Genomic DNA, 117,739 nt, shown 5'->3' on the forward strand with positions numbered 1-117,739 from the left:
CAATTTTTTAAAAAAAGATTTATTTATCTACTTATAGAGTGAGGGCAAGGGAGAGAGAAAGGGAGAGAAACATTGATGTGAAAGAGAAACATTGATGGGTTACCTCTCATATGTGCCCCAACCAGGGACCCAGCCCGCAACGTGGCATATACCCTGACTGGGAATCGAACCGGCAACCTTTTGCTTTGCAGAACGACTCCCAGACAACTGAGCCACACTGGTCAGGGCAAGTCTGTGGAATTTTTAAAAACATGTCTCATTGTATATCTAGCATTGAGTTAGTGGTCAAGATCATTGTTTGGTTTAAGTATAGAAAGTCATTCTCAAGATAGTCTCTTCATTAATAAAGGGCCAACATCTAAGATATTAAAGGGTTATATTAAATAGACATGTATTGTTAAGGGACAATGCCTAGTTTATACTACATAATAAATATTTGTTACATGAATGAGTGAAACTACATACTATTTGGAACTCTACTGGGAGGCCTACTCAAATCCCCCCCAAACTAGGAACTAATCCATAGGTAAAATAGTGTATTTGGAAAGTGGAGAAACCATCGCCCTTCCTGCAAAAATGAGATTTAGACTCATGAAAGACCCTGGCTGAGGGCAGCAAGTGGAGGGAGCATAGAAACGCCTTGCTGAAGGTCACTTCCAGCCTTCCTGCCTCTTGGCTGCTTACAGACCGTAGCGCAGAAACAGATTTATTCAGCTGCCTAACGTCTGTGTGTACCAGCAGTAGGCTAGGAAATGGGTTAAATGCCAGACTACTAAATGTTGCACGTAGGAGTATCCGAAATCGAGAACTTACTCATTTTGACTCTGCCATAAACACCCACACAACACACGCGGCTCACAGTGCCCTGGCGGGGCGCGGGGTGCGAGAGCGGCGCAGAGCAACTGGGAGAATCCTGGGAGAGGCTCTGGTGTCTGTGCCACTTACCATTCCCTTCTTTCCAAGTCCCTTTCTCTTTATCTAAAGACTAATCACCCATCACGTTTCATGAGAATTTACATTTCTCTAGGTGAGTGAGGGTAGGAGCTAATGGCAAGTCTCCAAACCTTTTAAAGAAATACAGTGCAGAATTCCTTCCAAATTTCAATTCTAAAAATCCTTCTGCCTGAAATCTGAGTACTTCTAAAACCCAATTGGGTTTTGACAGGAAAAATTAGGTAACAACTTTGAAGCAAGTAAAGAAGAAATAGAGACATCTGTTATTTTTAAGGCACTCGGAGACAGCAGACGATTTTTATTCCTCTCTCCCCACAATGGGAAATTTTAAAGTAAAATCAACTTAATCAACTTTCGGAATTAAAAATCTTTCTGAGGAAATAATAATAACGACTTTTTAATTTATTAATAATTGTGATAAAAACACAGCATGAAATTTACCCTCTTAACCATTTCTAAGTGTACCGTTCAGGGGCGTTAAGTACGTCAAGCGCAACTATCAACACCATCCGTCTGCAGAATTTGTTTCATGTCGCCAAACGGAAGCTCTGTACCCACTAAATAATCCCCCTTCACCCCTCTTCCAGCTCCTGGCAACCACCACTCTACTTTCTGTTTCTATGATTTTGCTACTCCAGGTGCCTGCTATAAATGGAATCACACAACATTTGCCTTTTGGTGACTGGTCTGTTTCCCTTCGTGCAATGTTCTCAAGAGTGATCTGTGTTGTAGCGTGTGACAAAATCTCCTTCGTTTTTAAAGGCTGAATAACATTACCTATTGTATGTATATAACACATTTTGCTTACCTATCATTTATTGGTGGGCAATTTGGTTGCTTCCACCTCTTCGCTCTTGCGGATAGTGCTGCAATGAACGTGGGCGTGCAAGGAAACAGCAATTTCTTGACCTGAGGAAGGTGCTACGTGGCCCAGAGAAGAATGAGTGGATTTAAGGATTCAGTGAGGGTGGAAATGGGGGAGTGGAGATACTGGGGACCTTTTGAAACATCACTAATATTTGAAACTATGCCAAGACCTCAAACTACTTTGCTGTATCTCAAAGTTTCTCTTCAAAACAAAATTTTTAAACCAAGTTTTTTGTTCTTGGGCTTGAGGACCATACTTATTCTTTAATGAAATATTCAGAAATAAAAATTGAAAGAGAAAATAGAAATATTATATTTATTAAAACCCTGCAAACCACAAATACTCAAGTAAACCATCCATTTCTTTGGAAGTTAGAATAGTTGCATGCAAAGAAAGGACTTTTTTGAACAGCATCTTCTCTATAATCAATATTAATCTATATTGGATGTCAACATCTTTTTTTCTAAAAGTCATTTGATACTCTTTAGTGTCTGGAGTCAATTATTATCTTGTTGTCTGCCCAGTTTGATCACAGTGCATTTTTAAACTCCTGGTATTTTTTTTTTCCTCAACAGAATGCAAATGCAAACAGATGGAGGGTAAATAACTGAAGCTCATGTTGTGTTTTTTTCTGCTTGAAGAAACAATAGTAGAAAAATTTAAAAGAATCTTATTTAAGTGAATGTAATTCCTGTTGCAGAGAACAAGACTATTTTCCCCATTCCCATTTCCAAAATAAAAAAATAGATCAGACTAAAGCAGAAATATTTAAAAACCCAGGGACATATTTCAAGAACCTGCAGGAGTGTGAATATCATGCATAGTTTATCTTTGTCTGAAGGACTGTGAGTCAGAAAGGATGTGAAAAACATCTGGGTAGGAAAAAATAGTGTATCTAGAGATACATTTTGCAACATCTGATCCTTATCTTCTTTTAATGGTTATCAAAGAAACTAAAAAGATTTCATAATAAAAATTCCCTAAAAGAAATGCTACTCTGCATGTAAATTGTCTACTACTGATATTTTTGTTGTCTTCTAATTAATTCACAATTATTTCTAGTTTTCCCTTTTCAAAGTTGGGCCAACTCAGAAGATAATAATAAAAGAGGTTTAGAAACTAATCATTATGAAGTTTATTATGCGAGATTAGACCAAATTCCAGCACATGACTGATGGTAACTACACCTATTTAGGGAAAAAATTAAGATGCCTGTGTTGGACTTCATGAAGGGAACAACTCAGAGAAAAATGGAAGTCTGCCAACTGCAGAAACATGTTGTCCAGAAAAATCACTGATTGTAAAGAACATCCTCTCTCCTTATATAAGCTACCAGATGTTGTTGAACTGAATTGAAAATAGAAAAAAAAAGCTGATGAGTCATAGGGTGCAACCATAATTAAGAAAAGTTTAGCAGCTCTCTTAATTAAAGGACGTTGTGGTATGTGTAATAAACAGTGTTAAAAATGAGAAAATGTAGATTCTGTACGGAATGGAAACTTAAATTTATGTATTTAAGATACTATTTAAGTCATGATGATGCTGGAAATGATGCCATTTGAATGGCACTGAAGGCAGATGCCATTTAAGTGAACAGCAGTTAAATACATAGTGTGTGAGTATGAAACTGCATTAGGAAAAACAGTATGGAGGTTCCTAAAAAATCGGAAAATAGGACTGCCATATGACCCAGCAATTTCACTTCTGGGTATTTGAAGAAAATGAAAACACTAATTCAAAAAGGTATCTTCCCCCCTATGTTCATTACCACATTATTTACAAAAGTCAAGGATGAAAACAACCTAAGTGGCCATTGATGGATGAATGGATAAAAAAATGATGTGGTAGATAGATGCATACAATGGAACATTATTCAGCCACAAACAGAGTGAAATCTTGCCATTTGTGACAGAGAGTATTGTGCTAAGTGAAATAAGTCAGAGAGAGAAAGGTGAATGCTATATGATTTCATTTACTTGTGGAATCTGAACAATAAAACAAATGAACAAACAAAACAAGATAAAACTGATTCAGATATTGGTTGTTGCCTGAGGAGAGGGAGGTTCAGGGGGGTGAAATGGGTAAAGGGGGTCCAGAGATACAAACTGCCAGTGATAAAATGAACATGTCCTGGGGACGTGATGTACAGCTTGGTGACCATTGATAACAACACTGCAACGCCTATTTGAAAGCTACTAAAGAGAGTAAATCTTAGTTCTCATTGCAGGAAAAAGTAAATTTGTAACTTTGTATGGTGACCGATGGTAACTACCCCTATTGAGATCTATACAAATGTTTAATCATTATATTGTTCATCTGTAACCAGTAAATGCTATATGTCAACTATACCTAACTCCCCCCCCCCCCCAAACATCCTACGTTAGGGCCAATCAACTTAAACATGTCTTGGGAGACATTTGGCTTTTGATAATCCTCAAGATTGTTTATCAAGTGTGTAGTGACACAGACAAATTCATCAGCATGTATATTTTAAACATGAGAGAAAAATGCCTTGTACTGGCTCATTTAGAAAATCTTAATAGCTTGGTATAGTTGAAAGGACTTTGAGAGGTTTGGACCATCACTTCTATGGCCCTTTGTCTACTTCCCTCTGCACCCCAAAAGCACGTTTTGGAGAAACCTTTTTTTTTCATTTCAAAGTTTACTATTATAGTAGTACCAGATAAGACAAAGAATTGAGAAAATGTCCTCTATATATCAAAATAATTCCAGGTGCCACACTAGGCCATCCCTTCTCTTTCATTCCAGTGCAAATTGGGAACCCTTGGACTTGATTTCCAAGGGTGGGGGTCCAGACCTTCACCTCCTACACATGGGAATTAAGCCCTACAACCGAAACCTCTACCTTAGCACTAGATTTCTCTCTAAGCTCCTTATTCTGTCTTCAGACACCTAATGTCACTTACCTTATTTGCAATTTTCTGCTCTCTCCCTATCCTCTACATTGCTTTTTAAAATTTGTCATTCCCAGAACTAGCACTGGTACTCTAGAAAGAGTATAGTTCCTAGGTCAAGAGGACAAAATAGTTTCGCTAACACCGTGTCACACAATTAACAAACACTGTACGTGTATTTATCAAATGACTATTATGTACCGTCGTGCAGGCACTGGTGACAAAGATGAAATGACACATTTCCTGCTCTATCTTTTATGCAGGTGTCTCCAGAGCTGGATGTTCATATCTCAAGATGGAGACACGTGACTCATGAGGGTGGACAAAAAATATTATAACTTCCATTAATGCTTCCTAAGTCTAAAAATGAGAAACTCAGTCTTACTAGCATTTGACATATGGACGGCCATGGGAGCCCTCACTGAGCCCACAGGTCTGATGTCACAGGTCAGGTACGATATTTAAAAGAGCTGGAGCCTCTAATGTTAAAGGGTTGACAATACAATGCACCAGTCACATATAATATGTTTCAGATTAGATGGATTTGGGATTGTATTACTTAATTATCTAATTTTATTTTCTTTAAGGGCTTTATTGAGATATAATTGATAAGCAATAAACTGCTTATATTTAAAGTATGTAATTTGATGAGTTTTAGCTTATGGGTGTGTCTGTGAAACCATCATTAAAATTAAGATAATTCAACACTAATAAAAGTTCCTCCTGCCCCTTTCTTGCCCCCTTGTCCCACCCCGTCCCCGAGCAACCACTGATCTACGTTCTGTCCCTATACACCGGCTTACAGTTCCTAGAATGTCCTGTAACTAGAATCACACAGTATGTTCCCTTTTTACCTGGCTTTTTAAATTCAGCATAATTATTTTATTACTTGCCTATGTTTTTAACATGTATCAGTAGTTTATTTTTTTATTGCTAAGTGGTATTCTATTAAATGGATATACCACAACTTCTTATCTGTTCACCTATGGATGGACATTTGTGATGTTTCCAGTTTTGGCTCTTACCTATAAAGCTGCTGCGAACATCCATGTGCCTGCCCTTTCCCTAAATACCTGCTTTGCTATGCCCACGATAGGTCTCTTTTGAATACAACTCTAAGCATTTGTGCTCTCACTAGGTAGCTATGTAGCGTAAGTCATTTTCTCAGGCTATCGATGAATATTCTTCACCTGGAAGAACCAAAAGCCTTGGTAAAATAAAGATAAGACAGTATTATACCAATGTCTTTTCCCAACTCTGTCACTCAATATTAGATGAATCAGAATGAGCACTTTTCATTGTAAAGCCCTATTGGTTGGTAATCAGTAATCTCTTGTTTTGAAAATGTTTATTAATTGGTTTGATTACTGCTTTCAAGATTTTATATATATCCAACATAATATATCCAGATTTTGTGTGTGTGTGTGTGTGTGTGTGTGTATGGTTCAGTTCACCTAGTTGTATTTATTGTGTTTTAAGGTGCTTTCACCCTGGTTGAGTTTCTTGACAAAATTATTATACAATTTCTTCTTACAAAAGTAGAAGTACTTTCAGAATTTCCTTATGAAGTTACATTTATGGAACACTTGGCAAGCAAAAACTAAGTCTATTTTTTATATTTCAAACTTAACCAACTTAATAGAAATAAAGTGTGCAAACATGTATCTCTATCTTTATAATCAAGGTGTGCTGTTGTTTGGTGTTCTTCTGTGTATCATCTCACATGTCTCACATTTTCCCTTGTGGCTGGGTAGTATTTTGTAGTTTTTAAGAAGCTATGTAAGCAGGCGTGTTTTCAATGATGCATTGTGGCCACTGAATAATCACATCCTTCACTAATCTGATTAGTAGAAAAATATGCAGGGCACATAACCTTTCTGTGGCAGATCTCATCTTCAGTTTTCTGAAGATGGCCACAGCAGTGTGTACTCATTTCACCTGATCTTCTTATGGTGTGAGGCTGCCCTTCTCCTACTGAGTGGCGATCCCTCCCTTGAACTCGGACAAACCTTTGTGACTGCCTTGGCTAACAAAGGGGTGGGAGTGAGCCTGGCACATAAAAGGCAATATGTTGACCTGCTTCTCTCTGTCTCTGTCTCTCTCTGCACCTGCTTTTGGAACCCAGCCTCAGTGTTGTGAGGAAGCCGAAACAAGGAGAGAACACACATAAAAATCCCAACTGACAGCCTCATCTAAGATTCCAGCTATATCAACCACTAGACCAGCCTCCAGAGCAGATCCCTGTAGGGCTTTCTGTGATCATGGAAATTTCCCGTTTGTGCTGTCTGATGTGATAACTTACCACACAGGAGTCTGAGGGAATAAATTTCAAATTTTATTGAACTTTAGATCATTTAAATTTAAAAGCTACATCTGGCTAATGGCTGCCACATCGGATGGTTTAGCTACCCAGCCTTTGAGTCTTCCAGCTGAAGCAACATCATGGAGCAGAAACTGACCATTCCCACTGTGCCCTCCCTGTATTCCCAGCTCTTGTAAACCATGAGAGATAATAAATAAATATGGTTGGTTTAAGTCACTCAGTTTTAGGGTTAGTGTGACACAAAAATCCATAACAAATACACACTTCCTGCATTTTTTTTCCCATGTTTGTTTTTATGTTCTCTACAGTTAATAAAAATGCACAGATCTCCTCCATCTTTTAGAAGCCCTCTGGCAATGGTTATATGTCTCTTCTTTTACAGCCAGCTTTTAAATGAGTCGTCTACACTTACTGTCTTTACTCACAACTTCTTCATTAGTCAACACCCACTAGGCTCTGGAAACAAATGAGGTCACAGTGGCATTAGTTCAAGCTTGTTTCTCCCACTTGGAAAATGCAGGGCTTCAGTACCCCACCCTGCATGTATGCTGTCCCCTACTTATTTCTGAGCAAAGCCCACTTTGGCACAAAAAATCACCCGTCTCCTGGCTGACAAATTACAAAAAACAAAAACCAAACAAACAAGCAAAACAAACCATCTTTTTTTTTTTTTTTTAGAGGATTAGACAAAGAAACCCCTTTTAGAAAAAGGCACTTCTTCTGGAGGGCTGATGCAGTCCTCAGCCAGGGTTCATGGCTTGACAAGTGGAGCGCGGGCAGGGTGTCAGCACCTTGGTGCTTCCCTCAGTCAGGAGGCCTTGTGCAGGGCGCCAGCAGCACAGGCAGTACAGCCATAGGCAGTAGCTGTGCTTCTGGGATGCTCAGAGACTTCTCACTTAAGTCCGTTAACTTTCCTCTCATGGGCGTTTCTGGTCTCCTTGTGGATGCCTCTGGCCCATGTAACCTTTGGAGGGTATCTTGTGAAATATCCTGGATGTTGACACCCTTTCCAGCCCAGGGTGCCCCCAGAAACTGCAGAATCCTTGGCATCCTGGAACAGAGCTGTTTTCCCACTCCTTCCTGCCCCAGAGCTGTGCCATGATCCTCAATGAAACATAGAGAAATGACCTGTCTGCCCCACCGTGCGGCACAGAGGCTACCATGAAAACAGCTCTTTCAGCTGGCGTCCTTGTCTACTTCTTTTTATAGGGTTCAGCATCAATAAGAGGATGAGGGCTGGAAAACAGTGCATCCCTTTCTATGTACACCCTCTTTCCTTCTGCACAACTCCTAGCATCAATGTGCAAACCTCCCTCTCACTGTCCCTTTTCCCTTCACGAAATTAGCCTGCCTCCAGCCCTCAAACATCATCTGGGGAATCCCGAAGTAACTTTATGATAGCAAAGTAAGGAAAACCCTCAAGCGCTATTTTTGTTCAAATTTACCAGACATCTGGGTGGAGAATGTGCTTTAGGGCTTCAATATCCTAGAACATCCTGCCTCTATTGCAGAAGTGAGGAAATATTTGCATGACACCAGGTCTCCAGAGGTGGAATAGGTTACCATCTCTCTCCCTTGTGCTCCGAAGGGCTGTTTTCACACTCGGAAGGCCTGGAATATGGCAAACGTGCTATACCTGAAGACATCCAAAAGTTAAACGGGTTACATCAGGATTTGACTATAGTAGACCCTTGAACATTGCTGGGGTTAGGAGCAGCAACCCCTTTACAGTTGAAAATTCATATATAACGTTTGATTCCCCTAAAACTTAACTATTAATAGCTTACTGGTGACCAAAAGCTTTACTGATAACATGAACAGCTGATGAACACATATTTTGTGTGTTATACAGTGAGGTCTGTCCAGAAGGTATCTAGCCATGTACTATGAAAAACAGAGGCAATTATTGAAGAAATACAAGATACAAGGAATATTGCACACAGAACAATGACACCTCAGTCCCTTTCAAAGTAGGCACCTTGGGACCTCACACAGTTCTCCCAATTGCCCTCAGCAGCCCCACTGTATTATCCTGAATCTCATCAGACAGTCTGAAATCTTTTCCCTTTCAAAGATGATTTTAATTTTGGTAAAAGCCAGAAGTTTCAGGGTGCCAAATCTGGGTTGTAGGGGGGCCGAGCCACCTGAGTGACTTGATGTTTCACCAAAGAAATCTGCATGAGACATGATACATGAGTGGATGCATTGTTGTGATGAAGCTGCCAATCACTAGTTGCCTATAGCTGAAGCCTTTTGAATCATCTGAATAGTTTTCATGGAAGATTGTTCAAGCTTAATGCAAAATTGGTTGCAGATTTGTTGCTCTACTCACTCAGTCATTTTGAATGCGACAGCAACACAGTACACATACTCACTCAAGGGCATCTACCGCCCCTGCTAACTAGTATAATGAAGTCATCATTGTTCATGCACGCGCATTCCAGTCCACTCTCCTTGGCTGTCAGGTTACAAGGATGTCACACAAACCGTTCTGGTTATATTAACAGTGGTTGGACTTTTTCTGGACAGACCTCTTATATTATTTACTGTATTCTTACAATAAAGTAAGCTAGAGAAAATGTTATTAAGAGAATCATAAGGTCCATCTGAGAATTTTTTCAAATTGTCACAAATCTCCAAAAAAGTTTTCAAATATACTTATTAAAAAAAAATCTTTAGATGAGTGGACCCGAGCAGTTCTAACCTTATTGTTCAAGAATCAACTATATTTGCAGTTCACACTGGGGGTAGGTACATGGTTCAATATGTGATACAGTATTGTCCAGAAAGAAAGGTGCAATTTACAATGAGGGGCTTCAACATATTTGGAAGATTCCAAAGTAGTACTAATTTTGTTATGGTATGACTGTGGTAAAAGCATTATGAATTCTTGTAACTAAATCCAAATTTATCCAATAAAACATACCACATAATCTTTTCCCCCTTACTTATTCGTTTTGGAACACAAACTTAATAAATTCAGTGGTTATTAATTAGGTAATAGGCTTTTATATTTTGGTGTAGGTTGAATAAACTCAGTGGCATTAAATAGACTAGATTTTGCAAGAGAAGAGGAAATGCTCCTTTTCCCAAGATGACATTCTTGGATATCACTTTCAAAATATTATCTGATAGAAAAGTATTGCAAGAATCTAAATTTCTTGTTTATTTAATGAGGTTTTCTTTTTCAGCATTAACTAGTGCAAGTCCTTAAAATCTTGTGTAGTTTCCTTTTTAATTTGAATAAATATAAAGCCCTCAAAAATGATACTGATGATTACTAAAATTCAAAAATTTAAAGAAAATATTTTAATAAATCATACTTTATGGATAATTTTAAATTTAAAATTAAATATGTCTGGATTATTTTAGGATATAAATGTGGCATAATACAAATTATTATGATATTTAGAACATTAATTTTTATGGATTGAAAAATAGGCTAGTTAGAATTATCAGTCCATAATTTTGATCCTGGTTGTTCTATGCAACAAAGCTAGAAGGAATTCCCGTTGCTGGTTTCCCCCTGAGGATATCTGGGTGTGGTTTATTTTCTTCTCTGGCTGGAACAAAAATATGCAGGAAAATCCTCTTCGAGGACTAAAATTCCTTGTTCTTACAAACAAACTGAAGGAGAAAAAAAAGCAGCAGATCAAGACTAGCTTAATCGTTTGCTTATACTGGTGCATATATTGGATTTTTTCCAGGTTAACAAAAATAAAGCCACAGGGAAGATATATGCAGTAGTATATTTAAGCTACCAGCTCACACACATTTTAACGGCTGAAAGTATATAAAAATATGAAGGCGGAAGAAAAACAGTAAGCAGTTATGAAACATAACATGGTTTCTTATTCTTTATTAGTTTAAAGGAAGCTAGAACCTGATAATAATATGCCACATACAGTTCAGAACTAAACAAAGGCTGCTGAGTTATTTATTTTCCATTTACTCCTTTTAGGAAGTGAGAAAAAAACAGCCCTATTGGCACTCAAGTTTATTTTCAATTAAAATCCCCATAAATTATAAAACATCTCATAAACCAGGGGAAAAGGAAAGAATATTAATCAGAAAAAACTTTGTTATTTTTTTTTCTATAGTGCTTTGGACTGTATGATCAGTCTTATAAGGCCACTTAAAATAATAATTCAACCTTTGTGTTCCTGTTTAGGATAACACATAATAATGGTTTTTCCTTCGGTGCAAATAAGAGGAAAAATTTATTCGTACTTAGTTTTCAGCACTGAAAACACCTGCCCCTCCCCCAAATCCTGCCATTTGCTCATATCCCACATGAATAAAAGGATGCCACTTAGAAACCAGGGCTTTGCTGCCATTGTATTTTTCTTAATTAAAATTCAGAGTATTAAGCACAGTTGAGTACATCCATGCATCCATGACATACCGTTATCACATACCGGAAGCTCCAATCAAGAGCACTAAGCAAGGCTCATTTCATAACATCATTAACATTCATTGTATGCTGTGGTTCAGAAAGGCTTTGTCAAAGCAGATAATAATGGCCTGTCAGAAAGGCGCAAACAAAAATTTATATTAAATTGTCCTTTCTCTCCTTTCTCAGTGTGGGAATCTAGTTGCATTTCCAGTGTGTGGGATCAGAGCTTAACTTAAAAGTCTCCAGTTTCCTAAGACTGCAAAATATTACTTGAGTATGTTAAAAAAAAAGTTCGGTGAGAAGTATTTGAGTAACCAGGTGGGGATAAAGTACTCAAGCACAGTGACTGTACCAAAACAGAAGGTGTTGCAGGGGTGCGAAGGGAGACAGAAGTGAGTCACAGGCGGGGTGTTTAACTTGGAACCAGTCAAATAAAAACATGGTTTTCTTTTCTTAAGCACTTTTGATATTCTTTATGTTATAATCTCAGAAAAGAAAGCTCTCTCACTAAAACATTTTTTTTCTTTTCTGCTGAGTGAAAACACCTTGGGAGACAAACTGTACATGGTGGCTTCCTGAGTGTAGTTCTAAGTCTGATGTTATCTGGAGATTCGATGATGAGAACTGACTTCTTTACACTCGGTATTTTTCTTTGCCTTTCTCATTGATCACGCATATATGCTGAAACAATAAAGAATTTAATAATGCATCTGTTTCTTAACAAATTATGAGGTGCAGAAAATGTTATACAAGAATAACAGATTATCACCTTGTAATTCATTACTGTTGATTTAAATATATGTGTGTATTTACATGTAGTATATGTGTGTGTGGAAAATCTAAAAAGACCCTCTCAAATTCTTGACAAAAGTTTCTTCATTGTTTCAGCTTTGAGCCTTTTTCTGAATTTGGCTCCCTTAGGTCTATAACAACCAGAAATTCTGAGGGAACAGTATGCTTAGCTGCGACAGAGATAGAAGTCTATTGGTAAAATTACAATCGCTAGGGTGAATGGAGAAATAGCCATAATAAAAATAATATTGACTCTTATTTGACCCTTTTTGGGTAGCAAAACATGTGTCATGAATATTTTGATTGTAAGCAACAGAGACGGAGTCAGGCTAGCATAAGCAAAGAAAGGGCTGGGTAATGAAGGAACTGGAAGGCAGAAACAGGGGGAGCCCCAGACCTCAGCCCATTGCTTACCCCTTGGTCTTTGTAATTTTGGTTTAAGTTTCTAATTCTTAGGAGAGAGAGAGAGAGAGAGAGAACTAGTCGGTCTATTTTGGATAAGATGTCTACTTCTAGATCATTCAGTAATGGTCAAGGTCACACAGCTGGGGGGTCCATGTCTATATGTCGGTTAGCACATCATCCTGATACACCAAGATCTCTGGTCAGGGCACAGGCAAGAAGCAAGCAATGAATGCATAAATAAGTGGGACAACAAATCAATGTCTCTCTCTCTCTTTCCTCCCCACCCCAAATTGGGGAGAGTTATGAGCTAGCTGCATGTCACTCTAATTGGTACCTGCTAGATTTCAATCACTGACACAAAACTGTAGAATATTGACTATTACTGTGGGTGGGTGGACAGAGTCAATGACTTAGAGAAAATCAATGTCAATAGTTCTGTTTTTAGCCTTCTTATTTCTTTAGTATAAAATAGAGATAACCACCAAGGAACAAACAAAAATGTACAGAACATAAATAAATTAGAGATAATCATAATTGCTTCTATCCCCTAATTCCTACCTTGCAGGGTAGTGGGGGGAATGAATTGAGTTTATGTGCACAAAGTACCCAGAATATTCCTGACATAGAAGCTACTCAATAAATGGCAGCCATCATTACTCCTATTTCAATAATTTGTTAAATGATGGGTCTGTCAAGTTTTTGTGAATGGGAAGGAGGTAGGGATTTACGTGCAAGACTTACATTGAGATCTCTGAAGTATTCATTGTAATCTAAGGCATAACCCACCACAAATAAGTTTGGAATCTCAAATCCAGCATCTGAACAAAGAGAATGAAAAAAAAAAAAGAAACAAAATTTAGATAACATAAGTATAAAGCCACCATATGTTATTGGTGACACTTCAATGTCAAGGACTTTTCATTTCGGCAGAAGCAACTGAGAAAAGTGACAAGCAATGCATTGGATGAACCCAGCGGGAACCCGGACCAGAGTGAGTACTCAGGGAGACAAGGTGAACAACATGCAACGAAGGACTGTACTCCTGGTAACCAGAGCTGAGAAAGGGCACAGGCAGCCCAGTGGGGAGTTAGAAGTATGCCTGAGTCAGTCATGTAGCCCTGTTGTTCCAAAGCAGTATCCAAAGGTAGAATGACAAAGGAAACACTCTGACAGCACAAAGTGCAGTTCACACAGAAGGTACAATGACACTGTACTACGTGCACAGGTGTGCAGGCCGTTGCAATTGAGAGGCTATCGTCTCACTATACTCAGTGTCCTTGACGGGATAAAGGGCTTGGAAGCAAAACTTGGGAGCCAATATGAAAGGAAATGGGATGGTTAAGCTTGAGGAAGAGAATGCATGGAGTATGCAATGCAGGTGACAGTATTTAGCTCTTTATCTCTATGAAGGACAGAAGGAGAGGAAATGGATTTAAATGCAGTAGAAGGTACTTAGGTTAAGCAAAAGAAGAATTTATTGACAGAAAGAGGATTTTTATTGAAAATGATCCTTAAGACACAGACCAGAGCTCTTCTTTTTGAAGGTCTTGAAACAGAATAAACGTGCTTATGGTCCAATAATTTTTCAAACTCCTTCCAGGTATTTGGAATCTATGTTTGTTTATCACAGTATTGCAGGTGAAGATGTACTTGCTTACTCTTATGAAACTCTACTTCAGTGCAGCCAGGGGAGAGTTACAGTGGCACAGCGCAGAGAAACCTCCACGGTACTGCCCACCACCATTTGATTGATTCCTATGACCAAAGATGCTTTTGCAGGCAGAAACCAACTGGTTCATGCTCACTGGATATGCTGGCAGGGAGAAACTTATTTTCTGGGGGATGACATTATGTGTCACTGTTAGGAAGCCCGCTTGATTCTCCAAACTGTAGGTTCTTGAAAAAAAAAATAATCAGAGGAGATGGATGAGCAGAACAAAATAGGTCATTGAGCATAGATGAAAGAGTCAATTAGGAGAAAGGAACAAAAAGTACAAAGCCTCAGAAATCCATGAAGAAAGAAGAAACAGAGATTCTGGGCTAGGTAAAAGAATATTAGTAAACCCCAGGAAACCGTGGTTGTAGCAATAAGAATGACTTTAGAGTGAGCAATGCAAACCCTAGAATAGGCGTGGCAACTCAGACCGGGAGGAGGGGGTTGGGAAAGCCAAGCCTGCAGAGCTGTCATGGAATTACAGGAAGACTTGGAGGAGAAGGACGGGAACCAGAGTGACCTATTTCCAGCTGATAAATGGGTGCAATTCCCACTCTTCTGTCTGCAATTGCAGATGTGCAAGCACAAGAGCAGTGATTGAAACCAGACTGCCTGGCTCAATACTGACTCGAAACCTAAAGCTATACGACCTTGGCAAGCTATTTAACCTGGTTACGTTCAAGTTCCTTGTCTGCAAAGTGGGCATAACAATAGCACCCACTTTGAATGTTTTAATCTCTGTGTGGCTCTTAGGACAGTGTTGGGGCACATCATAACTTCTTACTGTTATTTGCTGTTATTACTTTATTAATATTGTTGGTATAAGTGATACAAGAAATTTGTAATTAACTGGATGTCTGAAGTGAATGTCTTTCAGTTTCAGTTAAAACCTTGTCTATACAGTATCTTACATTATTTCCTTAGATTTCTGTTTACTAATTTTGTCCAACTTTAACTACATCCAGATTATATTTTCTGAGCCAGTAACTGGATAGAAACACACTATTGTGTCTATCTGCCCAGAACTGACATTGTCTAGATTTAATACATCCTGCATAGGCACGAAACTTGTTTTTTAGAAGAGAGTCGCTGGCTAAACCTCACTGGCACATTACCCATCCATAGAGCATGTTTTTCTTGCTATAATGTTTGTTCAGCTTGCTAATTAGAACTGTAGCCAAATTATCCAAGAAGCTTTAGAGCAAATGTAAGTTATAAAGTTCAAGCTGAAGTCTGCCTATGCAAGTGAAAAAAATCACTTCCAGTGTTAGAATAATAAATAATCAAGCTGCTTGTTTATCCTTCTGCCCTAGATGAGAAAGTCTTCCAGAACACATGCCCGAAGGCAAGTGTAAAGATAGTATCTATAGATATTTGTTCTGCTAATCCCGTTATTGTTTTGTTTCTTCGAAGTTATTTTTTATTTTATTTTTTATTTAATTGAATTATAGTTGACATACAATATTGTACTAGCTTCAGGTATACGACATAGTGGTTTGATGTTTTCATACATTACAAAATGAATAAAATAAGTCTAGTTACTATCTGTTATCATACAAAGTTATTACAATATTGACTATCTTCTCTATGCTGTGTATTCAATTCTTTGTGTTACTGAACTTTTGTTTAGGGCTGGTGGGGAGATTTCCCCTTCTGTGTGCTAAAATTCAGACTTACTGAAGGTCAGTTCTGTGCATTGTTTGGTGACACTTCCTGGATATGGTATGAGAATACCTTTAAACCGTTATGACTACCTCTCCATGTGTGATTGGTGGAGACAATGGTGAAGGCAGGAATCCCGTGCATCTGAGTCAATCTGGAGAGGTCAACTCTCCCTCCACTGCCTGAAACCTACTATTTGATGTTTTTGGAGTTAAGGTACTATGGAAAAATTATAAATCAAAATATTCATGCACACGACCGAGTGCCTGTGAAAGAAGCAAATTAGGAAATTTAAGCCTCTGTTGTAAAGAGTTCTAGCCTCACTAGCAAGGCTGAGGAGAGCAGGGGAATTCGTGGGTCTGTCAGACCTATTCAGCTCCCACTTCACACAGAATGCCGTCAAATAGGAATTTCTTAAACACAAACCACCACCACCGATCAACCCATTAACAAACAAAAACCAAAAACACTTACAGTCAGGTCTAAAGCCATCACTTCTAGGTGTTCTCTTCACCAACAAACTACCATTAAAAAAAAAAGTTTTAGTGATCCAAATAAAATCTCTGTGAATTGCAAATTGAATTAAACATCATTAAAATATGTATTTTAAAATATGTATTTTTCTCCTCGAGCATATGGGGCATCACCATAGCCCCTCCCACCTCATGCTTCTTCTACTGTGTACCACCTGGGTGATTCTGCATGAAAGCAGGGAAGGGGGCGCTGGTACCAGGGCCCAGCCAGCTGCTCCTGGAAACAGCTAGAAGCACAGCATAGAGGAGCTCGACCACAGCAAAGCACATCCTCTTCCCTTTCCTCTTTCAGGCCAGCAGTCAAATGGCCTATGTGTGTAGTGGTCAAACCATAACACCCCAGAGCAAAAGGTCACTGGTTTGGAACAGACAGCACTCTCTGAAAACAGCATCCTGTGTCAGCATCCCTCTTGGACTGGTTTGGAAAGACAGAAACAATGATGATGTGTATCTTACATACCTGGCCACCTTAACCATGTTGGGTTTGTATTTCTCTATGCTGCTGAGTAGCGCTTTCATGGTCCTCCCCGTTCCAACAACATCCTTTGCAAAGAGAACAGACAAATTCAACCAAGTACATTTGGGCAGCATAATAGATTTTTCATTCAGACAGATAATTATATTCCTTATTAATAATGCATTGTAATTAGAATTGCGATCAACTTGGAGTCAAAGTAGGAGACAGAATTAGTTCTATTTTTTAGACAGGTGCTTCCTTTTGGAAGCTGGGTTTGGGAAAATATATTGGTGAGTATTTCCTTGAGTCCTTGAGCTGGGTTGAAGGGCTAAATTCAGCCTTTGGAAAGCATGTGGAGCTCCTCATTGAGTACATTTGGACTCGCTCACACGCATTCAAGGACTACATTTGGCCCTGAGGTTATGTAACAATACAGGACGCATAAATTTTCACGGACATGGGATGTACATCTGAATACACTGAATGGCTAAACACCTCCCCCTTGCCCTCCCTACTCAATTGGGGATTCTATGGCTGGGAAGTAAGATGTGTCTGGACAGCAGCTGGTGACAGCCCTTGAATTCTGAGGGTGTGAGCCTGCAGTGAGCTGAGGCTCATCTCTGCTGATGAGCTGCTGCGCAATTAGAGTAGAATGGGCAGCAGAAATTTATTGTCCTCAGGACAGAAATCAGCTGTCAGGAGCTGATTATCAAAACAAGAGGTCTGAATTTAGCCAGAGCTGGGCAATTCATTTGGTTAGAGGGTCTACTTCATGGATGATGTCTGAGCCAGAACTGCAGATACATATGGCACACAGGCAATTGTGTAACAAAGGCGTGAACACAGCTCCCCTGAATTTGTGCCAGCTGATAAGGCAGGTGTGCTCTTGAAGGAAACAGGGACGTTCGCTGTATTAGTCCACTGCTGCCACAGGGCCTGTTTTTTTCGTTCTCTTTCTCTCCCCCTCCCTCCATCCCTTCCTTTCTTCTCTCTTTCTCTCCCCCTTCCTTCCTTTCTCCCTCTCTTCCTTCCTTTTTAAACAGAACCAATTAAATCAATTCATAGTTTTCCTTTGGACTGTCATTTTTAAATTGATTATGATTTGGATGCTGAAGGTAGAATTGCTTAAAGTCATTAGAGTTCATTAGCAAGAACATTGATTAAGGGTGAAGTGAGTTCTAACCTTGGCTTAACTATTAAATAAATTTGGTCTTGTGGGTTAGTTTTCTCTTCTGTAAAAATGTCTGATTCACAAATAGGGATAATAACCAATTTATACATGTGTGAAATTAAATATTAAAAAGCTTTTTCATTAAGGTATTTCAAGTCAGTGATTCTAGCTGGTTCCTGGTCAATAAATTTGGAGAGCTGTGTGCACAGAGAAAACTCAGTAAATCCTTGGCCAATTAGATAAAAAAATTCTTTATTTTAAAACCCACCATTCATCCTTTCAACTTCCAAACATGGATTTAAAAAGTTGGCTTACCTCAACAATGAGGACATTCTGAAAAACAAAACAAAACAAAAAACACTAGTTATTAAGAATCAAATGCAAATCTGGCTCACAAGTTAAACACACATTTTGCTTACAATTGGAATTTCGCAATTTGCTTATTTGGTCCCCCCACATCCATCTAACCCAATAGGTGCTTAGAGGTAATCTATGTGTTCCAGACTCACTTTAACAGACTCTCTGGAATTACCTGGTGCTTCAATGTTTATCATCTATATTCAGGGTAAGAGCAGGCTTATCTTCGACCCAGTTGCCTGTCTGAAGAGCTAGCCATACTCATTCCACCTTCATTATCTGGCAAGTGCCCCACCCAGCCTTCTCTGGGGTACAAAGCTTACTTTGCATTTTCCAGGAAAACAAAGCCAACATGAGCTGCATTGCTAACGGAGGGAGTGCTCTGTGGAGGTGTTATGCATTCAGATGGGACAGCCCTATTCCTGCAGAGCCACCATCAGTGGGGATTCCGTACTTTCAAATTCTCAACCCTGAAGAAGCGGGGTTAGGCAGGTGCCTAGTTTACATTTTCAGAGACCTAATTAGGTTCCTTGCTATGTGCTCTTAAGGTATTCATTGCCTTCCCTCCTAAAAACACTGGTTATGTTTCATTTAAATTTCTTGTTTGATACTTGTCTTCCTCATTAGAGTGTAAAGTTCACGAGGGTGGGAGTCATGTTTATCTTGCTTATTACTGTATTCTCAGTCTTGAGCTAAATACCTGTATATAGGTACTAAGTAATTATTTGTTGAATGAAGGAATAATAACTAATTACACTTACTAATGAGTTAAAATCAACCAATTAAATGGATTAGTAGTTACATGTCAATACTGTCTCACCAAATTAAAATATGGCTGTGTTAATATGCCATTGCAATTAACTTAATGGTGTGGATATTCCCTCAATGTAATGGTTTCTTTCTCTAGATGACTTTTCATTTACCCCAATGATTCATATAATAGTTTAAAAAATTGGACTAAGCCTTATACCTTAGTTATCTTACTTATAGCTAATGCAAAAGAGATGTGAGAAAAATGTTAACCAACCAATAAAAACTGTTAAATTTGCATATTACTTTATGTGTCAAAAGCATTTTGAGGTGAAATTCTCTCTGGAAATGTTTTTCTCTCAGGTATATGGTATTTTATTCATGAAATCTGTTTTTAAAACTCTTAATTTTATCATTAAAATGTAAGGTATTTTTGTCAATGTTTACAGGAGGACATGTTCCGAGTGTGCTGTCTGCCCTGAAAATCACACTGACATAGGAGTCCCCTTGGCAGTCTAAGCACATTCTCTCTGTCTTAACCACCCACCCATAACAGTTAGCTAAGATGCGCATTTTTAGTTTAATCAAGACTTACCAACTGTCTATTAACCAACCAGAATTCTTGAAGAATACTTGGTTAATTTAATACTTGGTTAATGTCCTAGTTTACAGTCTCTTTTTGTTTCAATTTGATAATGAATAACCTTTCTAAACTCTGTTAGTCTGCATTCCTGCCTAATTAAGTAAAGTAGACTGAGTGTGATTAGATCTGTTTTTTGGAAGTTCAGAACATTGCAAAACAAAAGTCATCTTTGAAAAGATTAGCTTCAACCAGAAGATACTGTGGTGGCTGGAAAGTGGGTTTGGATGTGTCCTAATCCAGAGATGTACTATCAAAATTACTTAAACACATTTTAAAATCCAGGTAATACACACACATGTTCAAAACCAAATAGGAAAGTATGTTTTATAACTGCTGATGGGACCCTGTCTAAAATATTTTAAAATGCTTATGTACTTTAAAATACATTAAAGTTATCATGATAGTCTTTATTATGCATAGCTAAATATTTAACAAAAATGGCAATTTCTTAATATCATATAAACCTTAGTACATATTTAAATTTCCTAGTTGTTGCTAAAATAGGCTTTGTTGCTTGTTTGTCAGTCTAAGACCATGCATTGAATTTTTAATTTGCTTTTAATTTAGAGTTCTCTTTTTTTCTGTATTTCTATTTCTCACTTTAATAATTTTAGACAGCACCTATTTACTATATTATATAATAGATGAGAATTTAGTTCTTTCACACTAGCTCACTTCCTCTCCCAATCTTCCAACTATCTTCTTTTTTAAAAAAAAAATTAATACTTATCTGGAGATATATTTTCATTGCTTTTTATTTTTAATTTTTAAAAAGATTTTATTTTTTTATTTTTAGAGAGAGGGGCAGGGAGGGAGACAGAAAGGGGAGAGAAACATTGCTGTGTGAGCGGTTGCCTTTCACACACTCCCAACTGGGGACCCGACCTGCATCCAAGGCCTGTGCCCTGACAGAATCCAACTGGCAACCTTTGCGTTTGCAGGCCGGCACTCAACCCACTGAGCAACACCAGTCAGGGCTTTCATTGCTTTTTAGAGAGACAGGAAGGGAAAGAAGCTGGACCGGGGATCATACGCACCTATACTGGGACCTGCAACTTAGGTATGAGCCCTGACTGGGAATCAAACCCTCAACCTTTCGGTTACAGGACGATACTCCAGGCAACTGAGCCACACCAGCCAGGGCATGAATCTTTTTGTGCTGCTAACAGTTTTCTTAATAAAGAGTCAAGCAGTGTACTATAATTATATCTCCTTTCAGACCTTGTTTATACTTTTCTTGGAATTCTTAATTGTTTTTTCTAACATTTTCCAGTGTTTTATGATGAAATAACCCTCTATTATTTTTTTAAGCGAGCTTTTCTTTCTTGGAAGGATTATTATGAGGAAAACATTGGTTAGTTATGGTGTAACTATATTTCTTGGAGGACTTTGGAGGGTTAAGGAACGGGTTGACGATATCTGTAACAATACAAAGCCCTCTCTGTTATGTACAGTATTGTACAGTATTAAAAAGTAAAATTATTTTGTGGGTTCATAAATGAAGGGCAGGCAATGCTGATTTAGACAAACTGCTATTGAAAAGGAACTATGGAAATATGTAGAGTTATTTAGTGAGTTATATAGAGCAGTCATTACATATGTATTTGTTTTCCTTTATACATCTTACACTATGTTTTCAAATTCTTTCATTAGTAATATATGCCACTATCTGGATTTTTCAGTGGCCCATATGTTATGTGAAAGCTCACCTCTAACCAAAGCAATGCCTTTCGCCCCTTTGGAAGCTTGACTTTGTCATTTGAAACGATAAGTAGCCCCAGAGGAAAGGGAAAGCAGCTACTCCAACTTGGAAGCATTTTCACACGTGTCTAAAAGAACTGATCTCTTTACATTTTCATGCACCAAGATTAACACCATGAGACAAGGAACAAAGACTAACTCATCTTTAAACAACTGACATATAACATGGGGATAGGTATACAGTAGTTGCCAAAGAAATGCCTGTGGAACAAATCAAAAATTTTGAGCCAATTTTTTCACTTTCTCTAGTTCATTATACTTTTGATACATTTTTCCTTAATGACGTACAACTCCTCCTTAATTGAGCTATACTTAATGTCTACTGCTCTTAATTTGGCTCTCAGAAATCTAAAATTCTCTGTCTTTTTTTTTTTTTTGAGTGGGTAGCCTTGGAAATTTCTTTAGAACACATTGTCCTCTTGAACACTTGCAATCTGATAACTCTGATCACTGAATCTGAGATGTTCGCCAGCTCCTGTCTTAGTCATCTCACTACACCTGGCTCATTTCCTCCCAGAAAACCAGTCAAATCTGCAGCCTGGGGGCCACTGGCCAAATTCTATGGGGAATCTCTGAAGTGTGTTCTTTTTGTGCTGTTGCACATCCTAACTGAAGCTTTTCACCTCAAGCTTACCAAAGAAAAAGAAAGAGAAGAAGGAAAGAATTATACAAATCTAAATGGTTTTCTTAAATAGGTTGTTCCTACTTTTACTCTTTCAAACTGCAAAATGATTAGTGTATCACAGTCTAATCCTCAGCAGCGCAGATTTTTTAGCTGTGGTCACACCAAGCAGAGGGATGGCAGTAGGGTGAGGAGCTGATTGTGGATGCGGAGCATAAGTAGGAGTGCGAATATAAACCCCATGGAGAAAGGAATATAGTTCAGCATTTCATTTTATGTAATAATTCACAAAATTGCCAGAATCATCAGTCAGTGGGCATTTCCATTATTTTTCTCAGCCTAGTCAGATGCAATAAAAAGGAATGATTTCAAGAGTAAAGGCAGCCAAGTAGGAAATTTTGGCAAGTTCCAATATTTCATTCTGGCATTTGATTAGAAACTTATTTGGGGGTAGGGGGGTATGTCTCCCGAATCTTGCACTTAACCTGCACATCTGTGTTTTCTTGTTGCCAGGTTTGAGCTTGTTTCCATGCATTTGGTTTTATTCCATCCTTTCTGAGATTTCACTTGAACATGAATACAATCTTCTTGTTTTACACAAATTTTATGAAGTGCCAGGATTAAATCAACTTTGAAAAAAAATCAGCCAGAAAGCATGGTGCAGAGACAGCTTAAACTCACAGAGTAAAATGCTTTTAACATTGTGAGCGAAGAGGCCATTTAACTTCATTGAGGGCTCCCTTTATTCAACAGCCATGACCTATTTAGAAGCATGACTCAGCTAGCCTCCCTTGTGAGCTTCTCTCTCTTTGCTTCCAAAATAAAGGAAAGAAAGAGGGAGAGAAGAAGAAAGAAGAAAGAAAGAAAGAAAGAAAGAAAGAAAGAAAGAAAGAAAGAAAGAAAGAAAGAAAGAAAGAAAGAGTGCATGGTGCATGGGGGCTGTCTAGGGTGTCCCTCTTCTAAATCTTTTAACTGACATGTTTTTAGAGGGTTTAAGAGTTACATAGCAAAGTTTGGGGCTTATAATACCTCTAACCTATAATACCTCTAATAGCATGGAAAATTACACAGGTAAGCTATTTTCCCATGTTTCTAAAAGTTCTTTCATAAACAAATTTGAAAACCTCCTGCTTTCATTTAATCATTTACCTCTGTTGCTGGTCCTTGGAGGAAGCTACTCCTTTGCTCAAGTAGGTTGATTACACACCAGGGTTTGTTCTACACACACCACCTCCTGGCTGGCCTCTCTACTTGTAGTTCCTCTCCCTTGCTTCTGTCCATTCTACCCTCCTGCCAGGTTCATTTCCCCCAAACACAGCTTCATGGTATCACCTCTGCTCCACAACTTTTGTGGCTCCTCTTTGCCTTTCTGAGCAAGTCAAATGAATTTCTCTTTGTTGAGAAATTCAATATATTTTACAGACCAAATGCAATTCACATGTTCAGCATTTGAAGTTGCTATTTCCCTATTTCTGACTAATTTCCTTTAGTCACATGGTCCACGCTTGTCCTCTGGCTCTGCTATCTCTCCCTTCATTCCATGTTGCTCTTCCTCCCTCTTCCGTGTTATTCCCAGAACTTCTGGCCGCAAGGGAAACCTCATCCTCTTCTCACTAAGACAATGCCAGCCCCAGGGAATCATTCCATCTTTGGATTTCCTTAAGGTCAAGAAAAGAGTATTGTGTAGGGAACGTGTGCTCATTTTAGACAGAGAGTCAGGGAAGGCGGTCCTTTAGGCTGAGACCTGAAGGCTAGGAGGAGAATGGATTCCAGGTGGAGCCACAGCTTATCCAAGGTCTTGGCAGGAAGGTGCTTAGCCAGTGTGGTTATAGCACTGTGAGGGGGTTAGGCTGGCATTTGGGTGGCATTTAATGATGTTGGAAAGGAGATGAGGGCAGATTACCCAGGTTTTACAAGCTGCCGTAAGGAGTTTGGATTAGAATGTCAAGCACTGAGTGGGGCTGACAGGTAAAATAAAGAACACCCAGTTACATTTGAATTTCAGATGAATAACAACTTACTTTTTATTTTAAGTATGTTCCAAGTACTGCATGGGACATGCTTGTACTAAAAATGTTTTCACAGTTTATTTGAAAATCAAATTGAACTTGGTATTCTGTTTTTTCATTGTTTTTGCCAGGTCTGATAACCCTAACTGAGAGGCTGCTGAAAGGTTTTGGTAGGCAAGTAATGTGATCCGATTTGTATTTTAAGAAGATTCCTCTGACTGCTTTGTGGAAAATGGTTTGAAAGGTGGCAGAAGTTTAATAAAGGCTGAGTTCAGGGAGATGAGTCAGTCCATCACAGCAACCCAGAGGAGGGATGGTGGTGGCCTTGCCCTAGAAGACTAGGCTTCTAAAACCCTGAAGTCCATAGGAATCCTCTAAGGATCTTGCTAAAATGAACTTAATTCAGAAGATCTGGGGAGGGATCTGAGATACTGCATTTCTACTAAGCTTCTAGGTGGTTTCGACCTTGCTAGTTCCTAGATCAAATGTTCGCAAACTGTGGCCCATTGGTCAAATCTGGCCTGCTATAAATAAAATTTTATTGAAATATAGCCACTTGTTTCCATGTTATCTATGGCTGCTTTCATGCTATGATGGCAGAGTTGAGCAGTTGTAACAGACACTATATGCCCCACGAAACCTAAAAGACTTACTGAAAAGTTTGCTGGCTCCTTTGAGTACCAAAGATCTAGACTTGGGAGATTACCAAGGAGATGAAGAGAAGTAGGCAGATTCAAGATATAGCTGAAGGCATAGAGTGTGGTCTACACTGGCATATTCAGCATTCCCCTCTGATGTGAGCCTAGGCACCGTGAACTGCAGGATCTTTACCCCTACGCTGTTGCAACAGTTGAGAACCTGGCTAATCAATGTTGATTCATCTTGGAAATATTAACCCAGTGTGTTCTAAGCCTAAGGGGTCTTACTTGGCATATGTTGAAACATATATAGAAACTCATCTCTGTACACATGGAGAGTAAAGATATCACAGAACAGTACCTGGTAACCTGAAAGAATCATTTGTCGTGCTAGCAAAGGCTAAAGCCGACTCCTGTCATTCTCACTGCTGGCTGGTTTTCCATCTCTCCTATCTGAACTTCATGATCTCTACTTTCTTAGGGTGGTGGTGGGGGGTCTTTGTAGTAGTTATAGGCAGGGGTACTGAGGCACAGCACTCTCAGCCCTTCTTCTCACTCTACTCCCAGCAAGAAAGTGCCCTTTCCTCAACCTCCTTTCTAGCTCTTAGAGGAAGGGACTATCCACTGCTCACCTAAGAGGGTAATCGGTCTGAAAGGAAACAGATGATTTTAGAAGGAAGGACAGAAGGACCACCATTTTATGTGCAGTTTTTTTCATGGAGGCTTTCATTGGGATTCTCAGAGTTGCCATTCTGACAGACCCCATGGAAAAGCACAAGGTATATTTCTCTTGTGTAATAAACCTGTCAGGCAACGTCTCACAACAAAGTACTAAAATATCTTATCATGTTAACTAGTTCTTAAACAGATTTATTGTGATGACCATAATATATACAAATATTGAATCATTATGTGTACATCTGCAACTAATATAATGGTATATGTCAATTGTATCTCAATTTTAAAAATGTGTGTTAACTTAGAATACAGTTGCTATTCATAAGCCTAATAACATGAGCTTTGACTTCAGATCTTAGGAGAAAAAAGTACAGTCATGATATTAGCTTGGTAAAATGACTTAAGTTATATTTGCCTCATCTTTTCCTAAATAAAGGCAATACTTCTTATTCAACTAACATTTGCATACAAAAACAAAACCAATGTAGTTTAATATTGAGCTGTGTTCAGTATCACTTGCCAACTTTTGACCCTTAGGAATACTGATGATACATTTCCACAGTGTTACAGGCTGCAATCTAGCTTTATTTTTTATTTTTAGTTCTCCATTTGACAAAAACATAATGTTTAAGTTGGGTGATCTGATATCACACATCTCAATTAGACATATTACTACAGACATACACATACATTGATACATTATAGAGATTCTGAACTATGTGCAAATTTTTGAATATTGATAAAATATACATATCATAAAAATAAACTAAAGATAAGTTAAAGGATAAAAAAATAAAATGACATCATTTAAAGACTACTTCAAGGGTGTTAAAAAAATTATGACTTTATGGGAATTGCTTGGAGTATTTTAGTTTTCTAGGATGTTATTTTATGCCCTGAAGTAGTAACATCAAATGGTGGCCTAGTAATACATTAATAAGTTAATTTCAATTTCTATGGAACATAATTCACTACTAGATAGTAATTTAACACTTGGATGCCACTATGCGGCCTTCAGAGTTGGGGGAAGTAAGATGTGTTGAAGAGAGAGTCCTTTGGCACTGGAGTGTCCCTTGTGTTATTATTCATCTTTTCATTAAATGTGACTGGTGTTCCTTTTCACCATCCAGGTGTTACACAACAATAGCAACCACAAATATGAGAGATTAAGCTTTTGTAACAGACTGAGCCATTTTATTTAGAAAGCTGGAGCTGTTCAGGGACAATGAATACAAGATATGTCAGTGGAGCTGAACAAAAACAAATTCTGCATTGCTTTCATTTACAGCAAAACTTTAGTTTCAGGTCACATCGCCACAAAGAGTGTCTGCTTTATGAACCAACTCCTTCTTATGTATGCATTTATGTCAGAATTCAAGCACTTTTTTCACTTGATTACTGAGCATTGGCGAGTTTTGGAATTCCATATTAAAACGGAGGTGTTTCCCTCATAATCTAATGGCTTAGATCATTTTAATAGGGGAAAAAAGGCAAACAGCTGAAAAATGTGTTGTCCCAGAAATCGTTTTTATTCTCTGCCCAAATTTTATACATGTCAACAAACCTGTTTATTAAATGTCTTACTGAAGTGCCTGGGTTCTTAGGCATGGATGAGAGACATAAAGCAGACAAGTATAAAGGAAAAGCTTCCTTTTCAGGAGGTACCTGAAGGGGTGAGTAGAAAACAAAGAGCAAGGAGAGCCAAGGGGGTTCATAATATGAGGTTGTCTGAAATGAGATTGGAAGGAAGCTCACAGATGAAAGATACAGTCTGCATCATGTGCTGGAAGCATCATAAAAGGAGTGTTTTATAAAGGAGAAATCGTTAAAAGAGTTCACACACCCATTTGCATGAATTAGCAAACCCTGGAGAGTGTCTGAAATGTATTGCAAGTGCTGACCTGACATGAAGGTCACTGATCTCCCCTCAACATCAGACGTCAGTGTGAACTGAGCAGAGTTACATTTACAAACCTTTCCAGCCAGCGTTGAAAGATCATAGCCTCCAATGATCTGCATCTCGCCCATGGACTGGTCATTCTAAAAAAAGAGAAGCCGGTATTTTACTATATAAGAAAACCCATACAGCACACTTTCCCATCTAACCAGCTAGCAGCTAGATTGCGCCTTACAAACTGTGGTATAGCACAGATAGCTAGTGCAGGTTCGTGGTTGCCTATGGTTACCAATAGCCACTTGCTGCTCCTGTGCTTGAGACAAATCATTCTAATGGCTGAGGGAGAGACTGTGGAGAGAGGGGATGGGAGAGGAGAGAGGACAAACAAACCTAATTTTGGAACAAAAAACTGGAAGGTACCACAAACTCTCCTGAGGCAGATGGAATTGGAGATAACAGTCATAACCCTCGACTTCCCTGGGGTAGAGGGGCCATGGGAGCCCCAGGAGTGGGCCAAGCATTTGCCAACTGTGCCAACATGTCATGGTCATAGCTCTGCAGTGGGGAACAGTTTGACTGTGGTTCCCAAAGCAATTAGAGGTCTCCTTTACTCCCTACCAGCGAGGGTCCTTTCCCTCAGCTGATGTCGAGGGCAATTCTAACAGGCCATGGATCAGGAACCACCGCACTGAGACCTTCAGACACAGATGACAAAGCCTCAGGAACCTATTGCAGTCCCAGGAAAATGAGACCCGGAGCCCTCTGTAGAAGACTTTTCACTCAAATCCCATAAGAGATAATGAGCATTTGCCTTCACAATGTTTGTGTGTGGTACCTCATCCTATCCTCATTAAACTCACACATGCACGAATAAGTAACAAATATGGATTGTTACTTAGTGAATATCACAATAGAATAACATGGGGGCAAAACAGGAAACAGAAAACAAGTTGTTTTCTAGCCTCATTATGGAGACACATTCAAGGAACTGAAGCAGATATCCTACAGGCAATCGGCTCCGTGACCAAGCACCGCTGCGGTAATGTTGCAACCTCCTGATGCAAACAATAACCTAAAGGAGCAGATGACACATGTAGGCGCTGAGTGTACAAAGTGTGGAACGAAGGCCCCACCTCTTTTTGGGGGGAGTTCATCCCCTGTGGATCAGTGAGGCTAGGCCTTACCACGCAAACCAGTATGCCTGAGGACATATCCAACCCTGAACTTTCCACCTACAGAAGCCAATTTATTTCCTTAGGAGTTTTCTTGGGTTGGTTTGAATTGGATTCTGTCACTTGAAAGCAAGTATCGATCTAGACATGGACTTACTTTGTCATGGAATTGGTCATCTGGGAAGAAAAAAAACAGCCAAACAACCAATATAACCGTGTTACCAATGAAACAGATTTTTGTCTTTTTACCTCGTTGCTCAAGAGAAAAAATAAATGACCTTAAAATGTTTTCATTTCTGCTTGGTGAAGCATTCACTCCTTACTGCAAAGAAGTGGAGAGAGTGCTTGAAAGTGGCCCACTAAGTTGGATAAAACCAGTAATTTTCATCTTATGGGAACAGATCACAAAAGGAGAAAATCAAGAATACCCAGAATTCCCATATCTTTTCTGTTTGTGTACAGGCATACAGAAGCATATATCCACAAGCAATCATGTCAATTAGGTCAAGAACTTGTCAAAAATATCAAAGGAGAACATTTTCTAGAGGTGTGCTGAGATATAGGAGTTGATTGATATAGGAGTTATCATAGGAGTTAACATAAGGAGAATTTTTGCATATTAGGCTCAAATATGTTCTTAATAGCAGGAGGAAAAATAAGATTTTGGTACCTCCAGAGGAATGAATTATGCAGAACTGGATACAACCATTAAACCACAAAGTATAATGTAACAAATGAGATTTATACTTTGCCAGATCAGAGTATATTTCACAATACTTCCATTAGCATCTCCATTCTATTGATTAAAAACAAAAATCACCCAATACATCAGAAAGCTAAATAATGTGCTCTAAGTCACACATTGTGACTTAGTGTGTTGCCAAGCAAGTCCTATTTCAGAAGGTTTTACTTAGTCCAAGTTTATAACATGTTCTTAATATTAGATTTGTCCTTAATTCTTCTGGATCTTATACCTTCCAAGTATGTATATAGTCAGTTGTCCTCATAACATTTATTGAATTGTTTACTTTTTCCCTACTGGTCATTAGTTTTGATTTGATAATATTTTATTTGGGACTGTTCATCTTATTTTTGTAAGATTGGCCTATAGTTTTAAAGCAAAGTGGCTTTGGCCTCATACAATGAGTAGAGTGGTTCTTTATATATTTTTCTGCTTTTTAAATTTTGTTTTTTAATTATAGTCAACATTCAATATTATTTTGTATTAACTTACAAAGTGATCCCCCTGATTCAGGTACCCGCCTGGCACCATACATAGTTATTACAGTATTTTGACTACATTCTCTATGCTGAGCTTTACATCCCCATGATTATTTTGTAACTGCCAATCTATACTTCCTCATCCCTTCTATTTTTTCATCCCATGCGCAAACCCCCTTCCACTCTGCTAACTATCAGTCTGTCCTCTGAATCTATGAGTATGTTTCTATTTTGTTTGTTTGTTTTGTTCTTTAGGTTCCACATATAAGTGAAATCATATGGTATTTGTCTTTCTCTGACTTATTTCACTTAGCATAATACCCTCTAGGTCCATCGATTGTGTCACAAATGGTAAGATTTCATTATTTTTATGGCTGAGTAATATTCCATTGTATATATGTACTGCTGCTTTTTATCCACGTGTCTAATGGGCACTTGGGTTGCCTCCATATCACAGCTATTGCAAATGCTGCAGTGAACATAGGAGTGCATATTTCCTTTTGAATTAGTGTTTTGGGTTTTTTGGATGTATACCCAGAAGTGGAACTGATGGGTCATAAGGCAGTTCCATTTTTAATTTTTTGAGGACCCTCCATACTGTTTTCCACACTGGCTGCACCAGTCTGCATTCCCACCAACAGTGCACAAGTGTTCCCCTTTCTCCACATCCTTGCCAACACTTGCTGTTTATTGATATATTGATGATAGCCATTCTGACAGGTGTGATGTGATATCTCATTGTGGTTTTAATTTGCATTACTCTGATCATTATTGACACTGAGCATCTTTTCACATATCTACTGGCCATCTTTATGTCCTCTTTGGAGGTGAGTATTTAGGTCCTCTGTCTGTTTTTATTTGTATTGTTTGGGGGTTTTATTTTGGTGTTGAGTTGTATGAGTCTTTTAAAAATTTTGGATAGTAACCCCTTATAAGATGTATCATTGGCAAATATTTTCTTCCATTCAGTAGCTTGTTTTTTCATTTTGTTGATAGTTTTCTTTGCTGTGCAAAACCTTTTTAGTTTGATGTAGTCATATTTGTTCATTTTTCTTTTGTTTTCCTTGCCTGAGATATATCAGAAAAAATATTGCTGAGAGATATGTGAGAGTTTACTGCCTATGTTTTCTTCTAAAACTTTTATGATTTCAAGTCTTATATTTAAATCTTTAATTCATTTTGAGTTTATTCTTGTACAAAGTATAAGAAAGTGGTTTCAATTTTTTACCTGAATAGACATCTTCTGAATAGATAAGAATACTGTGGCTAGGACTTCCCGTACTATGTTGAATAAGAGTTGTGGAAGTGGACATCCTTGTCTTGTTTCTGATCTTAGAGGAAACCACTTAAAGCTTTTCCCTATTGAGTATGATGTTAGCCGTAGGTTTGCTATATATGGCCTTTATTATGTTGAGGTATGTTCACTCTATTCCCACATTGCTGAGAGTTTTTTTTTCATCATAAATGGGGCTGGGTTTTGTCAAATGCTTTTTCTGCATCTATTAAAATGATCATATGATTTTTATCCTTCATTTTGTTTATGTGGTGCACCATGTTAATTGAATGCAGATATTGAGTCAAACTTTCATCCCAGGAATAAATCCCAGTTGATCATGGTGTATGATCTTATCGATGTATTGCTGTATTCAGTTTGCTAGTATTTTGTTGAGGATTTTGGCATCTATATTCATAAGGAATATTGGCCTATAATTTTCTTTTTGTATAATGGCTTTGTCAGATTTTGGAATCATGATATTGTTGGCCTTGTAAATGAATTTGGGAGCCTTTCTTCCTCTTGAATTTTTTTGGAATAGTTTGAGCATAGGTGTTAATTCTTCTTTGAATGTTTGGTAAAACTCACCTGTGAAGCCATCCATTCCAGGATTTTTTTGTTGGGAGTTTTTTTATTACTAAATTAATTTTGTTGGTTGTGACTGTTCTGTTCACATTTTCTCTTTCTTCTTGATTCGATCTTGGAAGGTCATATGTTTCTAGGAATTTATCTTGTTGGCATATAATTCTTCATAGTATTTTCTTATAATCTTTTGTATTTCTTTGGTGTCAGTCATCACTTCTCTTTCATTTCCGATTATATTTATTTGGGTCTTCTCTCTTTTTTTCTAGATGAGTCTCATTAAAGGTTTGTCTGTCTGTGCATCTTTTTAAAGTACTAGCTCTTGGTTTCATTGATCTCTTGTATTTTTTTTTTAGACTCTATTCATTTATTTCTAGTCTGATTTCATTATTATTTTCTTTCTTCTACTCACTTTGAGCTTTGTTTGCTGTTTATTTTCTAGTTCTTTTACATGTAAGGTTAGATTGTTTATTTGAGATTTTTCCTCTTCTTGAGACAGGCCTGTATTGCTATAAATTTCCCTCTTAGGACTGCTTTTGTTGTGTCTTATACATTTGGGGTTGTTCTGTTTTCATTTTCACTTGTCTCAAGGTATCTTTTTATTTCTTCCTTAATCTCATTGTTAACCCATTCATTATTTTGTAAGATGTTATTTAGCATCCATACGTTTCTGTGTTTTCTTTTTTATTTTTCTTGTAACTGATTTCTAGTTTCATACTGTTGTGGTCAGAGAAGGTGCTTGATATGATTTCAATCTTCTTAAATTTGTTGAGACTTGTTTTGTGACTTAACATGTGATCTGTCATGGAAAATGTTCCATGTGCACTAGAAAAGAATGTATATTCTGCTACTTTGGGATGAAATGCTAAAAAAAAAATAAATCCATCTAGTCTAATGTGTCATTTAAGGCTGCTGCTTCCTTGTTGATTTCCCATCTGGAAAATCTATACAGTGACATCAATGGGAGTGTTAAATCCCCTATTATGACTGTATTATTGTCAATCTCTCCCTTTATGTCCATCAATATTTCCTTACTAGATTTAGGTTCACCTATATTGGGTACATATATGTTTACAAAGGTTATATTCTCTTCTTGGATTGATCCCTTTATCATTATGTAATGTCCTTCCTTGTCTCTTTTTACAGCCTTGTTTTAGTCTATTTTGCCTGATATAAGTATTGCTACCCTAGCTTTCTTTCTCCTTTTTTGGTTTCAATTTGCATGGAATATCATTTTCTATCCCTTTAGGTCTGTGTGTCTTTCAATCTGAGGTGGGTCTCTTGTAGACAGCATATATATGGGTTTTGTTTTCTTATCCATTCAGCTACCCTATATCTTTTGATTACAGCATTTAGTCCATTTACATTTAAAGTGATAATTGATAGGTATGTCTTTTTTGCCATTTTATTATTCATACATACTCATATATTCTATTTCTTCTTCTTAAAAGCATCCCTTTATCATTTCTTATAATACTGCTTTAGTGATGATGAAGTCCTTAAGCTTTCTCTTGTCTGGGAATCTCTTCATGTCTCCTTTAATTTTAAATGATAGATTTACTAAGCAGAGCAGCTTTGGTTGTAGGTTCTTGCTTTTCATCACTTTGAATATTTCATGCCAATCCCTTCTGGCCTGAAGAGATGATGTGTTGAGAAAACAGCTGATAGTCTTACGAGAGCTCCCTTGTAGGAAACCAACTTCCTTTCTCTTGCTTCTTTTAAGATTCTTATTTTTTTAACTTTTACCATTTTAATTATGATGTTTCTGAGTGTAGGACTCTTTGGGTTCATCTTGTTTGGGATTCTCTGTGCTTCCTGGACTTGTGTGTCTTTTTCCTTCACCAAATTACAAAAGTTTTCAGTCATTGTGTCTTCAAATAGGTTCTGAATCCCTTGGTCTCTCTCTTCTCCTTCTGGTACTCTCATGAATGGTGTTATATTTGATGTTGTCCAAGAGGTTCCTTAAACCATCCTCATCTCATTTTTTAAAATTCTTTTTTCTTTTTCCTCTTTCAATTGGGTGTTTTCTGCTAGCAAATTGTTGATTTGAGCCTCTATTTTATCTAATCTGTTGTTGATTTCTTCTAGTGTGTTCCTCATTGCAGTTATTGTATTTTTCATTTCTGACTAGTTCTTTTTTATGATTTCTATATCTTTTGTTCTGCTTTTGAAGTTCTCACTAAGTTTCCTGAGCATCCTTATAATCATTGTTTTGAACTCTGTATCAGATAGATTGCATGCCTCCATTTTATTTAGTTCTTTTTCTGGAGATTTCTTTGTCTCTTCAATTTTGGCTGCCTCTCTGTGTTTGTTTCTGTGTATTAGGTAGATCTGTTGTGTCTCCCAGTCTGGGAAGGGTGGCCTTATGTAGCAGATGTCCTATGGGGCACAATCGTGCAGTCTCCCTGATCATGTTGGTTGAGTGGTCCAGAAGTGTCCCTTGTGTGGCTTACGTGATCCCTCCTATTGTAGTTGAGTCTTGACTGCTGTTAGCACATATTTGAGTGGGGTTGACCCTCAGGATGGCTGGCTGTGAGGATTGGCCACAACAATATATGAGCTACTGTGCAGGGCTGACCCCACGAAATGGAATTTTCCCCAGAAGGATCCGGTGCCTACCGAGACCTCTCTTTCAGTGTGCTGCTTGTGGAGCTAATTGGGTGGTACTCTGTTGTAGTTTCAAGCAATCCTTTGGTTGTGTTTGTTCTGGGGTCTCTTGGGGGTCTCCCATGTAGGTAAATATCAGACCCTGCCAATGACCAGCTGTGGGCTACCTGTTAGGGACTACATGGCTTATAGTTGCCTCTGTTGGACCTGGATGCATGTGGGAGGGGTCAAGCTGTGAATCAAGGTCACCTACGGGTCCTTGGGCAGGTGAGAAAAAGACTCAAGGCACCTGATACCTGCTGCTGCCTACTGGTTAGGCTCAACCACTGTAGGAGCCTTGGGCTATATGTGAGTTGCGTGTGGCTGCTTCTCTAAGAGTCACCATGTAGGGGCAAGTGGTGTTTACCAGATTAATAGTGTTTCACACTTAGCACCTATGCTGGGTCTGAGACCACTCAGCAAAAGTCTCAGAGTATACCAAGGCCAGCAACCACCCACCTGGACCATTTAGTATAGGTGGGGCCAGGGAGTCATCAGGGTATAGCTGGTAGAGTCCACCAGGCTAAAGCAGATTAAGATTTGGCTGTGTGGACTGAAGGCTTAACACAGGAAAGGCGACCTGTGGGAAGATGGCCCTTGCCCTGAAGCCAGACAACTCAGTTTCTTCCTGTATCTCTGGTACTTCAGAGCTTGACCAGAATTCCTAGAAATTTTTTAAGGAAGAATGCGACATGGGCCCAGGCTAGTAGCCATCACTGACAGAGCCTCTGGCAGTGTGTGAGCAGGTTAGGGCAAAATCTCAAGGAGTCATCAGGAAGGAGCTAGTTTAGTTCACCAGGCTAGTGTCATATATGGGAAAGACTCCACACAGGAATGGGTGAAGCCTAGAGGCAGAATGAGAAGATGGCCTCCATCTTCAGCCATGTTTGAGCTGGTTAGTGTGAGGCCTCAGGGTGGAACCAGTGTCAGGCTACTGCCTGATGGGAGAGTGCTTAACCCAAGAAAGATGGTGCCCATGTGCCATGTAGTAGGAGGAACTGACATGGGGACATTGGGAGGCTGTCCTTTAGCCCTTGCCCTGAAGCCACACAACTCAGTCTCTCTTTGTATGACTCTGGCACCCCTCTGAGCTTGCTGTCCCTCTGCTGGAGCCCAGGGTGAGTGTCTGTGAGGGAGTTGTGTGTTGGCCATTGAAGAGGACACCTGGGTTTCCAACAGTCTTCTGTCTCCTAGGGGCAAACAAAATCCCCACTGATTTCCACAGTCTGATGTTATGTAGGTTCCTTTTCTTGCCCCTGGTGCTCTGGGCTGGGAAGCCAGTGTGGGGCTGAGAGCCCTCATTCCTCCAGGAGGAACTTTGAAGCTGAGATATCCCTCCAGATTCTCAACCACTGCATGTGGGTATGTGGTCTGTCCATTCTCATCTCCACCCCTCCCACAAGTCTCAATGTGACTTCTTCTTTATACCCTTAGTTATAGGACTTCTGTTCAGCTAGTGCTCAGATGGTTCTCTAGGTTGATTTTTCTGTAATTTAGATGTAATTTTGATGTGGTCATGGGAGGAGGTGAGTGCAGCTTCCACCTACTCCACCATCTTGGATCTTCATTTTTATTTGTATTTCCTATGGTCTGAAAGAGGTTGCATATGACTGGATTTATCTGTTGTGCTAAGTAAGGTTCAGTAGAGCTCAGAATAAATATTATTTAATCTCCAACTAACAGATGAGGAATTTGAGGCAATGAGAGTTTAAGTTACTTGCCCAAAGAGATGTAGCTAGTAAGTGAGAAATCCAGTTCAATCCTAGAGTTGCTTGTCTCCATGTTATTCTGGTGAAACCCTGCACCCCCAATATTCCTAGAAGAAAGAAGCACATTGTACATCTTTGAGAGTAACAAAGAGAAAAAGTGGGTCCTGGTTGTATTAATGAGGTAAATACACGAGTTGAAATGGCTAGGAGAAATCAACATTTTGGTAGAAGTATTGATAGAAGTGGTGTGGATTTATTTAAGTAGTAAAGGAAACCTCTGTAATTGAGTCTAGGCATCCATGCAAGAAATATTTTGAAACTATGTGAGCTTAGGTGACCTGATTTCCAGGTACCAAAAAAAAAAGCACACCAAATAGCCCAGCAAATAGGTGGTGCCTCATGCAGGGAATTTGGATTGCTTAGATAATGATTAGAGAGGACATAATGGAGGAAGAATAAATATCCTGAATTCCTGTCCTTTTGAGGAACTGGAAGGGGAAAAGAAAACAAACAAAAGAACTACTCTCTCAGCTATTCATTTCCAGAGTCAGAGATCACTTGCTTTAAGATCTATACATGGCAAAGCTTTCTCAATATTCTCATACTCCACAGATGCCTTAATTTTGCTTACCACTCCCACGTTTTCAGCCTAATCCTTCTTCTCAGCTATTCTCCTGTGCCTAATAAGGTCATCTAGATTATATAAAATGCGTAGGAATGCAAAGCAATACCAAACCAGTTCATTATAAGAAGTTTTAATGATCAAACTAATTAAAATGTTGCAAACTTTAAAAAAAATACTTGATACCAAGTCAAATAGGACAGGTGAATTGATTCCAGTATCCCAGGTTTTCAGTCAGTGGTTGATGTAGGACATGACTCTTAACTGAGCCCCTTAGTCCTTTAGGCTGCCGGGGCCAGAGTGGAGGGCACAGCGCACCAGAGTTGGTGTGGCTTTTGTGCTTCCACCAGACCAGCTCCACCTGTTTCTGTTATACTGATTGGATTGAAAGGAAGATGGTAGGGGCAAAACAAGTTTGAAAACTCTCATTTTTTTTCCTTTGAAATTGACTCACTTTCTTTTGGGTTTCTTGTTCATTTAGTTATCCATTTGCTTCTGAGATTGTTTATGTTTGCAAACTCATTCTAATACCCTATGTGGGGTGAGTTATGAGAAAGGACACTATTGATATGAAGTGCACAGGCAGCTGGTGTCCGCTATACTCTGGGACTTGGGTTCCAGTCACAGCCCCACCTTCTAATAGTTGTAGGACACTGAGGAAGTCACTTCACTTATCAGTGCTTCAGTTTCATTATCTACAAAGAGAGTATATTAATAGTTCCAATTTATAGGATTATTGGGAGGGCTAAAAGAATATGCATTATGCACTTAGAAAAGTGCCTGGCACGTAGTGATAAACAGAACATAAAATAGGCCCTGTGTTCTCACCATTGACCTCTAGTCTTGGAAAGTTTGCACATCTACCTCAGTTTTCTAACATCGGCTTGTGACATACCCTTTGCTCAGCTCACCCAGTACATTACTAATATGGGTATGCCATGTGCTCTGTGGTTGGGTTTACTGAGGCTGACCACAACCCACGAAGCACGTGGTTAAGAAGTACTCGTCTAGCGCCATTGCCACTCTGTACTGTGGTGAGAGGCTTGATTAAGAACAACCTTGTCTGTGTATTTTTGGGGGGATTCTCCAGTTCCCACGCTGTTATATCTAAAGCTTTAAAGTGGACCATTTGGTGGGTATAATTTGTACCATTCCACTTCGCTGTTTCCGTCCTTTTCCTGGACAGACAGAAGCCACGTGAAGATCATGCTCTGACCTACTTTTGAACCTATCATCTCTTGTCAGATCCTGTTGGCTATTCCAGGGAGCCATTTATAGTCAGTTAAGCGAGGAGTTAACCTTGAAACTGCTCTACAAGATGGTGGCATGCGACCAGTGGCGGAACGTGAGAATTAATGGCTGGAATGCTGGTATTCTTCCGGGCCCCGCTGCATATTTACCTTGTGGATCACGAGATATCCCAATTCCTTCCTATAAATACACCATTTTAGCTTATGCTCATTTAAAATAGGTTTATACTACCTGCAAACAAAATAACCTTGACTACAATATCATGCTAACCTGCAGGAAAAGTCAATATTTGAGAATTTTGGTCAATATTATTAATGAAAAATTAATCATGTCACATTGCTCCAGTGCCAGTTCCAGCACACAGGACACTGCTGTGTCCTCTGTATCTTAGCTCACGGCAACTCCTGCCACACCTGTCCATCTTTCTCCACAAGGGTAATTCTTACTCTTTCTTCAAGACTCAGTTCAGGCATCATCAAGCTTTTTGGGGTGCCCGGGACTTCATCTGCATCCCAGCAACACTCTATGCATATCTGCATGTTAATAGACAATGTCCAACTGGAATGTGCTGTGTGTGTAGCAATTGCCAATGGAACGAAAAGCCCTTCAGCATAGCAGCCTTATTGCCACCCTAACTGTACTCCCAGGGGCTGGCACGTTGTGGCATCCAGCATTTGCTGAGATGTTAGATGTTAAGCATCTGAGTACACGTGTTAGCTATATTTTTAATACTCAGAACTTAGATTTCCTTGCTTTAAGTTCTTTCTCCAGCTCTCCTGAAGCCTGAAGGAGCTTCATGCCCAGTGGTGGACAAAGAACAAATAAAAATTATAAACACATATGAAAAATATCTATGAAACTCAAGTGAGAGGGACATAAATGAAGTGACTTGAGGAACTCAGCAGATGGGAAGACTTAAAAAAAAAAAACAAAACTGACCTTCCTCTGTTATGTCTGAGTGATTCTCACCCAAACTACATTTTTTTCCTCATGATTTTTATTTTATTATCTCAGTTCCTAAACAGACTCCTCTACATTTTAAAACACGTGGACGCAAGAATCCACAAGAATTCTGAACACTAGAAACATAAAAATTTGCATTAAGATATTTTAATACCGAGAATTCATTTCATGATTAGTAAAGGATACATTTTAAATTCAAACTAGCATTTTAACCAGAAAAAATATATACATATACAGGTTAGCTCATATGAAAGTATACATACATTTTGCACTTCCCCAATTTGCTGTGTCTAATTTTGCAAACATGATATGACTTTATTCAAAGACAACATGGCTTTCTGTTTATTGACAGTGATTTATTATTCTATTGTGATTGGTATTCTGCTCCACCCAGTCTCCGAAAGCAGTACCGGTTAGCTAAGAGTAATCCCCACCCAACAGAGAAAGGCACTTTTCTTATGAGAAATGAAGTGATGTGGGTCAGAATAAGGGACCACAATCATATGGCGAAGCTGTAGGCTAATAGGAATAATGCAGAGTGAACAAAAAAGGGGGGACATGGAGGAGGGAGAATAAAATAGGTCTTTACTTCAATTTAGACCCCAGTAAAGAGGAAACTCAGTTTAAAAACAGATTCAATGACTCGCTTTACATGAACTCTGTTTGCAATCTCAAAGCAGGATATCCTTCTGTTTTGAACAGACAAGTCCATTGGTATGGACTTGTTTTGGTTTAATTATGTTTTTAAATTATGGATGAGACGGATAAACAAGCTGAGCCTCTTAACACATCTGAATGACCCCACAAGACTTCAGTACAATCTTTGTTTTAAAATGTGTATTAACACCACCATAAATTAGGGGTGACTTTTTCTTGAAAGACCATTTTTTTCCTACACATTTCCCCCCTAAAAAACCTGGGAAAGATTTATAACTCTCAAAAAAAATCAATAAAAAGTGTTGTTCAACAGTAATGATATCTTAAACCAGTTCTACCGAAGCTTTTTAAAGGTTGTCAGGGCATGGGACGGTGAACACGATGGGCCACCGGAGGGGCCCGCACTGGGGAAACCTCACATACTGCTTTTTGGCACTAGACTGCATCTATGTCCATTCCCAAGCAATGGTGCTCTGGGTCCAAAAAGTTCTGTTATCTTGTGTCACTTCTCAGCTCAAAATATTTTGGGAGATGGCCGTGCTCTCAAAATAAAGTCCAATTTTGTCATCACAATGGGCAGGACCACCCTGACAGCCAGGCCCGAGCGGCCTGAACATCACAGATGCTGAACACAAAGACATTTGCCATTTTCTTTCTGGTCTTATAAGGTTTCCTGGAAGGTTCTGTAGAAGTTTGAGTTAATGGGAATTCTACAACAAGCACATGTATGCTGAACTGGGCCTTGCCCCCTGCCCTAACCCCTCTTTCGTGGCTAAGTTTTTGGTGGGGAGGAGGTGGTAGAGAAAGGTACAGAGTTACCTTGGGATACCAAACAGTGGCTGATATTTTTCAAGTTGGCCACCCTAAATTGGCCAAGCAGGTGAATAAGAGACCATATCCCCCTGTTAACTCATATGTTCCCTCCTGTCTCTCAGTTCAGAAGGTAGACTTTGAGTTGGAAGGAGGCATCTGACTTGGAAAGCTATGCCTGGAGAAGAACTTAGCTGCCCCAGACCCCTGAAGAGCTTAACCAGGTCGGTTCCGTGCATGGTTCAGGCAGGCTCAGTCACCCCTAGGAGCTGGTTCTGGGCCCAGCATAGGCCCTGCCCTGCCCAGCAGACACAGGGCTCCGCTCAGGCTTGCAGGGCTCCTTGAGTCTCCCGCTCAGGTGATCTGGGCAGAAACATGAGTTGGCCATGGACAAAGCTATAAAGTTTTCAAGTTAAACATTTAAAGTATAAAGTTAACTATTTAGTCATATGGTTGTAGATCTGCATTTATACTCTTGCCCCGAGCCCCTTAAATATTAGGGGCAAGCCGGCCTTTGAGAACCATTTATTGAGAACTTACTAAGTGCCAGGTATGATGCTAAATAAGCATATAACTTATAGGAATCCTAACAAAATTCTACGAGGTATGATCTAGCAGTCATGCTCTTTGGCATTTCCCCAAGGAACTGAAACCTTATGTCCATAAAAAAAACTTACACTTTGCTATTTATAGCAGTTTCATTCATAATTGCCAAAACTTGGAAGAAATTAAGATGGCCTTTAGTAGGTGAATGGATGAATAAACTGTGATACATCCAGACAATGGAATATTACTCTGTTAAAAAGAAATGAGCTATCAGGCTATGATGGGACTTGGAGGAACCTTAAATGCATACTACTAAGTAAAGGAAGTCAATCTGAAAAGGCTACATACTATATGATCCCAAGTATATGACATTCTGGAAAAGGCGAAACTAGACAGTAAAAAGATCAGTGGTTGCCCAGGGTTGGGGGAGGAAAGGATGAGTAAGTGGGGCACAGATGATTTTGGGGGCAGTGAAAGTACTCCATGAGACCGCAGTGGTGGATACATGTCATTATCCATTTCTCCAAACTCATGGAATGTGCACCAAGAGTGAACCCTAATATAAACTTTGGACTTTGGGTGGTCATGAGATGTCAAGTAAGCTCATCAGTTGTAACAGACACCACTCTGGGGCAGGATTTGATAGTGGGGGAGGCGGTGGGTGTGTGGGGATAATTTTGCTGTGAACCTAACACTTCTTTAAAAAATAAATCCCATTAAAAAAATCCTAGAAAAAAAAATCCTATGAGGTAACAGGTACTGTTATCTCTCCAATTTAAGTAACTTTGTGCAAGGCCCCACAGTTGGAAAGTGATGGAGCTGAAGGCTGAGCAGAGATTAACCCTCTGTCTTGCTCCCAAGCCTCCACCAACTCATACATTCCACAGCTCCTCTCATGAGCCTGATCAGAATCTAGCTTTCTGTGTGACTTGCTACTGTATTTTCTCTTCCCCACTGCTTCATAATGTGCACTTGAATCACCTCTGCAGACTGTAGTCCTGTGTGGGGTACGGCCTGAGAACCTGCATTTCTAACAAGCTCCCAGGTGGCGGTGTTGGAGCAGGTCCCATAGGCCACACTCAGAGTCACCAGGGTCTATGTTCCACCCAAGCCAACCTGCTGGCTGAGTCCAGGGCACACCCTGCTTTTTATCACCTTTGTGTCTTACAATGCTTCCGCCACCCAGAATGTTTTTCTGCTAAATCTCTGCCTCTCAGAATCATAATCTTCTTGACATATACAAATGAAGGTCGACTTTCATGATAAATCATCACCTGATGCTTACCCCTCCACCACCATTAGCTGGAACTGATTTCTTCTGCCAATGTGCTTCCTTTGCGTTTAGCACCAGCTCATGCAGCTCATGTTTGTTCCTTGTTATACTAGCTATTCCTCACTCGTTCCCTCTGAATCTTCTGCTCTTTTGAAATCTGCTTGAGGATAGGGACTTTGTCATGCATTTTATAGGACCCCCATCACTGAGCTGGGCCCTTCGTGCAGAAAGGAACATGGTGTATTAAGGAAAGGGGCTGCCTTACCCCTTCTTTAAGCTCCCTGATGATGGTCTCGTTTCTGTAAAATGGGGACAATAGCAACTGCCTGTTAGAATTGCTGTGAGGTTTAAATTAAATACCATTTATAAAATATTTCCCCCACAGTAGACCCCTGATAAATATTTGCTGAATTCAATTTTTCTCTTTTATTATTCATATAAGGGAAGGGGGAGAACGTGCCAGAAAATTAATGACAGAGCCAGGCATAGCACCAGGTGTCTTAACTTTTATGCAAATGATTTTTCCACTCTATCCACGCTTGGTTATGTAACTCCCAGTTATTGATGTAACCAAAATGGATCGGTATTTACAGAAGAAACCTAGAATACTATTTCCTGGTTCACATTTTCTATGCAAATCACTGACTAAAATCCAAATAAGGCTTAGAAATAATAGGCATCGATGTAGCTTTACATATTGGTAAACCAAAGTTACAATATAATATATTTATTATACATCTATAATGGCATAACCATGCAACTCAAAACAACCAAATTTGAAAATAGGTAATAGTTTTCAGATTAAATGTGATCATACAAGAAAAAAGGAAATGATTATGATCAGCCATTATAATTGCCTTAACCGATTACTCACTGAGAGACCTTGGCAGACTGGCCTGATTTGTCACTGACATCCTCTGGGAAATGGAGTTAGGACTGACCGCCTTACTTGACTTTCAGAGTTCATGTGAAGATCAAACACATTGCCAATGTTGGCAAAGACTATGAAAAATAAAGCAAACTTTTTATGTACAAAAATTATTAGCAATATCTTTAGGCATAATACAGAGCTAGGAGGAAAGGCAATTTATGTGAAATAAAACTGAAAGTAGAAGATTTGAGGAAGGCCAAGAGTAAAATGTTTCACCTATTATTATTATTTTTTAGATTTAGTCTTTGCTCAACCTTCTCCAGATATCTCATGAGACATGAGTAATATGTAAGGAGGTCACAGAATAGAATGCTTCTAGAGCCAACTTATATATTTTAGAATAAGAAAAGATGGTTTATTTGATGTAGGCATGTTGATTGGCAGTGCAGGCTTGCAGATTCCTTCAGTATTAAGTCATGTCTTTAAAACTGGGTGGGGCTCTGAGTTATTAAATTTTCCCTTTTCCTCTGGAGGCCAGGGCTTGGAAGTAGCTGAAGGCTACATGTGAACGGAGTTGGGTGGTCTCGGAAAAATTCTGTGTAAACAGCATTGCTCATCTAAAAGTAACACAAAATACTGCACATCTGTCTGTCCGTATTATACAAGCAGAATCTGGACTCCATTAATGCGCCTGAGGAATAAATTATTCTCCAATAAATGTTTTTATAATCACAGTGAAAATGAAGGTCCAGGACACCAAAGGAAATGAGACTCTGCTGTACCAATGTGTTGGAGGAAGCCTGGAGGTGGAGTGGGAGACGGAAGTCGTCCACAGCTGTGTCTGACTTAGAGTGGGTGTACCTTCTTAAATATGGGAGATGTAGGGTTCAAGGTGAAAGGCTACTGTAGTGTACCTTATTCTAGAGTGCCAGTGAGGAATGAAAACCCACCCATGGAGGGTGGCTTTCACTCTCAGTTTTTGCTGAATGATCGAAGGAAAATCTCCTCAATGAGACATTCAACTGAGGCTCCAGATCTGACGACCTCTGTGCTCAGAATGTCAGGATGGCCACAAAATGTGGCCTAACGGGGCCAGCAGCTATGGAACATGGCATGTGGGCTGTTTCTTGCATCTAGATACTGCTGATGCACAAAACATCTCATATTCCTTCTCTTTGCCTCTGTCAAATATTTGTTGTCATTGGCTGATGAACAAAAGGGCCTTTGTTTTGTAAGGGGACGGGGGTGGGCAGGAGAAGAAGTTTGAGTCAGAGGTGGCAGGAAACAGAGACGATGGAGGGTCACATGAACACTGTTTCTTGTCTGATTCATTTGACTGTATTGAGCCCTAATATTAGAAGATTGAACTGCTTCCATTAGAGCATGGAAGATTCTGAGAGGGGTGAAAAGTCTAAAGCAAAAATTGGCCAAAGACTTAAATAGACATCTCTCTAAAGAAGACATATGACTAGTGAGCAGTCATACTAATCATTAGGGAAATACAAATTAACACCACAATGAGATAGCTCTATTTCTTTGAATGGCTAAACTTAATACCATACTGAGCGTCGGTGAGGCTGGAGAGGACCTGGAACTCACACAAGGCTGGTGGAGATATAAAAAGAACAGTCACTGTAGGGAACAGTTAGACAGTTTCCTAGAAAGTTAAATATGCATCTACTGTAAAGCCCAGCCATTCACTCCTAGATTTTACCCAAGATAAAAGAAAGCATATGCCCTTATGGAGACCCGCTACAATTACTCATAGAGGCTTTATTTGTAATTGCCCCTAAACTGGAAACTACCCACCTGTCCATCACAGGTGCCAAGCTGGTGGGCTCAGAGGGACTGCTGACACTCGAAAATGAAAAAGCCCCGCACTCTTGCTGATTGGCTATGTTCAAAGAGTGTTTCACACCAGATTTTAGTATTTGTAAGTTTTTTTCAAAAAGCTCCGTTTTTAAAAAAATTAATAAACATATTTGATTATGTTCAATAATTTACACTCTACTGTAGCCAAAAGTTCTCAGAACTTGCTCCAAATGCTCAAGTCCATTTCCACTATAGAGACCAACAAGTCAAACCTCTTTCAGATGGTCCTTTTAAATTCATTCAAGTCACCCACGTTCTAATTAAGTCGCTCCTTAAGTAAAACTTTTAGCCTGCTTCTCTTTACTCATCACCATCTGTTTCTTCTGCGCATTCACCCCTGATTCTCATCTGTTCAGATTGGCTATGCACTATTATTTTCCCTCTCACAGTCAAAATAAGTTTACTTCTCCCATTTAACTTATGATAAATGCTGCCGGGACCAACTAGGTGATGCAGCCATGATTCTGTGCCCGCACGCCTTTCAAGCACACCTACCTCCACAACTGAAATTCAGTAACAAATCGCGGGTACCATAAACACACTGGCTCACAAGTGTGAAGAGACAGATATCTCAGGAGGAAATACCCTGCACTAGAAAACTGACATCTCAGATTCTATTAAAGCATTACCTAGCTCTGGCGCTTTAAAGACTGAAAAGCACATTTTGCTACCACTGGCAGACATGGCTACATATTCAGGATACAGTAATGATTCTCAAACCTGCCAAACAGAATATTTGATTTTCATAACTCTGGTTTTTATTTGGCCAAGAGGGTTGAGAAGAAGGAATTTCCAAATTCTCTTAAAACCCTTGAATTAATAGATAATAAAATCCACCCACACCCTGATCATCTAATGTTTGTCTTTGTCGTGCACATCAGATGAACGGGAAAAAGAAGCACTTCCTATACTATATGATGTTAATATTTGAGAAAGTAACTCAAAATTCAAATGCAACTTTCAAATATGTGATACAGTATTGTTATTAACTATAGTCACCATGCTGTACACTACCTCATGCTAAGAGAGTGGATCTTAAAAGTTCTCATAATAAGAAGAAAAACATGTGTAACTATGTGCGGTGACGGATGTCAACTAGACCTACTGTGGTGATCATAAAAAAAGGCAAATGACATTCAGAAGGAAACTAAATCTAAGAAAAAGGTTTCATGGGTCCATCTTTTAATAATTAGGTAACCATACATACTAAGAAAGTTTTTGAAAACACTGGTTCTTTTCATTTTCTTATAACTAGAAGAATATGTTTCATTAGCTTAAAATATCAATATTAATAGCTAACCTTTGTTTTGATAGATATTGTGTTGGGTTTTACATACTTATTTTCTAGATGAAAAAAAAATGGAATCAATTAAATAGGTGGTCCAAGCCCACTCAGAAATTGGCAGGGCCAGAATGGGAAGCCAGGCTTCCTCACAGCAAACTCCTCTCTCAACCATAATGTTGAACTTCACAAAAATGATACAAATTAATAGTAATCAATTTGGCAATGGTAGTGGAAGTGGTGCTTAAAAATGAAGGCCTGCATGCTCCTGCATTATCATGTCTATTGGAAACGTGATGGGGCCAAGACAAAGGAAGTGCAGAAACTGCCTGTCTCCTGATAATGTTACTGTGGGCCTCAAAGGAAGCGTTAAAATAGGGCAGCTCTGCTGGTGTCGGAACTGCTGCTGCTTAAGCTGCGAGTCATGCTCCTGGACCTCTGGCTCCGCGGGCAGTGACTACTGATCTTCACCCAGAGACTCTGGAGAGAAGGCAAAGTGGGCTTTGCTCTGTTATGGTCATGTCTAATCATGGGGGTGTAGTGCTTTCTTTTTCAATTTCATGTGGCTTGGGGTTTTGTGAAAGCACCATGATCCAACCTAGGCTTGCAGATAAGGCCCAGTGGCAGACACCCTGGTTCCCACTCTGCTTTACCCAGAGAAGCTCTGCTTTTGAGGTGTTATGGAAAATATCATTTAAAATATTTGAAAAACCACAAGCCTACTGGGAGATAGCATAGCACAGTGGTTAAGATCATAGCTTTGGAGCTTGACAAAATGGGTTCAAATCTAGGCTCAACCATCCCTGAACTATGTGCCTCACAGCAAATTAGTCCATCCTTCTGAAACTCACATATATTTTCTGGCTCAGAATTGGCACCAGGAAATGTCAGTTATTAACACTGCTGTCTGGTTCCATTAGTGGGTGAGAAACTAGAGGGGAATCAGGTTAAAATCCAGAAAGAGAAGGGAAAGACCTACTGATTTGTGAAAGAAAGAATTGGGAGCCTGGCTCCGCAGGCAGGTCTGAAGTAAAGAGAAGGGTTTACCTGTATTTTGTCTTCTGATTATAAAACTGGAGGCCACCATAGAGAAATTCAATCCTTCTCCTGATACAAATGTGAAAACGGAGGTCTAGGGAAGTTGTCATTTGTACCAAGGTTAAACGAGAAACCATGTTATTTCTGTATCCACATAAGTTTTTGCTTCCTCTTGGAAATTTCTAAGCTTTCTTATTCAAATAAATAGTCATTTTCTACATACATGGTGTGTGTGGGGAGGAGGGTAGGTAAGAAGGTTGATGTAAGCTTAGGGAAAAGTTGTAGTAATGGCATACAAGTGAAAGAAAACCTTAAAATCTAAGAGAGTGGGAGTTGAGGTCAGCAAAAAAAAAAATACATGATTAAAACTGAAAATCAATATGCCTTAATACAATCATTTTAATTTATTACATCAACAATAATGATGTATTAATATAGACCCAACTATATTTAAAAAATTTACACATCATAATTTTCAGACCACTGAAAACTAGGTCAACACATACTTAATCTAAAAGTAAGATGAAAATTGTGCCTCCCCTTCTTTCTTTTACTACACTGACCCGGTGAAAAATCTGAAGCATCAGCGAACTGTGTGGGCACATCGGACTCACACCACACGGGCACAGAGGGCTTTGGTCCTAGATGACAGAAGTCAGTAGTCTGTGCTCTAAAGGTTGCTTCTTCAAGCCTTTAATTACGGGATGTGGCCTGTTTTCACTTGGAGCCTCTTGAAGAGAACCCCAGAGTTCACTAAATTCAAAATCTGACAATGTAATGCTAGTTTTAGTCTGTGCTAATGGAAGGGGAGAAAAAGATGAGAGCAAATGCACCCTATTTGGAACCACTACAGAGGAAAGACAGAAAGTGTGTCATTCAGTCTGTTGTGAGGAGCACTGGGCGGTCAAGCATTGCAAATGCTTTGCAAAAAGATGACGTGGAAGAGTCCTGAAAAGCGCTTCTGTGAAGTTGAAGGTCATTCCAACTTCATACCAAAAGACAAAACGATTGTGAGTACGTTAAAAAAAAAAAAATCGACAGCAATCTGAGTCAAAAGAAAGTCTCCCTAGATACGTTTTCCAGGCCAGTTAAAGGCTTTTCCCACCCCCTCCTCAGTCACTAAGTCTAAACTTAACAAAACCAAACAAAATAAAGTGAAAATACTCCTTCTGCCTCCTGTCATCTGTTTGGATGTTTACTTGATGACTTATCATCCCCTCCTCCCAGAATGAAGAAGGTTGTTGGTATTTGGGATCAAAATGAGGCAGCATGATGTTCTGACAAAACCCTCCGAAGGCAGGAAACTGTGAGCTCTTTGATAGAGTGAGTGAGTGAGTCAGCTGTGGAGGCTGGTGCGGTGATGAAGAGCACCATAAGCATGACACTGTAAATCGTGATGGCTGTCCAGTCTTCTTCATAAGAATGACCTGTTTTTTCCAAGATGTGCAAACTAAAAAAAAAAACAATGAGGTAGCACTTTTTGCCTGTAAAGTTGAGAAACATGTGAAAGAAACTGAATGACCATAACCTGAGTGGTGACAATGAGGAAAAAAACACATTTTGTGAGCTGCTGTGGGACATACACATTAAATACAACTGTGTGACTGGGAAATCTAGCGATAACACATCAAAAGCTTCTAAAGTACCTGCAGTTTCAGGAGCAAGTGTAACGAAATAATCAGAGACATGAACATCATTTTATGAATAAGGATGTTTATCATGACATTGCTTATAATGCAAGAAGACTTTTACCAACCACTTAAAGTGATATTGTACTCTTTTTTTTTTCATTTTTTATTGGGGTTTTTTTGGATTTTTTTTCTATTACCATTTAGTCCCCTTATACCTCCCTTCCTCCTGCAATCACCACACTGTTGTCCTTTAGATATGTGTTCAACTCAGGACTTTCTCAAGGACAAGTGACAGGAATCTCATTTGAGTGAATTTACACAGGTAAAGGCGACTGATGGAAAGGAAGAGTGGAACAATCAAGCTTAGGTAGGCAGGACACAGGGCAGTTTGAGGGCCAGTGAGATAGAGGGACCCAGATGGCCTCAAGACTCTCTATCTTTTGTCTCTGCTTCCTCTTCACCTGTAGGCTCACATCCTAATGATCTCATCACACAAGAGGAAAGGAATTTTCCCTGAAAACTCCAGAGTGAACACCTCCAAGGAAGACATGATTGGTTTGGTTTGGATCACATGTGTACCTCTTGGACCAATGACTGCAGCCAGGTATACTTGAAGTCTAAGGTTAGTCTGCCTTGTATCAGATACGTACCCTTAGATCAACTACTGTGATTGAAGGGACAGTGTGGACCCCCTGTGAGAGGAGTGGAGTGGATGGAGGACCAGAGGGGACAGACTAGCACAGTCAGGGCCTCTGGGGCTGGCACCAGGGGAACCACTTCAGTTTGTCTCCCACAATTTCAGTTTATAATGTTATTTATCAATGCTTTCTTTCCACAATAGTTGGACCTAGTAGTCTTCTTGTGAGGTTAAAGAGTAGTTTTGTCTTACTTTATTTCAAGAAAAGGGACTCCTTTGTGACTCTGCAGTTGGGAAGTCCTCTGGAGTAAAGGGCACTGGGCAGGGGTCACACTGTTGGAACTGTGCATGACTATCCCAGCCACACGGTGTGAGTGGGACCAGGCAGGTGAGCTGCCACCACTGACAAAAGACTTCATAGTCTCCATGAAACTTAGTGGATAAAAACTGGTTGTACAAAAAACCAATTTATCCATTATGTAGAAATCCAGCAGAGCATTTCTAAAACATACTGATTCCTCGCTAACCAAAAGGTGAACTTTATGATGCTATCATTAGACATGCCATATTTGAACCATATGTTTTACATAGAGAGAGAGTGAAATACAACATGAGTCTTAAAAAACCCCACATCTCAAGATAATAGAGACAGATGACTATGGCAAATGATAGTCATTTAAAGTATGTTACCACAACAATGAAATGCTGTAATTTCATCAGATAATAGCCAGCAACGTTGCAGGAAGCATTTTGAATTAAACAATAATGTTGCCTTCATGGATTTCCTTTATTACATAGACACGGAGAGCGTGGATTACTATCTACTAGGGATTCTTATTGCCCATTGACAGGCAAAATGCCACAGCTTACCTAATGTACTAATGCAACCTAATCGCCCTTTTGAAAACCACACCATTTATTTTACATCATTTTCACATTACTAAGTTGAGAAAATTCAAATATTTGCCTCTTCAGAGTTTCATTCCAATATAAATTCTTGTGACAACCTAAACCAATATTGAGGAGATGTAAGAAACAGAACACAGCAGTGGTGGTGACCCAGATCCCCCTCAAGATTTGGGTGTGTAGTTCACACACCATTTCATGCCTGGGCTCAAAAAGGGGTGGAAACCCCAAAGCCAGCAACTCTGAATCATGGCCTTGTGACCGACTTTTTATATAACCTTGATAACTTGGTATTTTTGCAACTGAATTTCCCCATCATCTTCTGCAGCTCCAGACAAGTTGCCCTTTTACTCTGTTCAATTAACAGACAGCCAACACTTCAGAGCCTTCTAGAATCCAGAGAGGAGAGACAGAGAGTGAAGAATGTGCTAACCAATGGTGATAGAGCAACCTGGTGAAGAAAAATATGCTCTTTGGGATATATATCTCTTTATTCTTTTAAATATTCTCATCAAATCCATTCATTGGACTAAAAAAAAAAATCAATTGTTTCTCCTGCAAACCAAATCAGCAAATCTATGTAACATTGTTTGCAAGCCCAGTGAGTTTGGATTTCAGTTGCTAAATTTTGTACATGTTTATGTTTATCATTAAAGAACCAGTAACTAGGATGAGTGCTTTTTATAATGACTTGGGACAAATATTTTATGTAAATAAAATATATGCATAAAGAACATTTTTAAAAAGGAGGAACCTTGCTTCTTGTGCATGTCCCTAAAAAAGGAAATTATTTCATAGCCACCTGTCACTAATGGGTATTGGATCTTTCTAGTCTCAAGGCTGAACCTCAAATGATCCAAGCACAAAGAGGTTATAACCTGGAAATCACATTTTAGCATTGGAAAGGTGTCTAGTCTTCTAAAATGCTGCAGAATCCTATGCCTCAGACACCATCACACAATTTGATAGAAAATTCTACATTGGCTCCTTTATGCATGTGTAATTGATCATAATGTCACAGTTAAAATCCCCCCATTTGTCACCCCCAATAAATTTAACTTAATAAAAAATAAAATAAAATCTCTCAATTGTCAGGCTCTTGTTTCTCGAAAGGCCAGGCAGGGTAACGTGAAGACCGTTAGAAAAAAGGAACCCGCAACTGCGGGGGAAAAAAACTAAGTGGGTGTCTCTTTTTTGGCATAATGTCAGCGATTAGAAGAGTAAGGGAAGCTGCGTGAGACCATGTCCATGTTGTAACTGTAGGATAAAAACAGAACTTATAGATGGAAAGTTGCTTTTCAAGAGAAATGACTGCCATGGCCTAGCCTCACTAATACACACTAAAATATGTTTAAAAGGGTGAAACAGAACACTTCTAATCTTTCCCATACTGGTGCTCTAGTCACACCTATAATGTCTCACGGCTGTATGTTCACTACACTCTGCATTTGTAGTGAATTTCTCTTCCTGAACATCTGTAAATATCCCGCTCCCTCAATGGAGAGGGTCTAGAGGTGTGGTGTCTGTCCACAAGGGCCAAAGCCTGGGCTTCCCCCCGGGAATATCAATGCGATTTTGATACGGTTTATACATGGAGTGGGTGGGGGGTTGGCAGGCCGGTGGTCACCTGAGTTGGAGTTGCTTTTGGCAGTGAAAAAACTGCCGCAGCAAAGGATGGTGAAAAAAGAAAGTGATGGCTTAGAGTGATATAGGATTCCTCACGGCAGCTGCCGACTTTGCTGGATAGTAGAACAATATGATTGCCCCAGCACTGTTTTTCTTAAGGTTTAAATTGCTGTTTTAGAAAGCAACAGTTCACATTTCTACTTAGGCATTAATCTCTGCTTGGTTCGTTTGATCAGCCAACTGATAGAGCTGTGGACCCAGGCCAAAGGGCTCAGCTTTGCAGGGCCCCAGTTTATTTTTATCTGCTCTGTGGCCACAGACTGCACCCTTAGCTACAGCCAGTCACCGTGAAAAGTGTTTGTTGTTGGAATCTTGGAGCTGGAGTGAATTCTAGCAATTGTCCAGTTCTGTCCTTTCACAGATGAGAGATCCAGTCGACTTGTGTCCGAGACCTTGTAATTCAAGAGGTCAGTCACATCAGAACCAGGACTAGAATCTAGAACTCATAAATGCAATCCTGTACAAACTGCCTCTCTTAGGAAAGGAGACTCTTCCTAGAAGTTTCGGGGGAACTTGACTTTCACATTTTTCTTCACACTTTGGACCAGAGAGAGTGACACTGGAACTTAGACAGCTTTCTCCTGTCACCACACAGTGACACCAGCAGGGTATCCTACAATTAAACTCATCTCTGATACTAGCTTTCTGGAGATAGCGTCAGATTCCACAGGTTAAGGGCTCAGTTTCACAAGGTTAGTCTTACTTCAGACGCCAATTGAAAGTTCATGCTGTGCTTCTGCTAAAAATCAGAGGTTCCCACTACCCCCTCCGTGGATTTAATTTGCCAGAGCAGCACACGGAACTCAGGAAACCAGCTTCCTCACTAGATTACTGGTTTATCACAAAGGATATTGAAGGATATGAATCAATAGCCAGACAAAGTGTTACAAAGTGCAAGGTCATGGAGTTTAGTGCAACACAGGAACATGGAGTTTTGGGCCAGGTGTGGTGGCACATGGATGCACTTGGGTTCACCAACCTGGAAGCTCTGGAAACCTGTCCTTTGGGTTTTTATGGTGGGTTTTTTATGGACTGGTGGTGATCATTATCTCATGTCATTTTGATGATAATTCTTCAAAGTAAGAGTTATTATATCCACTTTACAAAGTATTTCCACAAAAATTCAAGCTAAGCCTGTCGTATCTGAGACTTCCCTCCATCTTCACCTTATTTCAAGGCCCTCATCATGTCTTGCCTGCATTATTACAATAGACTCCTAACTGGCCTCCCCATCCCTAGTCTCTTCTGCCTATAATGGTCTACCGCCCTTAGTATGACTTTCTATGGCACAGCTGATTATATCAATTCCCTGCTTACAATCTTTCCATGGTTTCCCATCCTCTAGACCCAGAGTGTCAGGGCAAACTCCCCAGAAGCAGACCAGGCTCATCTCTGCAGATCTGCTTCCTATCACATCCTATGCACATGGTCATCCACCCATCCCAAATCAGGTTTCCTCCTGTTCCTTACAGTTGTAAATGCTGCTTTCCCAGCCCCAAGCTCTCTGTAGTCTCTTGTATCCATAGAGAGCCTTACTCCATGTTCATGACTCAGCTGAGGAAGCCTCCCCGAACCCCTTTCTGCTCCCACACTCTGTATATGTGCCTCATTACAGTGCTGATTGCATTGTGACTGCCAGGGCCTCTTGGACATCAAGAGAGGCCTGGGCCACCCATTTATGAGGATCCTGATATATTAAATATGAAGAAATATAAGAATCTTTAAATATGTTATAATTTAAATGTTTACCTAACACACACACACACACACACACACACTCCTAGACAAAAACAACTTGTATAAATGAACGTGTCTTACCAGGTAGAACAAAGAAAATCATATCTCCCTTGGTAAGTGGACAAAATATAGACCATACAGAGAGAACACAAAAAGTTGTCTTTTCTTGTTTGATATCCTTTGCATTTTTACTAATACACCAATGAATTGGAACAATTTTATCTATCAAGGAAATAAAAGTGAAATTGCTGTAAGACCTCATTTCACAGGAGCAAGTGTGGCTACAAAGCTCACAGGTAAGAAATTTTCCTTAGCGATCCTGAGAGCTACTAGCGGCTTGCTCCCCCTCGAGCACCGCAGGCTCTAGCTCTGAAAGGCATCGGGTCAAAGGACAGGAGACATGGACAAGATGTCAGGAGATCCTGGCTCTCTTCCTGGTTTTACTGCTCATTTATCTTTCCTTAAATGGATTTCTTTGGAATTTAAGCATATAGTTATGTTATAGTTATATCCATTTAGAATATAAAGCAGCTATGTCTTACTTTCCTGAATAGAAATGTCACATGAACACATTGCAGAAAATAGGGTACTGTAGATAAGTATAAAGATGGAAAATAACCCAGGAAATGGAGACTGAGAGAGAGAAAGTTGTATGAGTTAGAATTTCCGGAGGATAAAAGCATTTGACTTGAATCCTTTCAAGGCAAATTCTTCAAAGAATTATTTCTATGAATATAGTAACATGGTCATTTTTGGACTTATTACATCATTTCATCTGAGTTCTGAAAATGCTGGGCAGCTTCACCAGCACCACTGCAGAAGTTAAATTCTTTCAAATATAATATCTAACAATTAAAAAAAAATCTTTGGAGCGATTGTCTTCTTTCTGTCATCTTTCATTTTAAAACTACAACCAAATGTACTTCAAAGTAAAGTATTCTAACCCAGCATAAATAGAGGACACAGAACAAAAGGTTATTTCATTTTGGAACCAGGCAATAAAATGTCATAACCTTTGCCCTAAGAGTTTGATTTTCAGTAAAATTTCTTTATAGAGTTTTCTAGCAACCAAGTGTTTTGAACACTAAATGTGGGAAAATTTTACTTGAGGGCAACACTGCTTTCTAGGATTTGATCCAAGACATTGAAAGTGAATGATGAATAGGGCCTTTTAGAATGAAGTCTCATTGACTTGCAATAAAATCTCCTGAGGCCCAGGGCTTCATGGAGGGCTGCGTCCCCACCGCTGTGGTGCAGAACATCCTCAGTACATTTTTATCGAACTGCACTTAATTGAACGTGCCTGCTACTATTTACTGAATAAAGAGTTGGAAGACCACCACAGTGTGTTTCAAGGCAATATTTTTTAATGTCTAAACAATGTTTCTTTACATATTTTGATGTTTTTCATAATCTCAGGCAGAAAGAAATATGCCATCAAGTGAAAAGTGTCCGGTTTTTCCCCTCAGGACTGCTGGCAGGGCCAGGGCTTGAAGTGGCCGGGAAGGGGTTGAGTGCTAGCACACTCCCTGTGCTGGGGTGCCCCTCACCGGATCTGTTTCCACTCTGGCGGTGGTAACCAAGGCGGAGTGTGGAGGCGGATGAACACTTGCAAAGAATCTCTCTTCCCAATAGCCCCTCCTTTCCAGCTACTTAGAGAAAAATAGAAGATCTCTGGGTAGGGTGAGTTTGTAGGAGAGAGGACCCCTGCTTGAAACATAAACTCCCATCCTGGGGTGATCAGCCTTACACAGGGCCTCTAACCTTCCTGAGCCTCGGTTATCTCATATATTAAGTGGAGATAAGACTGTACACCTCGGAGATTAGAATGCAATATTGTGGGACCTTTAATAAGTGGCTGGGATGCAAGCTTTTTATGATAAAAATATCCATTACCCATTATCTCACTGTTCAGCATTCATTTGTTTGCACATCTGTTTCCTTATTCAGCTACAGACCCCTTAAGGAAGAGGCTTGTGTATGGCTTATGTTTTCCTGAATTCACAGGATCTAGCAGAATCATTGATGTACTGACTGTCTGCAAGTGTCTTAATATTTATACTTTCTATAGAAAAATATTGCTTTTTTCTAGTAGTGAAAGACTAATAGGCTATACCTAACACTAAATATAAATTTCAAATGTTCTCATCCTGTATTTTACTTTCTACATGGAAAATGCCTTCTGTTTCACCTTGCCTCCTGCTGGAAGCCCATGAGGCCCTTAGCACTGCAGTGAGGTTAGGTTGGGGTCTAGCTTAGCAGTTGTATCTTTCCCAGTGCCCAAGGCCAGACCGCATCAATATCGTTGGGTTTCCATGCAGATATATTCCAATAAAATGCATAAATTTACCCAGTGAGCTGAACAATGGTAGAGGCTGGAGATTCAGCACAACTTACATATATTTTAAGGACCAGGGGAATAAGTCAGCTTTGGTTGAGGAAAGAACATAAAGCCAGAAAACCTAAGATTTAATTCTGATTTTATCAGTTGCAAGCAAGGTGACTATGAGCAAGTCATTGACAACTCAAAAATTTTATCTCATTCTGTGTATAATGGGGATAATGCTACCTATTTCAAAAGGCTCTGGAAGATTAAGATAATGTATATAAAAAAACAATGTATGATCATAGTAAATACCATAATCAAAGTTTGTTGGGTATGAAATAAAAAAGAAACTAGAATTTCTGGTTGTCAGTATGACAGCAAGCATTATTTTCCCCTCAGGAATATATAATTTTATATAAATCCAGCTTTAATAAAAATTGGTATTCAATGATACAAGTCTATAAAATAGAAATAAGTGAAATAAGTGGGATTGAATTACTTTACAAAATGAATCACCATTGGATTCCATTAAATAAAAACTGAACTCAAAGCAATTAAAATTCAATATGATTTACAAAAATACCTATTAGACCTGACTTTTCAGATTTTAAAAATCACTAAGTAAATAATATGGTCTCCAATTTACAGTTGAAAAGATATGCCTGGAGGGTTGGGTTTTTTCCCCCCCAAGATTTCGTATGCGTTGTACAGCTGTGCATTTATTTATCAAATCTCAACCAATTAAAATGCCTTTTTAACCTCAAAAAGGCAGTAATGTTTATTTATTTAAGATTTTATTTATTTATTTTTAGAGAGAGGGGAAGGGAGGGAGAAAGACAAGGAGAGGAACATCAATGTGTGAGAGAAACATCGATCAATACGTTCCCTGACCAGGGACGAGATGTGCAACCCAGGCATGTGGCTTGACTGGGAATCGAACCAATGACCCTTTGCTCTGTGGTAGAATGTCCAACCAACTGAGCCACACCAGTAAAGGCAAAAAAAAAAAAGTAGTAATATTTAGCACTACTTTTTAAAAAATCAGCTCCTTTGAGGTTTAATTTATATATACCGTATTTTTCAGACTATAAGATGCACCCTCCAAATTTGGGAGGAAAATGAGGGTGCATCTTATAGCCTGAATGTAGCATATCTGGCTTGCTGGGGTGGGGGGTTGGGTGGAGTGGCAGCTGTGGAGTGGGTTTTTTTTCCCTATTTTCCTCCTCTAAAACCTAGGTACTCTTACGGTCCAGTGCGTCTTATAGTCTGAAAAATACGGTACATATTTTGAGCAGCTAATTCAGTGAGTTCTGACAAACACACACAGTCATGTGTCCATCTCTACAATCATGATAAAGAATACTCCCATCACCCTCCCCTCCTTTCCAACTGCAGCTTCTAGCAAACTTTAATCTGTGTTCTGTTATGATAGTTTTGTTTTTTCTTTAATTTCATTTACATGAAATTATGTAGTATGTAGATTTTCCAAGTCTGGCTCTTACTTAGCATAATGCATTCAAGATTTGTCCATGTTGTTGTATTATTCCTTGCATGTAATTCATCCCTTTTATTGCTGTGTAATATTCTACTCATGGATGTATCCCAGTTTGGTTATCCCATCATAGACATTTGCATTATTTCAAGTTTGTGTTATTATGAATAAAGTTTCTATGAATATTTGCATATAAGTCTTTGTGTAAAATATGTTTTCATTTCACTTGTACAAATATCTAGGAATAGGACTGTTGGACCATCTAATATATATTTAACTTTATAAGAAACTGTCAAAAAGTTTTTCAAAGTGGCTAGATCATTCTACATTCCCACCAGCAGTGTATGAGGGTTCCAATTTCTCAACATCCTCTTCAGCACTTGTCACTATCTGACTTTTTAATTATAGGTATTCTGATGGTGTAAAAAGGCATCTCGCTGTGGCTTTGATTTGTATATTCCTGTGCTGACTAATGATTCAGGGAGTCTTCCTATGTTCTCACTTGCTCTCTCTCTCTCTCTCTCTCTCTCTCTCTCTCTCTCTATATATATATATATATATATATATATATACACACACATATATATACATACATGTATATACACATATATACCTATGTAGGTATATATATTCATATATGTATGTATATATATATTGCAATGACTATTCAAATATTTTGCCTTTTTAAAAAACGGTTTATTTGTCCTGTTGTTAATGGGTTGTAAGAATTCTTTATGTGTGAATATAAGATCTTTAGCAGATACATTTTACAAAGATTTTCTTTTAATTGGTGCCTGAGTCCCAAATCTTAGGAGTCCTCCTTGAAAACTGTTACTTTGTTTCTATTTACATTCTTTCCCCCGATTCTACCTTAAAATGTACCCAGAACCTGTCACTTCTCGCCACCTCCACAGCTGCCACACAGCTGCATCGTCTCTCACCTGGATTACTCAGTAACCTCTAAACTAGTCTCCTTGATTCTGCCCTTTCCCTTTCGTTCTGTTCTGAACATACATTCCTGAGTGATCCTCTTAAACTATAAATCAGATCATGTCACTTTGCCACATGGAATTCTTGAAAGGCTTCCTTTTACTAAATCAAAAACTGCAGAGTTACAATAAAAACAGAGAAAATGCCATTCATATTTTTTGAACCCAGATTCGAGTTCAAAATATTCAGTATAATGAAATATTTTCACTAAACCAAATATGAAACATTTCAACATGGCATCTAGAAGTTCTAATATCATTTGCCATTGAAATTTCAGATACTTCATGGAGAAAACACTAATTTTCTAGGGCTGCGCAGCTTCCAAAGCAGAGTCACCTAGTAAACTCTGAGCTCAAGAAGGGTAACACTACAATTGGCATCACTTTATTGCGCCGTTAGCAAAAAGATGGGAGTATAGTGCTGTCAGGAAATAATGTCAAGCAACCTTACTGCTCCTTTTAGTTTGACCCTGTAAGTAACTTCACGTGCATGTGTTAGGTGTATGAGATGACTCATCCATTACACAGTTTTTAATTGTAATAAAATTATCTGTTGGGTGGTATCACTGAAATGCTACTTCCTGTGTCTCCAAACACTTAAACATATTTCAGGCCCAAACTGACAATTCTTATGCTTGGAGAATTTGTTAAGTAAAATTCTTGTACAATCTTCACAATAAAGAGAGGTTATAAATTAATACAGGCTAATCCATCCAATCCAAGCATTTAGGAACGGTCATTTCTGGCAGAAATGACCTTAAGTGATTTTCAATGCCCCCATTAGGATGCATTTTCATTCAGATTATAGTTAGATGCTAATAAGGGGAAGACTACTAGGGCAATGATTTTAAAGCAATTTTACAATCTATTTACCTCCAACACAAGTACTAGAATGCATGTGAGCGAGGTCAGGAAACACGCATCCACTGCACATCCAGGATGCAAAAACCAATCTTTCCTTGAGTCAAATGTGAAGAAAAAGTATTTCCATGGTTATTTTAAAATAGAACCAGGAGACTTTTTAAAATTTGGGAACTAAAAAAAAATATCTTTTCCCTCTGGGGAAATTACTTGACTTCTGGGAATACCCATTTTGTTGAATTTTTTTTTATGTTGATAAATCAAATGACCATGGTTGTAATACAAAACTAACACTGCCCTATGAAACTCGGCTAAAGTTCTTCATGCCTTAAAATGTCATAGTCAGGTCTGCTAGAAAAAATAAATCTCAGACCCAGGATTCAAAGTCATACATTTAAGTAAGAAAATGAAGTTAATAATAGCTACGAGTAAACATTGTTTTAGGACAGAGAACCCATTTGCTCAATTTCCAAATATTTTATTCAAGTGTGAAGAATGTGACTATTTCCACTAGAAATATTCCAATTTGGTCTGAGTTACTGTGAAAATAAGAAGAAAGTCATGATGTGCTTTCACAAAATTATGTCTTAGGCATTTGCTATCTGCTTTCCAGTTTGTGAACCAGTGAGAACAAAACCAACACCCCTGGGCATGTAGTGTTCTAAAGTAAGAATCCATAAGGTTTAGACCGAAAACATAGGATGAAGGTGAGCTTAGGCCATTAGTGCCTCGCACAGATGTATTTCTTGGCAGGCAGCATTCTTAGGCAGCAAGGTGTTCTCTTTTCTGCCCTCAGCATCCCAAGGGTGTGGTATTATCTTAACCTTACACATGCTACGATTTGGTTGAAACAGCAGAGTTTAAGAGAAGTCAGTGAAATTTGTTTTGGAATATATCAAGAAACTGTGGCCTTGAGCCCTGCTCTGCTTCTTACAAGGTCTAGGCCATAATAAATGCCTTTCAAAGAATTTTGTTAAAACTGCAAGCACAGCCAGCCCCTTCTCCAACAAGGTTCATGTCAACAAATACTTCATTTTTTCCATATCACAGTGAGTGGCCTTTACCTCAGGCCTAATACAGATCTAATAATAATGATAATAGCAATAGTTGAACTTATTGACCATCTGTGTGCATGATTCTGTACTAGCGTCCTTCCATATGCCAATTCATTCCTCATCAAATCTCATGAGATAAGCATGATTAATTGGCCTTACCTTACAGAGGAGAATATTAAGATTCAAAATGGTTCATTAACTTGGTATCAAAATTAGAATATAATATTGGAATTTGTATATGATGTATTTGCATTCAAAAGTTTGTGCTTATGGCTTCATATATTTTTTTTATACTTGTCTTTTCAAAGACTTCTGACATTTGGACAGGGAAATGGGTCATAGAGCTTCCTTTGTCCAAATAAACACGAGCTGCAAAGAGCATACCTATTCAACTTAAATGGTAAAACCAGAGCTTCTCATTTTCCTTTGAATGACACTTTCCCACATTTGGCTTCCATACATCCATAGGCAATGTTAGAATTGCACACACCTCCCGGGCAAGGAGTCATTTTCAATGTTGCACTCTACTTCCTGTGACTGGTTATCTAGATTAGCTGCTTTTGCTGACAGATCATCATTTGCTGACACTGTCCTTCCCTCTTTGTTCCTAAAAACACCTGGGCCCTTGTCAAGGTCACTACCAAGTTGGATCTTGCTAACTTTGGTGGTCAGTTTTTCAGTATTCCTGTTTGATCTATCAGCTGCTTCCCTAAGCTGCTCCTTTTGAGGATCCTTTGCCAGTTTCTTCTTGTCCTCCTACTTTTTCATTATTGGGATGCTCCAGGGCTCAGTCCTTAGATTGCTTCTCCTTTTATTCTCACTCCCCAGGTGACCAGCTCCTGTATCATGGCTTTAAGTCCCTACTATATATTGACCACTTTCAAATAACAGTAAGTCCTCACTTAACAATCCCGACAGGTTCTTGGATACTGCAACTTTGAGCAGAACTATGTATGCTAGTTTTACCACAAGCTAATTGATATGAACCAGAGTTAAGTTCCCATGGCAAATTTTTGGTCACAAAAATATTACCAAATTTCTAAATAAAGACCCCAAGTACTTCTAATATTAAACACTGAATTTAATGTGAACTCTGCATATACTTAAGAAAGATTAATAAAAATAAGTAAGCTAATTATTTTCCAATCCTCTTATTCCAGTTCAGGTCATGGGTGGCCTATGTCTATCCCGGCAGCTAAGGGCTCAGGGTGGAACCCCCAACCCTGGACAAGGCACCCTTTCTTCACAGGGCCATGCATGTATACCCACATTCGCTCAAACTAGGAAAATTTAGACATGACAGTTCACCTAACTGCACATCTTTGGGATGTAGGAGGAAACCAAGAACCCACAGAAAACCTACACAGACATGGGAAGAACCTGGAAACTCCACACAGTGGCCCGGGAAATAGATTATTTTTTCTCATCAACATCTTAATAAAATAACATCTTTCAAGGACCTGCTGTAATATCTTCATCTGCAACATATTCCCTGAACTCCAGGTTGGTATATGCAACTGACTGCTTATCTTGGGTGTTCAAGAGGAAGCAGAGTGCAAAACAAACTTATAAAGGTTTTTTTTAGTATGTATTATTGACTAAGTTATTACATTTGTCCCACTTTTTCTCCTTTTGCCCCCTTCCACCAGGTACTCCCCTTCCCTCCCGCAACACCCTCACTTTGTTCATGTCCATGGGTCATGCACGTAAGTTCTTTGGCTTCTCCATTCCCTATACTATTTTTAACCTCCCTCTGTCTATTTTGTATCTACCATTTATACTTCTTACTCCCTGCACCTTTTCCCTCATTTTTCCCCTTCCCCTTCCCAGATGACAACCCTCCAAATGATCTCCATGCCTATGATTCTGTTTCTGTTCTGGTTGTTTGCTTAGTTTGTTTCTGTTTTGTTTTAGATTCAGTTGTTGATAGCTGTGAATTTGTTGCCTTTTTAATGTTCATAGTTTTGATCTTCTTTTTCTTAAATAAGTCCCTTAAAGGGGTATCCAACCTTTTGGCATCTCTGTACCACATTGGAAGATGATGAATTGTCTTGGGCCACACATTAAATACATTATGACATGTAATCACACACACAAAAAACTCAATGTTTTAAGTAAATTTACAATTTTGTGTTGGGCCACATTCATATCCATCCTGGGCTGCATGTGGCCTATGGGGCACAGGTTGGAAACCCCTGCTAACAATTCATGTAATAATGGCTTGGTGATGATGAACTCCTTTAGCTTTACCTTGTCTGGGAAGCCCTTTATCTGCCTTTCCATTCTAAATCATAGTTTTGCTGGATAGAGTAATCTAGGTTGTAGGTCCTTGCTTTTCATCACTTTGAATATTTCTTGCCAGTCCTTTCTTGTCTGCAAAATTTCTTTTGAGAAATCAGCTGACAATCTTATGGGAACTCCTTTGTAGGTTAACTATTTGCTTTTCTCTCTTGCTGCTTTTAGATTCTCTCTTTATCTTTAACCTTTGGCATTTTAATTACGATGTGTTTTGATGTGGTGCTCTTTGGGTCCAACTTGTTTGGGACTCTCTGTGCTTCCTGGACTTCTGTGTCTACGTCCTTTGCCAAATTAGGGAAGTTTTCTCTCATTATTTTCCAAATAAGTTTGCAATTATTTGCTCTTCCTATTCTCCTTCTGGCATCCCTATGATTCAGATGTTGGCACGTTTGGAGATGTCCCAGAGTCTTCTTATACTATCCTTGGGGTTTTTTGAATTTTTTTTTCTTCTTTCTGTTCTGGTTGAAATGTTTATTTCTTCCTAATGTTCCAAATTGTTGATTTGAATCCCAGCTTCCTTTCCCTCATGGTTGGTTCCCTGTAGATTTTTCTTTATTTCACTTAGTGTAACCTTCATTTCTTCCTTTATATGGTTGCTGTATTCAATGAGTTCTTTGAGCATCCTGATCACCAGTGTTTTGAACTCTGCATCTGATAGGTTGGCTAACTCCATTTCATTTAGTTCTTTTTCTGGGGTTTCATTCTGTTCTTTCATTTGTCTCCTCAATTTGGCAGCCTCCCTGTGTTTGTTTCTGTGTATTAGGAAGAGCTGCTTTGACTCCCTGTAAAACGCACCTGTTACTAATGTGGGGCAGAGCCTTGGGTTATTGCCAGGGTTGGGGCAACCCTGCTTCACCACTTTGTGGATCTGTGTTGGCGGAGGGTTTGGTGAGGGGATGGTGTCACTGCCTGGCTTCTGGAGGTTTGCTCTGCACTCACCCCATTTCCAGGCACTTCACCCACTTCCCGTATGCAACTGGCGCCCTTCCAGCTGTTTCCCTGGTGTTTCCCAGAGTGGGTGGGTTTGCATATGTTTGAAGACTGTGTGGGCCCTTTCAGTGAATTTTCCTGAAAATCCAGGGGCTTCTTCTGCCGCCCCAACCCCCACTGGTTTTTACAGCCAGAAGTTATGGGGATTTATCTTCCCAGCACTGGAACCCTGGACTGTGAGGTCTGGCCTGGGGCTGGGATCCCTTGCTCCCAAGGTATCCCTCCTGATTTTTATCCATCACACATCAATGTGGGACCACCCATGCCAGTTCTGCCACTGCCACCACTGCTGCTGCTGCCTCTCCTCACCACACTGCATCTCCTCTCCTCTCCACCCCTTATCTGCATCTCTGTTGCTCCTACTCATCTGGATGAATGTGGCTTCTTTAAATCCTTGGTTGTCAGATTTCCATACAGTTCGATTTTCTGACACTTCTGGGTGTTATTTGTTTTGAGATGTAGTTGTAATTCCTTTTTGTGGTTGCATGAGGAGGCAAAGCATGTCTACCTACACCTCCATCTTGACCATAAGTCCGAAGTTTCTTATAAAGTTAAATATCCACAATTGTTTCCCCTTCCAAACCTCCTTCTTTTATATTCTCTTGTATTTTAATAAATGGCACCTCAGTTTTTATTCTTCCTCAGGCCCAAAGCCTTGGAGTCATTCTTGACAAGCAACAGCAAATCCACCAGCTGATCTAGCTAATGGTTCTTGTTTTGCTCTAAGACACATACAGAATACAAATACTTCTCATCACCTGGCCAGCAACCACCTTGGTTCAAGCTATTATACCACGATTATGGCAATGACCTTCCAAATGTCCCTCCTTCAACCTTTACCCCATTCATTCCATTCTCAGCACAACAGACACACTTGTTCTTTAAAACATTCATAAAACTATGTTACCTCTTCAGAGCAAAAGGTAAAGTCCACACTTTGCCTGTCACATTTAACATTGTTCTATCCCTCTCTGACATTATCTGCTGTTAGTCTCTCCTTGCTACTCTTTTCTGGCTCCTCTTCAGGTATACCAAGCATGTTCTCACCTTACGGCCACTGCGGTTGCTGTTTCTTCTGCTTAGAACTCGCTTCCCTTGTCTACATGGTTCGCTCTCCTGTTAATTTCAAGTCTCTGCTTTAACTGACTCCCAATTAGAGACTACCTTCCCTGACCACTGCACCCACAAAACCCTTTAACCCATCTTATCTCTCTGATCCAACTTTATTATTCTCTACAATATTTTTCAGTATTTGACACATTTCATATTTCTTGTTTTATTTTTAATTTCCTGTCTGTTTTACCTAGAATGTGAGCTCCAGAATGGCAAGGAATTTGTTTTGTTTACTCCTGCCTCACTAGCACCTACATCAGGACCTGATCCACAGTAAAATTCTTTGTTGAATGACTGGACTATGGCTATTTTTTTTCTCATAGAACCTCTGATATCATCCTCTCCTATTTCCTGACAAGGCTTCATGTCTCCTTGACCTAAACTTTGGACCTTTCCTTATGGTCTAACTGCTATATGTTCCTCTCTTCCCATTACCTTATAAATCAAAGTTCCTGAGCTCAGTGGTGCCATGGAGGACCAGGCTCTATCCCCTTTCCTCTCCGCCATCCTCAGTAATTAGCTAAGCCATTTACTTATTTTAGTGAGGTCCCAAGACTGCCACAGTTCCAGGGGTCACATTATGACAAAACAACATCTTGGTACAACAAAAGAGATTTCCTCCCAGGGTTTGTTTTTCATTAGGGAAACAAACCATTCCCTCTGGGAAGACAGTGCACCGGTCTTCCCTTTACTGTACTGAATGCCCAGTTCTTACATGCAAAGGAGGCTGGAAAACGAGTTGTTGGCATCAGCGATCTCAGTACCGGGAGGCAGAGAAATTGTGGTCAGGCACAGAGATGACTATTAAAGGGGCAATCAAGAGCATCTGATGCAGTGCACATGTTTTTGACTTCCAAGAAGTGTTCTTCTCCTCTTACTCATCTGTTTCTGTTACAGAGTCTTGCTGTGGCCTTAGAGATATAATATCTTATTTTGTCTCTTATGTTTAATATTGTTAAACAAAATATTTTGAAGTTTTCTTCTGCTCCGTCCTTTATCTCTTTTTTTTTCTTGGAGTTCCCTTTATGTGGTTTTTATTTTTATTTTGTTCTGTTTTGTGTGGTCTTTCTCATCCATGTTAGAGACTGTTTTTCTTGGTTGTTTTTTCCTATTTAAAAGACACCAGTAAAGCTGACTGAAAAGAGTTATGTGTCCATTAAGGTTAAGAGAATGATAACAGACGTACTTACTAGAGGGTTCCCTGGGGAGTCATGGCCTTTTCAGTGGGGAACTCCCAAAGGCAATAAATAACATGTGGAGGTCTTTTCTTCAGGACCATCCAGTTTCTTTAAAGAAGAATATTCACTCTCAAACCTTACAGGTGGTGGTGGTGGTGGTCATAGGCCTGGGCTGCTAAGGTAGGGGATGATATTCCCAAGATCTTATATAGAAAGTTGAGCTCAATTCTCCCAGGCCTCTGCTTTACTTGGTGTCCACATTTTTGCATCTCTGGTTCAATGTTTCTGAAAAATACATCTTCAATTTCCTGCAACAGTGGAAGGGGAGATGAGGGCTAGTTGGGAGGGGAGGAAAGCAGTTACCTAACTTCAAACAATGGAGGTGAGGTAAGGTGACCAGAAGTCCAAATGGTCTGTATAGGCATCAGCCCACGATGTGCTGCACCTGACTTTTCTGGAGCAATGAATCTCTCAAGACCCTGCTTATTGTGCTCTTTGGTGTCCCTATGCTGCAGGCACTTGGATCCTGCTCACCTCCATGCCATTAGGTCCATTATCTTGGAAACTGTTCGTTCTCTCTGTCTCTCTGTCTCTCTCTCTGTCTCTGTCTCTCTCTCTCTCCATATATATATATATAATTTAAATGTAATAATTTTAGTGGAGAATGCAAATCAAATATGTGTCATTAATCTGCCATTTTTACAGGTATTCCAGAATTTTAAAGGTTATATAAATTTAAAACTGTCAGGGATCCCACTGATCTTGAAAGCTGACTTCATCATTTTACAAAAGAAGAAAGGAAAGGCCAGAAAACTGAGTGCCTACCCAAGTGAACTGTAGTAATGGGGTCCTTCTGGGAGGCATTGTGGAGACCTTGTCAGGCCTTCATGCTGTTGAGTCAGGCTGCCTAGTTTAGCATCTCAGCTCCAGTCTCAACCTGTTCTGTGATCTTGTAACAGTTTTTTAAACTCTGTGGATCACTTTTCTCATAGGTAAAATGGTGATAATAATAGTTACCTAACTCATCAGGTTGTGGATGGCATTAATATTTGCAAAGCACTTAATAAAGCACTTTCACACAGTAGTCAATGAATGGATATTATTATATTGTATGAATAAATCAATCATATTATATTATATGCATAGATATAACTTAGCTTTTAAAGAACCCATGCATGGTACTATTATAGTAGAAAGAGATCTTTGTTTTTCCTTCACTATTTCCATTCTTTCCAAGTTTTATTCCCCAAAATGGGGGAGGGGAATTAAAAGGCCCATGAAGAGCAATCATCATTCAACTTGGCAGACAGATTAAGCGCCCAATCAGATGGTACCATCCTACTTTTCCACCGTGTAGGTTAAGAAAACTAATGCTTTCTCAGTGTGGAAGACGAAAGCTTTCACACTGAAATGGTACCCAAACAAGTTATAAAATCCTCAATTTCATCTTCTATTTATTGTTTTCTTTTGGTTCTTTTTCTTTCTCCTCATGCTCAGCCTTAGCTTCTTCTTCCTCGTGTTCTTTGATCAACTGTTTCTCTTCCTTCTGTTTGAGTACTCTGATGACTAATGACCATCTTTCCATTCTCTTTCATTAGTGTGGCAATTTCCACTTTTTCAGCAGAGTTTGCTCACATTCATGGTCTGATTGAGGACTCTGATAGCTAAAGCAAGTGCTGACTTCAGGGTCATTTCTCCTTCTTTATAGTCTTGTTTGAACATTGACATGGCTGTTGCATCCTCATTTCCAATGTATGTGGCTTTTCATCCCCCATAATTTCAGCGAGGGTCACTTTGATAGAGCTGAAAGCCATAATGCTTATCCCAGCCAATGGAGAGCAGTGAGACACCAAAGGGACATTTTCCTTCAAACCGTGTATAAGTTCATTTGATATCACACAGTGCTGTAACCAACCAGTCACAAGGAATTAGCTCCTGATACTGTAATAAATACCTTTGAGCAATGAGCCTCTCAGCTCATCAGTCAGAACGTTAGCATCAGACGTTATGCTGGCCACAGTGCAAGCCATGTCCTCAGTGAGTTCAGAAATTTTTTCGGAAAAAAAGACTTCATCAAGAAGCTTGTGGATATTATGTCATTCTGCTGCAAGCAAAACACCATCATTTGCTAACTCCCTAAACAGGTGCCTGCATGTCCAGTTGCCTCCATGGCATATTCAGTCTGATACAAGCAAACATCTGGAGAAAATACAATGGCCCTGGAGTCCTATCTCTGAGATGTGTTTTCTGAACTTTGTAGTTCCAGGGAAAAGAGCCTGGAATTGACGTCTACACAGAGGGCTTCACTCCGCACGAGGAAACCACCCCGTAGAAAGAGATCTGAATTTAAGAATTTGTACAAGTAATTTTAGGGACATTATTCTAGTATGTGTGTTTTGTACGTAAGTAATCGCTTAATGATGCTGACAGAAAAATCATTATCTTTGGAAAAAGCCTACATTAATCCATTTAAAATGTGTGTAAATTTATCCAATACAAGAAACAAACTGAATTACATAATGGTTTTCCAATGAAAATATACTCATTCACCTTCTAAAATTACTAACAGTTCTAATCCTTACATGAACACTATCAAAAACATCTAAGGTTTTATCCCTGTTTGCTGGTCCAAATTGATCTGCATTAAAAGTGAGTGGACTTTGCTTTAAATAAAGATAGAAAGCTAGGATGTGTTTCCTTCATAATTCAGTATTCCCCTTCCTATAATTCAACACGGTTAAACGTAATTTAAGGAATTAAACAACAGAGGCATAATTAGCATCTTCCTGAGTGATCTGGGCTCAGGAAGCAGTGGAATAAGGGAAAAAACCTAGTTACATGTTAAGAAGTTATCTTAATAGGAGGAGGAGAGGTAACAGAATACATTTGCACTTCTTAGATCTCTTAAACACAGGCCATGATGGGCTTCAGAAGTGCTCCCATACCGGAATTCTAGTTGGAGCAGCCTTGCGTGTCCCTTCCAGTTAGTGCCCTTCCTAATTTGAAGAGGGTCTTCAACAAAAACAACATGCAGAGGCCAGCGGGACACCGAAGCCCATGTCAGCACTTTCAGCAGAGGCTTAGGAGAGAGGAAAAAGTAGTCTGGGGCTTCTGCATGTCACATCCCTACCAGCGCTTCCCACAACTGTATCAGATTGACATTTTTTGCAAAGGCATTGCTGATTCATCAGACTCCAGGTCTACCGTGACTGGCCAGCCTTTCCCTGAGGCACTTCTGCCCCGTCATTTCTCTGGTGGCATGAGCTATGGGGCCCTTGCTCTATTATTGTTTCCTTTTTCTCACCCAGAGTCATCCTGTTTTCATAGTGTTATTCTCCAATTTTTCAATGTCTAATTATTTCTGTTGCTGAGAAGAAAATAATGCTAGATAAATAAAAGAAAGATTCTCAAAACTTACTCTGAATACCAAATTCATACAAAGAAAATTAAATTCTTCGAAAATTCTTGTCCTTGAAAGCTATGAGTCTCAAGCATTTTAATATAAATTGACATTACCTAAACTGCTAATAATATAACATTTAATAATGAAAGTGCATGCCATAAAATAACTCATTATATAATCCAAAATGAGAATAAAAACATTAACTTAAAACTGTATTATAGCACAATGACCATCATAAAAGACTTTTAAAGCGATTAATTTCCCATAAATACTTTGCCCAAGTCATTTTATTATATCCAACTATTTATTTCCCCTCCAAATCCAAATGATTTCCTGGTAACTCTCTTAGCATAAAAAGCCCATGTGTTTCATAAAATACATATGGAATATGTAATTTTATAGACTTTTATGGCCTCGATGCTAGGTTTTATATTCTATGTCAGTTACAAAATGTTGATTAAAAATAGCCTAACATAAAGTAAGGACAAAAATTTTTGCTGCCTGCAATTATTTTTATGCCCAAAATTATAAATTATATAAACATAATTAATAAAATACCACATTGTATCCTTGTTGGGAAAGGACTGGTACAAATAAACAAAAACGATTAACAGCATTCTTACTATATAGACGCAGCGTGCTTAAGTTCCAGGGATCCAGAGCATACATGGGAAAGCTAAATGAGGCAATGCAGGGACATGAGCTATAATTGGAACCCTGAAGTATTTGATGGGATCAGTATTCCTCTGTGTACAGTGTCTGGTGGGCCAGGTCCTACCTGGTTCCCAGGTTCTGCAGCCTTCTCTCCTATAGCAAAGTCACTTGACCCCAGCCCCCACCTCATCTACTAGCTCAACCTCAGCAAATCTCTAGGAACAAACCGAAAGTTAGATGGGATTGGAACTCTGGAACTGTTGGCAGGCAACCGAGCCTAATGCCCCATGACTCAGTATTTGCCTCTCCTGTTGGCTTTGGCACTCTGCCTTGTTCTCAAACTCCAGAGGCCTTCATGTATGCTGGGTTTTTGCCTTGTCCTGTCTTCTAGGCCCAAGCCCCTTCCTGGAAATTCACCCAGCACTCCTAGAAAATTGGGAAGCTCCCTTCTCCTGCTTGTCCACCTCCTAGGCATTGAGACCCTTTTTCTCACCCATAGCTTCAACAGGCGGCCATGGTGTTGAGGTTAAAGGCCCTAGTTGGGGAGTCTGACCAACTTCCACTTTCTAGTCACGTGTTCTAGGGGTTCCAACGAACCTCTCTGGCCTCTATGTCCTCACCTGTGAAAAAGGGGTATTAGTAGCACCAACTTCATAGGGGTCTTTTGAGGGTATAATGAGTTAATACTTACAATGCACTTGGAATAATACTTGGCCATAATATAAAAGTACTCAGTGAATATTGGATTTTACTAATAGTCAAACCAATAGTAAAACACAAGCTTGCTGATACTACCAGCCTAGTTTTTGTAGCTCTTAAGGCTGTCATCTTTCATCCCATCTCTTAACTACCTGTTACTCTTGCCACACTGGACTTCAACTTGCACTGGCAGCAGAGTGCATTCCCAATACACCCTACTCCAGGCTGGGTCATGTTCCTTAGCCCAGATTCAACCCAGCAGGTGGCAGTCACTGAGTTAAGCACAGCTCTATCTCCAGAGTGGTCTCTGAGAATTTGGTTACCTCAATAATTTAATAATGACTTCTGCATTATTCTCTTACTTGCCCTCTCAGTGTTTGCTTTTCATAAGGAAAGATAAATCCTTTAATAAGTATCTTTATAGACAGTTGAATTTGAGTACAAAGAATGTATATTAAGCCCTGGCCAGTGTGGCTCAGTTGGTTCTCTGGCAACAGAAATGTTGCAGGTTCCACCCAGTCATACACTTAGGTTGTGAGTTCTGATCTCCGGTCCGGGCACCTATGGGAGGCAACCAATTGATATTTCTTTCTCACTCTCCTCCCCGCTTTCCTCTCTCCCTTAAAAGTCATGAAAAAATGTTCTCAGGTGAGGATTAAAAAAGAAGAATATGTAATAATAAAATGCATAGATATTTACAAAATAAAAATTGTAAAGAATGGTAAAAATGTTGCTGTGAACCCTACCATTCACCTTATTATAAAAACAGGCTTTGTACATGACTGTCTAACCGCACTGCTGGACACCTGAAACTAATACAAAATCGTAGTAAATGTAAACTGCAATTGAAAAAATAAAATTGAACAAATAAATAAAATAAATAAAAATAGGCTATGGTTTTACTTTTAAAAAAAATCTTTTACTCAATTGAATTAAAATCTCAAAGTAAAATAACTTTCCTAAAGCAATCTAGGAAAAGCTAAATGATTTCTTTTAAGCTGAAATAGAGATTTGCCTCATGCCAAATTTTTTCACCCATTCACACTGAAAGCTAGTAGTAAACATATCTTAAGGACTAAAAGTCAAAGACAAAAAAGGTGGTGTCAACACTCTAGGCTTCAGTATACCTATGAACATGACAGATGGTTCAGCATCTCTTTCCAGAGGTTGCAGAGAATTTATGTTCTGGTTTTCATAAATGCTCTTGATTAATTTTAAGGATTTATGTGGATTGATTCAAACCACTCAGGCCTCTCTCTTATTTATTCTTTAGTATCTAACTCTCCCTTTGAAGTTTGCAAAAGGATTATGAGGAAGTTAAAAAATTTTTTAGATACTAAGTGGAAAAAATCTGCAGCCTAAAAGAAATACCTCACCATTTGCAAAAGAGCACTGGGACAATATTACAGGACCCAAGATTTAAGAATAACCAAAGTTCAAAGATAATCTTTTCTGTTATATTTCAGCTATTTTAACACTTGCAAATGATGTTGCAAACAAAGGGGGGTAACTACCAGTTCACCAGTTTCAAGTGGTACATTTCTTCACATTTTAATGTACCCCAAATTAGGATGCATCTTATAATCCATATCAGATCATGGCTTAATTTATAGCAGTTTTTTTTTAGTGGCATATAAAATAATGGGGTACTTTAAAATCTATTATGTCTTAGATTTAATGAAATATAGAAAGTTTTATAATTTCTTTTGTCCCTCATCTTCTCTTTCCTATTTCTTTAGTTTGCCTCCCTTTCTACTTAAAAAATTATATATACACACAGCTGGGATTGTACCCTAAGAATCCTGAAAAAACAATTCAAAAGAACCTGCGTATTCCAATGTTCATAGCTGCACAATTTACAATAACCAAGTGCTGGAAACAGCCTAAGTGCCCATCAGTAAATCAGTGGATCAAAAAACTATGGTACATTTACACAATGAATACTATGCAGTAGTAAGAAAGAAGGAACTCCTACCCTTCATGACAGCATGGATGGAACTGGAGAGCATTATGCTAAGTGAAATAAGCCAGGCAGTGAGAGACAAATACCATATGATCTCACCTATAAGTGGGACCTAATCAACAAAACAAACAATTGACCAGAGACATGGAAATAAAGAACAAACTGACAACGACCAGAGGGGAGGGGGGAGGATAAGGGGGGAAAGAATGGAAAGGGTTGTCAAGGAACATGTATAAAGGACCCATGGACAAAGACAATGGTGGAGGGGAGGATTGAATGTGGAAGGTGGCAGTGGGTAGGGTAGGGGAGAGTAATGGGGAGAAAATGGGGACAACTATAATTGAACAACAATAAAAAATGTTTTAAAATTAAAAAACAAAAAATAAATAAACATTAGTAGTTATTATAAAGAACATATATATACACATACACACAAATTATACATAGATAAAGACATATATAGATTATAAATAAACACACACAAATATATACCTGTCTTGGACCCATACAGCACCCCCAAAGAACAGGGGACCTCTCATTTCCATCTATCTATCTCCAAAGATGAGGAATCCTTCTCCTCATCCTATGCCCAAGATGGGACTCTGCAAAAGGTGGACTCCCTGTCTCTAAAAGAAAAGGGGGCGTTCATCTCAAGGCCCCCTATTACATGAAAGAAATTCAACGAGAGGCCTCTAGTAGTGCAAAGTGAAAACTCACTAAAACTAAGGATACTCGGTCTAGCTTATCTGTCCTCACTAGCATGGATCACCAAGCATTGGCATAGACCCTTTGTTCTGAACTGTGGGAATGAGAGAGAAAAAAACATATATTTTAGCTTTTCTCTTCCCTCAAGGGATTAGGTTTGTAGCCAACCCTTAGCTCTCATGAGCCTCTTTCATGGAGATGCCAGCTTCCCCAGGGGCCCATGCCCCTGGCGTGGCAAATCTCAGTCTTACTGCAGCCACATTTTGGATTGCATTTTATCTCCAGAAAGCGTTCTCTTGGTGCTGCCAACACACAGGAAGTATTAATTAATACAAAGCAGTACATGTTCCAACAGCAAGGGGGAAGGATTGAGGGCAACTGCAGCTGCTTAAAACAAAACTTATCTTCAGTTTTTAAAGCCTTGAAGTTTGATGAAGATTTTATTTTGCTCAGAGCAAAATTGGTGGAAAGCAAAGAAATGCAAGTACTGCATCTTGACTTGTAATTTATCCTCACACTGGATTGTATGTGATAAACCTTTAATTGAGGATAATGTTTAAGAGGGAATAGAGGGGGGAAAAGTTGGCAAAAAATACATCCCCATACAAAAATTTGTCATGAGGATGGCTAAGAAGGTATGTGCTGGCACCCACTCCCTGCTAACTTCTGAAATCCTCATAGCTCTCTATTCCCAAGCCCCTTAGAACAGATATTCCAGAAGGCTCCCATCCCTTCCCTGACAGAGCTTTCTCAAAACACACTAAATTGGGTAGCTCAAGGGGCCCTGAATTACACCTGTTTCTTTTTGATTCAGGTTTCTAGACCCTTGGGAGTTGGTAGGGAGCTTGGCTCTCAAGGCTTCTGTGCACTTCCTGCTGGATTTGGCTTCCCAAGAGCAGCAGCTTGAAGTGAACCCAGAGAGGCAGCAAGTGTCACCAAGGTTCATATCTTTGGAAAACCTCCATGGTGTAGGGGGAAGGATGAAAAGAAAGTCCTAGTGTCCCATAACTTATATAGGAAAACCAAGTGTCAATATTATTTATTTTCTTGGAAGGTAATTCTCCATAGTTTACTAATATAACATGTAAAATATTACAGAAAAATGAGCAGTTGCTTATTTAGAGATATTGCCATTCTTCCAGAAATTATGGGAGCTGGCTTAACCAGGTTCAGTAAGTATCAAAATTAAGTTCAGGAAAAAATATTGCTGATTCGTTTGGTGAAAAATTCCTCCTTTCAGCCTAATACATCCCAACACATCAATACATCTCTACAGAGATAGCATGCTTTAACCGTCTCATTCTTGGGCTCTGGAGTTGAACTTGGATTTGAGTATTAGATCCTCCATTTACAAGCCTTTTGACTTTGGACATGTTACTTAACACTTCAGGTTTCAGTTTCTTCAATCTGTAGAATGGGTATAATAAATGTATCTCATTTTTTCTCATTTTCTGTCTACTTGATTGAAAAATCAATCAAGTTTTAAATTTTCCTTATTCCTTTTCATCCTCTACCTACTTGGAGGTTAAACATAACATACACAATATTTCTATTCTTTCATTGGTTACCCTTAAACTTTTAAAGGTATGCCTAAATGAAAGTTCACAAGTCATCACCATCTCGATGCTTCTCCTAAAGAGTAATAGGAGAGTAGAATGTTTTTACTGTGATCATTTACAGCTGAGTGGGAACTGGTATCTTAATTCTGCTTTGTTTTACCACCAAAATGTGTCATAATCAGTATTATTATCTCCTCAATTATTATTTTAAACAATCAAAATTTTTTTGATTTACCTACATGCTTGTTAATTTCTTTGCATCACATTCATTCTTTGGGGTTCAACTTTATTCTTACTAAAATGTACCCCTGAGAAGGTGCTTTTAGCCAGCATCTGCTATCAGGAAACTCTTTCAGAATGAGACTACTGATGTCTTTAGCTGGCACCCACACTTGAGTTAACAGTTACTTTCTCTCAACATGTTGACAATACTATACCCCCTGCCTTCTGATTTCCATCACTGCCTTTGAGAAGACTGCTGATTGGATAGTGGTAATACCTACAGAGGCAATTTTTCTCTTCTCCTCATTTGCCTTTACAATCTATTATTTGACTCTTTTTTTTTTTTTCAGTTCAACTGTCATGTCTAGGTGTGGTCTCACTATATTTCCTGAATCTGAATTCATTCATGTCTTTCATCAACTCTAGAATACGATTAGGCCTTAGCTTATAAAAAAATTACTCAATTCTCTATGGTCTTTCCTTATTAGAATTCCTATTGCCATATTTTGGGTCTTTTCATTCAATCTTTCATATCTCCTATCTTCTCTCTCTTATATCCATGCTGCTTTCTGAATAATTTTTGCCAGATTTATCTTCCAGTTCAAAATTCACATCCATAATAACATTCAATCTTCTGCATGTCCTATTGTTTGAGTTGTTGTTGCATGTCTTATCCACTCGGTTATTACCTTTTTCATTGCGACATTCACTACTTCTAAAATTCCTTTTTAAAAAGATTTATTCACCATATTTTGCCGTGTATAATGCACACCCATGTTTTAGTACTAATTCCCATATATAATACATGTCCTTATTTTTCCCTCAAAAATTTGGGCAAAAAGTATGCATTATACACAGCAAAATATGGTATTTATTTTAGAGACAGGGGAACGGAGGGAGAGAGAGTAGGAGAGAAACATCGATGTGAGAGAGAAACATAGATTGGATGCCTCTCATACACGCCCTTTTCAGGGACCAAACCCTCAGCCCAGGTAGGTGTGTTCCCTGACCGGGAATCAAATCAGCAACCTTTTGCCTTGTGGGGCAAGACCCAACCAACTGAGCCATACTGGTCAGGGCTCTAAAAGTTCTTTTATTTTTCTTGTCATGTTATCTTACCTTTTCTTTAAATACTGACATTTATGTCTTTAGCCATATTAAATAGAATTATTTTGTATTCTCTTTAGGACGGTTTGTTTACCTGCTTCTGCTATTTATTTTAGCTAGCTGACCTTGCCCGCATGGATTGCTTTCACTCATCTTTTTTGCTTTGGGTTTGTGAGTTCAAGTTACGTGAAGCTTATCTAGGAATCCTGCCTAGGTTGTGGTGCTCCCTCTAGACAGTTCACAACCTGCTTCTACCAGGCACCCGAGGTGGGGGTTATTTCAGTCTGAGATCGATTTTAATAGTAAATACTCTGGTGGGGGTTTCCCAGGTTGTGCAGGTAAAGTAAATTAAAAATCTCAAATTCACATGTGGTACTGAAGCAGGGTGCAGCCAAGAGGAGAGCCCCAAGAAGGGATTTGTAATGGGGTCCAGAACTCAAGGTGTCCAGGAAATATTAGAGAAATATATATAGGATGTCCTCACCCCCACAAACCTGAGCCAGGGGGGATGGGACACATGGAACAGGGCCATTCAGAGCTGTTTTGTGTAGCAAGAGCTTTGCAGCTAACCCCTGGCATGGTCATTTAACATATCTATAACCTTTAACTGGTTTCATACCTATGTTAAATAGCTGTGGCCATGCTTTGAGCCAGGGGGATGGGAGCGAATTCCACCCAAGATGGGACTGGGAAGCAACTCCCCCAGGTTACAGGGCCTGCGGGAGAGCTTGGAGATGATTGGATCCATGCCATGGGGCCACACCTGCCAGGACTTACTATGGCAGCCCAGTAAAGCTGGAAGAATACGGGGATGCTGGCAGGTGTAACTGACTGTAGGAGGAGTCAGAAATGGGGCTGCAAAGGAAGATGGGCACTGGGATTTAAACCTAGGCGCGGCAGCCATAGAGGGAGAAGGCCACGAGGATCTGAAGTAAAAGGAAGAGGACTACGCGGTTCTGAGGGAAAGAGAAGGACCATGCGGTTCTGAAGTAAAAGGAAGAGGTCCACGAGGTTCGGAAGTAAATAGGGGGCCACGCGGTTCTGGAGTGAATAGGAAGGACCATGCAGTTTTGGAGGAGAAGAGAGAGGACCACATGGTTTTGGGGTGCCTCTTTTTGCCATGTGGCTTAGGCAGCAGGAGAGACTTTGCCAAGAAGAAAAGGGGAGAAAGGACTCTTGCTGGTGGGCCATGAGAAGGTGCCACATGGTTTTGGATTAACTGGAGATCACAGCAGCCACACAGCTGATGGTGCCAGGAGCCTGAACCACGGACTTCTACTTCTTTTCCTGAGATACGGTACCCTGGACTGGGCACAGGGAGAGGGAAGGACTGTGCATCTGTGGGTATTCTAGAGGACTTTACTATCTTATCGAAGACATTAAGTCATTACTCTAAGTCTGTGTAACTTTTAAATAAATAATTCCTTTCCTTTTCACCAGTCTCTGGCATTGGGAGATGTCTTTCCTCTGGTGGTGGGCATTGGGAACCTAGCAGGTGTGCGTGGGGTGGGGGGAACCTCCAGAGACAGAAAGGGGGATCCTTTCCGTAATAATTTATCGTGAACCACCTCCCGCCTGCTCTGTAACAGTACAGATTCATGTTTAAAAATCCCCAAGGGGGATGTTTACTTTTTTCCACTATAGCCCATGTGAAGAAGGACAAGCTAGTCTCTTTGCATCTCTCATTACTAATGGGTGAATTTTTTTTTTACCAAGGGCACAGATCGTTGAAGGCACGGGCTTTACACAAGGGTCTCACTGAACTTTCCATTTCACGTGAGTCATAGGCTCCATCGTGTGTCTCTGAATGGGTGTGAAAACCAGGTTACTGAAGCTAACACTCCTCTCCAACCCTATTCCTGGGAGGCAACAGTACACACTTACACTTTGATTCTCAGACACTTCATTTCTGCCTGTAAGGTACCCCTTTCCTTGTTGTGACTCCAGCAAGCATTGAAAAGGCCTTTAAATTATATTTCACATAGCATTTTGTAGCGAGAGGTCTTCAAGTTGTCTATTCCATAAAATTGCCACAACTAAACTCTCTCTTTTTGATCTGTTAATCCACATGAATGTATTACTTTAGAAAATTTTTTTTTCAAATGTGTAATGTAGTGCTGACACAAACAGACGTTCATGGAATGTAATGCATCCTGGGATTAGAGCAGCTGAAAAATTAGGCCCCATAGCTAAATACAACGTGATGAGGAAAGAATGGCATTTGATTATTTTTTAAATAAACACTGAACACTTTCACAAATTTTGTTGATCTTATAAGACAAGTTACAAACTGTAGCCACTTGTGTGCATGAGATGTCATACAGGTAATTAGTTCTCACTCACACACAACTTGCAGATTTTCTCAATTAAGGTCATCATTTTGTAAAGGCAAATTATTACATAATGAGAATAATAATTGTATGCGGGTACTTAATATTTCTCTCTGACACATATTTTAGGAGAAAATATAACCAACTCCTTTGGAAATGTTAACAAACCTACTGACGTGAAAATTCTGCTGGAAACGTTGATGTGCTGCAAAGGGCACAGGCTTGAGGGGCTGGATGAGTCGGGGCTCTGACGCCCTTTCTCCAGTTTATGCTGCGTCACACTTAGTGAGCCAGTTATCTTCTCTGAGCCTCCTTTTCTTCATCAATAAAAGAGGAGATGAGAGACATGCTGGCAGGATTTGTAGTGAGGATTGAATGAGATAATAAATTCATCTAGCAAGTGCTGAATAAACATTAGTGGAAAGACAGAAGGAAACAGAAAAAGAGGAAGGGGGGAAGAAAAACTTGAAATATTAAGGAATTCAGGTTGCCAGTGCCTCTCATTGTCATTAAAGAATAGGAGAAAGTTGGCCCCGCTCTCCAATGAATTAGCCCAATGCTAATCTCTAAATAATCTTTGTCTAGATTGCTATCATTTATGTACATTTATTTCCTGACTTATGGGAAGTTAACAAAAGGACAAGTCACGTTGCCTAAAGCCCTGAGATGTTTGGAGCCGTCCATCCCTCAGGAAGGTCCCTTGGTAAACAGAGAAAAAAGGGCATCAAACAATGAGACCCTCCTGGGGAAAGAGCTCCTAATGAGATGGCTGCAACAAGGGAAACTGTGCCTCTAAGTAAACTGAACTTTATCTTTTCCCCCCCTCAAAAAATAAATTTAGAGAGAACCACAGCGCAGACAGGTAGGAGAGAGTAAAGCTACGCATTGCTTTTTATCAGAATCCATAACAGTACACAGCGTCCTGATCTCCCTCCAGAAATTTCTAGAGGAAGAGAAAGAAAACTTCCGTGGCCATTGTCCCTGAGGAGATGTTTTGGAGGTGTCTGCTCCCCATGAATAGGTATGAAGGTATGCAGGAGCACCAAACACCCTCAGAGGAAAATGACCTAGTCCTGCTCCCCTTATTTGGTGATGTTTATTAGTTTGGTCTTTTTACTAGGTCTCTGCCCTCAGGAATGTGGAAGTTGCTCAAGTATGTTAAAGAAGGTCAGCTAAAGCCTAACCAGACACAGCAATTAATTCATCTCTGGATGAGGACAGTTTATGTGCTGTGAGAACGGAACTGTTCCCTTCGTACCCTAGACTATGATTATGACTTTACCATCATGTTTACAGGTATTTCTTTAGTAGAAAAGCTTTCTCTGAGTGAGCAGGTAGGCTTTTGTGTCAGGTAATCTCTTAGGAGATGATCTGTGTCACTCTGGGGATATACAATTAGTTAGAAGGGAAGAGAAAGATACCACACCATTGCTGGATCCTACAGGATGTAAGCGTGGGACAAAAGCTAACGTACACAATTGTAGAATGGATGCGGCTGGGGAAGATTTAAAGTCTAGTATTGTCTTCCTCCATCAGAACCCTGGGTGAGCGTCCCCACATCCACATCACAGGGAAAATATCAGTCTAGAAGCAGCAACAATGATCACAATGGTACCGGAGTTTTAGAAATGCAAATGTTTGTTCTGAACTTGTATCACATAAACATCAGTGAACAGCAGTATTAAGTGTTAATAAGTGTTAATGACTGTTAATACATGTTAGAATGTGTGCCTCGAAGTTAAAACATTGACAAAATAGACAGGATGTTTAAAGAAATGGACAGTGAGAGATTATAGCAGTATTGTTTAATCTGACACGAATTACAGTGCTGTTAGTTTCAGCAGCACTGATCATATTGTCTAAGAAATACTAGCCAGTACAATAAGGCAATAAAAAGAAATTAAAACTATATAAATTAGAAAGGAAGAAGTAAAAACCATCTCCATTCACAGAAGAAATTATTTTCTTTATAAAAAATCCAGAGGAATCTACAAAAACACTTGGTACTAATAAGAATTTTGAAAAGTCAGTTTTCAATATATAAAATCAATGGTATTTCTGCAATATACACTAGCAATAAACAATTGGAAATTAAAATTCAAAGAAAAACTAACCAAGTGTAATAGCACCAAAAAATTAAACATTTAGGGATAAGCCTAAGAAATATGTCTAAGATCTGAGTCGTGAAAACTAGAAAACGACTGATACTAAATAAGACCTAAATAAGCTGGAAAGTCTACCTTGTCCATGGATTGGAAGACTAAATAGTGTTAAGATTTTAATTCTTCCTAAATTGATCTGCAGAGTCAAAGCAACAAAAATTCTAACAGCTGATTTTGTAGAAATCAACAACACCTAAAATGTATATGGAAAGGCAAAGAAATAGAATAACTAAAACAGTTATAAAGAAGAATGGCGTTGGGAGAATGCACACTACCTGGTTCTCAGACTCATTACACAGCTATAATAATCTACGCAGCGGTGCACGGACGAAAGCATAAGCACAGACCTGAACAGAACTGGAGAGCATGTTCGGAAATAGACCTACACACAAAGTCAGTTGATTGTCAAATGATCCTGGAATAATTGGACATTCACTTAAAAAAAAAAAAAAAGAGAGAGAGCCTTGACCTCTACCATATGAACTAACACAATATGAACCACAGACCTAGTTTTAAATCTACAAACATGAAACTTCTCAAAGAAAACAGAGAACATCTTTGTGGCCTTGAATTAGGCACAGGTTACATAGATACATTAAAAAAAAGCATGATCCACAAAAGGAAAAATTGATAACTGGAGTTTATAACAATTTTTACAGCATGCTCTTTGAATAAAAAGCACTGTTATAAAAATGAAAAAACAACCCACTGGCTGGAAAATGTCTTCAAAATACACTCTCTCTCTATATATTCCTTTATCTAATAAAGTAATAAAGTATTTTTGTTGCTAAAAATATATAAAGAACTTTCAAAGCTCAGCAATAAGAAAACAAACCACCCAGTTTTAACAAGGAGTAAGGTATTTCAACAAACCATCAAAGGAGCTTGACGAATAGCAGATAGGCAAATACAATTATGCTAGATATTTTCATTCAATGGGGAAAAGCAAATTAAAACCAAAATGAGATATCACCTATTGGAATGAGTAAGACAAAGAAAACAAAGAAAAACTTGGCAATACTAAGTACTGCTGAAAACGTGGAAGAGTTGGAAATCTTATACATTGCATGTGGGAATGCAAAATTATTCAACCTTGGGAAAAGAGTTTGGCAATTTCTTTGTACACTCATCATATGACCAGCAATCTCAAGAGAACCTAAGATACAAGTACACACAAAAACTGTGTGTGAAAATTTATGGCAGTTTTATTCATAATGACCCTGACAAGGAAATAAACTAAATGTCTTTAAGCTGATACTGTGGTATATCCATATAATGAAATCCTACTTGACAATAAGTAGTAATGAACTACTGGTACGTGTAACAACATGAATGAATCTCAAATGAATTATGCTAAGATTTAGATTTACAAAGGCTACATGGCATATGATTACATTATATGATATTCTGGAAAGAGCAAAACTCTAAGGACAGAAAATAATATATCAGTGGTTGCCAGGGCCTGGGAGTTAAGGGAGGGGTTGACTTCAAAGAACACAAGGGTATTTTTCTTGTGGTAAGAAACTATTCTATATCTTGATTGGGGTGATTTACATGACCGCAAGCTATTGTCAAACCTCAAGACAATAAACTAAAAGAGATGAATTCTCCTGCATGTAAATTATACCTCAATAAAGCTTACTTTAATTTTAAAAAGATTTAAAAAGATTTTTTAGAAACCTGTTTGCTTGGAAAAATATATGGAGGATCCGAGCCAAGTAAATGAGTGAAAGGAAAAAAAAAAAGCTTATAAGGAAGCACAGCTACTTAATCCAGGATGAAAGGAACCTAAAGAGAGAAAAGGTTTTCAAAGAGGCAATGGCAACAATAAATTATGGTTAAGGTGTCTGTAAAAGACAGCTTCATCCTGGCCTGAGAAATTAGAAATAATTTGCCAGCTGCTCTATAGCTGAGAAAACTGAGTCACAGAGAGGGGTGGGCAGAATGTCCCCCTGGTATACACACCCTCTAAAATGTCCCCACCCCATTCCTGTCCTCTGGTATACACACCCTGTATAATCCCCTCCACTTGAGTGTGGATGAGACTGTAAATACCAAAGGAATTCACTACCAGGATTAGGAGACCACGAACTGACTCTGAGTTCATCAGAAGGGAGCTCATCCTGGGTGAGCCTGCCCTAACCAGGTTAGCCTTTGAAAGAGGTTCTCCTGCCCGTGCTGTGGACTGCCATGAGGGAGTCTCCAGGTAAAGACCCAGGGCAGCCTCTAGCAGCTGAGAGGTCTCTAGCCTAGAGTCAGCAGGGAAACAGAAACTGAATTCTGCCAAAACCCAGTGATCTTGGAAAAGGATTCCAAACCTCAGATGAGATCAAAGTCCCGGCTAACACCTTGATTTCAGCCTCGGAAGACTTTGAGCAGAGAACCCATGCCCAGGCTTCTGACCTAGAGAAACTATAAGATCAATATGTGCTGGTTTAAGCGGCTAGGTTCATGGTGATTTTGTCATGCAGCAGTAGAAAACCAATTCAAAGAGGGAATTAAAGTGTGCAAGCCAGTTTAATCAATGTGAATACTTTCATGGTTTTGACTCCAATAGCTCCTCATCCGATTGTGAGCCAGTGTTAATAACTTACAGACACTGAATCAAAAGCGTTACAAAAGGTAACATCATGGAGAGAAAAGGGAAAGGCTAAGGGGACGATGTCTTTGGAGAATAATCTCCTTCAATTCTGTTCAGTGGTGGCCAAGAGAGCCAGGCACAGACTGCTGGAGGGGCCTTCTGCTGGAGGTTCTCCGGGCTTGTCTCATCTCACATGCCGACCCATTGTCCCTACGGGCTTCCCTTCTCTACCTCAGGGGCATGACTGCAGCACTCCCCTCTCTGGGCTGGACATCCTCACACAGGTCCCAGGGCAGAGATACCCCGTTGTTCACCAGACTTTCTTAACACTCATTTTGAACACACTCACTTATGAAGCTGGGCACCAGGAAATAACCACTCAACTTTACAACCACAAAAGAAAGCATGAATCACTCCTGAAGCATCTTTCCATACAGGTGAAAATAGCAGGAGTCCCACCCCCTCACCTCACAGAATACTACTTGAATGACAGGTTGCAGTATCTTGCAAATTAAAAAAAAATTACAATGGTCACTTTCATAATATTATTAATTCTTTTATTCTATAAAGTTGTTCATTCTAAAGGTCTTACAGTGAAAATGGAACAAATCACTTACCTTGTAACTTTTTAGTCTGATGAAATCAACCTTCATAGAGACGAATCTATCTGAATTTCGACTGATGTTCTTCAGGTGTTCTACAAGATCAGCACAGAACTTGTAACCCCCTTTAAGCACACACAAGACCATGATGTCACAGCAGCCTATGTCTTTCATAATATCTTTAGCCAGCCGTTCAGTTCTGAAAGAAGGAATTAAAAAGATGTATTAAAGCATAACTACTGCTATTTTTGTTCTTTTTAGCAAAACACATGATGCACCATACATACTAGATTACAAAGGAGGATGTGGAGAAGAGCTTGGGAGACAGAAGCCGACAGATAAAGAAGCTTTGTTAAAGTTGGACAATGAGAGAGTGTTCAAAACATATTTTTGATAATCACATCATCAATAGCACAGTATTGCTCCTGTGTGTCACAAAAATTATTAAGGTGAAATATATAGTCAAAGATCAGGGATGCTGTTATTTTATCACCACCACCAAGCCTGGTTGTTAACCTTAATGCTACGATGGTATTTGCTGATATTATGCTTATTTTATGGCAGAGAAAAAGGAAATGGAGGATGACTCACCCACCTTACAACGTTAGAGGAGACTGGAGGAAAAGTCAAGCCCTCCGTAACTATCAAGAGAATAACATTTGCCTTACATTTCACAAAGATAGCACATTACCTATGTGAAAGGTGCGCCAGAATACAACTCCAGCAGGCACTGTTTCCACGGGATGCAAAGTGGACGATGCCTCCTGGAGTTACACAATGATGGAACCTTGGGTTGCACCCAATACCTAATCTGGAACTGCCACTGTGTTTTTTTCTAATTGTTTCATGTCTAGAAATCCACTGCCCATGTACCTGCTCAATATTAAAACCTTGAACAGAGGCCGGATCTAAGGTACATACTTTAAAAAAACATCCCATGGGCACCTTAAATAGAAATAGATTTAAAGTAAATAAAGTGAGTGATCTAAACATATATATATATATAAAACTTTATATGACCTACATGTATAATTACATAATTCATTTTTATATATTATATATATTAGATCCCTCTTTTGTTTTATTTTTGAAAAATTTTTAAGTTAATGAAAATTTTTTTCAATTGCAGCTGACACACAATATTACATCAGTTTCAGGTGTACAGCATGGTGATTACACGTCTATATAATTTACAAGGTGATCACCCCCGTAAGTCTAGTGCCCATCTGACACTATGTGTTGTAATACATCATGATTTCAATATTACTGACTACACTCCCAGTGCCGTACTTTACATTCCTGTGACTGTTTTAATAACTGGCAATTTTTACTTTTAATCCCTTCACCATTTTTACCCCATTATAAATGCTCTATATAAGCGTGTGTATACACACGGTTTCAAGCTCAGAATATGATCATCAAAAAATGTACATCAGCATGCCAGATATTCTATATAAAGGGACATTTGTTTCCAGCATGCTGGAGTGAGGAGGTCAATACATCCTCTCCACAAACAGCAACTATAAAACTGTCTAAAAAAAACAAAACAAAACATTTCAGGACTCTGGAAATCAACCAAAGGCATACAACAACATGAGAACCATTTATTCATGAAAACATTGAACACTGGGTAGAAACAGAGCAAGTCTATGGATTCTTGCCCAAGAAAGCCCCCATTGTGCCCCTTAGCCATCCCCCCAAACTCTGCTGTTCGACCAGGTAGCTCAGCCAGGGTGGGGCACTGCCAGAGAGAGTTCACCTGACTGGGAGCATTGTCAGCTGAAATGGCTTTCTTGGCAGCATGTGCACAGGGAAGGCCAGTAGCTCCATTTTCCAGTATTTGCAGTCCTGTGTGAGCAACTAACTGGTTAGACCAGTCTGGGATTTGATAGGTAATTCCAGGAGGGTAGAGTCATAGGAGAGGGCTACACAATAAACTCTTTGCATATCCCAAGCTGACCAGGGCTATGTGTATGTCTAGCAGAGTCTAAAATGGGCCTAAGCTCCCCACACATCTCTGGATGATGGAGCCTGTAAGCATGTGCAGAGGAGAATGCCCAGTGGAATGCAAAAGCCAAGGAAGACTTGAAGAAGACTAGAAATTTGAATGTTTGCCAACCCCCCCACACATTTATCAGCAGAGAGCCTTACTGGCTCAAGGTGGTTAAGTACAACTTCTAAGCAATCTAAGGCTGAAGACTAAGCTATTCAGGCACAGGGGTGAACCTGAGAAAGTGAGTCTTAAAAATAAAAACAAGGCCCTGGCTGGTGTGGCTCACTCAATTGGAGTGTTGTCCCATAAACCGAAGTGTTACAAGTTCTATTCCCAGTCAGGGCACATGCCTAGGTTGCAGGTTCAGTCCCTCTTTGGGGCGTGTGCAAGAGGCAGGTAATCAATGTTTCTCTCTCACATCAATGTCTCTCTCCCTCTCTCTTTCCCTCCTTTCTCCTCTCTGTAAAATCAATAAGCATGTCCTTGGGTCAGGATAAAAAGCAAAAAAAAGAAAAGAAAAACTAGAAATAAACTGCACATCATCAAAGGCCACACATTGTGGGAGAGATATATTTCACAGAGTAGAAGACAAAAGAAAAAAAAAACAAAGTACAAGGGCAATGAATAGGAAATAGTTACATATAGGTAGATGTTAAACCAAATGTAACAATAATCATTTTAAATGTGAATGGTCTACATACAACAATTAAAAGGCAGAGGCTGTCAGAGTAGATAATAAAACAAACACTAATATATGTTGTCTACAAGAAACACACCTTAAATATAAAGACACAGATAGACTAAATGTAAAAAGATAAAGATATACAACACTAACATTAATCAAAAGGAAGCTAGAGTTGCTATATTAACTTCAGACAAAGCAAACTTCAGAGCAAGGAAATTAACAGGAATAAAGAGAAACATTACAAAATAATGAGGTCAATTCTCCAAGAAGACATAACAATCCTAACAACAGAGTGTCAAAACACTCCCAGAATTTCGAGAAGTAGATGAATCTACCATTGCATTTGGAGACTTCAAAACCCCATTCTCAGTAACTGACAGATCCAACAGACAGAAAACCAGTAAGGATAGAGTTGAACTGAAAAGTACCATATCGACTAGGTCTAATTAACATTTATAGAATAACTCCATCTAACATTCTTCTCAAAAGATGTCAATAAGAAAATAAAAAGACAAGCCACAGAAGGAGATAAAGGATTTGCACCCAGAAAATATAAAGAACTCCTACAACTAACTCAATAAGATGACAAGCCACCCAACTTAAAAATGGGCAAAAAACTTAAATAGACATCTCTCCAAAGAAGACATTTAATAACTATGTTAGTTATATAATAACTAACATGCACACTAACCATTAGGAACATGCAAATTAAAACCATGAGATACTCTTGTATATCCACTTGAGTGGCTATAATCAGAAGGACTGACAATGCTAAATGTTGGCAACTGTGTGGAGAAACTGGCAACCTCATACATTGCTGGTGCAATGTAAAATGGAAGAGCCTCTCTGGGAAATAATTCGCAGTTTCTCACACTTACCATAAAACTCAGAATTCTACTCCAAGGAATCCATCCAAGAGAAATGAAAAGACATATCTACACAAAGAATGTTGATGGAAGCATTATTCATTGTAGCCAAAAACTAGAAATCCAAATATCTACCAACCGGTGCATCAATAATCAAGTATTCTATAATTTAATTTACAAGAAATGTCCCAGAAAAGATTAAGTTTCTAGAGAAATAAATCAGAGTAGTGATTGTCTAATGCAAGGGTAGGAACAAAGAGCAAACAAATTCTTTGAAATGATAGAAATATTGTAAAATGATGGTAGTAATGCCTGCCCAACCATAAAATTTTACTAAAAAAAAATCATTACATCTTTTACCTACAGTGGGTAAATTCTGTTGTATGTAAATTGTATTATAATGAATTCATTTTAAAGGTGGGATGGACAATCCTGGGACCCACCCCAGACCATTGAATCAGAATTGCTGGACATAAAGCTTAAGAATATTCATTTTAACAAGTTCACTGATTCTCCTGTACAGGGATCTGGCTTCAGATAACCGTACCAGGAATCAATCATGTGCTAGATTAGGATGCAATTAATTTAAACCATAAAATTCAGGTGAGAAAAGTAGGAATTTGTTTAAGCCAGGGGGTTCAAAACTGATGGTGAGAAAAAACTCTTCTGAGAGGCATGAAGTGGTGGAGTACAAAGACACCCAGCGCACAGCAGAAGTTGGTCTAATTGTTAAATTCAAGCAGGTTTCTTTCCTTGTTTCCCTAATTTCCATGCATTTAAATATGAATTGTGAATAGAAAGATTTAGCAATTTGGGAGATGCAAAGTTTTCAAGTTTATTTGATCATGAAATATTTTTTGCCCTGTGACAATTAGAACTTTTATTACATAGAAAGCCATCTTAGGCTATGAGAAACACCAAACTAGACCTTATTTTAATAATATACTGTAGCTTGAAAGAAAATACACAATATTCAAGCCTTATCCAGTGCAAAATTTTAGAATTTGAGTGGAAGAATGCCATTTCCTTTTGCTTACAAATAGAAATTGATAGATAAATATCCTGGGAATATTAATCACCTAGTCTATTTCAACCTTTCTTTTGGCTGAGGTCCTATTTCATAAAGTTAAACTTTAATTCAGCACATAACAGATTTAAAAAATAGGGGCAGACATTTATGTTTAAGGAAAAGGTAGGGTGGGAACCCAAAGCCCCTATTTGCTCCTACTCCCCAGGACCTCCCTCACCCTAATTTTTGGGTCTCTGAAGAATCTCTGATTCCTGGGAATGCCCTGTGAAATTCGTGAAGCTTGCTTTCCATATAAATGTGAAGGCTTAAGTATTTGACCTTTGTACAGAAATTAGAGGGACATGGAAATGTAATTGTCTGGCCACTAAGACCATTTTCTGAAAGGGACATGACCTATAAATCCCGGAAAGGGACATGGCACTCGTGGTGGCTGAACTGTAGGGGGCTCTCTGAAAATCATGGGCCAAACGGGTGACATAGAGGCTTGGAACAGGAGGGAAAATGTCGGCTTTAGGAAAACCAAACAGCTAGGAAGGAGCCAGAGGATATCTATGTAGACGTGATCAGAAAGAACTAGAAATAGTATTCTAGTAAGAGATCTGTGCAGATCTTTTTAAGCTACAAATATATCTATTCCCAAAACTTGACCCCTGGCTAGACAATACACAATATTCAAGTCTTATCCAGTGCGCACAGACTGGTCGACCTATGATACCTTACTTGCTCGAAAATAAATGCAAGTTTCAGGAAAAGCTGTTGCTTTAGGGGTGTGTCCCACGCAGACAAAGGTCATCTCTTAACTCTCCCTGGTTAACTCAAGAGTTTAAAATATGTGAGACAAAGGTCCTTGTGTGAGAAGAATTTTCATCAGTTTGTCCAGCACATTGTTGTCTTGAAGCTTTTATAGTGCTAATACTTTATGTGTGTGTATATATATATATCCTTTTTACTGTTTTCCCTGAACCAATGTCCAGGTAAACAGTTCGATTAAAGCACAGATTCCCTTTCTTTCAAATTATCTGTCCTAAAAAGTGCTGTCTACCACTGCATGAAAGAGATCCACGTATAGGGCCCTAAGGTATATCGCATGATTCATACAAGACACAGCTGGCCCAAGGCAGGACAGAGCCCGGCACAGGAAGTAACACTCACCTGTCCACAATGATGCCATGAGGTATGAGGACGTACTCCAAATCTCCATAGTAGTGCTGTGGGTATGTGAATAAGTTCAAGTCATACCCTGGCCAATCATCCATTATCTGCAAATCAAATTATTTTGGTTATGGTATTTTTCATTGGCGATTTACTTTTAAAACATAAATTTTAAAAAAGTATCATTTGAAAAACAGAATAACACTGAAACCAGAGTGGGTCCTATGATCAATATGGCATTAAATTATATTCTGTTAACCTATGAAAAGCTCAGTGGGACAAGGTAATGTTTCATCCAGCCTGATAAAGGACCTAGTACTGGAAGTGAACAGAGTACACACTCCATTCTGAACTCTTGGCATCAGACAGTAAAAATATATACTCAGTGTCTTATAACTAACCTGACAGTATTGTTTGAAAAAGTACATACATATATATATAATCTATAATCTATAGATTATACATATATAGATTATAGATTATATAATATAGATTATAGATTATATAGACTAATATATAGATTATATATAATCTATACTTAAATTATAAATGTTACCATGACTATGAGTTTATATAACATTATATTTGTAATTATATTAATATCTACACTATATCATATATTACTATATTATTATCTATACTATTACATTTCTAAGCATTGTATATGCCTCGTGTGCCTGGGAAAGATTACCTATTGAAATTACATGTTTCCAGGGATTAGTGTAGACCCACACTTCTATGTCATCTAGTCCTTCTAGTGAAGACTTCTATAGGATTTACTATGGTGGAAACTGAAGTCAGTCTTACTGGGAAACAGTTGCTCCAAAAAACTGGCCTATTCAGGCACTGGGGAGACTGCTAGCAAGGCTTCCTCTTGTTTAGGATGGGATGTACAAGTTTTATGGTTAAAATGGTAAAGAAGTGAGAGAGAAAATGAAGGTGAAGGTGTTATTTTTACTTTTGGATCTTCAGGAAAGGATGCTACATGACAGTTCCAATGCACTCAAACCACACCATGACTGCACTGCTGATTCTGGCTCTTTACCTACTCCTGCACTTCCATCAGACTCCTCTGTGCCCCTTTCAGCTTTCCAGGATTTTCATAATGTAGACCTACCCTAATTTTCCAGCCCAATTCCCTAAGCTACCTCCTTCCTGTCCTCCAATTAGTCTTCGGCCATCTTCTTTCCCAGCTCTGAGTCCTGTTCATCCGTCTTGCATCTATACCCTCTCCCTCTCTTCCTCCTCTGTCTCTGTATCCCAAGCTCAGCTCCCTCTGGGGAAGCTCAGGTCAGGCCCCACTTCTTTCTGGAGGCTTTGATGCCTGCTCCCATCCTCTGATCTTCTTTCTTGGACTCATGATGCCTCTCATAGCTGTCTGTTTTCCTAGAGGCTCCAATTCAGCCTCCTTGAGAAGACGCCTGTGCCTTCCAGCCTCTGGCTCACTCAGTCTGGTTTGGTTTTTGTTGTTTTAGAACCCACTTGGACTTCATTTAATGATGGGACATTCTCCTGCTTTCCATTTTTCTCCTCACTCAAGACTTGAAACCAGTTCTTTTTGCTCAAGTTTTGGAAAGGCAATTTATGGTCCAGCCCCCACCTGCTCCCAGTCAGGGTGTGTATGGCAGGCAACCAATTGATGTTTCCCTCTCACATCAATGTCTTTTTCTGTCTCTCTCCCTTCCTCTCTTCCTCTCTCCCTAGAAGCAATGAGGGTTAAAACAAGCAAAAATGCACTTCATATTGTAGCAGTCTTCTGCTCAGATTTTTTCAAGGGCTTCCCATTTCCCTGAGTACAATCCAGAGTTCTCACCGTGCTTCCCTCTCTGACTCATCCCCAAGCTCACTCTTCATCCCTCACTCTGCTTCGGCCACTGACCTCCTTGCTGATCCTTCAATGTGCCAAACATGCTTTTGCTCCAAGAGTGTTGTACTTGACATTTTTTCCACCTACAATACACTTCCCCTAGATATCAACATGGCTTACCTTTCACTTCCTTCAAGTCTCCATGCAGATGTCCCCTACACAGAGAGGTCTGCCCCAACCACCTATATAAAATAGCACCCACCTCCTCCCTGCTCATCCTTATCTGTCTCTTGTCCAGCTTTACTTTCCTTCATAGCATGTATGCCCACTGGATGTGACATGTTGTGTGCGTGTGTGTGTGAGTGTGTGTGTGTGTTTTGTCTTGTCTCCTCCCACTGGAATATTAGCTCCTTCTGGCAAAGACTTTGTCTTATTCATGGTTGAATCTCCAGTGCCCAGAACACTGACCTGGAATATGGTAGGTATTCAAAAATGTTAAATGGGTGTATGAATGACACAGTCTCCACCATGGATTACCCAATACTACCTGACCTCCAACCTCAATGCTCACTCGTTACATTGTGATAAAGAGCACCACTGTTCAAGGACATGAAAATTCATACCTACCAGGGGCAGACTAATACCAAAAGGTGCATGTCATCTGCATATTTGAAGAGTATCACATTTGCTCTGCCTCTACCAGCAAACTGACTGGGTGTAACTGTTGACTTTGCACAGAGCAGCTCTGGCTTCCATCCCTGAGAACCCCTTGGACCTGCTGTAACCATCAATAGCACAGTGCTGTTCAGAGCCTGAACCACCAGCTGTTCATGAACAGCTTTCAGAAGATCCGCTGGCAGGCCAAGGTACAGACCAGACAGGGGTTGTGACCAGCACTGGGGAGATCATCCAATTGCACAGCACTTTCTGGCTCCTCTTCTAGACCACACATTAACCACTCTACTTCTGGGAGCCCTCCTATGTGGTGGCATCATTAACTAATGGTTACCTGAACCCATTCCTCCCACCAGGCAAATCCTCTACTGCCCTCTGCTCGGGCTAACTCTCAGCAATGACGCTCCACTCCATGTTCTAGAGCTCACCTCTGAACTCACAAGCTGTCATGTTAGGGAAATTGCTTACCCTCTCTGAGATTCAGTTTCCCCCTCCTTTAAATAAGACATACTCTCATATAAAGCCTATGGACAGGGTAGTTGTGAGGATTAAAGCTTAGAACAGATAATGTACAGAGTTCTTAGTACTTCCTGATGTATGTGTTTAATAAATGATGCCAAAAAAGAATGATAAGAAAATTACAAATTAAACCAACTTATAGATGAAAACTATAATGGTAATCCATAGCTCAGAGGCAGATGGAGTAATGGTCAAGAGCACAGACTTACAGGTCCAACACACCTGGAGGTGAGTTTGCTGTGAGAACTCGGGCACTTTAACTTCTCTGAGTCCCAATGTACTCATCTATAAAGTGGCGTCAATGCCTGCCTCATATGGTTATTATGAGGAGTAAATGAGATACATAATGGTATAAAACTCTTACAGCCATATCCAGTGTGTAGTACTTATGCAACAAATGTTAACCGTTTAGGTGTACTGAAACATCAGTCGCTTACTTACAAATGATATGTTTTAACAAATTCAAAGAAGTGCCTCAAATCTACTGGCAGCGGTCTCATTACTTTGGTTAAAGCTGTAAATGTAAAAGCAGAAGAAATGTATTTCTCTAAAGATATTCTATAATCAAAACTGGCCTAATTTCCAATGGGTCTGGAATAGTGAGTTTTCCTCATTGAGATAAACGACAACGAGAGATAAAGGAACTACGGGTTTGCCCTTTGTTATCCTTAATGTTGCATGCAGACTGCATTGGAAAGTAGTCCTAAACCTGAGGGAATGGAAACCGCTGTGAACTGTAGATAATTATGTTATTAATCTGCTTTAAAAAAATCAAAACAAGAAGTCTTTAAATAGTTTCAGTATCACAGATAACATGCTCTAATTTTATTCAGAACAATGTTTTCTCTGTTCAAAGATGAAAAACTCGGCCAAGCTGGAGAAGTGACAAACACATTAACTGAGCCATTTTATACAACATCAAATTCCGGAACTCATTCCAATTCTCTTTTTCTCACTTGAAGATATATTGAAAACCTTCTTTCTAAGTCATTAAAAAGTATATATATATATATATATAAAATTAGAGTATTTCTTGCATTATTTTTCAAGTGGTTTTCATCAAGAGGAAAATAGTTTGGAAACATACAAAATGTGAATTTCTGCTCTTCTCTGCTGCTACGACCCTCACATTGGGTCCCACTCTCCCCTTCAGGCAGCGACCATGGCTGCTGCCAATTTCAGGCTCAGGGGTACCTCTCCACCATCAAAGAGAAAGGGAGTCTAGGCCCTCCGCTCTGTTTCCAAGAATCCCACACCTGAACATCAACACACTGAACTCTGAGTTTGCCTTGTCTGCCTATGTCCAACTTGAGGTCAATCTAATTATCCTGAAATCTATGGGAGAAAATGATGTAAATGCAGGAAATATTTCTATTATACACTGATTATTTCCAACCAAGGTAGGCCCTCTCACCGCTTCCCTGCATCTTCCACAAAATTACCTTGCTTTTGAGAGGTCTTCTTTTGACACAAATAGATTGGGTTATTTACACAGTTCCATTATTTGCTTTCTAGACTTTAACAATCTACCTCATTCCTTTTTAAGAGTATCTATTATTAAATAGTAGTGCTATTATTTTCACCATTCTGCTGATGGGATGGATGACTTTTTTTTTTAACTAATAACTTTGTAAATGTTAAATGCAATGGCCACTTTTCCATCTTGATCCTACTAGCTTTTCATAGTATCTGATACTCTTAATGACCTCTTGGCCCCTCACCCTCCGGGCACCTACCAGTCTTCCTGCTCTTTCCTACTTTGCTCCCCATTCTTGGTCTCTTTATCTGTCTCCTCCTGGACATTCTGCCTCTTACATTTGGGACTTTCCAGGTTTCTACCTGTAACGGTAGTTTTTAATTTTTTTTTCCATTTTCATTGGGCATCCCTATCCAGTCCCAAGCATCAGATATTTTTCTACTTGCTGATGATTTCCAAATATATTCACTCACTCTCCTAAATTCCAAATACGAATTTCAAATCGCCTACAATGCATCCTGAACTACAGGCCCTACGGCCACTACAGACTTCATCTGCCAGAACGGAACTTATTTTCCCTTCTACATTTTCATCCCCCAACCCCAACCCCAGCTCCAGGCCTGACCATTCTCTCCATGGCAACTGGAGTGACTTTTCAAAAAAATTATTTATTTTTTAATTGAATTTATTGGGGTGATATTGGTTAATAAAATTATATAGGTGTACCTTTTTATAATACATCATCTGCATATTGTATAGTGTGTTCATCACCCCAAGTCAAGTCTGCTTGCACACAGTGACATTTTAAAAGCATAAATTGGGTATAAAAATTTCTTCTCAGGATGTAATGATTTCTTAGCACTTGGTATCTGCTGTCTTGAGTACTCTGCTTCAGAGTCTTCTCATGGCTACGTCCTGCTTACTCCTCAGAGGGTGGCTCAAATGTCATGGAAAAGAGGCCATCCTGACTGCCTGAGCAAAAAGCAGTGCTCCCCAGCCCTGCTGCCATCACCATCGCTTTGTTCTCCTCTTCCCTTCATACTGCACATATCACTATCTGAAACTGTCCTCTTTATTTATTTGCTCTCATGCTGCCTGCCTACCTCCTTTCTCTGGAACGTGAACTCCAGGAAGACAGGGCTTTGTCTTGTTCCCTGCTGTAGCCCTAGAGCCTAGAACACTGCCTGGGACCCCGCATAATAGTCAACGTGTGTGGAATGAATAAATACATGAACTTCCACTCCTTTAAGAACAAAGGCCCCGCTGTTAAATTAAAAACTGAGCAAGACATTTTAACCTGAAGGGTTCTGTTTCAGTGTGAGGTGTTTCCTTCCCCAATCCACTTACTCATGCAGAACACTCATAATCACAGATTATCTGGGTGATCTCTGAAAAAGAATATTAATGTAGTAAATTGCCCCTCCACCCTGCCACCCTCACCACCGTTTTACATTAAACTCGACACAGTAACAACTGCCACCTCCTACAGAAATCATTCTCCATGGGAGCTACCAGCGGACGCCTGTGGCCACAGAGCAAGACCTGATTTGACTCCAGGACTTTGAAAGAGGGGTGCCCTCTGGTCGACTCCTGGGAAGATTATCAGGGATACAGACGCTCTGGTCTGAGAACCGATCTTCCTGCATCCTCCCCTCGGGTCACACTACTACGTATTTTACATACATCCTCTCCAGATCACTCAACGGACCTCTGGTGCTGTATCCCTTTTGCAGAAGAGGAAACTGACACTCCAGAGGCGCTAGCTTGTCTGGAGCTTGGGCCGAGGCCCCATAGACAGGGTACCAGCGCAGGTTCCATCTGCTTGAGCTACTTTATTTCCTAGCTGCCCTCGAGAATCCTCAGTACTTTTTTGCAAAACAAAACGAGAGGCCCGAGCTGCAGAGCTCAGTAGGAAGCACAAAGGGAAGGAAAGGCCCCCAAAGGTCGCCAGTTGAGGTCTTCACAGACCCAACCCTCTCCCACTGGTGACTCTTGGAGGCTGGCCGGAGTGGGGACCGGCATGACATAGGCTTAACGTTGGAGGAGCGGATTCCGGGGCAGGGAAGGGAGGATAGAGGGAGGACACTGAGAACACCGGGTGAAGGGGTGCTAAGTGTTTGGTCAGACTGAGCGCGGGGAGTGGGAAGCGGGGAGGGGAAGGTCGGGGTTTGAGGACAGAAGCGATCCCCGCCTGCAGGGAAGAACAAAGCTGTGGCCCGCCCTCACCCGAATGCACTTCAAGCACTGAACCTAAAGGGAGGGTGCCAAGAAGGGAGGGGAGGGGAGGGCGCGGAGAGCGCACGACTCAGCCCCGAAATCACTGGGGAGTTTGCATTTACCACTACGCCTCGCCCGTGGTCTGGCGCCTCCTCAATGCTCCCGGCCATGTTTCTCCCAGGGAGAGCGGGAAGGAAAGACAGGAGCGGGAAGGATCTCGAAGCTGGGTGGGGTGGGGGCTGGGGCTGGGACTGAGGCCGCGGCCGCCCCGCCCCTCCACTGGCCGCAGGCTGAAAGGGGCGCGCGCCGCGGACCCGCTGCCTGGCCGGGCTCCAGCGTCTCCACCGCGGCGCCCCCTCCCCGATCTCCTCTCCCGGCGGGTTGTCTGGGCTGGGCTGCTGGGTCCGGAACGCCGGGTTGGAGCGCGGGGAGCAGCCGCGGAGCGGTGCCCGCTCCACCTGATCGCAGCCCCGGGCGCGTTCCTCGCCGGGGGAACGAGGCTGCCCACGGCTCGGTTTTTACAGGAAGAGAAAGTGCTGCCTAGTCCCTGCCTCCCTAAACTGTCGTCCCGGCTTCAGGCTCACGTCGTCCTTGCTCATTTTCTCGGGCTCTTTATCTCGAGTAAATCCGCGAAGGAGCCTGCGGTCTAGGACGTGGGGCTGTGCACGAAAGTCTCCCGACGGGTGTTTCCCGTCCTCGAACCGCCCAGCCGGGGCTTCGAAAGAGCCTGAGATGGCCTGTCCCTGGGACCGTTACGAATCCGGACTTTGAAACAGCGCCTTTCCTTAACCACACTCAGCCGGGGGAAGGCGGGGGAGGAAAGGGAGAGATTTCTATAACGTATCTGTCTTACCACTTTTTGTAAGAATATATGGTTAGATTTTGATTGTTTCCGGTTGCAGTTTTAGCAATCACGCTCCTCCGATTAGAAATCCTTTTATGAATCTTGTTAATTCAGCCCTAATCCTAGCCTTCCCGGAACCGAAGGTGCCCGGTCTTTGTCCGCTCCTCCAGCGCCCCGCTTTCCTCCATTACGCGTGCATTCATTCCCTGGTCTCCGCTGCCCGACCGCATCCTCTACGGCCCCGCCGCGGGGTTGCAGCCCTGAGCCGAATGAGGCCTCTGACTCAGGTGTCTCTAAAAGGCGATTTTGTTCATGTTTGGGCTCTGGCACAGGGCAGGGAAAGGGATGCTGATTTTGCCTGGTTTTAGCGTAAATTGTTGTCAATCAGTTAATGTCGCTCTAGGTTGGAAAAATATTGTGTCCTTCAGACTTGGTCCCTGGCGGTGCTCAGCACCGTTTGGACTTCGCCCCTCCTAAATGCCAGGACGTGGAAGGGAACCGCTCTGTGGATGGCTCAGATTTGGCACCAGGCGGCCCCCCCGGATCCCATTAAACTGGGTGAGATTGCTTCCTAGCTCACAAGTAAACACGTTCTCTAAGAATTGTCAGAAATTCTTGTTTGGGGTCATTTATATAGTCTTAGTTCCACCTCTCTTCCCAAACGTAAAGGACCATCTTCTGTTTTTACTGCCAAAGACCAAGCCCAGGATCCATTTGTACAACCAATGTCACTGAAACTTTCAGGAGTGAAAAGTGCTGTCACTGAGCTGATGATCGAATTTTAGGGTTCATAAGACCCTCTTAGGGAGCCGGCCACCACCTTACCAGGCACCTGCAGACTTTAGTGGAGAAGCTGCTAGTGGGGTTCAGGAATCTGCATTGCTAAGCCACTCAGGTGAGTGTGACTCAGGTGCTGGACAAATCATGCCTTCAGGTATCCTCCTTTACCGTCTTATTCCCAGAAAATCAGACTCACCCATAAGAGGCTGGTGTGGGTGATTGGGCCAGATTACCGGCATGGGACTTCAAAATAAGTTACAGATGTAGCTGCTATTGCAGGTCAGATAGCAACAACTGTGTGCCCTGTCCAGGCACCGAGGAAGATATAAGGGAAATGGTAAATAAATCTTTGTCCTTAGAAATACCATTAATTTAAATGTGAAACCCAATAGGTTCACAAGGAAAAATATATAACCGCTTGGATGGCAATAGGAATCTTATGATGAGCAAATTGTTTTTTAAAATTGAATTCATTTTATTATTATCTTTTTATATGTTGATAACATTTGTGATTCAATTACACTTCTATACTTTGGACAGCATTAATGTAATAAAATATAATAATGTCACAAATAATATTTGCAAGGGTCAATATCCAAGAATAACAATGCATCTGTTTAGGCTTTATTCTTAATTTTGCATTATGAGGTTTTAGAGGCAAAATTCTTTTTAAATCTCAAATTTCTGTTACGTGTCTAGTGAAATAGATTTGGACTAGGATTCCAATTTGTCTAGTAACAATCCATATGACCTTAGCCAATGAGGCTAGGCCAATTGCATCAATATAATAGACCTCAATTTTCTCATCTGTAAGAGGGGGCAATACATTTCTGCTCTACTGCATGTGATGTTGAGATAACATCTAAGAGAATCCTTTCAAAAATGCTATAAAACTGTAAGATGTTATTAATTTGAGATGCTGTGAAAATGTATGACCAAATGTTTGTAGAGTCATTCGGCGTGAAAATGACAAGGTAATTGCCTTTTAAAGATGGGTGTAGGGCGACCAATCAGGGACAGTTATAATCTGGGCTAGTATGAGAACAAATACAGAAAAATGAGAAAATTACTAAAATAATAGAATTTTTCCGTAAAGATGGGTATTTTAGCTCAGCAATTTTCTGATATTCCTTTGAAGAAGCTGTAAGAATAAAGTCATACATTTTTACAAAGTTAATAACCAGTGAATATACTCGCATTTTCCCCTGTCATTCTCTTTATCCACTTTTAGCTGTTGGTTCCCAACATTTTAAATTCTGAAATTATCTTGTGCCACCACCACAATGAAAATGCAGATACTTATATTTACACAAATTACCCACGAGGCTGAAGACTTTTGTCCTGGAAGTATATACTAATCTTTTGAGAGTTTGGTACTTTGACTTCAGCCAGTGTTGAAGGCACAGTTCAATATGTACCCTGAGTTGCTCAGAGCCAGTCTCCTAGTGACACTAGATTCAAAGTACAAAAGGGCATTTCTTTCGCTGAGTCCTGAAACATGAAAATAAATTTTTAAAAAACTCAGCCTGAAGACTGTGTTGAAATACATAAACATGTGAAACTGAGTGACTCAGATGGTTAGTCACAGAGTCACTGGTTGGGCTGGATGAAATCCACTGTGGACAAAGGCCAGCCCTAATAATGATGATATTTTGCTTTTCCTCAGTACTGAACAAAACCCTTTACAAATGTTACAAATACAAAAGAAAAAGTTGTGAGGTACTTTCTTCCAAATGTTCAGGATAAGTAAGAATCTTGCTACCTTTGAGGTATTTTTTTCCTCTACATAAATACAGAAGAAATCTAGTTGCAAATAACTGTAACACAAAGCAACTTAAGCAAAAGCCTCATTAGTATTCAGTTAGCATAGTAAGCCCTCTTTCCCGGCCTCTTGTGTGAAGCAGATTGAATCCAATGTGTAGTTTTAGAGTAAAGAAAGTAATGTCTCCATAGTAGTTCTTACAAGTAAAGCCAGGAGCTACATTCAGAATTATATTTTGTATTACTACAATTTCATTAGCAATTAACCTCCACTGCAGAGTAGATTTAATCCAAAAGATTGCAATAATGTCAGGCATGCGTAATGCCATCCACAGTTAAGTACTGGGCTGCTTCAGAAATATTCTCCCACAAACTCCCCACATCTGACCGGAACAGGAATTGGGTAGCTTCAGAGTAAAAGAATAATGTGTCCATGTGTTCCTCCAGATCTCAGAGTCCTGGCAGCCAACCTCAACTCTCTTGGCCACCATAAAGCAGTCATTGAAAGGACACAGCTGCAGGAACTAGCCACTAAGCACTAAATAAATCCACAGGGCTGCAGGCACAAGTCATGTACATGACCCTAACACAATACCTTGTGGTTATGAATGAACGGATTAGCATCTAATGGTGCTGTGGCAGCTTATGCAAAATTAATTGGTGCTTCATCCAGTGCTGAGTTCCTAATGGAAAGATGTCCACTTCAAAAAAAAACAAACCCTGAAAAACAAAAAACAAAACCCAAGGGGCCTCCTTAGTCAACAAAGACGTTGGCTGGGTTGTGGGGGAAATAAGGACCAACTGGAACGGGACCTGAACTGTTTGTTCTTGTAGGTGTACATAGATTCTCTTCAGATCAGAGTTGATCTACAACACCCACTGGCAATATCCCAGGAACTGATCACGTGATTGCCAAGTCCTCTGTTGTATTTTAGGGTTGAGGTTGGGGGAGTTGGGAAAGGGGTTAGGGAAATGTGGCTTGAAGTCTTAAGCTGTCTCACACGGGGAAAGAGACTGAGAAGGAAAAAGAGATTGGACACTAATCTACCTGGAGCAACACTTCCCAAAGTGTGTTTTGATTCACTGCCTTTATATTTGAAAAAGATGATGCTGTGATTCATTAAGTTTGAGAAACAATAAGATAAATGAAGTTAAACACACATCTATGCTCGTAGGACTTCTGGAAGCCAATGCCAATGTGCCCTGTCGGCATTCAAGAAGGCTGTGGCAGGGTGCAGTGTTTCCCAAGCTTTTTTGATCATCCAAACCATTTTAGGAGGTGTTTACAAAGATTTTCAAAAATTACATTATTAGGAAATATTTAAACTTATGCCTTTAGTGTTATCTTAAAGTAGGAGATTTTAATGGTCTTAAATGTACACTTAAGAGGACTAAATATTTTTTAAATAACATTATTTTCAAACTGTGCATTACTATTTTTTTTCCTTTTCAAAAATATGCAGTAAGAATTTAATGCACACGGCTAAGGTCTTCTTCTACCTCTGAGAGGCCCTGGCTTTGCAATTTGCGCCATTCTTCAAGTTGACAGGAAACTTAGAAGACAAGGAACTTATTCTCACCCACCTCTGTTTGTACTTTCTCCTTTTCCTCCAGGTATGAACAAGAGCAGCCTTCCGGGTAGCAAGAGAGATAAAAGTCATCTCACTGTGTCTATTGCATTTCGTACTATCAATGATAGTGTGGTGGCTCCCGAAGGTAATTGTTTTTAGACATTGCCAGCATATACTGGGATAGAATATCCCCACGAACCAGGAAGCAGAGTCGGGATGTGATATGGCAAGCCATGCGAGGACGTGGACACACTGAACTCCTGGTCGTTTTTAAGGAGCTCTGTCAAATGTAGTCAGTAGGAATCTATGGCAGCGCCCACACTAATAATCCTGTGATTTGTTCTTGAAGGAACTGAGTTCTTTTTGTTTTCCAGCTAGGGATCTCTCAACTACACTACCTCAGCTGTACCTATAGGATTCGTGGCAAGGCGAGCCCAACTTACAGAGGACCACATTTTCTAAGTTTTAGCAATTCTGTTTATGCCTTTTAATTTTGGTTTTGTTCCAGTTTTATTGAGGTATAATTGACATAAAATTGTATATATTTAAGATGTATAAAATGATATTATAGCTATACACTGTGAAATAATTACCATATCCACGTTAAGTATTATACATTATCTCTTAGCAAATTTCTTCTTTTTAAATTTTTATTGGATTTATTGGGGTCACATTGTTTAATAAAATTATGTAGATTTCAGGTGTACAATTCTATAATATAATCTCTGTATATTGTATTGCATGTTTACCACCCAAAGTGAAGTCTCCTTCTGTCACCATTTATCCCCCCTTTACCCTATTCTACTCTTCTCCCAACCACACTTCCCTCTGATAATCACCATAGTATTGTCTTGTGTCTATGAGGCTTTTTTTTTTTTTTTTTTTGCTTAATCCCTTCACCTTTTATACCCAGCCCCACTTCCCTCTGACAGCTGTCAGTCTGTTCTCTGTATCTATGAGTCTATTTCTGTTTGGTTTGTTTGCTTATTTTGTTCATTAGATCCCCCACATAATTGAAATCATATGGTTTTTGTCTTTCTCTAACTGACTCATTTCGTTTAGCAGAATACTGTCCAGGTTAATCCATGCTGTCATGAAGGGTAAGACTTCCTTCTCTTTTACACTGGAGTAGTGTTCCATTGTGTATATGTACCACAGCTTTTTTGTCTGCTCATTTACTGATGGGCACTTGGGCTGCTTCCAAATCTTGGCTATTATAAATAACACTGAATGAACATAGGGGTGCATATATTCTTTCAAATTAGTTTTTGGGTTTCTTTGGATATATTCCCACAAGCGGAATCACAGAGTCATATGGCAGTTCCATTTTTAATTTTTTGAGGGTTCTACAGCAGGTACACCAATCTGCATTCCCACCAAGAGCACTTGAAAAGAATGTATATTCTGTTGCTTTGGGTTGAAATGCTCTGAAGATATCAATTATACCTGATCTGGTGTGTCATTTAAGCCCAGTGTTTCCTTGTTGATTTTCTGTCAGGAATATCCATCCATTGATGTCAAAACGGTGTTAAAGTTCCCTTGACTGTATTATTGTTGATCTCTCCCTTTATATCCATCAAGATTTGCTTTATATATTTAGGTGCTCCTATGTTGGGAGCATAAATGTTTGCAAAGGTTCTATCCTCTTGCTGGATTGATCTCTATCATTATACAGTGTCCTTCTTTGTCTCTTATTATAGCTTTTGTTTTAAAGTCTAATTCGTATGGTGTAAAAATTGCTACCACAGATTTTTGGTATTTTCATTTGCATAAAGTATCTTTTTCCATCCCTTTACTTTTAGTCTGTGTGTATCTTTTATCCTGAGATGGGCCTCTTATAGATAGCGTATTTATGGGTCTTACCATATTTTTTGGACCATAAGATGCACCTAGGTTTTAGAGGAGGAAAATAGGGAAAAACAATTTGAAGCAAAAAATGTGGTCCTGCTCCTGCCTCCTGTGACCCAGCTCCACCCTCACCACTGCACCCCCAGTGAGCCAGGTAAGCTACATTTGGACTATAAGATGCACCCCCATTTTCCTCCCAAATTTGGGGGGGAAAGTGCATCTTATAGTCCAAAAATACAGTATTTTGTTATCCATTCAGCTATCCTATGTGTTTTCATTGGAGCATTTAAGCCATTTACATTTAAAGTAATTATTGATAGGTACACATTTAATGCCATTTTATTCTTTATGTTCCCCTCTTTTTTTTCTTCTTCTTAAAGAAGACCCTTTTTGTTGGTAATGAATTCCTTTAGTTTTTTCTTTTCTGGGAAGCTCTTTATTTCTCCTTCAAATTTAAATAATAGCCTTGCTGGGTAAAGTAGCGCTGATTGTAGACCCTTGCTTACACAGTCTTACTAACTATAGTTACCATGGTGTGCATAAGATCCCAGAACTTATTTATTTTATAATTGATAAAATAATAAGTTCTTATTATATTAACATATCTACATTTCCACTGCCCAGTCCCAAGCCCTTGGATATCACTGTCTATTTTCTGCTTTTGTGAGTTTGACTTTTTTAGATTCTACAGGTAAGTGAGAACATACAGTACTTGTCTTTCTGTGTCTGTCTTATTTCAGTTAGTGTACTATGCTCCAGGTTCACCCATGCTGTATCAAGTACAGGATTTCCTTTTTTATGGCTGAAATACACACACACACATATACACACATATGTATATCACATTTTTTCCCATTTATCTTTCAATGAACACAGTTTGTTTCCATATCTCGGCTTTTTTTTTAATGATACTGGTATAAACACAGGAGTATAGATATCTTTTGAGATACTGATTTTGTTTATTTTGGATATACACTAAGAAATGGGTGGCTGGAACATGTGATACTTCTATTTTTAATATTTTGAGGAACCTCCATATAGTTTTCTGTAATGACAGTATCAATTTACATTCCCACCAACACTGTACAATGATTTGATTTTTTTCACAACCTTGACATTTATCTCTCTCTTTTTTTTTTTTGATATCACTCATTCTAATATATATGAGGTAGTATCTCATTGTGGTTTCAACTTGCATTTCCCTGATGATTGGTAATGTTGAGCATCTTTTCATATGCCTTTTGGCCATTTGTATGCCTTTTTTGGAAAAACATCTATTCAGGTCTTTTGCCCATTTTTTAATCAAGTTATTTGTTTTTTGCTATTGAGTTGTATGAGTTCCTTTTATAGTTTGGATATTACACCCTTACCCAATAAATGGTTTGCAAATATTTTCTGTTATTCTACAGGTCACTTTTTCATTTTGTTGATTGTTTCTTTTGCTGTGCAGGGCTTTTTAATTTGATGTAGTCCCACTTGTGTGTGTGTTTTTTAATTGGGAAATATAGAAAAAGAGAAGTAAAATATAAAGGCATCTTAAACATGTTTTGGTCTTTTCTAATTTTGTGCTTCCAACAAGTTTATCTTACATAGATATGACTAAATGCCTGTTCTATATTTCTATACCCTGCTTCTCTGCTTTATACTCTGAGTACAATAAGCTTATACCACACGTGTTTTCCCAGCGTATGATAAACTCTAAATAAACATCACCTGAAATGTAATGCCACTATTTATTTAATCATTCCCCAATGTATTTTATTACTTCCAAGTTTTGATTTTATAAATATGTATAAATAAATGTTTGTAATAAAACACATACACATTTTAACAATTTCTGGAGGATAAATTCTCCAGAAACAAAATTTCGAAGAAGGTATAAATATTTTAAGGCTCTTGATATATATATATGTTGCTAAATTTAGCTTACAGTAATAATTTCTGTGTTCAATGGAAAATTATAGTAAACCTTATGAAATTTTTAACTAAACATGAATAAAATTTTATTGTAAAACACCTTGAGGTTTAAGGGAGAAGAGTATTAGTTAACATGTTAAAAGCTCAGTAATTAGAACTAATAAGGAAAGTCAGTTTGAATTTGTGATTAATTCTTAACTACAGACTACTTTAAGCAATGCGCTTTTATTATTGTATTCTGTAAAGTAATCCCCAGACTAATGAAAAGTTTATGGTGCTCTGTTTCAGGTTTTTGGCTCCAAGTCAGGCAGACTCAGCTTTAAACTCAGACTTCACCACCTACCATGTGACTTTGGGCAACTGTCTTACCTACTTTGCTTTATTTTATGCATCTGTTTAATGAAGATAACATTAGTTCCTATTTTTTAGGGTTAATCTGAGACTTAAATAAAATCATGTGCTCAGAGTACTGAGTACCTAAGGAATGCCCAATACATTTTATCTGTTATTAAAATAGAATTATTTTAAATGGAATTTAGAATTTCTGAAGTTATAATTCAGAATTCAGTTAGAGTTTCTGCATTAATAAACAGATCAGCTGAATAGTTTTAAATAAATAAACCTAAAGTCTATCCAAGTTTCTTCATGTAAATGAGCTAACATTTTCCATGAAGTTATATTTGTTGTGTTATAAACCTGTTCTCTATGTTGTGTGTTTGTGTATGTGTGTATGTGTCAAACAAAAGTTACAAGAAAAGCCCCTGTTAGTATAAATAGTGATGGATTCTGAGTTAGTCAATTTTTAAATTTATTGTTTTATTTAAAAAATTTTTACACTAGAAAGAAAAAATTAGCTTGACTTAATGCTCTTAACATTTGGAAAATGAAGGATAATAAAAGTTTACTTCAAAATTAATGAATATACTTCAAATAAGCTTACCTCAAACATGAGTACATCAAAAATATCAATATTTACACTTTATACTTAAGTAGCGAACAAGTATAAATGGATCAATGTTTTTTAGAAACACAAAATTTTTTAAGTGTTCCTCTAAGCAGCAATCAGGAAAAGCCTTATACTGAAAAGTTGCCCCGCTCTGCAGAAATGGTCATTGTATGGGGTATTTGGGTGAAGCAGTATTCTGTTTCCATGGGCCATTTAGGATGCTATTTGGTTACTGTGGTTAGTGGATTTTTTTCTTCTTTTTTTTGCTTTAGCACTCATTCTACCTCATATTCTCCACTATTTCTTAGCTCAGCGAAACCATTATGATCCTTTTGAACTTGAAGCGCAGGCCAATGTTGTCATTATGTAACTTTGTCCTTTGGCTTGAGAAATAACCTTCAGGTTCACACCAAACACAGAAATAGCAAACAATCCTAAAAGTCATAAAAGTGAAAATTTTCAACACATCTTTAAATTAAGGCCATTCAAAGGAGTAAGAAACCAGAGAAACCTAGTTTGTATGGTAAGTCCAAATGCTAACCGACAAATCATTTCCCTTTGACTTTAGGGTTGGTCTCATTGCCTTTTTATTCTCAAATTTCTCAGCATATTCAGCAGAGTCAGTTGTAGAATATATACCCAGGTCACCTTTTACAGAGTATAAGGTAATGACAGATGAGTGACTCAGTCTTCTCTATGGGTCTGGGGATTTTGCCAAAGCTTCAGTGACATAGACAGACTGTCTTTGAAATTATAAATGTCATACCTGGACTTTGTACTCATTACCTTTTTACCTTGATAGTCAAGTTATGTTACCTTTTACATTATGACTTTTTTCCTTACCTGTGACCTTTCTGCATTCTTTTTCAACATTTTTTTCTAGGGCTTAAAACTTGTTTGTGTTTCTAAGTTCTTGCTTTAGGCATACTTCCTGGGCTCAGTACAGTTGTCTAATCAACTGGATTAAGTTTTTTAAAATAATTTTTAAATAAATAAAAACTTTAAGAGTGATAAATATTGAGATTGGTTACAAAAGTCATCGTTTGCTAGTTATTCAGGAACCTCTTCTTTGTAATTCAGAAAAACTGAAACATAGGTTTCCGAAGCTTTTTCTGGTTTTTAGAGATTAGACATTTAAAAAAGATTTTCCAAATCTGCCACATTTTCTTCTTCTTATAATAGCATAATAAAAAGGAAAATTCTGCTCTTCAAGAAAACCATGAAAATGATATAAAATGACAGACAAGCAAAAATTCTCCAAAGTCAGTTTGCTTTGAGTAATGAGAAAAATAGAGGAAGAAGATGGTGGATCTAATAACCTAAGAAACGCCCCCCGCCCCCATTTCACACAGCCCGTTGCGTGAACTGGTGAAAATTAATGGAGAGTGCAGCGAAGATGTTCCCTCTCCATCTGCGAAAAACTCCAGGCAGCACCACCATGCTGAGATTGCCTAGGACTGGGGCCTGGATTTTGCCCATAGGTTTGCCCATATGCAAGCTCTCAAGCTTTCACCTGGCCTTAGACCAGGGCTTCCCAGCCTTAGCTGTACCAACATTTGGGGCTGAATAAGTGTCGCCAGGGCTGTTCTATGCGTGATTATCAGCATCTCTCACTTTACCGTTTAGAAGCCAGAGCCCTCCCAGTTTGGGTCATCATAAATATCTACAGAAAATGCCAAATGGGAGAGGGGGTGCAAAAATGCTTTCAGATAAAAATCGCCTCTTAGAGTAACAGCTCTTATGCTGGCTTCAATTGTTCCCTACTCTTTTTTGAAGACATAAAGGAAACCATTTGTCCAACAGCCAAAAGACACATGACAGTAAGTCTATAGCTTCCTTGACTGTGGACTGATGTGAGCAAAGTTTGTGGAAGGGTTTTCTTTCTTTTCTACTTCCTGGAATAGCAAAACATAACAAAACATATGAAAACATTGATTATGTTTCATAGAGAAACATAAATCAAAGTTCAGGTCAAAACCCAAACCAAAATTTGGTTTCTATGCTTTCTTTTCTTTCTTTCTTCCTTTTTATTAAGATTTTATTTATTTATTTTTCGAAAAGGGAAGACAGGGAGAAAGGGTGGGAGAGAAACATCAATGCGTGGTTGCCTCTCGGTGTCCCTACTGGGGACCTGGCCCTCAACCCAGGCCTGTGCCTTGACTGGGAATCGAACCGGCTTCCCTTTGGTTCGCAGGTCTGCTCTCAATCCATCAAGCCACAGCAGCTAGGGTTGCACTTTCTTTTCAATATAGACTCAATGGATTGTTTTCCATTTTCTCCTAGTCCTTCAAATTAGGAATTTGAGTTTATACTATTAATGTCCCCTAAGGTTTATTAATATTTCCATTTCATATAAAGGAATGTGAGTCTCAGGGGAGGCTGAGCAAGGGCACTAAGCCTGCCCAAAGTACTGCTATTTCAAATCCATCAGTCTTAAGGAAGGATTCGGAAGTGAGCGTCCCTTCTTAGGCCTTTTATTTAGAGCTGCCCTGCGAGGTTCAGGAAGCCACTGGGCAGGTGAGCCGCCTGATAACATGGGCAACCCTGGCAGCAGGAGTCACAGCCCTGACATCTGTGCCCTGCCTCTGCCACTTGCCACTTGATCTTGGGACTCATGCCCCTGCCAATCAGTTCGTCTGTGTGAAATGGGAGCCATCAGGATTAATTGATGTGATTATTGTGATGGTTACATTACTATCACAATCCCTGTCATGCAAATTCTTGCACTTTTCCTCCTTTCCCTTCCTTCCCCTCCACTTGTGTCTGTCCTTGCTCATGCCCAGGCCTGCAGGGATCGCAGTCCAACATACTCAGTTGGATTCGGAGGCCCAGCAGGACAGAGGGGGCCAACACCTACCTGGAGTTTTGGAAAACTAAGTCCACAGGCTTTCTAAAATTAACTGAGAGCTCTGTCTCTCTCAATTTCTTACTACTTAAAATTCTTTCATTAAATATCCAAGTACTTAGGTGTCTAATGAATATCAAAAATTAGATTCTCTGTGAAAATAATTACCAAAGCCTGAGAGCTGGGATAGGAACCCAGAAGGTCCTCTAGTCCAGCGAGAAGTCCTAAGATAGCCTTCTTGACATGTGGCCGGGAATCTTTCACTTATAGCTACTTGACCTTTATAGGCACCCCATTTCAATCTTGAGAAGATCTAATTGTTGGAAAGTTCTGATATTGTCCTACCTGTACCCTTTTGGTTTTCTTCTGGAACAATCGTGGTTGTGTTGCCTTTCTTGTTCACTAATGAGCTACCCAGATATCCACATGTCTTGGGCTATACATTTGCTTCATTTTACAGCCACACAAACACCTGAAACCTTGTCTTCTTTCTTGCATTGAACTGGGGTTGTGTAACTAGGAAGACTACAGAACCTTCAGATAAAAGGTTTACAGTGAGTATGGCCATGAAACTTCAGAATAAGAGCCCTAGCTAGAAGAGGTAATGAGTTATATTTGGTTGTGTCTGCAGTATCTGGATGCTGACTTCATCGAGGTTGCCCATAACAATTCTTTTCCCAGAATACATTCAGATTCACAGTCTCCTCCAGAAGAGTAAATGTCAAACACTCTCAAGGTGAGTATGAATTGAAAACTCCATGATATGCCCAGAAAATAGCAAAAGAAACTTGAACATGACTCATATAGTTTGCATATAGGCATCTATGTCACCTTTGTCATTAGAGAAGAAAAATAAACTATGTGCAAAGGCCTTAATACTAAAGTGTCTAATAAAGGAGAAAGCCCATTATATGTGGTATGTGCAATGTTGTCATTAACTTTGAAAAGCAGTGTGAACTCTACCTTAGATGATAACACCCTCTGGTATCTACACCTTCCATCCTTTCTCCCAGTGTCATGGACTTTTTCTGGACATCAGAAACAGTTTCCTCTGAGACGCTTCCAGACATTAACTGAGCATCCTGTGCTGCCAGCCCCGTTCCCTGGGCGCCTTTTCTATCATGCAATTGCTGTTAGAATGGGCTGCCCCGCACATACAGGCATTAAAGTGGATGAAATATGGTACAAGAAAGATATTACAGATTAAGTGAAATCTTTGTATGGGGTATGTCATTTACTCTTCAGGTGCCTAAGTGTATGCCTTTATTTTTGGGCAAAAATAAAAACACTCCCCTCTCCCAACACTTCAGTGCCAATCATAAATGGTGAGATTTTGGACAATTACCTAACCTATCCGTGCCTCAGTTTTCCTATTGCTAAAAGGGGATGATAATCATTTTTACATCTTAATGTTATTATGAAGATTGAATTTATTTAAGTTAAGCATGAAGAACAACATAGACCCGAGAACTGCTAAATATGTTTGCTATGTTAGAATTATAGAGAAGAAAATGTGGCAATATCTATGTTTCTTATTTTATTGGCTATTCATAGCTTTGAAAAGTCATATAGTAATTTAAGTGAGTTTTTATTTTACCTAATTTAATAAGCAGATTTACTCTTCACTATGAGCAAGACCCACTACTCTTAGTCTGCTCATCATAACAGATCAAGAAGATTTTAGATTCTATGGGTATCAGGTTCAATTTCCCCCTCCACAAGTTCAGAGCTTCTGAGTCCTTTCTCTGGAGTGTGATTGTATGTGTGTGTGTGTTGGGGGGCGGGCTCACACATGCTGAAACAGTGGCAGAGATGGAACCAGCTGGTTTCGATTGTCCATTCTTCTGTCATTATTCTGCATAAGGAAACCGTGTGATTTCTTTCATTATGTGCAGCTGCTACCACCTGGTCTGTCCTTAATGGGTGCCAGGCCCAGAAGCGATGAGCGCCTTTGGCACTTACAAATGAGAGTACCCCTCCCAATGAACTGAATACTCATGGTGGAGGTAGGACATGAAAGGTCACAATTTCTAGTTTTTCCTTTAGGTTAAGCCCCAGTATTTCTCACTGAATTACTATTTGCCTGATTCTGTGTTTAGTCTCTTGAACAAAACTTTTACAAGAGACTGTTTAACAGTCTCCCCATGATCCTGACCCTGTCTTATCCCCTTACTTGAATAGTAGTGAAACCTATATGTAAATATATGTGTGTATATGCACATATATGTTTCAGCCGATACAAGGAAATGTAGTAAAGTAATTCATAACTTATAGAAAAATGATTTTTAAAAACATTTTATTTTTAGAGAAAAGGGAAGGGAGGGAGAAAGAGAGGGAGAGAAACATTGATATGAGACAGAAACCTCAATGGGATTCCTCTCGTACTTGCCTGACTGGGGACCAAACCCACAACCCAGGTATTTTCCCTGACTGGGAATCGAACGGGCAACCCCTCACCTTGCAGGATGACTCCCAACCAAATGAGCCACACTAGTCAGGGCAGAAAAATGATTTCAATGGCCCATAGACCAGCCTTCCAGTATTGCTGGCCATCAGCTATATCATCACTAAGACAAGGAAATAAGATGTTGGGCTACCATTCCTTCTTCCTTCTCATCCTGGTGTAGGGAGTGGGGTTTCTCAGGCCCAAGAGGAAAAAGAACTGTTTTCTTTTTCTCTGACTAGAATCCTTTTCCAGAACTGATGAACAAAAAAAAATGAGGCTTAAGCCGAGCCATTCTGAGGTGTTCCTGCCCATGAGGTATGAAATGGCATTAATTTGTCCTGCAGAGCCAACAAGGCAAACTAAGAAAACAGGAAAAGTTGCCCTGGATGGTGTGGCTCAGTGGACTGAGCACGGGCCTGTGAAGCAAGGGGTCGCTGGTTCAATTCCCAGTCAGAGCATATGCCTGGGTTTCAGGCCAGATCCCCAGTAAGGGGCGTGTGAGAGGCAACCACACATTAATGTTTCTCTCCTTCTCTCCCTCCCTTCCCGCCTCTCTAAAAATAAATAAATAAAAAAAATGTTTTTTTAAAAAAGAAAATAGGAAAAGTTTCTATGTCCTCTACCAATCTCCTCTAACATCCTTTATATCTTCTATTCGATCTCCATTAGTGGTGCTATACCCAGATCTACTTTGAATGGATGTTAGAAAAGTCTGCACACCCAACACTTTTTTAAGTCTCCTGTGCTGCCACTCTTCCTTTATGTGCCTCTGACTCCTTCAGCAGGGGCCCTACAATCTATTTGGGAAATCTAATTCAGTAGTACCTGATAAAGACTTGATGGTGGAATTTCAGACACTATAGCACGTTGATGGTGGCAGGCAAGATGCTTGGGAACCCATAATATCACCTAGGAAGCCTGTATCCTGCTCAGGGTTCACCTCACACAGGGACTGCTGCTTTGGGGGGCACAAAAGTTGAATCAGGTCTGATCACTCACTCTTCTCTCCCAACCCTTGAATTTCAACTTCGTTTTAAATAGCAAGATGTTTCTAATCCTTAAGTAAGCCTATGCTGCCCCTTTAAATACGAAGACTTATCATTTTAGCATCTACAAGTCATGTTTGCTGAGGATGGGCTTTATGTGCTTAAGATATGAACATGTTTTATAACTTCCGTTTCTGTCACAGAACTACAGAATCCATAGATCTTTTTCTATCAGACACTAAAAGTTGTAGTTTGGTGTATTTGAGCTTTAATAAAATTGTGTCATATAATTTTTACAGGGAAATATTCATAGAGGCCAATAATTTTGAAGAAAAAAGATGGAGAAAGCTTTTTATTTGCAAAAATACAAATAAGAGTACTTTTTAAAATTGCAGTTTATGTAATATCAATAGTTACAAAACCCCTGGAATGGATGAATTTTATCATGTGGGATAACATTTTAGGCCATCATTGACATTTATCATTTCTTATCATTAACATTCTTAGATCATTCCCCAGGGAATTCTAAAAATTTTTCTAAGCAAATTTTGCATCATTCTAAAGTAGCATTTGTTAAGCTTGATCATCTTAGGGGAAAAAACATCCTTTTATTATCATTTTGCATAGCAACATCCCAAACACAGAAAACACGATGATGATGCTGGAAAATAGAGAGTCTGGGAGAAATACAGCCACAGAGAGACAGGCCATGTGTTCCCAGAAGCCACTTGAGGACCATGTTGCTGCTCTCCCATGACAACAGCAAGGGGCCAGACTCACCCTGGGTCTCATTTCCTGAAGGCCTTCCTTAGCAATTCTTACAAACAAAGTTCTATTTTATTCTGAAATCAGGTGAACAGGAAAAAAAATGATGTTTATTGAAAGGGGAAAATCCTTTCAAGATGATGTGTACTCCCATAAGGACAGGCTGCATATTTTAGAAGTATAGTAAGTATACACTCTTCTAAAACAGTTACCATAGAAACAAAACTTTCCTCCACTAGATGGAAGGGTAATCATGGTAGTAAATTTCCACACAAACATCTAAGCTACACAAATTAAACATCAGTTGGGAGTCAAATCCAACAGACTGTGAATTTAATAGGCAGGTAGTAGAGGGGGAGAATAAGAGCTATAATGTAAGAGAAAATGTTTGCACACCCACAAATTATTTAAATTTGCTTTAAATAATCTGTCAAAATGGGCACTTTGATGTCCACTGCTTTTTATTCTGCTCTAATTTCCCAGGGGAGCATTGCCCCAGCTCTCAGCTAAGCAATATTAAACAGGATTCTTCCAGTCTGGTTCATAAGAATTTATTCTGAAAAAAAGAGCAAAAGTGTCATACCACTGCATAGGTGCATAGTAGGGTTCTGTGAGCAATGCAATATGTTGAGTGGGTCAATGCAGGCTTCCGGAATGAGCTGGATTTGAGTCAGATTTTAAAAGAGAAGTAACATAAGGGAAGCAGAGGGATGTTTTGGTAGAAGGCCTACTACCATATTTCATCTGTCTTAAGATGTAGTTTTCACACTTGAAGAGCTCTGAAATGAGGCTGACTTAGATTTGATGGCGTTTCATAGTCACTATAAACAAGGTAGCAATTGTGATGTGAGGTCACACACATGCGAGCAAACTTGCTCATTGTCACTTCAGCTGAGTTCTGTACATTGTTAGATCTACATATGTTAAGTTTAATAGACATTTAAAATGTCTTTAAAAATTTTGACTACCATTAATCCCTGAAATAAAAGTTTTGTGTATACAGAAAGGTATGGAAACAGAGCAGAGTGGCCAGTTTGATATTATACTAGTTGAAGTAAGTGGTTGTCATTGGATGAAAGACCAATATCATCAAAACTTGCAGAAGAGGGGTCAGTAACTGGGAATAAAATCTCAAACCTCTTGTGTCTAAGGTATCACCCACACTGCTGATGGCACAGAAAATGATAAGATGGGAACACTGAAATTTTGCATAGAAAAGTGATAAAGATGAGTCTAGCTGTGAATATAAAGACATTTTAAGATTACCTTAACCTTCATCTTTTTATGTCACATAGGAATACACGAAAAAAATTTACACGTAAGTTAAAAAAATCTCTTTTAAGAAGTCTGAAACAAAAATTCTTAGTGATAACAAAGCACTGTGACAGAGTTTTTTCTTTCTTAGTGGTACATAAGATACTGAGATGTCCTATTATGATGGCATCTTGGATGTAATAAGATATGGGTATGTGAGAAAGATAAGATAAATATAATCTTAAGAACATAAAATAGAAAAATAGAAGTTCAATATGAGGCAAAAATCATACTGCATAAGACCCTCAGAAAAATATTGGTTAGCAAATACATAATTTTAGAATTAATTTCTCTTAAGCATTTGAAAAATCATCTAGAACATGTGAGTTCTGATGTAACTATTAAAAAGAATTTCAAAAAGAATCTAAAATTTTTGATAGTTTAAAAATCTATTTCAAGAAAATTAACCTCAATGTGTTTAACAGGATTATAATATCAATCTGAACACTCACTATAAATCCATTCCATTTTCTTGAAAAAATACCTGAATTATTTTAAAAACCCACATGAATTTAATTCATGATGATGAATTAATACCAGATAATTACATAAAATAACTTAAACCTACAATACTAGAACCATAAGACTAATGCATGATAGAATAATGTATCTTTTATAAGGAGGATTATTCTGTTAAGGCTCTTGGTTTATATTTTTCCTTTTTGAGAATTTTCCATTTTATTTCATTTTAAAAAGCATAAGGTTCAATTGTCATCAACTTGTTTGGCAGATGCTGAAATAATTAGAAAATTTGAAAACTTAGAATGTTGGCACATTCGTTATTTTACTTTTTATGTTATAAGATATATTTAGAAGAAACAGAGTCTTTTGGGCTTTATTACCGTATTTTAATTCCCCAAAGGCTGTGCAAAGCAATTAAAAAAAAAAAAAGGTTTGGGACTTCTGGCCAAGATGGAGGCATAGGTAGATACCCTTTGCTTCCTTGCACAACCAAAAGAAGGACAACAAATTTAAAAACAAAAAAATGACCAGAACTGCCAGAAAATTGAACTGTATGGAAGTTGGACAACGAAGGAGTTGAAAAAACATTCATCCAGACTAGTTGAAGGGGCAGAGACAGGTAGCAGGGGTGGAGAAGATTCATGGCAAAGCAGAAGCTGATGGACCAGGTGAAGTGGCGGCTGGTGGACTGGATGGTCCCATATTTGTGGGCAGATAAACCAGGAGGAGAAACTGGGGGGCAAGACAGACTGCACAACCTAGGGTTCCAGCATGGGGAAATAAAGCCTCAGAACCTCTGACTGTAAAACCTGTGGTGGTAGGGGTGGCAGGAGAAACTCCCAACCTCACAGGAGAGTTTGTTGGAGAGAGCCACAGGGTCCTAGAATATACACAAACCCACCCACCTGGGGAATCAGCATCAGAAGGGCCCAACTGGCTTATAGGTAATGGAGGAAGTGACTGAAAGGCAGCCCAGAGCTGAGCAAGTGGCATTGTTCCATCTAGGACCCCTCCCCCACATACAGAGTCACAATGCAGCCAAGTGGGTTGCCCTCTCCTGGTGAATACCTAACGCTCTGCCCCTTATTACGTAACAGGCCTGCTGAGAGAAAAAAATATGGCCCAAATGAAAGAACAGATCAAAGCTCCAAAGTAGAACTAGGTGATGAAGAGATAGCCAACCTATCAGATGCACAGTTCAAAACACTGGTAATCAGGATGCTCACAGAAATGGTTGAGTATGGTCACAAAATAGAGGAAGAAGTGAAGGCTATGAAAAGTGAAATAAAGGAAAATGTACAGGGAACCAACAGTGACAGGAAGGAAACTAGGACTCAAATCAATGGTTTGGAGCAGAAGGAAGAAATAAACATTCAACCAGAACAGAATTAAGAAACAAGAACTCAGAAAAAATAAGAGAGGCTTAGGAACTTCCGGGACAACTTTAAACTTTCCAACATCTGAATCATAGGGGTGCCAGAAGGAGAAGAGGAAGAGCAAGGAATGGAAAACTTATTTGAAAACATAACGAAGGAAAACTCCCCCAATCTGGCAAAGGAAATAGAACTCCAGGAAGTCTAGGAAGCTCAGAGAGTCCCAAACAAGTTGGACCCAAGGAAATACACTCCAAGGCACATCATAATTACATTACCCAAAATTAAAGATAAGGAGAGAATCTTGAAAGCAGCAAGAGAAAAGGCGACAGTTACTACAAAAGAGTTCTCATAAGACTGGCAGCTGATTTCTCAAAAGAAGCCTTGCAGGCAAGAAGGGGCTATAAAGAAGTATTCAAAGTCATGAAAGGCAAGGACCTACATGTGAGATTATTCTATCCAGCAAAACTGTCATTTAGAATGGGAGGGCAGATAAAGTGCTTCCTAGATAAGGTCAAGTTAAAGGAGTTCATCATCACCAAGCCCTTATTATATGAAGTGTTAAAGGGACTTTAACATTCTTGTTTGCAAAAATACAAATAAAGGGTTTTATTTTCTTAGATAAAGGGACTTACCTAAGAAAAAGAAGATCAAAACTATGAACAGTAAAATGACATCTCACAACTATCAACCACCAAACCTAAAAAAATAAAAACAAAAACGAGCTAAGCAAATAACTAGAACAGGAACAGAATCACAGAAATTGAGATCACATGGAGGGTTATCAGCATGTAGGGGGCCGGGGGAGAGTGGGGGAAAAGGTATAGGGAATAAGAAGCATAATTGGTAGGTACAAAATAGATGGAGGGATGTTAAGAATAGTATGGGAAATGGAGAAGCCAAAGAACTTGAATGTACAACCCATGGACATGAACTAAGGGGGAGGGATGCTGGCGCAGAGGGTGATAAAGGGGAGAAAAAAAAATGGGACAACTTGTAATAATATAAGCAATAAAATATATTGGGAAAAAAGCTTTGGATGCATTATAAAAGAACTAATAGCTGTTTAATGCTATAGTAAGATGGTGATACAAATTCTAAGATAATGTTACAATTTGAAGCCAAACTCACCAGTCTCACTGTTTTTATCACCCATACCCTATATGGCCCTCCTGTTAGCACTAGTCATCATCTTACTACATGGGTGGCAGCTGCCTGTCATCTCAATAATTCTAAAGAAA

General features: G+C 39.3%; 1 protein-coding gene and 1 pseudogene across 4 annotated transcripts; both read right to left on the bottom strand.

Moving 5' to 3' along the window:
• Positions 1–7,059: 7,059 nt before the first annotated feature.
• Positions 7,060–97,584, bottom strand: PRTFDC1 (phosphoribosyl transferase domain containing 1). 4 transcript variants are annotated; one of them, XM_024576526.3, is made up of 9 exons: positions 96,763–96,914; positions 89,946–90,052; positions 84,235–84,418; positions 27,623–27,688; positions 18,506–18,523; positions 17,023–17,105; positions 16,504–16,550; positions 13,395–13,471; positions 7,060–8,696 (listed from the first exon to the last, which is right to left on the bottom strand). In XM_024576526.3, the coding sequence occupies exons 1-9, from the start codon at positions 96,808–96,810 to the stop codon at positions 8,691–8,693; spliced, it is 636 nt and encodes a 211-aa protein (XP_024432294.1). In that variant the 5' UTR covers positions 96,811–96,914; the 3' UTR covers positions 7,060–8,690. The 4 variants fall into 4 exon arrangements, with proteins under 4 accessions (XP_024432294.1, XP_053778888.1, XP_024432305.1 ...); XM_053922913.2 differs by lacking the exon at positions 7,060–8,696 and adding an exon at positions 10,416–10,687; XM_024576537.4 differs by lacking the exons at positions 7,060–8,696; positions 96,763–96,914 and adding exons at positions 10,872–12,137; positions 97,494–97,584.
• LOC112319412 (proteasome subunit alpha type-4-like) lies at positions 67,683–68,277 on the bottom strand (annotated as a pseudogene).
• Positions 97,585–117,739: the final 20,155 nt, after the last annotated feature.

Source organism: Desmodus rotundus, chromosome 4 (genome assembly GCF_022682495.2).
Source record: "Desmodus rotundus isolate HL8 chromosome 4, HLdesRot8A.1, whole genome shotgun sequence".
NCBI classification, from domain to species: domain Eukaryota; kingdom Metazoa; phylum Chordata; class Mammalia; order Chiroptera; family Phyllostomidae; genus Desmodus; species Desmodus rotundus.

Coding starts and splice junctions, on each gene's coding strand:
- PRTFDC1 (XM_024576515.4), bottom strand. CDS start 96,810: ATGGCCGGGAGCATTGAGGAGGCGCCAGACCACGGGCGAGGCGTAGTG. Junction 90,053..96,762: donor ACCACGGGCGAGGCGTAGTG/GTAAATGCAAAC, acceptor TTTGATTTGCAG/ATAATGGATGATTGGCCAGG. Junction 27,689..84,234: donor TCAGACTAAAAAGTTACAAG/GTAAGTGATTTG, acceptor CTCTTTTTTTAG/AATGACCAGTCCATGGGCGA.